General features: G+C 32.6%; 8 protein-coding genes, 2 long non-coding RNA genes, 1 other non-coding gene and 3 pseudogenes across 26 annotated transcripts; 9 read left to right on the top strand and 5 right to left on the bottom strand.

Moving 5' to 3' along the window:
- Positions 1-17,897: 17,897 nt before the first annotated feature.
- TRNAE-CUC (transfer RNA glutamic acid (anticodon CUC)) lies at positions 17,898-17,970 on the top strand. Its single transcript has one exon. It is a non-coding gene; the product is annotated as a tRNA-Glu (tRNA).
- An 89-nt stretch (positions 17,971-18,059) lies between these two features.
- LOC126671473 (negative regulator of systemic acquired resistance SNI1) lies at positions 18,060-23,093 on the top strand. The gene is made up of 15 exons (XM_050365241.2): positions 18,060-18,273; positions 18,376-18,442; positions 18,547-18,640; positions 18,737-18,805; positions 18,919-19,008; positions 19,286-19,357; positions 19,542-19,623; positions 19,703-19,752; positions 19,952-20,134; positions 20,218-20,288; positions 20,378-20,447; positions 20,953-21,018; positions 21,101-21,256; positions 21,706-21,809; positions 22,752-23,093. Exons 1-15 carry the CDS (start codon positions 18,153-18,155, stop codon positions 22,822-22,824), a joined length of 1,368 nt encoding a protein of 455 aa, XP_050221198.1. The 5' UTR covers positions 18,060-18,152; the 3' UTR covers positions 22,825-23,093.
- Positions 23,094-23,916: 823 nt separating this feature from the next.
- On the bottom strand, positions 23,917-26,464 carry LOC126674243 (uncharacterized). The gene is made up of 7 exons (XM_050368660.2): positions 26,187-26,464; positions 26,034-26,100; positions 25,897-25,927; positions 25,534-25,674; positions 24,654-24,679; positions 24,475-24,533; positions 23,917-24,355 (listed from the first exon to the last, which is right to left on the bottom strand). Exons 1-7 carry the CDS (start codon positions 26,435-26,437, stop codon positions 24,325-24,327), a joined length of 606 nt encoding a protein of 201 aa, XP_050224617.1. The 5' UTR covers positions 26,438-26,464; the 3' UTR covers positions 23,917-24,324.
- Positions 26,465-29,652: 3,188 nt separating this feature from the next.
- LOC126674242 (peroxidase 19) lies at positions 29,653-32,862 on the bottom strand. 2 transcript variants are annotated; one of them, XM_050368658.1, is made up of 3 exons: positions 32,463-32,862; positions 32,033-32,233; positions 29,653-30,414 (listed from the first exon to the last, which is right to left on the bottom strand). In XM_050368658.1, exons 1-3 carry the CDS (start codon positions 32,736-32,738, stop codon positions 29,833-29,835), a joined length of 1,059 nt encoding a protein of 352 aa, XP_050224615.1. In that variant the 5' UTR covers positions 32,739-32,862; the 3' UTR covers positions 29,653-29,832. The 2 variants fall into 2 exon arrangements, with proteins under 2 accessions (XP_050224615.1, XP_050224616.1); XM_050368659.2 differs by having other exon boundaries at positions 32,033-32,196; positions 32,463-32,671.
- Positions 32,863-37,263: 4,401 nt separating this feature from the next.
- Positions 37,264-41,266, top strand: LOC126674417 (uncharacterized; annotated as a pseudogene).
- A 104-nt stretch (positions 41,267-41,370) lies between these two features.
- LOC126674418 (uncharacterized membrane protein At3g27390-like) lies at positions 41,371-43,628 on the top strand (annotated as a pseudogene).
- A 719-nt stretch (positions 43,629-44,347) lies between these two features.
- On the bottom strand, positions 44,348-48,218 carry LOC126671806 (uncharacterized; annotated as a pseudogene).
- Positions 48,219-49,299: 1,081 nt separating this feature from the next.
- On the top strand, positions 49,300-50,989 carry LOC126671505 (uncharacterized). Of its 2 annotated transcripts, none has more exons than XM_050365275.2 (4): positions 49,300-49,798; positions 49,921-50,000; positions 50,084-50,142; positions 50,337-50,617. In XM_050365275.2, the coding sequence occupies exons 1-4, from the start codon at positions 49,508-49,510 to the stop codon at positions 50,390-50,392; spliced, it is 486 nt and encodes a 161-aa protein (XP_050221232.1). In that variant the 5' UTR covers positions 49,300-49,507; the 3' UTR covers positions 50,393-50,617. The 2 variants fall into 2 exon arrangements, with proteins under 2 accessions (XP_050221232.1, XP_050221231.1); XM_050365274.2 differs by lacking the exon at positions 50,337-50,617 and adding an exon at positions 50,630-50,989 and having other exon boundaries at positions 49,305-49,798.
- Positions 50,990-52,246: 1,257 nt separating this feature from the next.
- Positions 52,247-59,219, top strand: LOC126673423 (apoptosis inhibitor 5-like protein API5). 3 transcript variants are annotated; one of them, XM_050367563.2, is made up of 17 exons: positions 52,247-52,357; positions 52,535-52,647; positions 52,740-52,901; positions 53,154-53,253; positions 53,352-53,417; positions 54,652-54,746; positions 54,832-54,906; positions 55,009-55,158; positions 55,982-56,047; positions 56,134-56,199; positions 56,390-56,500; positions 56,733-56,822; positions 56,905-57,011; positions 58,011-58,125; positions 58,235-58,300; positions 58,387-58,493; positions 58,640-59,219. In XM_050367563.2, the coding sequence occupies exons 2-17, from the start codon at positions 52,561-52,563 to the stop codon at positions 58,839-58,841; spliced, it is 1,665 nt and encodes a 554-aa protein (XP_050223520.1). In that variant the 5' UTR covers positions 52,247-52,357; positions 52,535-52,560; the 3' UTR covers positions 58,842-59,219. The 3 variants fall into 3 exon arrangements, with proteins under 3 accessions (XP_050223520.1, XP_050223521.1, XP_050223522.1); XM_050367564.2 differs by having other exon boundaries at positions 52,254-52,357; positions 52,459-52,647; XM_050367565.2 differs by having other exon boundaries at positions 52,271-52,357; positions 52,456-52,647.
- A 765-nt stretch (positions 59,220-59,984) lies between these two features.
- LOC126673428 (uncharacterized) lies at positions 59,985-62,117 on the top strand. Of its 2 annotated transcripts, XR_007639304.2 has the most exons (3): positions 59,985-60,822; positions 61,614-61,902; positions 62,002-62,117. It is a non-coding gene; the product is annotated as an uncharacterized LOC126673428 (long non-coding RNA). The 2 variants fall into 2 exon arrangements; XR_007639303.1 differs by lacking the exon at positions 62,002-62,117 and having other exon boundaries at positions 61,614-61,951.
- Positions 61,371-65,527, bottom strand: LOC126673422 (glutamate receptor 2.7-like). The gene is made up of 4 exons (XM_050367562.2): positions 63,923-65,527; positions 63,213-63,519; positions 62,308-62,705; positions 61,371-62,082 (listed from the first exon to the last, which is right to left on the bottom strand). Exons 1-4 carry the CDS (start codon positions 65,465-65,467, stop codon positions 61,543-61,545), a joined length of 2,790 nt encoding a protein of 929 aa, XP_050223519.1. The 5' UTR covers positions 65,468-65,527; the 3' UTR covers positions 61,371-61,542.
- A 20,712-nt stretch (positions 65,528-86,239) lies between these two features.
- On the top strand, positions 86,240-95,162 carry LOC126673426 (uncharacterized). 11 transcript variants are annotated; one of them, XR_007639301.2, is made up of 8 exons: positions 86,411-87,379; positions 87,593-88,487; positions 88,702-88,791; positions 91,531-91,731; positions 92,860-93,052; positions 93,710-93,856; positions 93,990-94,337; positions 94,498-95,162. XR_007639301.2 is itself a non-coding variant. In XM_056105232.1 (6 exons), the coding sequence occupies exons 3-6, from the start codon at positions 88,410-88,412 to the stop codon at positions 92,199-92,201; spliced, it is 492 nt and encodes a 163-aa protein (XP_055961207.1). In that variant the 5' UTR covers positions 86,240-86,329; positions 87,243-87,379; positions 87,593-88,409; the 3' UTR covers positions 92,202-92,852. The 11 variants fall into 11 exon arrangements, 5 of the variants coding, with proteins under 5 accessions (XP_055961207.1, XP_055961208.1, XP_055961209.1 ...); XR_007639300.2 differs by having other exon boundaries at positions 93,734-93,856; positions 94,428-95,162; XR_008790426.1 differs by having other exon boundaries at positions 86,413-87,379; positions 94,428-95,162.
- A 2,680-nt stretch (positions 95,163-97,842) lies between these two features.
- On the top strand, positions 97,843-98,824 carry LOC130015235 (uncharacterized). The gene is made up of 2 exons (XM_056104991.1): positions 97,843-98,351; positions 98,731-98,824. Exons 1-2 carry the CDS (start codon positions 97,843-97,845, stop codon positions 98,822-98,824), a joined length of 603 nt encoding a protein of 200 aa, XP_055960966.1.
- Positions 98,825-101,865: 3,041 nt separating this feature from the next.
- On the bottom strand, positions 101,866-105,363 carry LOC126673425 (uncharacterized). Its single transcript, XR_007639292.2, has 5 exons — positions 105,020-105,363; positions 103,809-103,914; positions 103,428-103,570; positions 103,186-103,332; positions 101,866-102,219 (listed from the first exon to the last, which is right to left on the bottom strand). It is a non-coding gene; the product is annotated as an uncharacterized LOC126673425 (long non-coding RNA).
- Between the last annotated feature and the right edge of the window lie 20,522 nt (positions 105,364-125,885).

Below are 125,885 nucleotides of genomic sequence, written 5' to 3' on the forward strand. Positions count from 1 at the left end.
TCAGAGCATGACACCAACTGCTCTGAAAGTGCATATTCAGATGAAGGACAATCCAGTACATGTTCTTCTGCAACTCCCTCATTGGCAACACTCTCATTGGCAAAACACTCAGGTAAGTTGCTACCTGCAGAAGCATCATTCTGTGGAGCATTTTCAGATTCTTCTCCATTGAAAGATTCAGAGTCCAGTGACACAATGTCCTCTATATCCTCGTCATCATTAAATGAATAATCAGAATCATAGAGATCACTATTGTTGATATCCACAATTTGTGGTCCATCCAAATTCACAACTGGTACCGGGGTTTGGAGCCTAGCCTCAACAATTACAATCCTAGAAGGACCAACAGATTCAGCCATTCTCAACACATCATTGTCAGTCACCAACTCCCTCAAGGGATTATCACCAGGAAGCATCCAGAAATACTTGAAATCACCATCTCCTACTCCTAAAGCTTGTCCCATACTTATAATTTCAATTCTTGACAGGTGATCTGCACAACACCAGTCAATGTATCCTAATAGTCTTTGTGTTGTCTCACCGGCAGTGTCCATAGTGACTTTGAAATATCGAATTGTAAAATATTCAGACTGGGGAGCTGCAATCACAACACCATAAATGCTACCAGTAAGAACACATCGCTAATTGCAAAATGCAACCCCAATTTCAAAATAACACCCTAATTTCAAAACATAACCCTAGTGTCAAAACATAACCTTAACATCTTCATAACCCTAATTTTAAAATTACCCTAATTTCAGACAAAACCCTAATTCAGAATACCCTTAACTTCATACACAACACTATTTCGAAAATAATCAAAAACATAAAAAGATATCACGGACAAGATTGACTTACCGAATAAAGGACCATCTTCACGGTCAAATCGTACGACCCACTGAGCCATAGCCTGTCACGACCCAAAATCATGAGTCGCAACCGGCGCTAGGGAATGGGAGTGGTAGCTCCAAAACCCGTAGCAAGCCTAAAACTACTATAAATTTTTTTTTCGCAAATTAAATCATATTTTATATATTACAACAATATCAAAATACGCACGACCCCTGTTTGAAAAATACATCAGAGTTAAAGCGTTTTACAAAATAGAGTCTGTTTCTCTAAACTACTGCGGACTTGCTAGAATGAGAACTAGGTCTCATGACTCGTACTACTTCCGAGAATTAAAACTTCGGAAGCTTCATTCTCCAAATCGTACCTAACTTAACCTGTAAAAATTGGAGTAACAATGGGGTCAGTATAAAACTGAGTGAATACACATAATTACAAGTAATATAACATAAAGGGTGAAAACGTTTGAAAACTTCTTTATGTAGAAAATATTCTTTTTGGATCATACTTCATATGATATTACTTCCAAACATACTTCGTATGTTCATTCATATTTCCATGATCACGTACGTGTCATAAACTAAACGTTTATGTTATAGACGTACCTGATACCTTTGCCTCATTCCTATATCTCATGTACGTTTATACTACGTACATACTTGTCATATTTTGTTTATTGTTATGATTTTCGATTATCTTTGTTCTTCTCATTAAGTTTCTCTGACTTTATCTTTCTGACATCGATAGCAAAGCCAACCGATGTGTTTCATCTATCTGACATCGATAGCAAAGCCAACCGATGTGTTTCATCTATCTGACATCGATAGCAAAGCCAACCGATGTGTTTCACATACCTGACATCGATAGCAAAGCCAACCGATGTATTCCTGATCACCTGACATCGATAGCCACGCCAACCGATGTGTCTTATATCATATCTTAATTATTACTCTTATCTCAAATTGATTCTCGATATATTATGATTAATTTTATCTTCTTATGAGTCCCAAGGACTATTATCGAGAATGGATGAGATACAGGTCTCGGGATAATTCATTCAAGTTCAACCTTGCATCTCAGTTCTTATATTTGGCTGTACCATAGTACAATTCTCGTTCTGTTATATTGATCCTTTATGGACCATGACATGCACATTACAATCTACAAACATACATCTATAACACACGCACATATGGGTATTCATTATATTTAAAATTACGTATGTGAACGTACTATGTTTCTTTATAAATATATGAATAATAGTACATATAGGAATGTACTATACTTTTCTCGTGCATATTTGGTTCGATACTCGTATATTATTCGATATTTGTGTATATAGTACATATAGGGATGTACTATATGCTCTTATACGTATCTTATTTGATACATGTATATTACCAAACCTTTGAGTTCATAACACGTTGCTTTTACCCTTCCCCAGTTCTTTAAGCATTCGTATTCATTTCATATAATTATGTTATTTTAATACAAATAACTCAAACATACATACATATACTTTTTCAAACATACTTTTAAACATATAAGTATTCATATAGTCGTCCGTATATGAAAATACGCGACTTTATAAATATTAGCAAGTAATTAAAGTGTACTCACAGAACACGCTTATCCAAAAACACTTCGGGGCTTAGACACGTCAAGCTTCCCGAGCTCTTTGTCCCGCTGCCTCTTGCCTCGCCGGATCTAAAACAATTTCAAATCATTTAACTCATATCAGAATCCTATTCTAGGATTGATTCTAGACTCGAGACACGACACGCCACACTCTTTAACCGTCGTGCTTCAAACGTAATCTTTTCCGATAAACGAATCATACTTCTTTCCTTTCTTAATACTTCTCGGTTCAATCCTTAATAGAGAATATAGGTTTTCTTAATAAAACCAATTGATATCCATAAACTATCTCATTCCAAACAACTAGTCATATTTTACTCGTTTAACGTCCGAATTTCGCATTTTCGGAGTCCGAAAGTCGATATCGGGTTAGGGGATCGTAAAATTAGGTTTTTGAAGTCATTCCCCTTCAAAAGAAGGGTGGTGCACGTCGTGCACCTTCGAATTTGGGAGGTGCACGTCGTGCACCTCCTCAGGGCACGTCGTGCCCCTGCACGACGTGCTCTAACCTTGAGCACGTCGTGCACCTTCGTGGGCACGACTCCGACCGCTGAAAACGGCCATTCCGACGTGCTAAATCAATCCCGAACTCATCCAACATCCATATAGCATCCTAATCTATCCAAAAACACAATAAAAACGTATAAAACGAATCAAATACGTAATCGCGATACGGTTTCGCCGTAACCTAATTTTCAAATCAAAAACCCATCCAATAAACTCAAATAAACGGCAAAACGACGTGCTTACCGTGATTACCCGTTGAAATACGATCGTTTCGAGCTATAGAACGTCAAAAACGGACGAGAAACGGAGATCGTACGATGAAAACGGTGAGAACGGCGAAGAACGAAAGAAATGAATCTGATGGTTACTGATAGCTTCTGTATCATTCCTTTCCTTATCTCATTTCTTATATATGATTGGCAAATGTACCACTTTAATCCTTCATTTCTTTAACTTAAACCATTTCTCTTTTAAACTTTCTATTTTAACCAAATGGTTAATTATTCACTTCAACTCAATTACTTACGTATTATTTATATCCAATAAATAATACTAACCCAATTATTATTATTTTCCGACAATAATCTTTTAATTACTATTCTCGAAGCTTAATTGGCTAATTGACATTTTGGTCCTTGAACTTTTTCCAAAAGTTACAATTTAGCCCAAAACCTATCCGCGTCCAAATTTTAAAAGGTCTCCGATTGACTCGAGACTTTTACCATAGATACAATAAATCATTTCACGGACTTTGGCGAAATAAATTCCATTACGGGATTTATAATTTATTTTATATTAATTTCCGAAGTTATTTCCTTTAATCCCGCTAATTAGCTTAATAAAATTATTCCAATTTCCCGATATAATTAAATTAAATTCTTCTTAACTTAATTTATCGGAATTCCGGACACGTGGCACGACTTAATTATTTGGGGTATTACATTCTTCCCCCCTTATAAAAATTCGTCCTCGAATTTTCATATACCTTTCTAACATATCTTGTTTTCCAATATCGTCTAACCCTATGATCATTCCCTATTGAGTGATATTGTCACTCAATTAATACGTGTTTCACTACTTACGTAGTCTTTTCGTATTACTGCTGTCATCATTCAATTCTAGTTGTCGTGATCTTAGGGGTTCAGTTTCATTATCCGCCATCTTCTCTTGTCTCGTTATTCCATTTATTGTAGAGAAGTTCCTTCTTTTACTACTTAGTACTTGATTCATATTTATTATAAATCAATTCTCTTTTGTCGATCGTTTACGATAACATCTTATTTATATTACTTAACCAATCCTTATTCATATCTTATCATTCTTTTCCTTCCACACTTCCGCTACGATACTCTGATTAATCATTCATTAACTGTTGACTTTACAGTTAGATTCATACGGTCTCTTATCTATTACTATTTCTAGGCGAGAGTATCTCGATATACTTATCGGGTAACTTCCTATGCTAACAATCCTAATCATCTTATTACGGCTTGATTCATAATTATTATGAATCGATTCTCTTTATTCGACCTTTTTGAACAAGGTTTATTTGTTCGTAGGGTTCATATCCCCTGGCGTATTTAATTTCTATGTTCGATTTCCTCGTCTTAGAGGTAGACATACTTCGAGTTTAAACGTGGTCGCTATCACTTTACATGTTTGTAAAGTAGCATTGTTGTTCTTGTATTTAATATACAAGGCCACCTTAGAGGTTTGCAATTCAAATCTCGATACGCTTCGTTATTCTATACACGTATGTCCTTATGTAGGCCTAACAAGATGATCAGTCTTGTTCTACGCCTCTAAGTACAGAGTCATTGTCTGAGCTTACTTACGTTTGAAAACTCATTCGTTCAAAATCACGATACTTTTCATTTTCAAATCATGTCATAATTGTGCACCGGTGTGATGACTTCTCTCATCACAAGAGTTGCAAAGACACTTTTCTTTTCTTTCAGACACACAATGTATATGATGCATGTCCTACTAGTGAATGCAATATTAATGTAGTGATGCATTTCTATTCGTGTCAATGCGATGTGTTTATGATTCGTGTCCGGGCGCAATTATGTCTTTTCAAAACATTTCATTTCATCAAATACATTTCTTTTCACAAAACGAAATTTACATAAGTTTCTATCGACATAAGACTCTGTACAAACGTTTTATTTATAGCGATTAACGCTCTATCATTCACAAACTAAACATACTTATTACATACGAAAAGATGTAACCCTATTCGTCTGTTTCAGGCGTCGTGCTAAACTCACGTCCTAAACGTTCTTCTCTGTACTAGATTAGCTAAAGAGGTCCAATCATTAGTGAGCTTCTTGTGTTTGGATTCCATAACTTCCACAGCTACTATGTGGTCTATCTTGTTATGTTTAACCAAACATCATTGTAGAGACAAAACTGTTGGGCATTTCACATGATTCGTTGTACTCCGTTATATGGAAAGTGAGCATTTACTCTCGTAGTGACCTTGTTGTCCACACTTAAAGCATACATCCCTTGCAGCCTGACAGACACCTAAGTGTCTTCTGCCACATTGTGGACATATGGGGTTTGTAAAGCTTGAACTTCTTTGCTCAGACTTTAGATTAATGGTTCTAGCCCTTTTGGCTGCTTTTCCTTGCCTGCCCTTCTTATGAGTCCGGCCATGTCGTCGCTCAATTTCTTCTCTCACTTGACTAGACGTTTGATGTCCGCAATTCAAACGTTCACTTCTTGTCTGATTTGAATGTGAAGGATCAGGAATTTCATCGAAATGGATGAGTGCTCGTTCCATTTGTTTCGCACTATCCACAAGCTGAACAAACTCTTTATCAGTATGACTCAATAATCCTATAAATTGAGATCCTAATCCATTCACGAATCTTGTATTAACTTGGACCCTATTTATCATTAAATCTGGAGCAAATCTGCTCAGTCGATTAAACTCAGCGACATAATCGTGAACTGATCCATCACCTCGAGATAATGATAATAACTTATCTCTATTACCTTCAACCACAGCGAATGGTAGGAAGAATTCTTTAAATCGGGTCACAAACTCTGCCCATGTTATTTGACCCATTATCGGTCTGATTACTTGTCGAAACCAATCCATGGCTGAACCTTTCATTGACATCTCGGTCAACATTACTGTTTGTCTTTCGTTTGCTTGGAGTCTACGAGCATTCTGCTCAACTTCTTCTAGGAAATCAAGTGCATCGCTTGATCCGTCAAACTTCTTTGAGTTTAACTTCGTATAAGCCAATAACAAATCTCTATCTGTGTTTCTCTCTTCGCGTTGATACTGTCGTTGTATCAACTGCCCCATCATTAACATACAATTCCGCATATCAGTTACCTCTACTGCGAGTTGATTAACATCGACATTGGGTGGTTGCGGCACTCCTAGTGCCTGCACGTTCCCGACTTGGCCTACTCCAGGTTCCTCTTGGTCTCTGCCCCGTCCACGGCCTCTACCTGCCGATTGGACCGGGTCATATTCGCCCGTATTACCTCTGGCCTCCTCGCGGGCCTCGTTTACGAGTTGTGCGACTGCACGCGCTTGTGTAGTTCTTTGCTCAGCCATTCTATTCGTATAGAATTCTCAATGTGTCCCTTAAAACATAGCATAAATAAACCATCACAAACAAGTTCCTTTTGGCTTAACTTGGCCACTTCACAAACTTGATAGTTTCTAGAGTATTCCGTTCCTTATAGACTTAGCGGAACATTAAGATCATATAGTCATACGTACATGTTTCATTCCTATGCTACGCATGTCTATAAACATTCTATGTCGATCAAATTCAAAGAAAAATCAGTATTCCCTAGATTTTCCTCGGTGACGTCGCGTATTTTAAGTCTTGCGAGCATTCCGCTCACTGTAGACTTAGCAAAAATTAAGCAGTATCTAATCAATAAGCGCAAGTTCTATTCATAACAACCAATCACAAACATACATTTCATATATCGTATATATTATCACAAGTGTACATACTTGTGAGCATATCACTCTCCTGAGTGATCGCGCTACAAAACAATACATATCTCATCTTATCAATCATATAACAGCTGATCATTTCAATCTCATCATCATTATTAATGATATTCTTATATATTATGAGTCTCAAGAGTATATAACTCTTTACAGACTATAGATACTCGAAAGCGTACTGCTTATTCGAGTAAACACAAACATGTATTGTGTCACGCACACATCTAACTCAACTCCTATTAGCACATATAGGAGAGGAAGTTTTTGGAAAACGTTTGAAAAATCGATGGAAACGATGATAACGTTCAAAAGATATGACTGGAAATCCCTAAAATCCGCAGTAGTGCCTAGGTACTGACTGACTCTTCCCTAAACTCCAATCACAAAAGAACAATGGCCTAGGAATACTAAACCATTGCTCTGATACCAACATTGTCACGACCCAAAATCATGAGTCGCAACCGGCGCTAGGGAATGGGAGTGGTAGCTCCAAAACCCGTAGCAAGCCTAAAACTACTATAAATTTTTTTTTCGCAAATTAAATCATATTTTATATATTACAACAATATCAAAATACGCACGACCCCTGTTTGAAAAATACATCAGAGTTAAAGCGTTTTACAAAATAGAGTCTGTTTCTCTAAACTATTGCGGACTTGCTAGAATGAGAACTAGGTCTCATGACTCGTACTACTTCCGAGAATTAAAACTTCGGAAGCTTCATTCTCCAAATCGTACCTAACTCAACCTGTAAAAATTGGAGTAACAACGGGGTCAGTATAAAACTGAGTGAATACACATAATTACAAGTAATATTACATAAAGGGTGAAAACGTTTGAAAACTTCTTTATGTAGAAAATATTCTTTTTGGATCATACTTCATATGATATTACTTCCAAACATACTTCGTATGTTCATTCATATTTCCATGATCACGTACGTGTCATAAACTAAACGTTTATGTTATAGACGTACCTGATACCTTTGCCTCATTCCTATATCTCATGTACGTTTATACTACGTACATACTTGTCATATTTTGTTTATTGTTATGATTTTCGATTATCTTTGTTCTTCTCATTAAGTTTCTCTGACTTTATCTTTCTGACATCGATAGCAAAGCCAACCGATGTGTTTCATCTATCTGACATCGATAGCAAAGCCAACCGATGTGTTTCATCTATCTGACATCGATAGCAAAGCCAACCGATGTGTTTCACATACCTGACATCGATAGCAAAGCCAACCGATGTATTCCTGATCACCTGACATCGATAGCCACGCCAACCGATGTGTCTTATATCATATCTTAATTATTACTCTTATCTCAAATTGATTCTCGATATATTATGATTAATTTTATCTTCTTATGAGTCCCAAGGACTATTATCGAGAATGGGTGAGATACAGGTCTCGGGATAATTCATTCAAGTTCAACCTTGCATCTCAGTTCTTATATTTGGCTGTACCATAGTACAATTCTCGTTCTGTTATATTGATCCTTTATGGACCATGACATGCACATTACAATCTACAAACATACATCTATAACACACGCACATATGGGTATTCATTATATTTAAAATTACGTATGTGAACGTACTATGTTTCTTTATAAATATATGAATAATAGTACATATAGGAATGTACTATACTTTTCTCGTGCATATTTGGTTCGATACTCGTATATTATTCGATATTTGTGTATATAGTACATATAGGGATGTACTATATGCTCTTATACGTATCTTATTTGATACATGTATATTACCAAACCTTTGAGTTCATAACACGTTGCTTTTACCCTTCCCCAGTTCTTTAAGCATTCGTATTCATTTCATATAATTATGTTATTTTAATACAAATAACTCAAACATACATACATATACTTTTTCAAACATACTTTTAAACATATAAGTATTCATATAGTCGTCCGTATATGAAAATACGCGACTTTATGAATATTAGCAAGTAATTAAAGTGTACTCACAGAACACGCTTATCCAAAAACACTTCGGGGCTTAGACACGTCAAGCTTCCCGAGCTCTTTGTCCCGCTGCCTCTTGCCTCGCCGGATCTAAAACAATTTCAAATCATTTAACTCATATCAGAATCCTATTCTAGGATTGATTCTAGACTCGAGACACGACACGCCACACTCTTTAACCGTCGTGCTTCAAACGTAATCTTTTTCGATAAACGAATCATACTTCTTTCCTTTCTTAATACTTATCGGTTCAATCCTTAATAGAGAATATAGGTTTTCTTAATAATACCAATTGATATCCATAAACTATCTCATTCCAAACAACTAGTCATATTTTACTCGTTTAACGTCCGAATTTTGCATTTTCGGAGTCCGGAAGTCGATATCGGGTTAGGGGATCGTAAAATTAGGTTTTTGAAGTCATTCCCCTTCAAAAGAAGGGTGGTGCACGTCGTGCACCCCCCTAGTGCACGTCGTGCACCTTCGAATTTGGGAGGTGCACGTCGTGCACCTCCTCAGGGCACGTCGTGCCCCTGCACGACGTCGTGCACCTTCGTGGGCACGACTCCGACCGCTGAAAACGGCCATTCCGACGTGCTAAATCAATCCCTAACTCATCCAACATCCATATAGCATCCTAATCTATCCAAAAACACAATAAAAACGTATAAAACGAATCAAATACGTAATCGCGATACGGTTTCGCCGTAACCTAATTTTCAAATCAAAAACCCATCCAATAAACTCAAATAAACGGCAAAACGACGTGCTTACCGTGATTACCCGTTGAAATACGATCGTTTTGAGCTATAGAACGTCAAAAACGGACGAGAAACGGAGATCGTACGATGAAAACGGTGAGAACGGCGAAGAACGAAAGAAATGAATCTGATGGTTACTGATAGCTTCTGTATCATTCCTTTCCTTATCTCATTTCTTATATATGATTGGCAAATGTACCACTTTAATCCTTCATTTCTTTAACTTAAACCATTTCTCTTTTAAACTTTCTATTTTAACCAAATGGTTAATTATTCACTTCAACTCAATTACTTACGTATTATTTATATCCAATAAATAATACTAACCCAATTATTATTATTTTCCGACAATAATCTTTTAATTACTATTCTCGAAGCTTAATTGGCTAATTGACATTTTGGTCCTTGAACTTTTTCCAAAAGTTACAATTTAGCCCAAAACCTATCCGCGTCCAAATTTTAAAAGGTCTCCGATTGACTCGAGACTTTTACCATAGATACTATAAATCATTTCACGGACTTTGGCGAAATAAATTCCATTACGGGATTTATAATTTATTTTATATTAATTTCCGAAGTTATTTCCTTTAATCCCGCTAATTAGCTTAATAAAATTATTCCAATTTCCCGATATAATTAAATTAAATTCTTCTTAACTTAATTTATCGGAATTCCGGACACGTGGCACGACTTAATTATTTGGGGTATTACATAGCCATTGCAAGATAACGATCAGTACGCCTGAGTTTGAGAGAAACTGAAATGGTGGAAAGGGTTTAAGAAACTGAAACGATGAAGTGCAAAAAAATGAATGCGTGGGAAAAGAAATCGTTATAAGTGAAAGAAAGGGAGGGAAATGATGTGTATTGGTGAGGTGTAAAATAATTAAAGGTAAATGACATGTAAAATAAGGTGTGGAGGTGAGTCAGCAACCGGTTGCCACATATGCTTTTTTTGGCCGGAATTCATTTACAGACCATCGGAGGTTCAATAAGTAAGAGTACGGTGACTATTTTGTTACGTTTTGAAGTTTGGTGACCGTTTTGTAACTTTTGGAAAGTTCAGTGACCCCCAGAATCTTTAGCCCTGTCATTATCAACCCACAACTGCCTCTACACATTTCAAATGCAATCATACAACGGCAAGAAAATGAATTTCAATAGAGAGAAAATAAAATATCTAAAATTTGATAAATACATTTTTAATAAAAAGACAATGTCAATTTGGTACAAAAATTATGTGATTTGTGTCAATTTCATGCAAGCATCAAATAAAAAAATCAAGGATTCTACTGGAAAAAATAGAATATATTTAAATCATTTTATTTATTTTATAATAAATAAATTTATAATTGGAGAAAAATCATACAAATTTGAAAAATTAAAATCCAACTTTATCAAACGTTTTATTTTTGTCATGATTTTTTGTATTATTATCTAACATTATAAATTGTCTCCAAATGTTGACTGTTTTGTTATAAAAGTAAATAAATATATTAAATTGTATTTTATTTTTATCAATTCAACTATTTGACTCTTTTTATTTATTACTTAAATATAATTGACTTAAATTGTAAAATTACTGCACCAATCTATCGTGATTGTTTCATTTAGAATATATTCATCAACTCATCATGATTGTGGATAAATTAATTTATTTAATAAAAACAAAATTATTTAATTAAATGGTACTAAATAGTATACATTATTTAATATATTGGTGCAGTAATTTTTGATACAATTTGATACAGGTGGCACACAGGGGTTCAATATTTACGTATTTATCAAGTTTAGGGGTTAAATCGGATTATTTAACAAGTTCAGATGTTCGATAGGTGAGACGTTAAGTTTAGAGGTTAGATGGATTAAAGGGTACAAGTTCAGGGGTCAAACTATGTATTAAGCTAATAAATTAGCTGTTTTTGATTGCCATTCTGGCCACATAACTTTAGGGATCTATCTATTTTTTTATATATATACTCCATATAGCTTTATTTTACATAAAAAATTTGATTAGAAGGATCAAATAAAATTAAATTTGTAGTTGTAAAAAGTAGCATTTTATCTTGTTTTATTTCATCCGACGAGGTGTAAGAAAATAATTGGAGTCATGGGCGAACATAGAAAGAGCTTATGTCCATTTTATTATTTGAATTTTTTTAAAAAATATGAATATAAAATTTAATAGTAATATTTTTTATCTTAAAATTTATTACAATGTCCACCTGAAAACTAATATTTTGTCAATTTTAACCATCTTATAAACTTTTAGTATAATTTTTCCCAATTTATAAAAAAATTACAGGTTCGTCAATATTTTTTTATAAAATACGGGTGAGGTGATAAATATTATTCAACAATTTAGAAGGGATAAAACTAATTAAAATATCAAATTCTTAATATTTTTAAATTTTTTATAAATTCGATCTTAATTAATCTTTTATAGTACTAATTATGGATAAAATGAATTCTTGAAATGTCGTTTACAGTAATTAACTCTTGAGAATTGTATTTCTTTCCACTTTTAAACACATTTTCAGTCACTAATCAGTAGTCACTAGTCACCCACATTTGGCATTCACATGAGTCAGATCTGCTTGTATTAAAATTTAAAGGTCTAATTACTTAAAAAAACTCTCACCTTAAAATATTTTTTGTTTATACCATAATTTAGGAAAAAGTTCATATATAAAAATTTAATATCCAATATTAGATATATAGAAATGTTGATAGCTTAATAAAATGCAACTTTTCTTTTATAAGAAATGAGCGTGATAATAGTAGGGTTGAGCAAGAACCGAACCAGACCGAAAAACCGAACCGAACCGAACCGAACTTTGTTGTTTGGTTCGGTTTTTCGGTGAAAATGGTTTGGTTCGGTTCCTACTTTAGGTAAAGTTCGGAATTCGGTGTTCGGTTCGGTTTGGGTGTTTTGAAAACCGAAAAACCGAAAAAACCGAATGAACCGAAGTTTAATATAAAATATATAACTTTTTTAAAAATAATATACATATATACTTATATTTATATGTTTTTTGTATTTATATCTTTATTATTATTGATATATGAATTAATAATTGTTATTTAAACATATATGAAAGTATATTAGACTTTAATTATTTAATATTTGAATTAATTTTAATAAAAAAATTAAAAAAAATTAAAAAAATAATTAAATTCGGTTTTAACCGAACCGAACCGAACCGAAATATTTCGGTTTAATTCGGTTCGGTTTTTTTACTTCCAAACTAAAAGTTCGGTTCGGTTCGGTTTGGGAAATTTCCAAACCGAAAACCGAAAAAACCGAAAATTTTCCCACCGAACCGAACCGAACCGACCGATGCTCACCCCTAGATAATAGAAAGAAAAAAGTCATACGGATGCTCCATAGAGGGGGAAATATGTAATTAAAGCTTGTTGGTTGAAATGATGATGAGACCCTACTTATTTATGGCACTACTGTTGCAATCTTTTTGTAGATGGATAAAATTCGACATATACATAAATGTTTGGGTCTATTTTGCAATATTTTCCATGTTATTGTTCAAAGCATTATTTTAAAATCCGGTTCAAGATTCGACCGATTAAACTGATTTAACCGGTACTTTAAATATTGAAAATAAATAAATGTATTTATAATTTTATACTAATATATACATATTCTATAAAAATAAAACAATACTCTTAGATCTTATATATATCATTTTTAATTTTTTGAATAAATAATAATAATTAAATTTATAAAATTCGGTGCGCAGTTGTGATTCAACCAGTTAAACTGTTCACCGATTCAAGAGATGTCAATGAAAAGTAAAACAAAAAACAAAAAAAATTCCTCTTAACATAAGAACATTATAATGATTTAAAATTATATGTTTTGCTTCTTTTATCTAATAAAATGAATCTTACTTGATATAAGTTTGCTTCTTTTATCTAATAAAATGAATCTTACCGGTGTCACGGAATACTAATTTTTTTTGTGCATTCAAATAAAATAAATAAAGATATAATGACTGTAAAATTTTGATATTCATTACTAGTATAAGAAGATATATGATGTAGTAAGATCCGGTTGCCTAATAAATTTAATTCGATGAAGTTACTTAGACTCTTTTTTTTTATTAATAATTTTTGCAATTTAATGCCTAAATTAACATCTAGTGCTGAAGATAAAATAACAAAAAAATAATAGTGACTCTAAAATTGAATACCCTCTAAACTTATTTTAGGTAGATATAAAAATAAAATGGTTAAAATAATAAAAATTCACCAACTTTACACGTTTTCTCATTTCAATCACAGAGTTCGAATATTGTCATTTCCATGCACAAATTATCATTTTTTTCAAATTCTTACATGGTTCTGAGATGTCACGGTTCCATTAATGTAATTCGCTAAGGCGGAGATCATTTTACACCAATGGATGAATGCCACCTCAACGCCGTATATGAATTTGAAAAAAAAGATAGTTCGTGCATGAAAATGATAAAATTTAAATTGCGTGATTAAAATGAAAAAATATACAAAATTTTTAATCTTAATTTTTTTCACATTAACTCAAAATAAAATGAAATAAATTGGATAGCCAGCACCCATGCTAATAAGAAAAGGCCAGCAACATTCTTAATTAGGTTAACTACATTTTTATGCCTGACCTCAAATTATAAGGACCTACTGGACTGATTTCATATTTAGATTTGGCCCAATTACTTGAAAAAAAAACCACCTTAAAATATTTTTTCGTTTATACCCTGAATTAGAAAAAAGTTCATTTGTACCTTTTTTTAATTTTTCGTTTTTAACTGTACCTTAAAATTTTATTTTTTGACAAAATAATTAATTAAAGGATAAAAACATTAAAAATAATTAAATGGAAGGGTTATATCATTTTTTTTCTATTTGAAAAAATAAAAATAAGTTAAAAAATGAAAGATTATTTTAAACTTTTTTTTAAATAAAAATAATTCAATTTAGTGCTTTAGGATAAAGTTGAAAACGAAAATTAAAAAAAAAGGTATATATGAACTTTTTCCTAAATTATGGTATAAACGAAAAATATTTTAAGGTGAGAGTTTTTTTAAGTAATTAGACCTTTAAATTTTAATACAAGCAGATCTGACTCATGTGAATGCCAAATGTGGGTGACTAGTGACTACTGATTAGTGACTGAAAATGTGTTTAAAAGTGGAAAGAAATACAATTCTCAAGAGTTAATTACTGTAAACGACATTTCGAAAGAATTCATTTTATCCATAATTAGTACTATAAAAGATTAATTAAGATCGAATTTATAAAAAATTTAAAAATATTAAGAATTTGATATTTTAATTAGTTTTATCCCTTCTAAATTGTTGAATAATATTTTATCACCTCACCCGTATTTTATAAAAAAATATTGACGAACCTGTAATTTTTTTATAAATTGGGAAAAATTATACTAAAAGTTTATAAGATGGTTAAAATTGACAAAATATTAGTTTTCAGGTGGACATTGTAATAAATTTTAAGATAAAAAATATTACTATTAAATTTTATATTCATATTTTTTAAAAAAATTCAAATAATAAAATGGACATAAGCTCTTTCTATGTTCGCCCATGACTCCAATTATTTTCTTACACCTCGTCGGATGAAATAAAACAAGATAAAATGCTACTTTTTACAACTACAAATTTAATTTTATTTGATCCTTCTAATCAAATTTTTTATGTAAAATAAAGCTATATGGAGTATATATATAAAAAAAATAGATAGATCCCTAAAGTTATGTGGCCAGAATGGCAATCAAAAACAGCTAATTTATTAGCTTAATACATAGTTTGACCCCTGAACTTGTACCCTTTAATCCATCTAACCTCTAAACTTAACGTCTCACCTATCGAACATCTGAACTTGTTAAATAATCCGATTTAACCCCTAAACTTGATAAATACGTAAATATTGAACCCCTCTGTGCCACCTGTCACTTGAAACATTCTAGAAGAAATTGTGTACGGAGGGGTTCAATATTTACGTTTTTATCAAGTTCAGGGGTGAAATCGGATTATTTGACAAGTTCAGAGGTTCGATAGAGCAGACGTTATGTTTAGGGGTTAGATGGGTAAAAGAGTACAAGTTCAGGGGTCAAACTATGTATTCAGCCCTAATTCATTTGTTAATGTTTATTGCATGGGGACTGTGTAATCCATTACATTACTCACTGACTATGACAGACCACAGTGTGCCACAATTTGTAGGTTCAACAAGATTGACTTCTCAATTCCCAGCATTGATTAGTCCAGCTAACTAATAGAAATCGCTTGTTGCATGTCTAATCTCATAATTTATCAATCAAATATAACATAAATTAGATTATGAGTACATGACCACAATTGTTATATAAACTAATTCCGACCATCAAACTGATAGTAAAATAGTAACAAAAAAAAGCTGCAAATGTTGCAGAAAAAACTAACCTGGGTTGCTAATTTAACTGTTAAAATGGTGCAAAAATGTAATTTAGAGTACAAAAGTTGGCCAGCCGATAAGATTCAGGAGAACAAAATGAAAATTGTCTTTATTAAAAATATTGGCGGGAGTAATTAATTATAAATTGGTGAGAATGTGATAACCCCACATATTTATAAGAGTGTTTAGGTTCAACCATGACCTAATAACTAGAACTAGTTAATAGGTGGTTGAACCTTTACACTTATAAACTCATTCATATTTGTTCTCCTAAGAAATGTGAGATTATCTTTAACACCATTGCCAATTCAATTTCATATTTTTTACTAAGATTATAAATTAGACAATATACTCTTTTTAAATCCGCCCTCACAGTGTTGCATATTAATAATGTTTCGCACCAGCCATACAACTACTCATTCCAATCAAATAATTGTATGTAGTCATACTTATAAAATAAGTTTCAATAGTATTTTTTTTGTTGAAAACCAAAAAGAAATAATCTTATTACTTAAGAGGCGAACAAAAACAATTCAGCAAAGCTTTAAAACCATAAACCTATATACACCTAAAATCAAGCTACTAGCAGCAATTTAGAAATTAAAACTATTAATTGTAGCACCAACATCTAGATTAATCTTAGCAAAAAATTGATCACAAGTAATTAAAAGCTTATTGTTGAAGATAAATTAAGTCTTGCCTACTCAAATGTGATACACAACGTCATTAAAATAGAGCTTCCTTAAACGGTAGCAGATTAGCATTTCGATCATCTAGTAAATAAGTTTATTTTTTTATTTTCAACTTTTTTTTTATAAATAAAAGATTTTTTTTATTTCCAATTTAACCTCAGTCACCGACAAAATCCAGGATCTTATTCCATTTTGGGCAAGAAAAGCTACACTAAGATAACAAATAATTAATGGATTCAGTATGATTGTTGCACAAGACACACACCAGTTCTATATAAAAAGATTGTCTCTAGTTAAAAATATGTTCAGCAAGGCCAAACAGATAACGAAAGAGTATATATAACTGACTTATTTTATGTCTAGATAAAATTGTAATTATTATTTAAACTAAAAGTCTAAAACTAGGCTAACTATATAAATATTGATGCGGTAATGTAATTTTTGGAACCATGCAATTAGAATGGTGACTGTTACAATTAAATACATTTATAAATTATATTAATTATAATTTATGAATTATATTTTATTTTTATTGAACTATTAAAATTAAAAAATAATTAAATAAATGAAACACTAACACTACTTTAAAATAATACAATTACAGATTCTAATTTAAATTAATTATAAACTATATTTGACTATTAAAATTAAATACGAAATGCAATAAACTATTAAAATTACTACTAATAACTTATGAAATATATAATTATTTATTAATCAATTATTACTATTTAATATATTTTACTACTGCTATTGTAACTATCATTTTGATATAATAATTTATAAAATATATAATTATTATATTATTAATTAATATTGTTTTAAATTTAATTACTAATAAATAGTTATATTATCATCAATGTGTCACATCACGTAAAGAAAAACTAATTATTAAAAAACATACAATCAATAAACTACTATTTTAATTATATTATTGATTTACAGTAATTAAAACTAAATTTTAATGTTTTTTTTAAGTTACAAAAGTAAATATACTTCAATCATAAAGTACAGTCACACATCAATAATCCGTTGTAGTCTAGTTGGTCAGGATATTCGGCTCTCACCCGAAAGACCCGGGTTCAAGTCCCGGCAACGGAATGATCCATTTTCTTTTTAATTCTTTTGGCAAAGTTTATTAAGTTTTAGGCGGGAAATAAGAAAGTACTTTTGAGTTTTGGCGGACATATAAAAACTCGTACAAATTAAAAAAAAAAAACTAGGGTTTCAAAAATCAACAGAATCTAAAATTTGAATCAGTCACTAAAAAATTCTAACGTAAAATGGAAATTCATAGCGCAACCAGAACCAGCAGTAACACAGCAAGAGGAGTGATCGAAGAGAACATTTTAGCTATAATCGAAAATATCGATTCCAAAGACACTCAACACACTAACGACGACAGTAATTTATTTGCTCTTCTCTTAGTTTTTAATTAATTATATTTGTTTAGATTATTAATCTCTGTTCTTAATTTTACTTATCTATTTACTAATTGATGCTTAGGAGTCGCTTTTTTGCAAGCGGTTCGTGCGGCTTCTTTTGATCAGAATAATGGAGGACCTCCGACGAAGTAAAATTAACTGCTGAATTTTGTAATTAGTTGTTTTTGTTATGTTGTTTTGTTGTTATTATGTGCTGATTAGGTTTTAATTTTGATAATTGTGCTTTGTGAAGCAAAATGCGTGAGGCGGTTTTTCAAATACTTAGGGTTGGGAAATCTTTAGAACTGATCATGGAGAGTTATTATCTTCTGATTGAGCTTGATAAGGTGTGTTATGTGGCGTGTGATTATTTTACTTGCTTGTGTATTAATTTTTTTTTTATAATTCAACATTTTGTGTTTTTTGTTGTTGTTTATGTATAGCGTTTTCCGAGAGTTCATTTATCGGATATAAATGCATCATCAGAGTTTGAGCCGGTAGCGGTTGAAGAGGTAGCAAGTCTTTTTCTCTTCTTTCTTGTAAATGCAGGAATTGAATTAACTCGTATTTTGTAATGTTTGGTTGCTTTTTGATTGATTTTTCTTTTGTTTTTGTTGCCAAATAGGCTTGGTCGCCTTTTCTTTTTAGTTTGGATGTCAACTGTAGTGAGAGAGAAACTGCTGGAAAAAGCTCTAGTGGACCATTTGATTCTTCGGTGAGTTTAATCCGATATTTCCTCACCTTAATTTGCTGTTTATATGATATGAATTGCGATTCTATAGGAATCTTTTTTACAACTACATGCTTACCTGGAAGTTTTTTTTTTGAGAGATCTTACCTGAAAGAATTTGCCGCCTCTTGTTGTTATGTTAAAATTGCAATGATAGACTGTTGCAGTTCTCAATTATTGTTCATAGTTATTTAACACGTGAGCACCGTTTCATGTACTGGAAATATTTATTCTCTTATTTAATCGCCTCTACCAATTTCAGACTTTCCATACGTTAATACAAGATCTAGTTGAAGTTGCCAACGAAACTGACATTGACAAGTTAGAAACAAAGGTCAGTTTAACTTTCAACCTTTGTACTTTACAAGTTAATATGGTATAAGACAAGTTGTGGAATCCCTTCTTTCTTATTTACATGCTCTGATATTTATCTTGTTCATTCTAAATCACATGAGGCTTAGAATATCACCTCCCTTTATTCACTTTTTATTTTTGTCTGCTACATGAATTCTGTATAGACACTGGGAAAGATGTTGCTGTTTCAGTATCTTATCTATGTTCTTGAAGGAGATTTTTTACCACGTAATAAAGCTTATGTAGGTAAGTGCACATCTCATGTTTTTTGTGCTTTTTGATGTTTAGAATTAGAAATGCTAAAAATTTTATTGCCATTGTGCAGAAACCATGAATTGGATGCTTGTGCGAGAGTCTTTGCTCAGCGTGCTTCTGGTATGTTCCCATCTTCTGACTTCTGCATTTTCAAATTTGTCATCACGCGCCACTTTTATTTTGGTAGTGTAGTCATTAATTGCTCTAATACATCAGGTGCATCTTAGTGGCCTTTCTATCACTTGAATTAAAATTCTTTGACTCCCACTTGCATAAAAAAAGTAAAAGTTATGAAGTTGTTATAATGTTGATTTTTCAGAGTTCAAGAAGAATAAACTTCAAAGTCATGCTGAAGGACTGTTTGTCCATCATGTCAGGGCTTTGTCAAGATTCTGATAAATATACTGCAAAACCATCTCAAAATGGAAATGCTGCTTTAACATTTGCTTTACCAGAAGTGGGCAGGAATACTTGCAGTGCTTTGCAAAAATTGCTGACAATGGTGAGTTGTTAAGACATCCTTCATTTAAAGATACTTTGAACTTTTTTAAACCATTAAGATCGCTGATGCTGTGAAAACTCCAGATTATGGAGCTTGACGTGTCTAGGAAGAAAGCAGACGCACAAGGTTGCACTACTAGAGCCGATGGTGTGAGGTGTTGTCTACTTGTCTTGTTTGAATAATTTGTGTGCATGCCTTCTCTAAAAGATGTATTATTTAATTTTTTATTGTAATTTTGTTCAGGACCCCTGCGATAGAAATAATTCTAGATGAACTAACTTATGATAGTGATATGCTTTCCCATTTCCTTCAGGTAAACAGAAAAATTTCTCCTTCTTAGACTCCTTCGCTTTAATCATTCTCTCTCTGCCACCAACTCATAAGAAATACATAGGCATATGCAGTGTAGAGAACAATTATATTATAAAAGGCATGGACTCTTGGGTGTGTGTAAGGGTCACTTTGGTTTGTCAATATTTGGTCTTCTGTTAGGAGGTGATGAAAATTATAGCCCTGAATGGTCTTCAAGTTGCAAATATTACAGAGTTCTTTTGCTAATATCTAGTCATATTAATTACGTTAGAGCATTTTCTAGGAGGTGATGAAAATTATAGCCCTGAATGGTCTTCAAGTTGCAAATAGTACAGAGTTCTTTTGCTAATATCTGGTCATATTAATTACGTTAGAGCATTTTCTTTTGTTTCTGTCTTCATTTAAGGTGATTCAAATTTGTCTACTGTTTAAAAAAGCTTATTTTGGTAGAACTTGTAAGGTGAATTTTGTGTCAGTATTTTACTAATTCTAGGAATGGTCTGCAGATATTCAAAGAGCCTAAATGGAAGATGGAAATAATTTTGCTGTATTTCTCAAAATACAATGCCAAGGCATGTAAATTCTTGTTCACTGTTATGCTATCTCGCTTTTTATAAAATGGCTGCTTCAATATACTACAATTTAATGGTGTAGCCCTCAGTTCGTACTCGGAGGTTAAATAGTGCAAAGAAGGATGACGGGACATTCATTGGAGTTCTAAAATGCTTTTCAAATGTCAATAGCACAAGAAGTATTACTAAAAAGATCAAACCAGATGTGGTTCAGATGCTTCTGGCACATGCTTTTCAGGTGATTTTCTTGCTCATTCTTGCTGTATACAGTACATGTACGTAATTCTTAATTATGCTAATACTTGTTAAGAAAATATTAATAAGCTTGGTATACCTTCATAACCTGAAGCTTGAAGTTATTTGCTACGATAAGTTTTTCAACACTTATGTTATCCAATTCTTATTTTGTGCCTGTGCGAGCTAGTTTCTCTTAAGTTACAATGTATGCAGTGTCTGATCGTTAAATTTTTTGTTGTGAGGTAACATCAAAAGATTTGTATTCCGTTCGGATCTGTACTGTAGATAAATGTCATTCCACATAGGACTGTGGATGTAGAACTTTAGGTTGGTACTGAATTGTAATGCAAGCGAGCGGTATGTTATAAAATGAAAAGCTGTATGGCCAGGAACTCTTGGCATTGATCTATGCTCATTTAAATGTACTTACATTATTCAATTCTTCATCAGGCTCATCTGTCATTAGGTTTTGAGGACAAAGAGGGAAGTAACTCTCTTGAGGAAATATGCGAGAACATAATCTCTGCATTCACCATTTTGAAAAGAACATATGAGTAAGATTTCTCGTTTATTTTCTTTGACCATATGATATGTGAGAGCTTCAGTGTGTGCTCTTTAGTCCTTAGGGCAGGAAGTCAGATTTTGTTGATGGAAATAAGAGCGGAAAAAAGCTATGAAGTATGTATGTACAAATATCAGATTTATTGCCAATACATGGTCTAAACAAGGGGCATTTATTAATAAAATTAGGCCTAATTACTTAAAAACCACTCACCTTGTAACTTTTTTTCATTTATACCATGACCTAGGAAATTTTTTAATTGTACCCTATTTTCGATTTCTATATTTCATTTGTACCCAAAAATAAATTTTTTGATAATTTAATTAGTTTAAAGATGAAAATATTAAAAACAAGATATATAAATGATTAACATTAACGTTTAATTAGAATATAGGTTAAAAATAAAGGACAAATTTAAACTCTTTTTTAAAATAAAATAGGCCAATTCAACTCATTAGGTAGAGATGAAACATAAAAATCAAAAATAGGGTAGAATTGAAAATTTTCCTAGGTCATGGTATAAATGAAAAAAAGTTATAAGGTGGGTGGTTTTTAAGTAATTAGGCCATAAAATTATAATGTTTGTACTGAATCGCAATTCTATCATATGATTTTTTAAAACTACAATATCACTACTTCAAATTTCGGTGAATTTATACCAATCTGCTGCCTCCAAGTCCGGTTGCCACATCAGCAAAATTCATCGAAATTTGTAACAAAAAAATCAATTTGTGGATGATATAATCTAACTCTTAAAAGTTGTGATAAAATTGTTCAGTATAATGTAAATGTTGCATTTTTATTTGCAAATATCCCTCTAAAATAAAGGTTCTATTCTATTTAGATATTTCTTTCTCATTTATTTATGGATTTTGTCTTCTCTCTTCTTATCGAGTTAAATGATCGGAAATTTAATTCCCATGTACTGGTACAGAAACATGGAGATTTTGCCTTTTGGAAAGGAAGTAATTTTTACTGCAGCAACTCTTCTCTCAATCAAATCGTAGAATTTTCTGCATCTGAACTTTTAAAAGGTGCAGGAAAAATGATCCAATATTTTACAACAGCATCTCGTTTAGGCGCTTGCTTTTCCATTATTTTATATTTCATTCCCGATTTTTAGAAATTCAATCTTAATTGTACGGTGCCTGTGTAATTAGGTGGCCTATTATCAGCTAAAACGTTTTTGTAAATGACTATTCGGCAGTATTATCATTTGATACTCTCTTCTTTTTACTGATAATGAGTCACTCATCTCTATATTGTTAATATTTCATACTTTATTTATTGAAATTTAGCCTCTAACAATAAAAGCAGGATTTAGAATGTTTGTGTTTTTCTCAAAAAAAGAGAAAGAATATGCACGACATATTGTATTATTCAGTCCTTGCACTTGTGTTCTTTCTGGCATTATGTCCTTGCGCTTTTTTATTTGCCAAAATCGAGCTAATCTTTTATTCATTTATATACTTCAATTTTAAAATTTAGGTATTTAATTTCTTAAAAAGAATAAATTATTTACTTCTCAATTTTATAAACTTTCAATAAAAATTTGTTTCACCTTTATTTTTAATCATTTTATATCTATTAAAACTTAAATAAGAAAATTATTCAAATTTACAAAAATTTAGATTAGATTAATTATATGTATAATTATTCTATAGCCAACACTTCAATAATTTTAAATTATAATTATATATAATTATAATTTAAAATTATTGAAGTGTTGGCTATAGAATAAATTTATGAATTTCTATATGGCTTTAATTCAAAAACTAATTTTTAAAAGTAATTATTAGAAGCTAATTGATTAAAAATAAATTTAAAAAATGTAATTATTAAAGAATAAACAAATCAGGGACTAAAAAGCATATTTGTCAATCTGAATTAAGACCCTAATTCCATTTTGACAAATAGTAGCACATGATCTCAATGCTAAAACATATATAAATGCGGGGACCCAAATTTGCATTTTGTCAAAATATAATGGTCATTCATGCCTTTGCTTTTTCTCATATTTCTAGTGAATGACAATGAATCATCTTAGAACTGCATTTTCATGCTTCTTTAGATAATGTAACTGCATGATCAAAAACAAGTTAAGGAGATAATAAAAACATTGTAAACTAGTTTTTGAACCCAATATAATGGAGTTAGAGTAATTAAGTTGACAGAGTAAAGAGCATTGTTGAGAGCAGCTCTGTTAAAGTCATTCTCAATTGAAGGACACAAGAATGATAAATTAGAAGAAGATCTCGATTTTTCATTTTCACTTCGGAATTTTCTTGCCTAGACCGAGCCTTCATGGACCCCTCTCATAAAAACTCCACCATCCTTAAATGATGGAGTTCACTCAAGTGAGAACGGTAAATCTTTACCAAGAAAAAGAGGTACGACTTAAATTGGATAAAAGATATTCCAACATCATCATACTCATCTTAAAAGTGTAAGTCTCACTAATGTAGATCCGCCGTTCCTGCAAGTTAAGAACATGCCACTTGACCAACTCATGGTTCTTGTGCTGACGAGTTTGAGTGCCTGAATTAGTTTCACATCTCTTATTGTTAGTCAACTAAACAGTTCAATCATCAATGAAAATAATCAAAAGACATCAGTTTACAATTCACTCTGATCATTTCATTGGTAGTAATACTTACTTGGACGATTGCGGTGATTCAAGTTGCATTGTCACTGGCCCATCATTAACGAGATTAACCTTCACAAAATTCAGGATTGTTAACATGAGAGGGTCTTAGGAATATTATATAACTATGCAGCCTTTTAATGGGCAGAAAAATAAGAGAAGGAAACTCAGCAATTAGCTTCCGCGCCTTACCTTCATCATTGCTCCAAACACGCCATCTGTAATAAAAACGGAGAGATCATGAAAGAGATTACGCAAAATATGCCAAATCCATTCTCTAAAGCATTTTGCATTAAAGAAACAAAACAGCATGAAATCATTCACACATAATAGCACTATATTGTTTATACATAAATTGCTGGAGCTTCCAAATATGAAACAATACAACCAAGTCAAATGCATGTGTAGTCCGGCTACATCAACCTCCTAATATTCACCTCATACAGTTTCAACTGGAAGCAATGCTATCTCTAACAAACTTGTCATCCAGAATATTGTTAAATTCCAGTAGGGAAATAATAATATGGCAGAAAAAAGAAAGCATATAATGTCCCTCAAACCTCTTTGCTCTTGGTGTTCTGATTAAATGAAAAAGCATGAAACAACCTTTAACGGTCAGCTTTGTTTATGCTGTAAATCAGCAGTAGATGTTGAACTTTGTACACATAGAAATGTTACAAGACTTGTCACAATTTTCCATAAATTCAGCCTTCTGAGTTCTGACCACAAAGTTCAATTTAAGAGAGAGTCACCAACTTAATTAGTCAAGGAAGTCAAACTTCTGAAGGATTCAAAAATTCGATATTTAAAAAGGTCCCATCACATTGGAGAATCGGAGATACAAAAATACACAAGAAACAGTGCACGAAGAGAACAGCTGAGCAACAGTTGAATTTGATGCAACCTATATCTTTACATGATGCAGAAACATAGACAGCAATTCAACATGAGATTTCACACTCGTATGAAACGACAATAAAAATGTGAAAAAATAAGAAACCACATAGGATTATTCCTGCTACTATACACGAACAAAACAACCAAAAGCCACAACCAGCAACTACGAGAGTACCTTTTATGGCATCTGGCTGGTACGATTTCCTAAATTTCTCAACTAATGAATCATAAAATGGTTTCGCTTCCTGTGGCGGCATTGCTACATGGAAATCAGGCTTGTTTCCCTTCAAAAATCCACACAATGTAAACTGACTCACTGTCACAAATTCAAAATCAAAACATCACAATAACAATAAAATTAAACTTCATTTTCCAACAAAACAAGATTATTCAAAGAATACACTTAAAATTTCCATTAACCTGAATATTATAAAACTCTTAAAGTATAAAATATCAAATAAACAGAAACAAGATAAATTCGCAACTATATAACACATGTATTAAAAAAATAAAAAATAAAATAAGCAGAAAAATTTACCTAACAATACTCCATAATTTCTCTGCATAACCTACAGATACACATAAAAATCACATTAATTAACCGCAAACAACCTACATTTAACATTTCTAGGCATATAAATTTACTAAATTAGTTACAGAGGCAAATGATATTACATTTTGGTCCCAAGCTCTGCCAGTTGATTCATTTGTAAACAATCTCATATTCAAAACCTTGCGACATCTACACATAATAGCACAAATTTTCTTAATTAAGCGTAGCATTATTCATTAACCGCTCTGTAAATAAAATTTAGAGAAGGTTTTTACATGTAATCAGCGTCCGATTCGGTGTCGGACTCGTGAATGCCGACGAGGACGAGGAGTCCCGGTCCTATTTCCGATACGGTGGCTCCGTCAACTTCGACGCTGGCGGAGGAAACTCGCTGGACGACAGCTCTCATGGCTCGGATTTGAAGCTTTGGAGAGGAGGAGCGTGTGGCGCGTGTGGCGCGTGTATTAATGTAGCGTAGAGTTGTTATAGAAGGTAGAGTTGAAGTTAAGAGGTAGTAGCATTTCATTGTTCTTTTTCCGTTTGTATATTTCCGTTTCTTTTTTAAAAAAGCGGATTATATTATAGGCCAAACACATATTTGAGTCCCTGCACTTGTCTTCTTTTCCAACTTAAATCCCCGAACTATAAAACGTTTAAAGTAAATCCTTGCACTATCAAAAACATCTATTTCCAGTCCCTGTATCAACGCGAGTTAACAGAATAGAAACGGACGTTAAGTCCCTATGTCATTTTTGAACCCCTAAAACCCAAAATACCCTTTAAAACCAAACCCTAAAAATCGAAGCACCTAAACACTAATTAATTATACCACCTCTTAGAATTCATCAGTCCCTTAGCCGCCCTTCCTCATTCCAGTCGTTGCCTCCATCCATCCACCTTTCATCGCTGATATCTTTCACCGGTCAACAGTAAATGAATCTTCTTCTTCATCGGCAAGCAAGTGAATCTTCGTCAGCGGCGGTGAAGCTATCCTTTAACTGCCGCAGTAGAGCTTCGTCAACAGCGGGTCTTCTTCTTCAATCATCAGCAGCGGCTCTTCTTCAATCACCGATGAGAATTATAGGATCAAGTTTAATTTATTAATGTTTATAATCCGGATTATTCTTTTGTTGGCTGCTCAAACATGTAGACCATGATCTTGATATGAATTGGGAGTAAATTTTGTGACGAGGATTGAATATCAATTTTAGTATAGGCATGAACTGATAGTTCTAAAATTGATAGATTGGCAAGCTGTCCATATTTTGTTGTTCTTGAAGGAAAAAAAAACAAGTTTAGTGTGACGGCGGCGGACGGAGGAGAAGCCCGGGTCAGTGGCGGAGTCTGAGAAGACGGAATCCATGTCGGAAGCAGCATCAGCTTGAGTTGCTCATCTTTTTGTATTTACAATTATTATTATTATTATCATAACTAAAAATATTAGCATTCATTAATTTGTTTTTGATAAATTTTTGTATTAAAAACAATTATTGTAAAAATGAAAACATTAATATTCATTGATTTGTTTATTTGGTAAAAAATGTTAATTTTTGCTTATCATTCACTATTACAATTTAAATTGAATATCTTTTAAAATTAATTTCATAAGTTATGATATTTTATTTAATTAAATTTTTTAAATTGTCTTTTAGTAGTTTTTTTATTACTATTTTAATATGTGTAGAAGTAAGATATTTTATTATAAATATAAATTTAATAAATATAAATTGTAATTTAATTTTAGTAATTTTCTATGAATTTTTATTTTGCAAGGATTCAATTAGTAAAAAATTATAATGCAAGGATCTAAAATTTTAATTTCATAAACTTTAAATACAACCAATCTCATATACAAGCATGTGTATTTCACTCTCTAACAGAATAAGACGGAGGGACTAGAAATAGATATTTTTGATAGTGCAGAGACTTATTTTAAATGTTTTATAGTTCAGGGACTTAAGTTGGAAAAAAGTGATAGTGCAGGGACTTATATATGCGTTTGGCCTATATTATACGACAATACGACTGGAGAGTTTTGTTTTTTACATTGAATGTCTCGCTCTCTTTCACATTATCTACGTCGTTTGCAAATTCTACATTTCCAAAATCATTCATTAAATTGTTTTGATATTTTCTTATCTTTTTAGTAATTCATTAATCTTATATTAAGTAGAGCATCTCCAATGCAATGCTAAAATGTAGTGCTAATGCTATAATTTAGCATTAAGTCTTAAAATGCAACTCTAATGGAGTGCTATAATTTGTGCTAAATTTAGCATATGCTATATCACGTGCTAAATTTAACACAGATTATAGCATATGCTAAACTACAACAACCAATAGCATTTTTTTATTAATTACAATTTTACCATGGTTATTTTTTTTGCATTTATTATTTTAATATTTTTTATCTTTTTACTTTCTTCATTTTAAAATTTTGTGCTTCAATTTAATTTTACGGCATCGATTTGATTTTTTAATAGTAAACCATATATCAATATAATAAAAAAAAATATAATTTGTTTTTATATAGTTCGTCGATTATCTTAATTATTTCTTTTGATACGCTCCTTATTATATAAAAAAATACATTAATTTTGTTTAAAAAATTATCAAACAATTAGAAATTAATAAAATTTAGAGATAATTATCTTAATAAATAATTATAACACTTATTTTCAACTTTGTGCATTGGAGAACAAATTAAAATGCTATGCTATATTCCCTCTGTCCATTTTTAGTTGTCGCTTTAGGCAAATATTTTTGTCCATCAATAGTTGTCACTTTAGGATTTCTATGTGACTTTTACACTAGTATTCCAAATTTGACCTTCTTATTAAATCACTTCATTAAATGGTAGTTCAATTTTCAAAACTAAATCATCCAATAGTGGGTTAATAACTCTATTTTCAAAGCTAAATTTTTCAATAGTGGAGTTTATAAATAGGGTTATAGTAGTCTTTATGTTTATAATTTAAGACAAAAGAAGCACTTTCTTAATCTTAGCAATTTAGCCTAAAGCAACAACTAAAAATGGACGGAGGGAGTAGCATTTTACCATTTTTTATGCTAAATTTAGCATAAAAATTAGCACTCCATTAGTGATTAAAACAATAAATTTTGTATTCTATGAATTTTTTATTAATTTCAAAAACTTTTAATTCAAACTGCACCCACATGTAGAGTGAACATTCAACCGGTTCGGTCGAAACCGATAATCCCTTAACCAAATGTATCATTCGACCATAATAAAAATCAAACCGACCGAATAAGAAATTTTTATCGAAAACCGAACATACCGAATAAGATAGAAAAAATAATTCAAAACCGAATAAGATTAAAAAAATAATTCGGTCGGTTCGGTTAATTTAGATAATCTAAAATTTAAACCGGAAACCTCAAAAAATTTATATTAGAAACTGAATAGATTGAAATTAAAGTTTACCGAACAGACTGAACGTTATTGATTCAGTCGGTTAATTCGGCTGGCCGGTTTTTCTTCTCACCCTTACGCACATGTTTTATAATTTTTTTTTTGAACAACTTGGAATGTGGTCTATGAGTGTATTATTTTTGTTTAATTGGTATTCACATTGATTAAATATTACTCGTTGAATCACTAATATAATATTTAAAAAAATTGAAGATTTATTCATCATTAAAAAGAGATTTTACATGTAATCAATAAAAGTATAGCACCAATCAATAAAATTTTGACCATAAATCCTAAAATGTAACATATAGTGAGAATTTTAATTTTATTAAGTTATTCATAAAAAAGAAGAATAACTCTAACATATCTCTCATTCACAAAAACACTCGATCACAAATCCAAAAGAATAAACTTCAACACAAACCTAAAAGGAAAACAAAAATACAATTAAGAAAAGAAAAAAAAAAGTGAAGTTGAAAAATCATGATTTATGAAGCATGTAAGCTACAATCTTTCCTCTTCTCCCCATGCCTTCTTCCTCTTTTAACACCAATTGAACCCATTTTATCCATTGCTTGTGCAAATGCTTGATAAAATTTCTGCTTATCTTTACTCAATTGCTGAACCAAAGGCTTGGTTCTCGGGTCCAAAAACAGGGCCTGGTCCGTAGCCAATAAGCCCAATTTAGCCTCTAAGTTGCCATAATAAGCATGGTCAAACAAAAATGGAGTAGTCACATCAAATGGTGCCACAATATCCAAATTTCCACCAAATGGCGGGCATGACATTTTTAATGCCTTTAGTAGCCTCGGGTCAATGTCCGGGTCGGGTTTCTTTGTGCCATGAAAATTATAGAGCCGGGTAAGAAATTGGCTACAGTGGGCAAATCCTATTGTATGTGCACCTGAAAGTACTACCAAATCTTCAAGTGTTAATCCTTTGGATTTGAAGAGTTTTAGAAGCTGATCAACGGTTGAATTTGCTCTAGGGAGATTGAATGGTACTCTTGATGCCATTGATATTTTTCCATCCCATCTTCCTTTTTTTACTTGGTAATAAGGTCCTCCTGCCTATTTCATGTAATGTCACACATTAAATTAGTGCAAGACTAAAACTAATAGAGCTCATCAGTGAGATAATGGTTGTTCTGATCCACAAACTTATATATGTTGTAAAATTAAATAGATCCAATTTGATAAATTAAAATCAAGTAGACCCAATTATAAGTGAAGGTGCTATAATAAAAAAAAGTTGGATCTATTTGTAATAAAAGTTCATTCAACCCTCCTTAGGCACAAAATACAAGAGTGCAATTTCGTAGTATTAGACAAAAAAAAAACTCACAACTTTTCAATTTTGGACCAATTTACACCTTAATTTGACGTCAATTTCAATTATCAAAAGTGTAAACTGATCCAAAATGGACAAGTTAAGAGGATTTGTATTCAAAACTACGAACTTAAACTCTCGTGATCATTTTTGCCGAGTTGGACGGGCGAATGAAACTTTATGGAATCTATTTGATAAGGAATTATAAATTTATGGGTCTATTAGATCTTAAAGATAAAATTAAATCTAATTGAAAATGTCATATAAATTAATGGATCCAAATGATCCTTTTCTCATTAAGTATTCAATGTCTATCATAATGCTAGGGAAACACTAAACAAGTAAACATTAACATTCTTTTTGAGCCTTGACTTTCTTGGTGAATTTGAGCTAAACTAAAGACAAATTACCAGCAAACTAAGCCAATGACCTCTAGCTCAGTTGGCTCAGAGTGAGGCATCAAGTCCAAGAGGGCGTGGGTTCGAATCCCCTCATGGACAAAAGAAGATTAAGATATTGAAAATATTTGGAGGAAGGTACGAAGCGTCAGAAGCAAGCGGCTGCGGCATCGTCCGCCATGTTTGGCGAGCTCGGAATAGCGATGTATTCAACATAAACGATGTGGATGACGTGAATGGCGTTTAAATTTGTAAATAGTAGTATATCTATAGTTTGTTTGTAATAGTGTAGTTCTATCTCTGTTAAAAAAAAAAAAAAAAAAAAACCAGCAAACTGGCCTAGCTGTACAAACAAATTCTCAATACTACAACTATAAAGACAAAATAAGGCACATGGAATAATGATTTTTATCATTTGTTGTCCTTTAAGAATTATGTTAGTTGAGTTTATATTTTTGTCAAAAATGACAAAAACCCAATCTTCCTATAAGCTTTCTAATTTGGAAGCATTATTCGCAGCACAAAATATTCACCCCAACAGACAATAACATAGAGTTTAAACTGTCCTGGATTACTTTTAAATAAAATATCAATTTGGTACTTCCATTTATAATTTATAATCAAATAAATCATTATCAGCTATTTTGATTAACTAATGTCAATTAAGAATAATACTTACTATACATAAGTAAATTAACGATAAAAATGGACTATTCTAGTCCCTCAACTTGTTCATTTAAAAACATTTTGTTATTAATTGACTAACTATAGAAAATATTATTCTTAATTGATCAAAACAGTGTCAAGTGAGTTATTTAACGTCGGATAATTGAGTGACCATGTTAATCCTTATAATCTGTTGCATTATTATTGGACTATTAACAAATTGTGTTGCAATGATAAAGGATATAATTGCAAAATAATGGCAAAAGATAAGGAAAAAGACAAAGTAGGAAAATACCAGGTGGGTATAATCTCTGGCTGCAATTGCAAGAATATCTGAGCAAGAAACAACACCAGGGCACTTGCTCTCCACCAATGCCTTAGCCTTTTTAATACCTTCAAATCCCTCAGCTCTCAAATCCTTATTATCTTCTGCATCTTTTTCTGCCAATTCCTTAGTCCCTGGTTTTTTCGATATCAGAATTGAAGCATCACATCCCTAGCTTCAACAATTAAATCAAAACCATAATAATTAAAATGCAGCAGATGCATGCAAATGGAAATAAGCTAGGTAACACGGACACTTAAAATGTGTCGGATACTTGACGTTTCGGACATGCAAATTCACTTTTAACATAAAAAAAAACTTTAAAACAACACTGTTTCGCTATATTCGTGCCAGTGCTATCTAGAAAATAAATAAACAATTTGAGATTGTTGTTAATTACTTCTACAAAGCAGTCGTGGAAGAACAGACGAATGGTGGCCGGTCCTGAAACGGGCGTTTCTTTGAATTGCTGAGAAGTAACAGAGTTGACGAGTTGCTCGAGTTGAGGGCATGTTTTTGCATAGTAATTAACGGAGAGTTGGCGGGGTGGCCGGCGAGTTGTGGTGGTGGGTTTAGCTAATGAGATCGAGGAGTTTATAGTTAGTAGGAAAATGAATGAACAAGTGAAAATTAGTGCTGGTGAAGAAGAGTAAGAAGCAGAAGAATAGGCAGACATGATTTGGTTGGTTGTGTGTAAAGTTTAGGACGTAGAGAGAAAGAAAGAGTTACGAAAAAGTGAAAAGGAAGGAGCAGAAGTGGAAGTTTTATTTGTGGGTTGGATTGGATTGCCATGTAGGAAAAGAAAAAACAAAGAGAATCAACACCCGTGAATGCCCAATGCCTCATGAAATGAGGTTTTGGATATTTCTCAAAAAAAAAAAAAATAATTGTTTTGGATATTTATTAAAATAATTTCCTTTAATTTTACAATTTTAAAAACCGAACTGATGGCTGAACCTGAAAGACTATTATTTCTTAGTTTAACCGGTTTGATCCATTTAACGGTTGATTTAGCCGTTTGAGTCCATTATACATAAAAAATCATTTTAGAATGAGTTATGAATTAACCGGTTAAACCAGCTCAGCCAGTTTAGTAAATTTTACATCAAAATTCAATTTCAGACATGAGTTATGGTTCGATTTATTCAACTTTTTATTGAACTGATAATTCAATCAAAATAAACCAGTTCAATGGGACCGGATTTTTGATTTCAGACTACTGGTCTGTTTCCGGTTCAACTAGCCAATCCGGACTAAATTTTAAATCATAGTATGCATATGTTTTTGATTCAATGGCTATCAAAAGTGTGTATCTAAACAGAATTGAATTTTTATTTTTATTTTCTAAAAATAAATTGAACTGCTAGTAATACACATTTTAGAATTTTTCTGAATTCTATTTTTTTTTCAGTTCGAAGTGAACTAAAAATAGATTGATACTCCCTCCGTCCCACTCTAATTGACAAAATATGGAGTTTTTAGTGTCCCATTCTAATTGACAAAACTAACATAACTATAATTTTTTCCTTTAATTTTCCATCTATACCCTCATTTAAAGTCATGTCTTTTATGGAAAAATGGTGAATATTTAATGAAAATTTGACTAATATACTAATAGCATTAATTAGCTCTATTATCAATAGAAGGGTATACAAGTAACTCTCTATGTCATTTATTAGTTTGTATTGGTTATTGTAATTTAGTTATTTTGTCAATTAGAGTGGGACGGAGGGAGTATATTTTTACTTTTCAAACCAAATCTAATTCGGTTTAATTTTCCTGTCTGGATCGATTTTTATAGACTACTAATGGCAAGGACTTAAATGTGATTATTGTATAATATTATGAAAATAGAAGATAGGAATTTAGCAAATTACATAGAACTTAGAAGATTAGTTTACTGATTCATTCACCAGAACATGGAATCATTAATTATTTTTGATTTAGAACCAAATTTTCAGTTGGTCATCTACAATTGGGACAGAATTAGTTAAGGCAATCACTTCACCTTCTGTTTAATATCAAAACTTTTCACATTTTGCAAATTTAGAGACCAACAAGAAAATATAACTAACTATTTGCATAAAAAGTGTCCAAACACTCAATAGGCGCATCAGTGGGTATATATGCATACACGATAAGAAATAGACTTAAGTATCAGTTTACTTCCTGAATTTGCATGCATTGAACAATTAATACAGAAAGTTTAACTTTTGTTTTTATCAACTAATGCATTTTCATTTGTCATCAATTAGACTTTATGTTTAATTTTAAAAGCAAGTGTAAGGGACTAATTAACCAATTGATCATAGTTTGAGAGCTAATTGATAAAAAAGGTGAAGGATAAAATAACTTTAATGTTAATTGTTTGTTATATACAATTTCAAGGATAAGTTGATATTTAAGGTACCGTTTGAATATATTTTTTTTTTAAATTATGGATTTATAAATTTTACCGTTTGCATTAAATATACTATTTATAAATTTAGAAGAATATTTTAAAATAATTTAATCTTAAAAGAATCAATCATTCATAAAAAAAATAATGGACTTCAACTTTATCACTTAACGAATGGTATTTTAAATGAGAAATTCTGGAAGACTGAATAATTTTAACAATCTATAAATATTCATAATATTTTTAATTATTAAAATAATAAAAATTAATAAAATCCAAGAATGGTGTAAAATTTATAAATTTAATTCGTTTAAAGTTCATGTATCCAAACGGTATCAAAGTGAGAGCAAATAGAGTTTTAGTTACTAGTGTCAATTCCTAATGAAAACTCAAGCACGATTTGGATAACAACCACCAACATCTCATTTATGCATCAAAATTGGAGGTCTGGTTTATTTTAAGACATTGAGGGTATAATAAAAAATATTCGGACGTAGAAAATTTATTTGATTATGAAGTCAAATCTTAAAAGTATAAATAAATATTTTTTCTTTACATAATAGAAAGGTGAATATAGCAGCAGAACAGTGACCAAGACTAGAGTGAGACTGAGACCCACTTCTTCAACAAAAATGAAACTTCTATCTTATAAATGCAGAGCATGTGCAAAGAAGAGGGACCTCACTACAATATCATGAATAACCCTTTTTGACTTCAGATTAATCTGAGCCACTCATTGTCCATGCGTTAGAAAAATCAGTGGCTACTTTTCATTTCAGCAGTGCAAAAGGCCTTTTAATGTGAGTGCAGTAAAAGCTGCATATGGTGCATACTTTCATTCCAATTGGCAGACTTTATTAAATGGTACCAACAATGATTTATGAGAAAGAGAAGTGAGAAAGTAAAATTGGCAGAAGAATTTAATTCTAAGTGGGTATCCACTTCGATTCTGGAGTAAATATAGGCACCTTTTGCTTGTGACATTTGCAAAATGGCTAGCAATTAGCATGTCTATGGGCTGCAAGATTTTTAAAGTTGGCACTGAATTTTGGCAGGACTGCATTTCATCTCTACAAATTGGAGTGGTGCGCATATGCAAGGATATTTTTAATTTAAATCGAAATTTTGGATTTAAACATCAATTTCCCTCCTTAACTTGCAAGAGATCGTCAATTAGTACAAATTCGGATTTTATTGTCAATTTAATCTTAAATTTGATATTTTTAATCAATTTATTCAATTTTAACACTTTATTTGGCATGTGGTAGTCACCTCATATAATATTTATTATGATAAAATGGGGTAAATTGATAAATTTTTTAAATATATGACTAAATTGACTACAAAGTTAAAATATGTGCTAATTGATCACCACTTGCAAGTTGAAGGGACAATTTATCACTTAAATTATGAGGTTGAGCTTATAATTACCTTTAGCAACAACTTGGCAAACACAAGTACTCTTTAGCTACGGGAGCTAGGGTGTGTAAAAATAATTGACTGAACCAAACTAAACTGATAAAAAGATTCCGATCAAGCACTGTGTAAATCGAATCGAAACAACCTAATTGGATCTAAAAGTTGACTGATTCAGTTCAAAAAGTTACACTTTCTCATAATTTTGGTTCAATGGGATTTTGAAAAAGAGAATTTTTTTGATTAGTTTAGACTCGGTTAGAACTGAATGTACACCCGAATTTTTTAGTTTGACTAAATGTACACCCTAACTTTAGTTAACTAGCAAGTCGAATTTAAATATTATGTTCGGCTTGCAAGCCTAATTAAAATATTTAATTAATTTTATTTTTTTATAGTATAAATATTTGTAATAATATTTTATATTAAAATTATCTTTTTATTTATTTTACTGATAATAAAATCGGTATACATCAATTCTTAATTATTTTACTAAATTCAAGCTCGTCGGAATTCGAATGGAATTGTAAATTTTAAAATCAAAGTGGAACTCAACCTTCACAGATATCCTGAGTCTTGAACTTGATGTTGAAAAACAAAGTCAAAACTGCAGGGTAGTAGTCTAGTTTATAGGAAGATGCAACATTGGCCCCTACTACTATTGCCACCCGAAACAAAAGATAAAAATTTGTATGAAAACCATGCTGCTACATTGATTCATGCACTGAATAAGACAAATGGCAACTTGCTTAAAATTACTTTTCTTCTCTTGCATTTTAAAGAATAATTATACAAAATAACGGTTACGTTATATCATTTGTGCCACAAACTAATGATACGTTAGTTATATGGAAAATTAAATAATAAAAATATAAATAATAATTAAAAAATTTCCTATTATAAATGTCCATTATCTTGTTGTAAAAATGACGTGGTGCAATGATTATATAAGATATATACTCCATTTTAAATCACAACTATCAATATTAACTAGAAAAGTGAAAAAAAAACTGAAAATATATAAAAAATTTGGCATTTTTAACGCGAAATTTATTTTGGATATAACTTTTTAAAAAATCATAATGTTTCGATGTATCTATATCCGAGTATCCGTGCCACCTAAATTGTCATAAAAATGAAACAAATACAAATACATTTTGTAAATTTTATCATATCCTCTTGATTAATTGTTAGTTATTGATTGTAAAATAAGAATTTAATATTGTGGGCCAGTTAAAATAGAGTTACAGTCTGACTACTAGAAAGCCCATATCTGTGGAAAGTTTATGGGCCTTTAAGCTTGAATTGTGGTATGGCCTTATAACAAAGGTATACTCTATAACTGTAGTGTTTGAAAATACTCCTAATTAAACGCAAAATAGTAGTGTCGTTTGACAACCTATAAAGGCAAAAAACGCTTTATTCAATTCCATTCGTCTTCCCCTTTGGCAAACCACAATCAACCTCCGGCAATGAAATTCGCACGGCCAACACGCGTTAAGAACAAAACACCAGCTCCAATCCAAATCACCGCCGAGAAAATTCTCCGGGAAGCACGTTAGCGTCAAGAACCTACATTCCGACCGCCGAAACAGAACTCACCGATCATCGTCTCCGTACAAGAAAACATTTCGAAGACCAAATTCGGCGCGCGAGAGAGAATATCAGTGTATGGATAAAATACGCTCAGTTTGAAGAGTCGCAGAAGGATTTTGAACGTGAGAGGTCAGTATGGGAGCATCGTGTGAGGTCAGTATGGGAACGTGCATTAGACGTTAATCGCACTAATCATACATTATGGTTACAATGTGCAGAATTTGAAATGAAAAATAAATGTATTGAACCTGCGAGAGAAGTGTGGAAGAGAGTAGTTTCTTTACTACCTAGAGTTGATCAGTTATGGTATACGTATATTCATATGGAGATAATGCTTAATGAAATCAAACTTGCAGGGGAAATCTTTGAAAAATGGACGGAATGGATGTCAGATGCACAACATTGGGTATACTACATTAATTTCGAGAAGGATCATAATGAAATCGGACGCGCCAGAGAGATCTTTCAAAGGTTTGTGCTGCATCATCCGCTAGTAATAATTAGTGCTTGGATTCGATATGCCCAGTTTGAGATGAGGAATGGGGAGATTGAGAGGGCGAGAAATGTGTATAAACGCGCTGCTGAGAAATTCGCTGATGATGAGGAAGCAGGGGAGTTATTTGTTGCATTTGCGGAGTTTGAAGAGAAATGTAAGAAGATAGAGCGAGCTCGTTGTATTTACAAATTTGCTTTGGATCGTATCGCGAAAGGGAGAGTGGAGGATATGTATGGGAACTTTGTTGCATTTGAGAAATGATGTGGCGATAAGGAAAGCATTGAAGATGCTATTGTGGGCGAACGGAGGTTAAGTATGCAGATGAAGTGAGGAGGAATCCATTGAATTGTGATTCTTGGTTTGATTATATTAGGTTAGAAGAGAGTGTTGGGGATAAAGAGAAGATCACAGAGGTTTATGAGCATGCTATTGCAAATGTGCCACCAGCCGAGGAGAAGAGATACTGGCTGAGATACATCTATTTGTGGTATATGTCTTGATATTGAATTTTTATTTCAACATGCTTGTGCATTTTTTTTGTGTGTGACTGTCTAATGGCTTGTTAATTTTGTGTGATTTAGGATAAATTATGCGCTCTATGAAGAACTCGATGCAAATAATGTTAAGAGAACGCGTGAAGTCTATAGGTAATCATGCTTAACTGATTTGAATGTATTTCCAATATTCTGTTCTTTGTTTAATTGGTATATAGTATATTGCTTTAAGTTTGAGATTTACACTTTTACTCACAAACAAATAAAGATAAGTTGTGGATAGTTTAATTTTAATATAACTTGTTCTTAGTTGGTTAGGCTCTTTGAAAGTCAGGAGCACTTGCTGTGTTACTTCCCAAGAGAAATTACCTAAATTCAAATGTCTAATGTTCTAAGATTTGTTTTAATTAAGCTGATGTCAACATAAAGTATTGCAAATTGGAAGTGAGTCAATTGAATGATGTAGGGTTCAGAGGCTAGACAAACATTCTTATATTGATTTGGTCTTTCGAGCACAGAAAAAATCACAGTTTTTTATGCACCAGAAATGAGATTGTTGGTCATTAAAAGAATGTCAAATTGTTCTACTCAAAAACTGTAAAAGGCGCAGAATTTCTCTCTTTTTATGTTCCACAACTGTATATTATTCTAATTTTTAGTTGCCAAGGGGGAGATTAATAATTTTAATTGGAGACATTAGGTGGTCATATTTGTCTAGATGCTATTTGCTGTCATATCCTTGTGGATATTAAGCTATAATAGTTCTACATGGGAATAGAACCATGAAATCTTGAGGTTCTTTAGGAAGTGAGGATATCGAAAGTAGATTAGCGGCAGGCTTTTCGCATAATATTTCAGACTTACCCTTTTTCTAACTCTTTTAAAGCTGTGAGGGATTGAGATTGTTGCTTTGTCTATCTATTTACTTTTAATGCAATTCATTGGTAGATGGATCTCTTAGAATTTGTAGAGTGTATTTTCTTAATTCATTTACTCTGCGTATTTTCAGAGAATGTCTGAAGCTGATCCCGCACAAGAAGTTTTCTTTTGCAAAGATATGGCTTTTAGCTGCTCAGTTTGAAATACGACAGCTGAATCTCAAGGGTGCTCGTCCACTCTTAGGCAATGCCATTGGCAAAGCTCCCAAAGACAAGGTAAAATATAAGTTGCTCTTTTAAAGTTGATGAATTTAATTGCACCCCATTGTTTTGTTCTAATTATCTTGCACCACATTGTTTTGTTCTCATTATCTTGCACCACATTGTTTTGTTCTCATTATCTTGCACCACATTGTTTTGTTCTAATTATTTTGCACAACGTGAAACAGATAATTAAGAAATATATTGAGCTAGAACTACTTGGCAACATTGATCGATGCCGGAAGCTTTATGAGAAATATTTGGAATGGTCATCAGAAAGTTGCTATGCTTGGAGCAAATATGCAGAGCTTGAGAGATTCTTGGCTGGAACTGAACGGGCGCGAGCAATTTTTAAGTTTGCAATAGCACAACCAGCCTTAGACATGCCAGAGTTGTTGTGGAAGGTAAATATTAAATTTCATATTTTAAGGCTGTTGCTGCTCAATAATGTGTATGTTATTTCTCTATCTCTTAATTTAATTGCAAACATGAAAATATGCTCTACTATACTTAATGAGGCATTGGCTTATTTTGATTATGATAACTTAAAGGCGTATATTGATTTCGAAATATCTGAAGAAGAATATGATAGAGCACGACAGCTTTGCGAGAGACTGTTGGACGGAACAAAGCATTTAAAAGTTTGGATCAGTTATGCTAAATTTGAGGCATCTGCATTTGATGAGGTTGTTGAGGTTACAGAGTCAGAAGAAGACCGGAAGAAGAAGTGCATTCAAAATGCAAGGAGTAAGCATTCATAATTTATTTTCTTGTACTTTGTTGTAGCATTTTATTTTGTATGTAGTCATGCAGAGATCTTATCTTTCAAACTTTTTTTCTCAGGGTTGTTTGAGAGAGCCATTAATTACTTTCGAACATCAGCACCTGAATTGAAGGAAGAACGAGCTATGCTATTGGAAGAATGACTAAATTTGGAGAACGTTTTTGGTGAACTAGGTGATGTTAGATTAGTCCAAGACAAATTGCCTAAAAAACTCAAGAAGAGGAGACCTATTGCTTTAGAAGCTGGACCGGCTGGGTATGTAATTTTGACACTAATTTAATATTCAATGTCCTGCAAAATCTGAGATGAAATATAGTTTTCTTTTTCTCACATTAAAATGAAGTCGTGCTCAGATTTGTTCGATTTGTTATCCTGATGATTGATTTTTTTTATTTCTGTTGGCAGGTTTGAGGAATACATAGACTACATTTTCCCAGAAGAAACTGAGGCCCCAAATCTAAAGATCTTGGAAGCTGCATACCGTTGGAAGAAGCAAAAGCTTTCTGCTGATGATTAGTGCCACTTTGCCTTGTAGGGCTACGAACTGTTTTATTAGTATTATCTACTTAATTTGCTATATAATGATTTTTGGTATTATCTATTTAATTGTTCAACCACATGTTCCTTTTAGCATGAACTTGAAAATTTGATTTTTGGTATTAATTTATTTAATATGTTATGCTCATGTTCATTTGTTTTGGTTCGATTAGTGTTCATTGTTTTTACTTAGAATTGATGATTTTCATGTTGTGTGATAGGTTCATTCATGTGCCTGGACTTATTATTACTGGGTTGATAGGGATAATAGTGGATATTCCCCTTTTTACTGCAATTGTTATAGTTAAGAGTCCATATATGTTGTTCAAAGGCTGGTTCAGACTGATGCATGATCTTATCAGCCGAGAAGGTCTGTTTCTTGAAACAGCTTGTAACCCAATTGCTGGTCTAACAATCCTTTTGTGGCCACTTATTGTTGTTGGGAGCGTACCAGCGACCATTTTCTCGATCATTTTCATTGGGCTGTATGCTTTAGTAATAGTCTATCAGGTCATTACAGTTCTATTGCTGTTAATTAACAAATTGACATTGATTGATTTACCTGTTAGTATTCTTTTGGATTCAGAAAAGATCTTTCCGACAAGGTATAGCTTATGTGATTGCGATGGTAGCAGAATTTGATGAGTTTACATATGACGGTCTCTATCTTCCGGAGGGGACCTCTCTTCCCAAGTAATATCTTTCTCTTTTTTTGCCCAATTATGAGGATTTTTGGTTCAAAATCAATACTATATATAGCCTTTGTTTTTCATTTTGCTATTATCTATGTTGTATGGAAACTTCTTGAGTCCTAAATTTTGATGTTTGTTTCCGTTAAACGCTTCTTAAACTTTATATTTGTAACATATCGATTTAAACAATGTTGTTCTCACTGTTGCTTGTTTCAGTATCTTCCAACTGTTTTCGTGCTACATAGGCTATTACTATTGCTACTTGTCAACCACATTTGTCACAGCTGGGCCCCGCTATCGAAAGAAAAAAGCCTCAAACTCTTCAGAGCTATCTGGTGGAGGAATCATGGAAAATTTGGTTCTGGTTCTAAGGAACATTCACCAAGGTTTGTGCCAAGCTTGCTTTTTCAAGATCAGTTAGGAAGGCTATACAAGAAGCGAAAACGGTTCAGGTACTTGAAGTCTTTCTACTAAGTTGAAGTAAGCGGTTGATCTTTTTTACTTAGCTTCTTTTAGAACTTGGTTTAGTCGCTCTTATATGGCAGCAATCAAGCACGTGTTATATGCATTTATCATCTTTGGCATCAACAATGCTTGAATGCACTTTTATTGCACAGTATGTGGAATCCTCCACTGTCTATTATTTATGCTTTGAAAATTGTAACAACATTGCACGCAAACTTGTCAAGAAATCTTACGTTTCGGTGTTTCGTTTGTGCTCTCGAAAACGCTTCTGAAACTCCAGAATTTTGTATCTATAAGCAAATCTTGTAAAAGTTATTGATGCACCATTGAACGTTTCAGTTTTCGGGCACCATACCCTATAATTGGATTGATTAACAGGAGTCCACTGTATATTTTTTATATATAGCTCTTCCTAATAACAAATAGCTAAAGTTGTGCGGCTTAAAGTAACATACACTGCAGGTCAATATATCTATTTTTACCCAAGAATTTGATACGAAAACAGCCATTTTCATAGTTTTGGTCGATAATAAATGTCATTAAAGAGTTTCTGCATAATCAGTGGTGATGATCACTGAACAAGTAGCAAACTCTGATTCATATGTCAATATGATGATATAGATGCACATTTATCAACTTATGTGCAACTTTATTGCCAACCTATGGGAAAAAATAATCGAGTTTCAGTTCCAGAAACGCTTTTGAAACTCCGAAACTTTAGATGTATAACATATTCTTATAAAAATTGTTATTTTTCCATTTTTCGAATGAGCTTTTCTCGTTTCAGCGTTTTCATTTCTGTGCAACAGATTTGGGGAGCTATAGTGAAATCATGTGAAACATAGGGAAAGGAACTTTTGGATGCTGGTTCAATTATACCAGCTGATCTCAATGAAACTCTAAAGGCCAAGAATTCTCATAATTGGTGTTGGATTTCCCTGTGTTTCATTGTTACAAACTCTTCTCTACTCCACAAAAGCCGGTTTGGACAGTTTCATGCAGTTGAAGGTGTTGAAATCACATATCTGAATAGGCCTAATGACAAATAGTTTGACTGTTTTTCTCAGCTAATGTTGGCGTTAAAAGAACAAATTAGAAGCACAAAATTGGAAGAAGGTGAAGAAAGATTTCTGCAAAAAGTTGTTCTTTTCGGAAATGTTACCGAACGGATTGAGGCTTGGGATGGTAGTGTAGTACCTGAAGAAGCTCTCAGAGCTGCTCAAATATACAGGGGTATCAGTAGAAGGTATGAACTTTCATTTCTCCAATGAAGGAGATACTAACAAGTTATAAAGGCATTTTTAAGTCATCCTAAAGTGAAGGAGCGCGGCGGTGTAACTGTAAGGTCTAATTCCATGAGATCAGTAGCTAGCATTGGTAGTGTTGTATAAGGAAAACCTCAGCTTTGTTAAATTATTTTCTGATTGTATGTATCGTAAGCTCATAGTTTGTGAACTTTTCTAGGTTTTACTAACAAATTAATTCCTGTACAAGTGAAACGTATATACTTTTATTGTTTTAAAAGAGGATTAAAGGATTTATTTTCCTACTTTTGTAGTGATGGAATTCAAAATGGCCGAGTCATGAATGTGTATATATTAGCAATTTGCACCAAAATTAATTTTTTTAAAATTTTCTTAATAACTACAAATGTTAGTGAAACTTGGTAATCTGGTTACCAAACAAACTAAGCTTGTCATTCCGATTTATTTATATTTCAGTTTATATATATTTTTGTTATAATTCAGTTTAAAAAATTACAGCAGTATTTTAGTTTTGATTAATATGATTAATTTTGATAGAAACCATTGTTTGTATTACCATCGAAATCGCATAAGGTATACCTTGTCGGAAAGATCCTTCCTGAATCCAACAAAATACTAACAGGTATATCAATCAAAGTCAAATTGTTAAGTGATCATGTACCAAAAAAAACATGTCAAATTGTTTTAACAGCAATAGAACTGTAATGAGCAATGAACCCTACCTGATAGACTATTACTGAAGCTACAAACCAATGAAAATACAAGCTGTTTCGAGAAACGGACCTTCTCGGCTGATAAGATTATGCATCAGTCCGAACCAGCTTTTGAACAACATATAAACTTATAACTATTACTGTTGCAGTAAAAAGGGAAATATCAGCTATTATCCTATCAATTCAGCAATAACAAGTCCAGGCACATGAATGAACCTATCACGCAGCATGAAAATCATCAATTATAAGTAAAAACAATGAACTCTAATTGAAGGAACACGAGCATAACAGATTAAATAGATTATACTAAAAATCAAGTTTCCAAATACATGCTAAAAGAAACATGTTTGAACAATTAAATACAATCATAATAGATTATACTCCTACAAGGCAAAGCGGCACTAGTCATCGGCAGAAAGCTTTTGCTTCTTCCAGCGGTATGCAGCTTCCAAGATCTTTAGATTTGAGGCCTGAGTTTCTTCTGGGAAAATGCAGTCTATGTATTCCTCGAACCTGCCAACAAAAATAAAAAATCAACCATCAGGATGTTTCCAAGATATAACAAATCGAACAAAACCAAGCACAGTTTCATCTTAAAGTGAGAAAAAGAAAGCATAATTTCTTCATCTCAGGTTTTGCAAGATGTGCAGATTAAATTTGTGTCAAAAATACATACCCAGCCAATCCAGCTTCTGAAGCAATAGGTCTCCTCTTCTTGAGTTTTTTAGGCAATTTGGCTTGGACTAAATTAACATCGCCTAATTCGCCAAAATCGCTCTCCATACTCAGCCATTCTTCCAATAACATAGCCCGTTCTTCCTTCAATTCAGGTGCGGATGTTCGAAAGTAGTTAACGGCTTTTTCAAACACATCTGATCAAAAAAATTTGAAAGGTATAATCTCTGCATACAAAATAAATGCTACAACAAACGGGTTTTTAATATTTGGGTGCCTCAAAGGCATCCAAATTTCCGGATCAGTTCCTCTTTCGGAAATAATTCCGAAAGAGTGCCTGGTCCCACCTGTTCCGCATTCTAGGAATGCGGAACACCACCTGTTCCGCATTCCTAGAATGCGGAACAGGTGGGACCAGGCACTCTTTCGGAATTATTTCCGAAAGAGGCACAACAATGGAAATTTGGGTGCCTCAAATATCAAAAACCCACAACAAACACAACAAACTACAAGAAAATAAAACGTGAATGCTTACTTCTTGCATTTTGAATGCACTTCTCCTTCTGGTTTTGTTCTGACTCTGTACCCTCAACAACCTCTTCCAATGCAGATGCCTCAAATTTAGCATAACTGATCCAAATTTTTAAATGCTTTGTTCGTTCCAACAGCCTCTCGTAAAGCTGTCGTGCTCTATCATATTCTTTTTCCGATATTTCGAAATCAATATACGCCTGTAGTCAAATGCCAAGAAATATTATAACACCGTAAAATGGATATCTGATAACGTAGTGATAACACAGCATCAAGAATCGAAAAACTCCACAACAGCTTTTAAGTTATCATAATAAAAATAAGCCAATGTCTCATTAAGTATAGTAGAATATATTTTCATGTTTGCAATTAAATTAGAGGAGATAGAGCAATATCATACACATATTTGAGCAGCAGCAGCCTTAAAATATGAAAATTTAATATTTACCTTCCACAATAACTCTGGCCTGTCTAAGGCTGGTTGTGCTATTGCAAGCTCAAAAATTGCTCGCGCCCGTTCAGTTTCAGCCAAGGATGTCTCAAGCTCTGCATATTTGCTCCAAGTATAGCAGCTTTCTGGTGACCATTCCAAATATTTCTCATAGAGCTTCCGGCACCGATCAATGTTACCAAGTTGCAGCTCTAACTCAATATATTTCTTAAAAATCTGTTTCATGTTGTGCAAGATGATTAGAGCAGAACACTGTGGTGCAAGATAATGAGAATAAAACTAAAACAACAACTTATATTTTACCTTGTCTTTGGGAGCTTTGCCAATGGCAATGCCTAAGATTTTACGAGCGTTCTTAAGATTCAGCTATCGTACTTCAAACTGAGCAGCTAAAAGCCATATCTTTGCAAAAGAAAACTTCTTGTGTGGGATTAGGTCCAGACATGCTCTGCAAATATGCAGAGTAAATGAATTAAGAAAATACAAGAAGTACTGTGTGAACCAAGTTTGGCACACAGGATTATGAACTATTCATTCATAGTATAACACGTGTCAATAATAAATGTGATAATCAATCATTAAATACTACATTAATTAATCATATTTTTACTAAAATTAATGTGATATTTAATGATTGGTTATCACATTTAATATTGTCACGTGTTACACGTCTATACAATGAGTGAATTTGGTTCATAATTCTGCGTTGCAAACTTGGTTCACACAAGAATTTATCAGGAAATACACTCTACAAATTCTAAGAGATCTATCTACCAATTGAATTGCATTGAAAATTAGACAAAGCAAAAATTTCAACCCCTCACAGCTAGAAGAGTTAGAAAAACGTTAATCAACTAACAACAAGTTATATTAGAATTAAACTATCCACATTTTATCTTTATTTTTTTGTGAGTAAATGTGTAAATCTCAAACTTAAAGCAATATACCAACAGAGTTAATACATTCAAATCAGTTAAGCATGCTTACGTGTAGACATCACGCGTTCTCTCAACATCATGTGCATCGAGTTCTTCATAGAGAACATACTTTATCCTAAATCACAAAAATTTAAAAAACCATTAAAAAATGGGTTACTTAAATATAAAATCACGACCTTTACACTGAATTATGGAAAAAACAGGACATTTAAAACGTGTAATCGCAGGCACAACCTTTCGTTTCTTTTCAAATTCATTATCGGCACATTTTTCGGTGAAATTTTGCTGACTTAGACACCCGATGGGTTTGCCACGTCAGCAAAACCGCCCCTAAAATTTGCCGATGATTAATTTGAAAATAAACTGCACAACCATGTTGACATTGAAATTCATTATCAAGACATACCACAAATATATGTATCTCAGCCAGTATCTCTTCTCCTCAGCTGGCGGCACATTTGCAATAGCAAGCTCATAAACCTCTCTGATCCTCTCCTTATCCCCAACACTCTCTTCTAACCTAATGTAATCAAACCAAGAATCATAATTCAATGGATTCTTCTTCACTTCATCTTCATACTTAAGCCTCCGTTCGTGCACAATAGCATTTTCAATGCCTTCCTGATTGCCATATTGTTTCTCAAACGCAACAAACTTCCTATACAAATTCTCTGCTCTCCTTTTCGGGATATGATCCAAAGCATACTTGTAAATACAACGAGCTCGCTCTATCTCCTTACATTTCTCTTCAAACTCGGCAAATGCAACGAATAACTCCCATACTTCCCTCATCATCAGCGAACATCTCAACAGCGCGTTCATACACATTCCTCGCCCTCTCAATCTCCCCATTCCTCATCTCAAACTTCGCGTATCGAAGCCAAGCACTAACTTGTCCATCACGCAACACAAACCTCTCAAAAATCGCGCTGGCGCGTTCAATTTCATTATGATCCTTCTCGAAATTAATGTAGGACATCCAACTTTGTGCATCAGACATCCACTCCGTCCATCTTTCAAAAATTTGTCGTGCACCAGCTATATTATTAAGCATTTTCTCCATATGAATATACTTATACCATAACTGATCAACTCTAGGTAGTAAAACAACTGCTCTATCCCACACGTTTCTCGCATGGTTAATATTTTTATTTTTCATTTCAAATTCTGCATATTTTAACCATAATGTATGATTAGTATAGGTAACTTGTAATGCACGTTCCCATACTGACCTAACACGTTTGAAGTCGTTTTGCGACTCTTCGTACTGAGCGTATTTTATCCATACGTTAATATTCTCTCGCGCGCGCCGAATTTGGTCTTCGTAATGTTTTCTTGTGCGGAGACGATGATCTGCGAGTTCTGTTGCGTCGGTGATTTTCTGGTTCGGCGGTCGGAATTTAGGTTCTTGACGCTCACGTGCTTCCCGGAGAATTTGCTCGGCGGTGATTTGGACTGGAGCAGGTGTTTTGTTCTTAACGCGAGTTGGCCGTGCGAGTACCATCGTCGGAGGTCGATTGGAAATATGTTTGACGAGGGTTTGCTTTTATAGGCAGTCAGCTGACACTACTTTTTTGCGTTTAATTAGGAGGTAGTAATCCCATATATATAGGGGGAAAGGACACCCTATTTTTCAAACTCTACATTTTCTCTCTTGCTTTATTTGAAATTATTTTCTTAAACTTAATACTAATATACTGTTTGTTTCACTTTTTATATTCCAAAAGGTGTAAAATTAATATCTAATATAATGTATATTAAATATTAATTTTAAATTAAAAGACAAGTACCTTTTCATTTTTTTATTAAAATATAAAGCAAAAGGTATAAATGTGACCTTCGTGTTTAGCATACATCTCAAAAAGTCGAAATTTTTTATACAGTCCGGGTCTCCCGCGTAATCCGTGTACTTGCCTATCACATTATGACACGTCATTAAAATAGTGGCATTATCGTAATTGTATTTGTTATTTTTTCACACATCTGAATTGTAATATTATGACAGTGACACTATTTTAAAAACATGTTATAATGTGATAAGCTTACTTCACGAATAACGTAGTAAATTCGGACTACCTAAGAATGTCTCCGACTAGTTCTAAACAATTTCGAAATTCAAATATAACTCTAACATCTCCAAATTTTTAATTTTTTTATAAATAAAGATTAATTTTGCTCAAATTCAAAAATAGAAGGAAGATCCTCAATAAATACAAGACATAATGTGTTTTGAAGTGTCTAATATCATCAACCTTCCATTATCTAGGCATAATTTTCATCTTCCTGTGAAAACCAAAATTAAAAAAAAAATATCATCATAAATTACAGTACTACAAAACTGTCATTTAGCGACAGATTTTTTCGATGTAAAACCGTTTAACAATGGACATCATTGTTGCTAATTCCACGTCGCTAAACAGTTAACGATGTAAAATTTCGTCCATTGCTAATTTAGATTTGCAACAAATTAGAGACGGACGAAATACACGTTTTTCAACAGCATACCAATTATTTAGCGATGGATGAGACACCGATTTTTCAACAATATACCTATTTAGCGACGACGACTAAGCCGCGGACTAAGAAAAAAATTCTTGTGGGCCAATTAGAATAGATGGACACTTTGTCCCTCCTAAGGCCCATAGCTGTGAGTAGTTTATGGCCTTTAAGCATGAAATATGGTATGGGCTATTTTAGAGAATACCTCTGTCAACTGGCTTCATTTCATCACCTCCTGTGCACGCTACCTGTTCGATCAAAGTCCTGAAAGAATCAGTAAAGCCAAATCACACCCAATTTTCCTCAGTTTTTGCTACATTTTACCTCATCAGCTTTTGTAGAATTAACGTGACACCATGCAGCGCATTTCATCAAGATTCTCAAGAACCTTACCAATCTCAATTCTCTCGTCTAACACATTAAACCAGCGAGTTTTCACCACCCACTCTTTGAATTCACATCTCCTTAAACAAGAATCCAACCACATTCCAACTCATTTTGGCAAATGGGCTTCTCTTGGTTTTGTTAGAACCTCAAAGTTTGCAAGTGGGTTCGCTCCTTTGCAGCAAAAGCCGCTCGATTCTATTATGGATATTCAACGGGCCAAAACCAAGTCACCTGAGGATCTTGCTTCAATTTGGGATGATGTAATGTATTCATCTTTTTTCCTTTTGTATTATAATTGTATATGTATATTTATTGAGCAAGATTTTATAATATGAATTGAATTTTGATTGTTTATTCATGGGTGAACTTTTTATGTGGTTAGTATCACTTGGGAAGAGGTCATATTGGTGCATCTATGAAAGCTAAACTTTATCATCTGCTAGTGCAAAGAGCAACAGACTGGTAATTTTATTGCACATCATTTTTGTTTCTAACAGGGATGTCTTTTCGAGCTATTTTCACTGTTCATACTGTTTCGTTTGCAGCCGGTACTTTGTTATTCCTATGTGGAGAGGAAGTGGTTATACGACGATGTTTGCTCAAGGTTAGTTTTTGGACTTCTTATGACTACTGATTCACCTACACGCTATAGTTACAATCTAGCTATTTGGTGAAGTTTCAGTAATTATGCTTAACAAAATTCGCTCCCCGATTACTTATCTTGTTGAATAAATGTATGTCAATTGTTGTCATTGACATGCCATTGCACAATCATGTATCCTCATGTTTGGCCTATAGGAACTGGAAGTGCAGTGCAGTGCAATGCCATCGAATTGCTGAAGCCTGAATATTAGCTTTGCGGATTGCATATATTATTTGGTATAGTAATTTTCAGTTGATGGCATGAGTTAATTGCATTCATTCTGTATGCCTGTAAATATTAATTATGATAATCAAGCATGTATAGTAAATCTGTGATACGAACAATGTGGTTGGTGATGTGCTGTTTATGACGAGTTTAACTATTCTACTTACGCCTTTGTTGCGAAGAAAGTTCATTCAAACACCTACCGTGCTTTCCTTTTTTGCAGTAAACATGCCACACATGAGTTTCACTGGTCTAGAAGATTACAAGGCGAAAGGAACTCAGGCATCGCCCTACTTTACAGTGAGCTTCTACACCGAGTTTGCAGAAAGCAAGGATTTGGTACTTATCAGAGGAGATATAGTTTTTGCCAGCAAGCTTTCCGATGAAGAGGCAAAGTGGCTCCTAGAGGCTGCTCAGTCTTTCTATATAAATGATGCAAGATTCAAGTTGGTTGAGAGATTCAACAAAGAGACGCATGATTTCGAGCTCAAGGATGTACTTAGATCTCTGAATATGCCTATTTTGTAATCTGATGAATTTTTTTTAAAATTTTGAGTAATGTGTCAAGTTTCAGTTCTAGTAATGATTATTCTTATCATTTTCTTTTTTCAGTTAAATGATTATAGTAGTAACTAAAGATTATGATAAGAATTCAGTGAACAAAATTGCATCAACTTTCTAATTATCAATAATTAGCTGAAATATTTTGGGTATTTCATGACTTATTTTTCTCATTTTTTTTGTTGTATTACTAGTTTATGTTACAATTAGTGAAAATAAAATACAAAAATTTAGCAGTTCAAAATGTAATGGTGAAATTGAGTCTATAACATAAAAAGGAAGTTATTAATATTTTTATATTTAAGATTTCATTGTTTAAATTATAACAGTAATTGATGTTCAATTAAAATTAGAGGGACTATTTAAACTAATTTTATGCTTAATTGCTTTTAAAAACTATGAATTTTAGCGTGTTTTGCAATTTAAGTGAGCTTTTAATTTTGACAATTTAATACATGAACTAGAATAATTCTTAGATAAACTGAGTCTATCACGTCATTTGAGCTATCATTTTGGTGACGTATTATAATGTGATTGACTTATTTTACAGATGACATGGTAGACTCAATCTATCTAAACATTTCTCCATGAACTACTATTTTTTTGCAAGTGCAAACACCAGTAAATTTCATGTCAAAAGAATACTAATATGGATACCGAAGAAACACTGTTCTGGCATTCACATTAGCATTTTTTTGACAAAAAATCGCTTGATATTTGAAATTGTCAGAACTCGAAAATTGGTGTTTGATATTTCCAAAATTAATTTTTTTTATTAAAATTGTAAAACACATTGAAATTGTTGATTTTTTAAACAACTAAACTTTAGTTATATTACTAAGTTTGTACAACATTTCTCTAAAGTTACAGAAATGATAAGATATAAAATAGATACTCCACGCTATTAGAAAATTAACATTAATATCAATAAGGTTTATCTCACCTTTTTCAATTTGAAACAAAAGATCAAATAAATCAAACTCGTGATTTTAAATAAAACACACTTTTAAAATAGACGTTTGAGAAAAAAAATTCTCACCGTTTTGAGTCGTTTTACCCCTTCAGCTCTACATAGTCCAATACTATTTCAGCTAAGGGGGGGGTATTATGAACCAAATTAACCAACTTATTAATGTTTTTGTCAAAAGTCATAAACTTGTCTTTCATTATATGTTGTGCCAAACTGAGGGGGCAAAATGAACCTTTGATGAAATTATTATTATCAGAGAAAAACGCCGCCGTTTAAATGCTAGTTAAAAGATAAAATTGGCGAACCCGCAATCTTCCCCTTTCTCTTTCCTTCACCATTTGTGCGCTCTAATCAAATTGAAAAACAAAACCCTTATTCACAGTGTTCATCATTTTAAAGCTCCATTAAAGCTTTTTCAAGGTCTGTATTGAAAACAAAACCCCTCTCTACGTTCTCTTCTCGAAAATTTAACCTCTCAATTTATCAATTACTAATTTAATTTCTCTGTTAAACATTAGCAGCGACACTGCATTCATTCCGTTCAAATTTTATCTGGACGATGCCGTTTTGAATAATTTTCTTTGAATCTCTCAACAGAAATTACTGTTATCTGTTGAATCCAAATGACTGACTCGGCCGAGGCAGCTAAGCACATCGAGAATCTTTACGAGTTCGGTGAGCGGCTCAATGAGTCCAAAGATAAGTCTCAGGTATGTTTTAATTAGAGTTAACTTTTGTTTTTATTTATTTGTTTTTTTTTTTAAGTTTGATGTTGATTGTGAATTTTTGTTTGTTATTGTAGAATGTAAATGATTACCAAGGGATTTTAGATTCAGCTAAAACTAACACGAAGGCGAAGCAGTTAGCAGCTCAGTTAATTCCGAGGTTTTTCAAATTCTTCCCGCAACTATCCAGCCGAGCTGTCGACATTCATCTTGATTTAATCGAGGAGGAAGAGCTCGGGGTCTGTATCTATTTGTTTTTATTACTCGTTTTTAATATAAGTTTGTATTTATACAATGTTATTTATATATGGAAGCTTATCCGAAACTAATTATTTTATGGAAATTGTTATATACTAAATTCTTAAATGTTTTAGGGTTTACCTATTACTTAGTTCCTAGTGAAATTTTTTAATGTGTTGAGTTTTTTTTAAGTGAACTGATTGGAGTGTTCTTCCTTTAGTATGTGACTCAAATAGTCATTGTTTATGCAGGTTCGAGTGCAAGCAATTAGAGGGTTGCCCCTATTCTGCAAGGATACACCCGAGTATCTTTCGAAAATTGTTGACATTCTTGTGCAACTACTTTCAGCCGGTTAGTTGATTTGTGTTTATTACTTATGTTATTCGTGTGGGCAGCTTGACGTGTTTGTCATGTTGCTGATGATATCAATTTATTGTTGATGTTTTTAGACGAATTTGTGGAGCGGGATGCAGTACACAAAGCTCTTATGTCATTAATGAGGCAGGACGTGAAAGGTAATTCGCTCGATCACCAACTTAGTGAAGTTTAGATTTCAGTGTACAGTATCGGTTAGACATAATTTCAAGTTATTTTTTTTAATGTTTCTTTGGACTCTTAAGGTCAAAAACAACCTAAAAATGGAAACTTGAGAAGTAGCATACAGCGATATCAGAATTCATTATGTTATTGTTAGTATGTAATGATAACATTCCATAGAAGTATGAAAGTAAAGAGAAAAGATGGAGGCTTATACCTGATTTTCACGTTGTCTGCATTTTATGTAGTGGATTCTAATTTGATCAAGTTACTTTGAAATAATGAAATTAATGTCTAAGTAGTTATCTAACATGGATATTGAGGTTCCTGTATCCATTTGAAAAGTTTTATGTTACGGAAGGTGGTCTTTTTAACACTGCATTGTGAAATACGAAGACAAATATGCTAATAGTGTATTTGTAAACATTATCTGGATGGATAAACTAGAAAAGTAAAATATAACTAATATGCTTTTCAGCTTCTATGCAACAAAATAAGGTAGATGTTCATCATGGTGCTCATGATCTTTTTATTTTGTTTCTTTATTTATTTTAGGAGCTTGTGTCAAGCTCCTTGATGCATCATGAGTCTGCTATAGGATGGGATGTTGTAATTACCCCAACTATTGGTATTACTTTATCATAAAATGGGGCTGCTAATACTTGGGTACTTAAGATTTACCTTCGGTTGGTTTCTTGTGAAAATCTTGGATCATGATTAGTGGCAACATAGTATGTTTATAGCTCTTTGATTTTGATGGTGCAACTAAGGTTGGCTTCTTAGTGGATGAGATAGCATACTATATAACAATTGCTGGCCCTAGCTTATGTGAAGTTGCACAGTGCTATATGATAAAATCAGTTCAAGAAACTCCGTAGCTTAATTTTTTTTTTTTTGGTAGCACTGTAGCTCTTAAAGCTTTGCACTGATATATATGTTTCTTTTCTTGCACAGTACTCTCTAATGTGCTTGCTTATGACCCACTCATCCTTTTCTGTTTTAAATTAAATGTTCTAAGCTTTGCGCCCCCTGTAGGTATTTTGTCTTGCTTAGTCAACAAATAGGATTGTAAAATTCAGCTATGTGTTAGTTAGGGCATCTCTTTAGTTGCAGTTCTATGTGCAATGCACACTAAAGCTGGAATTCCATCTTAATGTTTTTTACCTTTTTGTGGTCGCCTCAGATCTCTAAATATTTAATATTCTTATGCAGCCTCTTTAACTGCTTTATTTAAGCACATCGGAAGCACTGATGAACCAAGTGGAGATGAACATCGTGATAGAGTTATCAGCTTTATTAGAGATAAGGTTAGTAAATTACCTCAGATTGTATCCATCATTGATTTGATCACCATTTATTGTCATAACTGATGATTACCATGTCCATTTTTAGGTTTTCCCCCTTAAAACTGAACTCTTGAGACCTCAAGAGGAAATGGAGCGGCATATTACTGATTTGATTAGGAAGGTAGGTTCACCAGATTACTTCACTGTTTAATGTACAAATAATTCAGCTGTGTTACTCTATTACTATAATTTCCATTTAATTCATATGTTCATTTCTTTGTAGAGCTTAATAGATGTAAGTGGAGAAGAATTCAAAATGTTTATGGACTTTTTAAAAGGTTTGAGCATATTTGGAGATAAAGCTCCTCCAGAGCGCATGAAGGAGCTTATTGAGATTATTGAAGGGCAGGCTGATTTAGATTCCCAGCTTGATGTGAGTGCTTGTTTTGGTGCTCATGTAGTAGTAGTAATTTTATTGTGGTGCAGGTTCTAGTGGTGCAATGTGTTTATTGTTTATTAACAATAATGACAAAATATCTAGTTTGCAAATTGCTAAATTCTATGACTTAAACCTGAATCTTGGATGCGTTTATAGCATTTTGCATTCTTGATTTTGACGGAGTTCGCTACAGAATTTAGAGTTCTTTATTTCCTAGTTTCATCATCCATGAGTACAGGCTGGTGCGGCTGAACAAGTTCTTCTCTCAGATGCACTTTGCTACTTTAATTAGCATGAGACGAGGCTTATTTTTCTTGTACTTTTTCGGAGTTGTGAGTTTGATTAACAATATATTTGGTGATATCCTGAATGTGTAAGAAGATCCTGATGTATACCCATATAAGTGTCTATTTTTGATATCATAGACTTGTTTCTCTGTTCATAAGTTATTTATAATGTCTGCAAATGATAGTGTGCCATGCTCAGATTAGGCTGTAAATTTCCACTTCAGGGGAAGATTTAAGATTCTAGAGAACATTTTAAGTTATGATTTAATTTCATACCGTGAAAGCATGGCTAGCATGTGTACAATGTTCATTTTGTATAAGACATTTTGTGCTTTTTTGTTTTGCTTTGTGTTGAATTTTGTGAAGCATCTCAGATATCATCATATGATTTTTACAGCAATCATGTCGTGAAAAGTTGTGCTTAGTCATTTCTGGTCTAGAACCCTTGTTTTTTCTTAAATACAGTCTTGTCACAATTAGCGAAGCCATTTTTATCTGATAATTTTTACTATGATCTAATTGATATGCAGGTTTCTGACTCTGACCATATTAACAGGCTGGTATTATGCCTTTACACAGCACTTCCATTTTTTGTGGTAAGAAAAGTGATTTTATGTTGAATGCTTTTACATGATAGAACATTCGTTTATACATAACTTGATCCCTCCATTCTTAAATGCAGCGCGGTGCATCAAGCAGCAAGTTTCTGACCTATTTGAATAAGTTAATAATACCTGCTTTTGATCAGGTAATCAATGACGTTCCGCTTCTGGATTGTCTTGATGTTTCTCTGCAGTAAGACCATTCAATTTACTTGCTTATGCTTTAGGCAGTTCATTTAAATTTTGGATTTTTTTGGTAAATGGTTTATTTTGCTACATATCTCTATGGAAATGTGCGATTAAAATGACTTCTTTTATTATAAATTTTTCTGGCAGCTTCCTGAGGATCGGAAGCTTGATTTGCTTAAAGCACTTGCAGAAATTTCACCTTGCACTCTGCCACAGGATTCACGCCAGATTCTTCCTTCCATTGTTCAACTGTTAAAGGTATGCATTGTCCTATTCATGATGCGATTGTACATAATGACAGTACTTCAAATTTCTTCCTGTTTGGTCTTACTCTGTTTTTCTTGGAGTTCAATTCTATTACCTGGAATAATGTGTAACATTGGTATTGGTCGAGTCTCTCAAATATCAGAAACATTTTTTGCAACTTAACTTCTTGGATGTTATAAGCAGACTCATTGACACTCTCTCTTCTTTTCTATTCTCCTTGCAGAATTATATGCCTCGGAAGAAAACCGGAGAAGAGATGAATTTTACTTATGTCGAGTGCCTGTTATACGCATTTCACCATTTAGCGCATAAGGTAGAAATCCTGTGGTTACTGTTGTGCTCTTACTAAAATAGTTCTCTTCTCTGTAATACTTATATAATGTATTGTCTTGAAGGCTCCAAATGCCACAAACAGTCTATGTGGTTACAAGATAGTAACTGGCCAGCCATCAGACAGGCTTGGGGAGGACTTCTCCGAGGTGTCCAAGGATTTCTCAGAGAGGTGATGTTTATCTTGCAGTTCTTCATTTTAATAACTTTCATCGACAAAATGATGTGTAAACATTTTTTTTGGCATATTTTAAGTACTATATTTATTAAATTCTACTCAATCTGGTGCTGCATCTCTAAGTGTCCGAGTTGCTGAGTTGGAGTAGGAATTACTTACCTTTTTTAGTTTAACCCATTCCATATGCGCACCCCTTCTTTGTGAATAGTCCAAGCTAAAAATTATAGATACACGATGCATGGCTAAACAAAGTGAAGAAGAGGGAGTGGGTGGTAGTTTATTGTATGGTACTAGATTTCAATTTTTTGTATCTACTGAATGATTGGTGACTGAGCATTCTCACAACTATCTCGTTTGTCATGTGTTCAGGTGTAATGGTGGTGGTCTTGAGACTCTATTTTGTATGGTTATCACTATATTTAGAAAATTTGAGTCCATAAAAGTAAAGGATTTCTCTATTTTAACTTGAAAACTAGAAATGATGTCTTGATTAATAATTCCATCTTTATTGGTAAAAAAATCCATGTAACTAAACTTTCGTCGAAGCAATCCTTTTAGATACTTTTCGAATCTTATTGATTTCATTTTTTTTTCATTTGCTTTGTAATCTGGTCTATGTCATAGAAAATAGACTCAGTGCAGGAAGGCTCTCAACCTGTGTTGCTCTTTTAGCCTTTTAGGTACCTAGATTGGAAGCAAAATTGCTGAACCGTTATATGAGGTCTTCTGAAAGTGTGATAGTTTAGCTCTATTCTAGTCTTATCCTGGTTGTAGGACCCCCTCCCCCACTTTTTTATTTTTTTCTAATAATGAAAATCATCCTGCTTATAAGGAATTAATAAGGATGTTAGACCTGTATGTATTTGCAAATACTAACATTATATTATAATAGAATAGGTCCATTACTTGCTCGGTTAGATTTTATTTATTACATTGATCTTGTTTATTCCCCGGGTATGCTTTTTGAGGGTTTTTTGTTGTTGGAAAATGCAGGTTGAGCAATGTAGAGGAGTTAACCAAGGCTACAATGAAAAAATTGACACAGGGAATGGCTGAGCACAATAAAGCAATGGCAGCTGCAAAGACAGATGAAGCAAAGGACAGCATAGTGAGTATCTTTTCATTTTTTCATTTTATTTTTTTTCCTGTAAATCGAAATTCTCTTATGGAGTTCCATAAGATGCATCTTACCATGATACGTCTCATTTGATGCGCAGAAAATTCAAAAGCAAAATGCTACAATTGGGCTACGAACCTGCAATAACATTTTGGCAATGACAAAGGTAAATGAAAACCAACTTATCTGGGCCTTTAATTTCTTTTATGTTCACCCATGAATTGCAAACTGATATTGCTCCAACATTTTCAGCCATTACATTCGAAGACACCTTCATTTATCGGAGATAAGAAGAGTGTCAATCTTTCTTGGAAAGAAGTGGCAAAAGCTGCTGCAGCTTCCACCACCGCAGAAACTGGGTACAGAAGATGCTATTCTTTTCAACTTCTATATACTTCTTTTGGTTTCATTTTGTTAACATTGAGATGGTTGAAATGATCTCTCTTATGTATTGTGAATTTTTTTCTTTTATTCTTTAGATAACTCATCTACTTTTTTTATGCAGAGGGAAACGACCTGCTAATGCTGCTAACGGGTCTGGCAACATTGCGAAAAAGGGTCGTGGGGCTGGCGGCTTACCAAATCAACTAGTTAATAGGGCGTTGGAAGGCATATCTCACGGAGGGAGAGGAGGCACACGGGGCAGAGGTAGAGGTAGAGGGTGGGGTGGATACGGACGTGGAAGAGGAAGAGGCTATAATAGGTAAACTTGATGTGTATGCACAAAGATACACGCCAGAATCTATAAGAGCATAGGATTGGGTGCAGAGTCAATTATGTATTGATAGTTTCTTTTCCATTTTGATGAGTTTTTAAGTGGAGGGAGTCGACACAATTTCAGATTTTATCGTGGACTAACACCAGCAGTCTTATTCGTATGGAGATTGTCATCGTAGACTGGCTACGGATTTGGGTTGTTCTCCCAATCTGTGCCTATTCTACGAGCTGATTAAGTTGTATTAGTGGCTTAAAGAATTATTTTTATATGTCAGTTAGATTGAGAAACAACGGTTATTATTCAGTTCTAGTCATGTGTAGAATATGATTTGCTAGCTCATGTTGCAATTTGAATAGCTTATTGATCATGCATCCTTCGCAAAATTTTAACTCATAATGTTCTCAATAAGCTTGATGCATGTGTGTAGAGTCCGAATCTTTAGGATATTACTATTATGCATAAAAAGAGAATATGTTTGCATGAGAATGATCTCTACACGTGTCACATCCGGATAAATAAAACGCCAGCTATTTTTATGTATACTTTTGCAAAAAAATTAAAGTTTGGGTTTTATTTTGCCAACTTTTAAACGTTACAGTTGAAGCGCCAAAACTGGTAAATGTCGGACATTTTTTTTTGTATTTAACCCTATAAGATGCTCTATCAAAAATGAATAGTTCTTCGGTCTAGATCCTTCTTTTTTCAGTCTCGCTACTTATCAATTTCATTCTAATAATATTAATATCTTTATATACGTAATATCATTGCATAGTATCAGTTAGTCTACATGATCGATCCATATCCCGATTTAACTACGGTATTATCAAACTGATATTTCCCAAAATTTGAATTGTTAGAGATAACCTAATGACTAAATTGGCTTAATCACAATAAAATGCCAAACGTTTGCGCGAGGGGTCAGTTATAGTCAAACGTTTAAAAATCGGCACATATAGCCATTTTTGACTATCTCTGATTCTTTTACAGCCATTGGTGAATCGAACCGAATTTTATACCAACAAAGCAGCCATGTCATCGCCTATTCATCAAAACGGCGTCGTTTTAATTCATACATGTCATATTTAAACCCAAATCAAACTTGGTTTGATTAAAAAAAAAATTAAATCCTACACTAACCAAAAATCTAGATCTTCTCCTTCAATGGAGAAAACCCAGATTTGAGCATCGAAGGAGAAGACGATCTGTGGTTCTTCCCCTTCAATGGAGGAACCCAGATTTGGGTCTTCCCCATTGAAGAAGAAAACCAGCTCTGTTTTCTCCATTTGGGTCTTCTACATTGAAGGAGAAGACGATCTGTGGTTCTTCCCCTTCAATGGAGGAACCTAGATTTGGGTCTTCTCCATTAAAGGAGAAAACCCAGATCGGTCTTCTCCTTCAATGGAGAAGACAGAGCTGGTCTTCTTCTTCAATGGGGAAGACCCAATTTCTGAGTTTCTCCATTGAAGGAGAAGACCCACAGCTACTTCTCCTTCAATGGAGAAATCCAGTTGTGGTCTTCTCCATTGAAGGAGAAGACCAGAGCATGTCATCTCCTTCAATGGAGAAGACCAAATCTGCTGGTCTTCTCCTTCAATGGAGAAGACCAGTGCAAGTCTTCTCCTTTAATGGAGAAGACACAGATTTGTCTTCTCCAATTTTTTTTTTAAATAATTTTATTTTAAAAGAATTAATTATTCTATAACAATTTAATTTTGGTTTAATTATTATGTGGTTTGATTTTTTTTTTGATTCGGTTTGGTTTAAATGTGCCACATATGATTTTAGTTTAATGTTGACGATGACATGGCTGCCTTGTTGTCAATAAAATCCGGTTCGATTTTCTAGTGGCTATAAAAGAAGCAGAGATAGTCAAAAATGGCTATATGTGCCGATTTTTAAACGTTTGGCTAAAACTGATATCTCGCGTATACGTTTGGCATTTTATTGTGATTAAGCGGATTAAATTTGAGGTAAATATATATTTTATATATCTGTTTATAATTTGTATTATAATCATATCTTTTTAGTTATATGTGGCATTGCGTAGAAATAAATTTAATTTTATGATTTGTTTTATCTCTTCTATAGTTGTTAAAAAAAATATTGAGATTCAATAAAAGTATATCAAGTTAATTTATTTAGTTACAATTGTTTGAGTTTTAAATTGATTTATTTTTAAAATTCATTTAAACAAATTTATATAGTTATACATAACTTATCATTTACTAAACAATTACTAAAAGAATTAAAAGTATTTTTCTAAAACTGTTTAATTGAGAAGCCATGAGGGTTTAATTGTGTCTAAAAAATTAAAGGGCTGATATTTATTTTTGGAAAAAGTACAAAAGTTTGTCTTTTGTCTATCTTTTTTAGGAACTTATTCCAGTTTCATATGTCATTATCTATTCAACACGGTTCTGAACACCCTAAAGACTAAACAAACAAATTCTAATTTGTTGCCGGTCAAATATTATTGTATTACTTCTGGAGAACTAAGAATAGACTAAAATGGACTGAAGTGTAGAAATGTTGCTTTTATTTATGAGCATTTAGTTAATTTTTCCTTACATCATTAATTCATCATAATAATGTGACACCAAACAATAAATCAATATATTCTATATACATTCTTCTATTGAGTTAAATTTAAATAGAATTTACTTCCTCTTATGATATGTTAGGAGCGGTAATTACGCTTCCGACCTCAGTTCGCGATCAGAATCCTGAAGATTCTCAGGAATATTTACTACTTCTATTTCAGGTGGAGTAGAGGCCGAAAAACTCCCTGGATTGCTGGAACTGGCAGATTCCCAGCTTGGTATGATCCATCCATGCACATTCGGTGTTTGAGAAAAATTCGACGACCTTCCAGGAATAGCAGATTCTCCGTTATAAATATACTTCGCCAGAGTAATTGTGTTTCCCCAAACTGTACTCTTTTCGCTTGGAGTCGCACTGCCTTGTATGATCTTTCGATAGTGACAATATTTTTTCAGTGAGCGAATCAGAAAGAGTAGGAGACAAATTGTAGAAGTGGCACCGGATATCAGGTATAGACCCCAAAAGCTTTTCAGGCTCAAGCTTTCATTTTCATTATCATTTGCGTTTCCCGTACATTCTGATGATGGAGCAAACCACTTTTTTTCTAGGTCTTTTAGCGTTCCGTTCTCTGATAGCTTCAATATGGCTTTTGAAACATCAGCTCGTAATGGAGAGCCTCTCTGAAATACCTGAAATGGTTAATTGCAAACAAATTCATAAACAATTTTGATCACGACCTTTAAAAGTTCACTGTTAGTTAGTTTTACAATTCTATTCGCGTTTCTATCTAGTGATTTTCAACTGACGTGACTACAGAGTAAGAGTTCTATGTGGCAAGACAACTCAGCATCCATATATACAACATATCTTTTAAACAATTAAAATTATTGAAGAGAGGTGTAAAACAAACTTACAAAGCCTAATCCTCCAAATGTAAAGGTTGGTGCAGCCGCGACGAATTTCTTGCAGTATTGATTGGTGAATACTTTCTGATATGGTAGTTCAACGAAGGCAGCGTAGATTTTTTGATCCCGAAATGCTTCAGTATAATTGTATTCACTACTAACAGTCTTGATATTCTCTAATTTGAACTTAAGCACATTTACCAGGTAATTCCTTACAAAAGAATCCCCATCACATCCTACTGGTAAGTTATTCTTTATTAACCATTCGATATCAGTAACATTCGGCTGTAGCCGTTTGATTGTAAGCGTTGAACTCAGACTAGCAGTATAACTTGAAGTTAAAATCAAGACAACAAATAGCCATACTACAATCACCAACCGAGTCAAGTTACTGTAAATTTTCTCCTCTGCATAAATAAAAAGCAAACCGAATCAATAATACTCTAAAGTATCACGAAATTAACAAGTACGCCGTGAACAAAAAAATGCGACAATTTGGTCAATCAAGGGGAATTGATTTTCAGGGTATCTGAACTGCCATCATTTAGTAATAAAGTGACTAAATTATAATTTGTTTCGGTTTGGTTATTAAACTTTAATTTCTTTTCAACAGAAGGTCGGCAGAAAATGTATACGTGTCAGCCAACTTTTTTGGTATGGAAATTTATCATATATGCATAATTTGATCTAAAAACTCATTGCTGAAAAAAAATTACGCATATGTGATGAAATTTTCAGGAAAAATAAGCAAAACTCAGTTGTCACGTTGCAAAAACAAGCAAAATTCAGCTGCTACATATATATTTATATGGAAAATCTATCGTTGAAATGAAATTAAATTTAATACCCTGAAAATCAGTTAATAATGTAATCATAGTAAAGTGAATTAACAAAATTAGGCTTGTGGTACTTACTGTGAGCGAAGAAAAGAGAAGAGAAAGTGTACCAAACTGTAGTTCCGACCTGATTCTTCAACGAACCGCTAAATTCGGGATTAATTTGGTGCTCTAGGAACCAAACTATGAACATTGTATAGATCAGAATGGCAACAGTGACCACCCACATTTGCCAAGTAAAAGGCTTCATAAACATCCAAGCGGATTCTTCAGATTTAACAGGAACTATCATAGACAGACCTGATTCTGCATATGGTTGAGTGAAATCCACTTTATCTACCCTTTCAGCTAGTATTGTAATATCTCCCACTATAGCATCATAAGTCTTCATATTTAAATGAATAAGAAAAAACTCCATTAGAAACACAATGTTGGATTTTACATTAATCAAATCTGGCTATGTAGCACGGAAATAGAAATGTCCAAACGGAAAACACCGAAACGGGTACAATTTTTTTGAAAGGCTGAATGATCCAAAAGAAATGCAATCACTCATGTCCTAAAGTCTCCATTGTAGTCAAAATCGCATTAGTTGGTTTTTATTTATATATTCAATGACCCAAATTGTTTAATATCCGAACAAATTTTTTGACTAAAGGTTCAGATTTTTTATGTCATTAGGCATTTTTGAAAATAAAAATGAAAATGTGAAACATATGACTCGAGAAGTTTCCGTGCAATATAACCAAATTTGCATATAAAGAGTGAAGGGATATTTAAGCTTATACCTTGTTATATACATGATTCACAAGATCGTCATAGGTGCCGTAGTATGGTACAAATCTGTAAGACAGATTATATCCCAATACCTCTTCCACCTTACGAAACAGATCAATGCAATAGCCATCATATATATTCTTACTTGCATCCACCACTTCCACAAATTTCGAAAATGCTGTCCTCCCCGGAACGCCGATAATCATCGGCTTTGCATTTGAAGGCATTGCCCATCCTTTCGGACTCCGTTTTAAATCCCCGGGCCAATTCACCGGACTTTCTAGTCCGATAACACCACCATCATCATTTACATCTTCGTCGCCTGTTCTACTTCTTTTGAATCCAAACTCTGGCTCCCACAAGTCAATTTCCTTATATTTTTTTCCAACAACATTCACAATCCTTAATGTTGGACTATGCAATAACTCCCCTTCTTTGAATTGTATCTGACCGCTCAAACCGGTAAAATCGCTTAGTAATATGTGATTCAAGAAAGATTTCGAATTGCTAAAATTGTTAGACATTTCTTCCATGGCCTTCGTGATTGTTGTAATGCTATCGTATGCTCGTAGAGCATAATACCCTGGTTCGGAATTGTCTTCTTCAGGATACTCAGACCTGAAACTTCGTCGAAACTGTGAATAGAAACTTGTGTACTCTCTACTACTGTCAGAATACGTAGTTCTGATTCCTAGAGCACCTTCCATAGAATAAATAACAGAAATGTCAACAGAGTCGAGAAAACTCGTAACGCTTTCTGTAAGTATCCACACCGAGTCCTTCCCTACGAATCCCATTTCCTTAGCTTCTCTAAATAAATGTATTACCAAAGGCAATGATGTCTGAAGAACGATAAAAACTCGCGATTTTACTTCTTCCAGCTTCCTAAGCTCTTCTTTAACAATTTTTTTCCGATCATATAGTGAAGAAATTGATGGAAGAACTAGATTATGCTCGATCATCCTACCCGACTTTTGTAGTGCCTGAGACAGAAGTGCCAAGTCTCCATAATCACCATTATCTTCATAAACTGTTATAACTCTTCTCCAATTATATAACCGAGTTAGTTCTGCGATACAATTCATTTGTTCAGAGTTATTGTAAGCCATTCTCGCCAAAAACGGCCAGCGAAATTGCGATAACGGTGGTGTTATAGCTGGTCTGGAAAATGAAAGAATCGGAATTTGAGCTTGATTTCCGATTTCAGCAACTAAACTGGCCTCGTTCCATCGCTCCATGCCGATAATTGCTTTCACCGACTTCTCTTTTATCAATGTTTCAGCTGCAAGAACAGATTTTAGAGGGTGTGCTTGATGATCTTGAATGTGAAGAGAAAGATTGTAATATTTTGAATGATTGTTAAAGTTCAGAACAGCTAATTCCATAGCGATTTTCTCTTCTCTGCCCATTCTTGAATTAACTTCAATGATTCCGCCAATGTTTACGATTTGTTTATCGTCATCTCGGAAAGCGGATTTAGATCCATAGCAGAAGAAAAAGGAGTTCAGTAGAAGAAAAAGAATGGAAAATCTTGAACTTGAGTTGCCAATTTTCATTATTTAATTTAGAATGGGAAATAATTATTTAATAGCTTCAAGATTATGAATCTATGTCTACTGAATATAGTTATATAATCAAGATTCTGCATTAAATTGTGGAAGGCTGAAGTATAATATTAAAATTCCTGGAAACTACGCGGCATTTTATTTCCAATCTTGGAATTGGTCAGACTAAAAAAGTCATTTTTCTACCTTACCGATTTATCATATTTGACAAGTAGACAAAATGAAATTTTTCTGCTAACTTCAATTTAAAGAATATGTCAAATCCATTGAAACATATTGAACAAAAAAAAAACCTAATGAAGCAGATGATTTTTATTAAATACTATAATTATGGAAGCTAATTAGTTGCTTTTTAATTTAGTCCTAATGCCTTAAAAAAAACTTACCTATAAACCCCTTTTCGATTTTACTCCGGTGTTGAAAAATCGCCAATTTTATCCTATTTTGCATTTTCATGTTTCAATTGTACCCTTAAACATTAAATTGATCTTTTTTTTCATTTGGAATTTTTTTAAAAAAAATATCCATATTTAGCATATATTTTAAATAGCCTTATGTTATGAATAACATGAAAAACTATTCTTCCCCCCACAAATTCAAATAATAATAAATTTTCAATGTAATATAATTTAATGCCACTAATTTATTATGAGTATTTTCGACATTACAACCGCCTCCGACCACGATCTAGCCCTCTTCCGACTCTAGAACCACCCACCTCCAACCCACGACCAATTCGTCTTTCCCGTATATTCTTAATTAATTTAAATAAATTTAATACATACAAAATTAATTTTTATTTTTTTTATTAAAAATAAAAAAACCGTCAAACTCATCCTGGCATTAAAACGTCTCCGACCACCCTGCAACCGTCCAATTCCGAACTCACAACCGCCCGCAACCGATGGAAGATTTGTGAGCTCGAAACCCTAACTTTTGCAAATCGTTTGGAAAGATCAATAAAAAACCTAATGATTCTTTTTCCAATAATGGAAATCATCCTGCTCATCAAGAATTAATAAGGATGTAAGACCTGTGTTTGTAACATTAAATAACAATCGAATAGGTCCATTACTTGCTCAGTTAATTATTATTTATTACCTTGATCTTGTTGGCTTTATTTTGTTTGGAAAAATGCAGGGCGAGTAATGTAGAGGAGCTAACCAAGGCTCCCATGAAAAAAAATGACTAATGGAAATGGCTGAACACAATAAAGCAATGGCAGCTGCAAAGACTGATTGGTCCAACTAATTTCAGGAACTTCTATTATTTTTCAGTATATGGATTTGATGTTGTATCTGTTCAGCGAATTTAAATTGAAATATAATCATAACCTGAAAGCAAATTGGATAAAAAGATAACTATGTTTATTCAGAATACATTGCTTAAAAAGAATTCACAACAAACTTATTATTATGTAAATTAAAATCACATCAATCAATAATCTCGAATAAAGAACAAATCATACTACTACGGCTAGCTACAAGGTAGGATCCAACAACTTCGACTCTGTTCCCATATTTCGGGAGAAAAATAATCCAGTGATATATCACTATCGAATGTATGGTATTTACTTGTATCAAATGAGTAGAATATCATTCTGTTAAGCTTGTCATGTCTTGGATAGTATATCTTGTTTTGCATTCCTGCAATTCTTGCCTTCATAGAGAAGCAGGATGAATTACTAACAAACAACATATGATGTCCCAAACTTATAATTTTGATCCATGCTTTCTTACACTGATCCAATAGGAAAACTAGCACTTTTCGTCCTGAATCGCCAACTAAAACAGAGATAATCTTTTTCTCACATTCTAAAAGATAGTTAGACTCAGAATCTAACCAGGGACTCTTCAGTTCGGTGAGAACCTCCCATGAAGATCCATCTTCTTCAATTCTAAATGTAGCCATTCTTCCTCTTTTATCTAAAAAATAAAATGTACCATCTTGATAAACCGGAATGTTGTTACTTGGAACAAAATCTTCACCTATGTGATGTTGATTCCATTCCTTATCTTGCATACAGAAGTAAAAGATAGAGTAGCCATTTTCCACGCAATATGCAATGCCGACAAATGAACATTTGGAGGAAGAAGGCGAATATGAAAATCCCATGCATTGTAAGAAACCGTATTGATCCCTTTCAGGAAGATGGTGAATAACCTTTGTGAAAGGATTGAAGCAAAAAACACGGTATAGGTCTTTGCACATGAGTAACCATCCATCCTTAGAGAAAAGGACTGAACTGTCTGACAACAAGTCAGGAATTGGATCTGTCATAAAATATGTTTCGGACCTCCTCATGTCGATGAGGTTGATAGTTCCATGTGTGAAGAACATGAAGCCTGGATAGAAAATTTGACCGCTTTGTAAACCAATGCCATTGATGGTCCAATGTAGTGCAGGAGTAAAGGACAAAAGCTTCTTGCAAACACGACGAAAGCATATATAGTCAAACAGAAAAAGGCGCTCCCAAACAAGTGTCAACACATCCAAAGGCAAATCGATAAATGTGTTCTCTGTCTCTTCTACTTGTGCTATGTGCTCGACGACCACGTTTTCTTTTGCATAATCTTTATTAAGATCGTCCTGCTCCTCTTGCTCAACTCCATTAGCCAACCTGAAATCTTGTGGCATCATCCAAAACGCCATGTAGTTTTGCTTTGTTGCATCATAGCAATGCGCAGAAATCGACATACATTGTTTTTCCAGGTTATAGCAAAGCACATTACTGTCATCATCGTCATCGTGAAAGAAGTAAATGCAACCTGCTTCAATTCCTTCCTGATCATCATTCACTGAGCATGACGTTGAGTATCTGTGGCTCAAAAATAAAGCTCTACCCTCCAAGCTTTCCATCTTTACCCACTTCATTTCAGAAAAATCCAATTTAAAAACATCCACAGCGTCAATTTCCTCCGAATGTTGTCCACGATAGTAGATAGTTACCACTAAAAGTTGATGACATGATTCCACCATGTATCTTCCATATTGCATTATTCGGTGATAATCTGGCAAGCCTAGCTCTAGATCTTTTAGACAAAACCCTTTGCGTTCGCTTGCCTCTATGACGAACATCTTTTCCCTCAGACCGGTGGCAGCATATACTACGCCGTTGCAAATAGAAATATAGAAGAAATAATCAGCAGCTTCAGGGCTGCTCATGAACTCGTGGGTTCTCCATCTGTGATCTTGTGGACCACAAGACACCATGCGTCGGCGATAATAATCAAAAAGAATCAACCTGCTTTTGGGGTCAGTAGGCGGTAGAGTTAGGATGGCCTTATGAAAAATTGCCTTGGATTTAAGTAACGGTAACTTGATGGTTTCAAGTGATACCGGATTCCACAAACTATACTGAGAAGTACCATCATTCTTCAAGATTGACCAGCCGTAAAAACTAGCCATGATCAACTTATTAAACAGTTCTGGAATGTCTTTGTGATGATATTGATTAGGTTCAGATAAGTTGTAAAAGGTCTGGTTTCTTGAGTTCTCTATGTGCGTAAGAACAAGCAGAGGAGCTGCTGATGACGAAGAAAGCGGAACGCAATTGCTGGCTTCCCTGTTGGTTATAGCGACAACTTGCTTATTCTTGATTTTCCTGCTTCTCCGTCCCATTGTTGCACAAAAGAGAGTGCTACAATTGCTGCTGCTTATGTTTTCCAATGTACTCTTAGGTTATTATAAATAGAAACTAGAATCATCCAAATTACATTAGGATTCGGTTGTCCCAATCGCATCATCACTCCAATTTATTTATAGGGTAAATTAACTTTTTTTTTATTGATGATTGGGTAAATTAACTTTTACTGTAAATAAAAAAAAACCCTCGTAGTTTTTATAAAAGTACAGAGTAGCCCTTTTAATTTTTTTTAGTATTATTAATCCTTCTTTATTTCCAAAGAGAACAAATAATTCTTTTCGTCCAACACCATTAAAAACACTCGTCAATGGGTGACATGTATCTCATAATCATATAGGAAAAAAATTCAAAAATAATTTAATGTTTATAATATTTACCGAATATTTGAGGGGGTAAGTGTCCCAAATATAAACTAAATGGGTTTATTTGTTTGATTTTAAAACAACGAGAGTTTAATTGTTCAATTTTAAAAACACAAGGGCTTAATTGTACCCGAAAAAAATAAAAAGACTGATATTTACTTTTGATAAAAAGTCGAGCAATTTTTTTGTATCTTATGCCTTTTTATTTAATACTATAATTATGGAAGCTAATTAGTTGCTCTTTAATTTAGGCCTAATGTCATAAAAAAAAAAAAAACTTGACCTTTTAGCCCCTTTACAATTCTACCCCGACGCTGAACAATCGCCAATTTTATCCTATTTCGCGTTTTCATATTTTAATTGTATCCTTAAGCATTGACGTCTTTTTTATTTGGAAAAGATTTAATTTTTTTTCATATTTAGTATATATTTTAAATACTATTTAATGTTATAATAACACAAAAAACTATTCTTCTCCATAAATTCAAAAACTATTAATAATAAAATTTTGATTTAACATAATTTAATGTCACTAATTTTTTATGAGTATTTTTGACACTACAATCACCTCCGACTTCAGAACCGCCCACCTCCAACCCACGACCAGAACATCTTTCTAATATATTTTAATTAATTTAAATAAAGTTAATAAATTTAATACATCCCAAATTAATTTTTAAATTTTATTAAAAATAAAAAATTGTCAAACTCATAAGTGAATTAAAACGCCTCCGACCACCCTACAACCTCCAATTCCAAACTCATAACCGCTCGCAACCGATGAAAGATTTACGAGCTCGAAACCCTAATTTTTGCAAATCGTTTGGAAGTGTCAATCAAAAACCTAATAATTGAGAGCAACGATCTATTTGTAGGATGTTGGAGACCTGAAAATTGAATAAAAAACTTAAAAATTAAATCAGAAACCTAAAAATTGAATCAAAATTTTTTCAGTAAATTGAATCAGAAACGATCTAAAGCTTTACTTAGAATAGTAAAAGTTGAAAATTGAGAACAAGATATTAATTAATTTGGTAAAGAAGATAAAACCCATCGTTGACGTGGTTAGGGGTGTGCATTCGGTTTGAACCGAACCGAACCGAATTTTTGGGTTTTTTAACAATCGAACCGAACAAAAATTTTGGAGGAAGAAAATATTTCAAACCGAACCAAATCGGTCGGTTCGGTCGGTTATTTCAGTCCGGTTCAGTTTACATGTAAAACAGTCAGAAATTTTATCACACTCAAAACCGAACTGAACCAACTAACTAACCGAAATTTATGTACAATTTTCAACCGAACCGAACCAAATTTGTTGGTTCGGTTCGGTTCGGTTTTTTGATTTCGGTTCAGTTTTGCACACCCCTAGATTTGGTGATGAAGAACATATTGATTCAGATGTTTGAGAGCGGCTGAAGAGACGAATAGTTTATTCTAAAGAAGTTGAAAAAATGTAAAAGAAAAAAGGAAAGGAACTAGGCGTGTTTATGTATCTTGCCCCCTGCAAAATCATAGTATTTCTTTTTACTTATAACTTGTAGGAGCATTTGATAAAACTACATGTAAAAGCAGTTTGTGTTGTATTGTCTTTTCGATCGATTTTCCCCCTTCATTCCTCAAATCTACACAAATACTATTTTTTTTTAAAATTAATCTCTTTAAAAAATCTTAAAATCCTTTATCTATGTAAATGTAGTAAAGCCTGTAAAAAAATTTTCATATGAATACAAAATAAATTTAATTTAGTCCAATACCTTATTTATATTTAAGTCTTGAAAAATTATCAAACCGTCTCATATCTATTAATTAATAGTCATATAATCTTATCTCATTTACATGTTCATGATAATTTAATTTTTGTATGCATGTGAAACGAATGAAATATTCCACAAGATCTTCATGTTAAGGTAAATTTTCACTAGTGTTTTAGAATTTAGACCCTTTGCCACCGCCTGAAAGTTCATCCAATTGAGCCGGGCTAGTTGAATAAACTGTATATATTTCAATAATTATTTTGTAAAAAAGTTATAGTTAGGTGAACTTCAAAACACTTAACCCCTTAACTCCTCAATGTATGTTTTGTTTCATATCTTATAAGTTTTTAATTATTTAAATAAAATACATATATAAATTTTTAATTATTCAAATAAAATATATTTTATAATCTAAAACTATATTTAAAAAATAGTTTATCTGGGATTATATTTTGTGTATATAAAGATTAAAGATAAAACTGAAGAAAGATTAAAGAAAAGCTAAAGAAAGCTTGTTGAATTAAAAAAATATAAGCAAATACATAGCGAAGACAAGAACAAATCATAATTAGTAATTGCAATCAAAACGTACACTACTACAAGATAAAGAAACATTGCAGAATTAAAAAAATATAAATAAACACGTAGCGAAGATAAGAATAAAATACAGATTGATTAAAGAAAAAGAAAGATTAAATAAAAACATAAATACGATTACCTTTTTGATCTTCTTGGGCGGTTTGTAGACCAGCGCTGACTTCTGAAATGTCTATAAGAATAAAAACAGAAAAGAAATCCAGAAATTAAAAAATAGAGAACAAAAGCCTAAACCTACATTTGATTACCTTTGTGGTTTTCTTGGGTGGTTTGTAGACATGCGTTGACTTCTGAGACGTTTATACGAACAAAAACAGAAAAGAAATTTAAAAAACTCATAAATTAAAAAAGAAAATGGAGAACAGAAACCTGAATTTAAACCTACCTTTGGTTATCTTTTTGATCTTCTTGGGCGGTTTGCAGCCCCGCGCCGACTTTTGAAACGTCTATATAAACAAAAAAGAATTTAAAAGAAGCCCAGAAATTAAAATAACGGAGAATAAAACCTAAACCTCAAGGTGGGATAGTCAGAGCCATGGCCCAGCAGAAGTCTGTGGGTGAGGAATAACTTGTTGCACGATATGCACCACCAGCTACCCTCTCCTGCGGGTTTTACAACAGTGAGTTTTGTAACAGAGATACCATTAAACTTAGCCTTAGACATGGTGGAGAATAAAGAAGCAGTTTAGAGAAAGTTAAGGAAATTTATGAAAGAATACAATGAGAATGAACTGCGAGAAAAAATTATCCAGGAGAGTTATTAGCGCCGGGGGTATATAGTAGTAACTTTTAAAAAGTTAATGGGATAATTGATCCTGACCATTGCTGAATTTTTGAAGTTTTTCATTTTAATCACTAATTTACTCTATATTTAATGAGATTCATAATTTAAACACCTAATTTTTATATTTGTGGCCCTTTCAAAATATACAAATTTATTGGACTTCTTGATAACCTAATAAATAGTATTGAATATTATTAGTTAATCTTAAAGTTTCAAAACTAAAGTTGTATTTTGATCTCTGACAAACTCCATGTTTTTTTTATCGTAAACAAATGCCCAGTACAAATATTATAAACAAGTCTTTTTATTTTCTAGCTTTCTTTAAGTGGTATATCAATTGTTGCAGTACCATCAAAGCCATGAAAGCTGGTTTAATTCTGGTACTTGAGTCAACAAAAAATAACAAGGGCTAATCTTAAAACCAAACCTACTCGTTTAAAAAAATTACCTTTAAATCTTTGACATTTTTTCGGCCGGGGGGCGACCGCATGGGCTTGCCATCCCTGGCTTTAGGGGTGGCATTGTTAGCAATTTTACTCGCTAACCTGTAGTAACTCGACAAGTCGAGTATCGATCCCATGGAGATAAAAGGTTTAAAGTGAGCGAACGCGGATTTTGAATTTTAAAGGAAAGCAAACAAGCAATTGGAATTAGATTAATAATTACGGAATTTAAACACTAATAAAACGAACAATTAAACTACTAAACAAACAATTACTCCCTCCATTCTGAAATAGATGTCGCTTTAACTATTTTCACACAAATTAAGAAATCAATAAATATGTCTAAAATTATAAATATTTTTACTAAACTAGCCCTTCTTGAAAATTGTTAACATTAATTAGTATGACTCTTTATTTGTATTTTTGTATTCTTTCAATGAATTAATAAGGGATATATGTGGAAAAAATAGCAATAAATGCTTTCTTGGTATCCTAAAGTGATAAGTATTATGGAACCAAAAAATCTCCCTAAAACGACAACTATTTCAGAATGGAGGGAGTATAAAATAAGTAAGCAATTAATAAATCAAATGATCAAGTACTAAACGGTTGTGACAAATAAGTAAAAGGCGCTTAGAGGTTGCTAATTAGGTTTGAAAACGTTCCTAGGTAATCAGGGTTGATTGAATAATTGGTTCGGGTCAAGTCTTTCTAAAATGCCTAATCCGCTCTCTCGGGTACGCAATTAGAACTAATTGTAATTAAATTAATACACCGAAATCTAAATCGCTCTCGCGTAATTAGATTTCGATTTTACTAATTTAATCTAATCACGAAGCTAACTTATAACCGATTAAATTCTAATCCGCTCTCGCGTGATTAAGCCCTAATTAAGTAATTTGTCAAATCCGGGTAATTAAATGACTCTCGCCTAATTGATTAACCTTTAAACCTAGGATTATGAGATCAATCTATCCTAGGCATTAAGCATACAAATCACTACAAACCTTTAAACACAATCAAACCCTAATCAACTTATCACAATCAAATTTCATTAGCAACCTCTAAATAAGGGGGTTTAGCTACTAACTACTAATATGATATTAAATAACAAATAAGAACTAAAAGTAAACATTGTGTAAGAATTAATTACCTTGTAAATAGAAGAAATCCAAATCATTAAATAGATAATGAAGAACAATCAAGATGAAAAGAACAATAATCTTCTATTAATTAATAACTTCAATCCACAATAAAGTTTGAAAAGTAATCTAAGAATAAGTGTAATTTGAAAATCTGAGCATAGTAAATAAGATGGGGCTACAAAATTCTAATAATAGTGCATAACCCTAAAAAGGAAATTATGGGGTCTTTTTATAGTTTAAGGGTAAAGGAATAAAATTAAATCATATGACAAGTCTAAATGCAGCAACCAATCAAAATAGACTATGTATTTGTCCTCATGTGCTCTTTCAGCTCTTAGTCACGAATCTTCATTAATGAGGTATTTCTGACAGAAATGGAAGTGTTTCTTCCAAAACAGGCTTATCTTCAAAGCCTTCTGCTCCTTTTCAGTCACTGTTTCGTCCGAAACAGTGTTGTCTCAGACGAGACAGGCTTAAATTATGTCTGTCTCGGACGAGATAGAAACTGTCTCGGACGAAACAGGCTTCTTTTTAAATCTTCTACTCCTTTTTCGACTCTTCCTCCATTTTTCCTCGATTTGCACCTGAAATACTTTGACATGAAAATGAGCGACAAGTGATATAAAAATATACAAAGTTGCTATAAAATGCTTCAATTAGACATGTCAAATAGGTGTAAATTCTACACCTATCATGCATTCGGTGCGAACCGAACCAAACCGAACCGGATTTTGGCCTTTTTTAAATAACCAAACCGGAATTTTAGTAAAAGAAAAATTTTCAAACCGAACCGAACCGAACCGGATTTTGGCCTTTTTTAAATAACCAAACCGAAATTTTAGTAAAAGAAAAATTTTCAAACCGAACCGAACCGGTCGGTTTGGTCGGTCATTTCAGTTCGATTCAGTTATTTCGGTTCGGTTTACATAAAAACATGTCTGAAATTTTTTTTAACTCAAAACCGAACTGAACCGACCAACCGAAATTCCTTTGAAATCTCAAACCGAATCAAACTGAATTTGTCGGTTCGGTTCGGTTTTTCACACCCCTACCTGGCTCCGTCACTGATCGAATATATTTTTTAAAAAATATTTAATTTGGTACAAAAAATCTATTATCAATGTACTAAATGAAGAGTAAATTTTTTTTAAAGGGGTAATGTTATAAGAATTCATAAATTATACCTAGTTTTTAGTTGAATCACGAACTTTAAAACGTCTTAATTATATGTCTGAAGTTTCATCTTGTATTAGTTTGGATATAATAACTCGTTATTCCAAAAATTAACATTACCCCTTTAAATATAATTTTATTATTTAAATAAGGGATTTTTAGACGATTACACTAAAATAGGTAAAATAATAGCACCAGTACCTATTGACTCAGATCATTGCAAATATACGATTTGACCAAAATTAATTACCGGAAAAAACTTCCAAATATAAAATTTACGATCATTAGTAACTGATACAATATCAATCACAAATTCAAAAATCCAAATTTTCTCTTTCAAGTTCATCTCTATTTTCTCTCCAAATCACAATCACAAACTGAAAATAATCAGTTACTCGACAAATTAGTGAACGAAAACATCGTCGTTCTGTTTCCGATCCACCGCGCTCGTTGTGGATGCAATGAGACTAAGATACAAATTCATCCAAGGATTCTTGAATCGGCTGCGGTAGGAGGAGTGGATGTAAGATTTGAAGAAGTCTGAGAAAGATGAAATTGAGAAGGGGAGGAAGAAGAAGAAGATGATGCTAACGAGAATGATGTATGAGGCTTGAGAGGATGATGACGAGAATGCTAAGCTAGATGAGGTTACAACTATTATGGAAAATGGTGTTCTTACTGTTATTGTTCCCTATGAGTTGAGATTTGCTTTAAATGGAGATTTGGGTAATGGAGTATTTATAAATTGTAGGAGTGTGAAAGCTGCACACCAAGTGTTTGATATAATGTCTAAGAGAAACTCTCATCATTGATGGCTGTTGTTTGTGGTTCGTGGGATCTGAAAAATAGGTGAAAATGATGTGTATATGTTGCTGCCACTTTTACTGGGTTCCTAGTGATTGGCCACTTTGATATTCTTTTGGTCGAAAAAAGGGTCCTTCTGATGTTAAATTTTTGGAGTTAAATTCAATTTCTACTAAGAGTTGTTTTCTTGGCATGTATATTTGCTTTTTGAGTCACTCTCTTGCATACGAGGCATCCCTACTCCCTATCACTTTTAGCTTATCTTCCCTACTCTTAAGCTTGATAATCATATAAATTACTCGCGGAATTATATAGCATAGACACGTATATGGAAAAACGGAACACTTAAACGCGAACACAGTCGAAATGGTTTTAATTTAAGATTTCCTAACAGGTTATCCAATGAAAACTAATAGATATTCCAAGATTTACCAACTGTTTACTTAAAAAACAACTTACTATTGTTTTTATTTATATTATAAAATATTAAACTTATGGTTTATATCGGTTTACTAAATATAAATTTTACCAACGGTTTACTACCAATTTACTTAAAAAACAATTTACTATAATTTATTTTTTAAAAAGTATAGAATATTAAAATTAGGGTTTATATCGGTTTACTAAATATAAATTTACCAACAGTTTACTATCAGTTTACTTAAAAAACAATTTACTATTGTTTATTTTTAAAAAATAATAAAATATTAATTTTATGGTTTATATCGGTTTACTAAATATAAGTTTACCAACGGTTGACTATCGGTTTACTAAATATAAGTTTACCAACGGTTGACTATCGGTTTACTAAATATAAATTTACCAACGGTTTACTACCAGTTTACTTAAAAAACAATTTACTATTATTTATTTTTTAAAAATTATAGAATATTAAACTTATGGTTCATATCGATTTACTAAATATAAATTTACCAACGAGTTACTATCCGTTTACTTAAAAAACAATTTATTATTATTTATTTTTTACAAATTATAAAATATTAAACTTATGTTTATATCAGTTTACTAAATATTAGTTTATCAACGGTTTATTTAAAAAAAAATTACTATTGTTTATTTTTTAAATTATAAAATATTAAGCTTATGGTTTATATCGGTTTACTAAATATAAGTTTACCAACGGTTGACTGTCGGTTTACTAAAAAAGATAAACGGTTTACTCATGGTTCACTAACGATATTCTAAAAATAAAATTATAAAAAATATAGAAAGGCCAATATACTTTTTTACACAAAATACTATAACTTATAACCATATATTCAAAATAAAAATTATTACACATTCACCAACAGTTAACCCAACGTCTACTGACAATGTACTAAAAATAAGGTTATGGGTGTACCACTAGTATACCATTGGTTAACTAGCAATAAAAAATAAAATTCAGTAACAGTTTACTAACGATTTTATTAATGATATATTCAAAATAAAATTTATTATAAGTTAACCAACGGTTTACCCAATGTTAACCATTGGTTACCCAACACCCATTCATTTTCAATTACTAAAAAAATTGCTAACCTTTTACTAAGAGATAAATTAATTTACTAACCGTTTACTAACAATTGACTATCGTTTTACTAAGAAGACAACAGTTTTAGAATTATAGAAACAACATAAATCATAGCATTTAAAATTTATTTTAAAAAATAAATACAAAAAGCAATAAATGCTCTCTATGCTACCCCTCAGAACAATTTTCGTGTTTTCATTGAACCAAATTGCTCACATTGAACCAAATTGCTATCAATCACAAAAATAGAAGCAAACCAAGAGCAATACAAATGGGACTTTCATATATACATGGAGTGGTGCAAAGGGAATGCCACAACCGCCAAATTGAAAAATCCCACTAAAAAAAATTGATAAACAATGGGGTCTTTTTGCTGTTCTTGAAGCCTAATAAAAACCTAAGCTGAAACAAATTCACTTCATTACAAAAATTATTAAGTTTACCAACGGTTAACTTAGTGTGTATTAACAGTATTATTAAAATTAAAATAATTGGTTTACTTAAAATATAAATTACTATTTTTTATTTTTAAATTATAAAATGTTAAAATGAATTATTATTTAATTTATTATTAGTTTACCAGCAATAGTATAAAAAATGTATTAAATTAGTTTCAACTTTATTACTTTTATTTTATAATAAAAATAACTTTACTATTAATTTATTATCTGTTTACTAACGGTTTACTAAACATCTGTTTATTATTAGTTCATTAACATTTGAAATAGAAGTAGGCACATCTTTATGGTAAAACAAAAAAACTGAATGTGACAGTAATGATAGAGAGCTATAAAAGAACAGAAATCAATATTATACTCCTAATAAGTTGACAAAAGATGAGACTATTAATGGTTAAGCAACATTAATATGCTCTTGAATTTGTTTAATACATACATAGCACATGTTAGTGCAGACCCCGAACTTTTGGCCTCATTTACCATGTGCCAATACATTTAATTTTGAACCAAGTGAGCAAACAAATAAAGGGGTCTAAACCAATAATTGGTGGGACAATTCTACTGTTTATATTAATAAATATTTGCGTACTGCAAAAAACACTAAAAGGACACAATCAGGTCTTTATGATCCAAGCTTTTAGTGTTTGCTGAATTTTGTCCCAACCAAGAGGAGTAACCAATTGTTCAACTCTAACTAGTGATTACTATACTGCTCTATTATATAGGTGTAACGCTGCTCTAATATCATTAATATATGGTGAAAAAAAAAACATATTATTTTACAATGCTACTCTCTCAGTCAAACAAGGCTTAATACATAAACGTGTCCTTGCACTTTAGTGTTTTTGCATATAAGGTCCCTACATTATAAATTCCCTTCATTAAATCCCTCCACTTTGAGTTTCTAACAACCCGATGTCCTTCTGTTAACTTCTGTTAACGCGTGTAATTCACATTTTATTAATGAGAATGATAGATATAGGCTTTAGTCCACATCACTATTCTTTTGTCAAATACACACGCCACCTCATCTTGTTCTTCTCCACTGCTTCTTCTCCACTACTTCTCATTTTTTTTCTCTCATTATTTTTCTCATTCAAAAAGCATTAACAATAATAAGAAAAGATATTCCATGTGAATTGCTTTTTATTAAGTTCTAACACTGACTCATAATTTCCTCTGTTATTTTTCTTTCAAATCGCTTCTCATCATTACTATCGAAACTTAACCCATCCTTTAATTTTTTCCCCCTATTTTCATTCAGTTTTTTCTTATTGGGTTTCTCATTAAAACGTTCTTCGATCTCATCGCCTCCATTCCATGAAACTCTTTGTCCTGCATTTTCCTTTATACAGACTAATTTTTTTCTTAATTATTAGCTCTGTTTGTTGTTTTGAGCATTTTGCTTTCTCTAATTAAAGAGAAAAAACCCAATCTAGAGCTGAAAATAATTGCACCAACATCAGTTCCTTGCCCTGAGACCTCTTTTATTTCTCGCATTGTAGAAGTAAATGCAAGAAATTGTTCTTTTAACGATGAAGAATAGGAAAAGCTCCAGCGATTCTCCTCCGCCATCTGTGTTGCCGACTTTAGTTCCTCATTTTGCACCGGTGATGTCGACTCAATCTTTAATGATTCATTTCTCTAGGTTTAAACAATTGGCTTGAGCTTTTCTCACGACTGTTCGTGCAATTACTAAGACGTACAGCAAACAACTTTTTGATTTTGTTAATCTTTGAGCTAGTTGAAACTTGAAATTGTGGATTAAAATGCAATCATTTTGGTTGCTGAATGAGCTGTTCACATGCATGACAATTCATATGCTGATTTCCAGGATTATTTTAGGTTCCGTATTTTGCTACGTTAAAGATGATTTCACAGTAGCAGAAGAAAGGGTAGGCTTATTCACTTTTAGTTCGACATTCTAGCTCTCTTGCACAACAGAAACTTTGCCAATTTTCTTACAAGAGAGGAAAATTCTAATGAATGAGACATCTTGTGGAAGCGACCGAGTTTCATCCTAAGCAATTGCGAACATGCTAGTTTACTTGCCATTTCTGCTTATTCTGGCCATTTTATTTTCAGTCCCATTATACTAGTTAGTGGGTCTAAATAAAAATATCTCAGCATTCATGCACTTGCTGCTGCTCATATGGTTGATTCTATATAGTGCGACTTTCGTGGTGGTATATTGTAGTGCATTGGTACCTAATTTCATTGTTGGTAATTCAGTGATATCAAAGGTAATGCGTTTCTTTGTTTTGTTCTCGGAATACTTCATCTCAAAGCATAGGATGTCGAGTTATTGGATATTTATGCATTATATATCACTTTTTATATACCCATTTGAAGAGTTTCTGATAAATGAGTTCTCAAAATCAGGAAAATGCTTGCAGATGGTATTTGGGACATGTATGGTTTGCAGAGAAGAAGGATATGGAGAAGGAAGCAGATGGGGAAATGTGGGAATTATGGCTGATTTCATATTTGCAAAACCAACAAAATGATTTATCGAGGTACCCTGTAAGCAAATACGTAAGAGCCGACTAGAGTTTTGATGCGATTGGAGTTTTTTTTGTTCTTGGCTTACCACTTTTGAAGGATAATTTCTGGGTTTTACTATTTCAAAAAGAATTTAGCTTTCTCTTCAATGGAAAGTTGTTGTGTGGGAGCAGAGCTGCTCATGAAAAAGGAGAAGTGCAAATTAAATTCAAATATGCACATAAGGTCCCTGCCAAGTCATATGTCACAGTGGAGATGTCATTGACTTTTAAATAGATGGATGGAATTTTTAACGGCGTCATCACTCGCTTGGACTCAGGGACCACGGGCTATTGATATAAGAAGTGTAGGGCTTTAAATATAGGGTAATAAAGTGTAAGGACCTTATGTGTAAAAAGTGCAAAGTGCAGGGACACGCTTATGTATTAAGCCGTCAAACAATCGAGCATGTTATGTGCATAAACTAAACTAAGTTATAATCTCCAGTTCTAATTGATTGCATACCCATCTTGTGCAGAGAGTTGCATCAGATGAACAAAAAAGAAAGAATAAAGAAATATAAATCAACTCACTAATATCCTAAATTAATTACAATATGCGATTTCATTTCAACAAAATCAAGTAACGCCAAGCACCACCGCCGCTGTCTCCGATCGTCTTCTACGACGCTGAGCATCCGCTTTTTCTTATGCTCTCAAGGCGGAGAGCCGATTGCAAATTTCAATTATATGGTTTATGGCAAAATGGTAATCTCGACGGCATTCATCAACGACGATCCGATGATTCCGATTATGGCAAAAAGGTAGTCTCTCTTGATTCTGATAACGACGAAGCACTAATGTTGTTGTTATTGTTGTTTGATTGATTTCTTGAGGACCTGATTTTATACAAAAGAATCCTAAAATTAAAAAAAGAAAAGTTAGGTATGAGACACGCTTATTTCATATAGTGATTTTGCAATGAAACATTATGATCCGTACTCATGAGATTAATTAGGCCTTTGGTGGTGCTGGGCCTAATTTTCTCTTTAAATAACGGGTACTTGTATCCAAACCTGTAATAACCCATATATTAATGGGCGAGGAAAGGGTTAGCCCATTTACTACCTATCTAATATGGTAAAAAACAACAACTAAAAGGCTCAACTGATATGAATACATCTAAATCCACCATTTATATCTCAAAAATAGCCTAAGGCAACAACAACTAAATGGTTATGCCCTGTTACAAAAGCATTAAGGCAAACCACAAGCAAAGTAAAGAATAGAAAATAAAGATGCATCATGTTACAAAAAACCTCAGGACACCTACATTAATAGCCTGAGGCAGCAAACAAATTACATGCAATGCCCTGTTATAAAAATCTGAGGGCAAAACCAGAAGCACAAAGAGCAAAGAAAAATAGCAAACACAACGTGTAATCTGTTACAAAAGCCTCAGACCATCTACAGCTAGGCTAGGGTAAGCTCTGGCCCGGGCTGAACCTATTTCATAGGAAAATTGTTAAAGAAATAGAACTAATGTTATGCTTGACTCAATGGTAAAATCACTTACAACATACTTGACCTTTGTGTATGGACAGAGGGTTCAACTTCCCTTATCCTACAACAACAATCTTTATTTTATTATCTTTTTTAATATAAATAAAAAATTATAGTTTTATACGTCTTATATTAATCATGTTTTTTTCTCTCATAAAAGCTAAAACTAATGGCTTTTCATTTTCTTTAGGTAATATATAAATAAAAACTAATAAATATTAATGTATTAATTAATTTATTTATTTTTAATTAAAATTAAAAGATTATTTTGCAATTATAAAAAAAACAACCGAAATTCATTTTACGGTCCTAATTTTGAATTAAAAGTACACAACTTATTGTTCGCGTGAATTAATACTTTAACTGGTTGGGTCTCAAAAATTGAACATGATTTGATTAAACTAAATTAAAACATCAATCTGGAGGTTAAGAAACTCATGCGAGATTAATATTTAACTACTCCTACTCCTAAATTAACCAACTGCGGAGATTGAGGATAGAAAAGCGCGGGGCTTTGATTGTATTTGTTGATTGATTTCAGTTGTTTTTAAAATACAAACCTAAAGCTAACTATTTATAGGGGACAAACCCTAAAATAAAAAATCTAGTCTAATGAGATACAGTTTTTTATTAGATAAATACTAAGTTAAATAATAATAATTAAATAAGAAAAATACGAAGTTAAGATAAGAATAAAAAGATAATTGATGGCTTTTGTGTTCAAAAAACCGGAATTAGTCCGTTTGAGCTTTTTTTTTTTAGCTAGTGTAAACACTTAATAATTTATATTCAATTTATGCTCTAATCTAACATTAATTTGATGTTTATTTATGGTTAAATGAAAAATATTTAAAATTTGGATAAATATAGATGTTTATATTAAGATTGGAAATTTAGACTCTTTTAAATTATTATTTTAAATCAAGGTAAAATTTAAGCCTGTTGGAAAAAATTTATAGTTTCGCCACTGCCTGCACTACCACAACACAAAAACCAGAAGCTACAGGAAATGGTGGGCATTCCTGTTTTGACCAAATATAGGTACTAGTTATGATCCTAAAGAAAGTGTCCCATAAGGTCCGTCTCAACTGACGTTTTGCGACTTGTAAAATTTCAGACTCAGCATCTTCTACCTGAATTGCGATTGATCGTCTCTTATGCTACTATTGAGGTAAAATTATGAGTTGACAAGTTACGCTTATTTAATATACCCCTGATAATTAATATATATTATGGATTAAAAATTTATTAATTTATCAAATATTATATGAGGTGTAAGGAAAATTGATTTTGATCATAGGAAACTTTTGAATTTTTTCATTTCAATAGCTAAACTTTTTTTTTCTTTTCGATTATTGAACTTTCATTTTTTTTCATTTTAGTTTTTCCGGCCAAAAATGTTTAGGTGGCCGTCGAAAATTGACACGTGGCAACCGGATTTTGCTAGTTACTTTGAAAATTTATCACATATATATAATTTCACTTTCAGAATGAGTTTTAGGTCAAATTATACGTATATGGCAAGTTTTCACGTAAAATAAAATTAATTCCGGCTGCCAGCTAAATATTTTTAGCCGGAAAATACAAAAATTAAAAAAATTAAAAGTTCAGTGATAAAAAAAATAGTTTAGTGACTGAAATGAAAAAACTCAAAAATTCAATGACCTTCAGAATCAATTATCCTAAGACGTAATATTGAAGTTGGTTTTTTGAAATTTTTTTAATTATTAAAATTATTGTTTTTTTAATATTAAATATTACAACCTACAGGGTTGACTATAGATGAAATATCCCAATGCTTAGGCAACCTTAAAATAGATCATCTAAAACATTAAACCATTTCTGTAATATCATCCCTCCAACTTAAATTCAACCAAAGATCTATTAATAAACGCAAGTACCATATTTATGAGGCTGCTCACTTTTCGAATATTGTCAATGCTATTCGGGAGCTTATTTCTAGAGATTGGGAAGTTAAGCTTAGCCATATCTTTCGAGAGGCCAACTTCGCGGCAGATCATTTGGCGTCGCTGAGCGATGATTATATTATAGGTTGCACGTATCATGATAGCCCTCCTTCTAGTCTTGTGCCTTGGATCTTGCATGATTTATATGGCACTTCTTATAGTAGAAGCATTAACTTTTAGTCCGTCTTAGGCGTTTGCCTCTTTCCCTTGTACCAAAAAAATAAAATAAACGCAAGTACCATATTTATTTTGATGCCAAAAGAATTTGACTTTCACTTGGAAGCAAATTTTTATCGGTCAAGTTGTAGTACCATCCTGTCCTTGTGACTAGCTGTGATTATAATTATCAAAAAGTGTTGTTTCCAATTCCTTTTTGTTAAATTTCGGAGGAGAAAAATTGGAGAAAGTCGCCATCAACAACATAAATAGCACTCTGGAATTGTACATTAACGTGACTCATCCGATGCATGAAATAATTACTTTCCACATTAACAACATCAATTTAAGGCATATCACTTTTAACGTTTGTAATGATTTAAACACATTATTTAAATCATGGCATCCCACGTTCCATTTTTTTTAGTACATGGTCCATGAGGTTTTCTGAACGGATCTCAACTATGAGACAATTTTTTAAATTTAGTATTGTGTAGCTCATTGCCGTTTTCCCGTTGTCAGAAATGTATGTAGCACATAGAATTGAGTTATGAGTTCTCAAGCTTAATTCTAATATGCTAGTTTGTAATGACTTCTTTTGTAGTGTCAAGATTAACTCTGATCTGCTAGTTTGAAATTACTTCTTTTGTAATGTCGAGCTTAATTCTAATATGCTAGTTTGAAATGGCTTCTTCTCAGAAATCAGGATGCTCTTTGGAGGTGATATTTTGAAGATTATAAAGTCTTGATGGTTCTTTTTGGATCCAACATATTTTTGAAGCCATCTTAAATTCCAGTGACGTCTTATATTTCTGTCCGGTTAGTAAATGAATTAATGATCACATCTCTCGTTGGAAAATCATCAACTCTTATTCTATTTCGTATTTTCAACTTTAAATAGCTTCCTAAAACATTAAATTGAACTACTTTCACTTAGATAATGATGTTCAAAATCGTAAGTGAATGATATCGATAAAATAAGTAATAAAGTGCTGAATAAACGTTGAATCCAAAAGGAATTGACCAAAATAGTTAACTAAATATTATATAACGCCAAATATACCGCAATTTTTAAATCTCGTCAATTTTCCAACTTTATAGTCAAATATACTACAATTTTTAGTTGTTTCATTTTTGTTAGAGATATTGCCGAAATAAAATTATTTACTCTGATTTTAAATGTTGTTATCAAATATACCATAATTTTTAAATCTTGCCAATTTGATATATCATGTTTTTAAATTTTCGTCAAATATATCTACAACTTATTTTATAACCGACATAGTCTAAAGTTGTATACGCCATGTATGATAAATTTTGTACATGTAGACGCCACATCAGCTCAAAACGAGTAATGGGTATTGACAAAATTCGAAAAGATGTTGGACCAAATTAGCAAAATTTAAAGATCATAATATATTTGGCAGAAACACTAAAATTGTGAGTAGGAAAGTTCATTTTGCCAAAATAAAATATGAGCAAAAGGTACAAAAAAACTCTCATAGTTTTTATAAAAATACAAATTAACCTTTTTACTTTTTTCTGGATACAATTAAGCCTTTTTAGTTTTCAAATACAACAAATAATCCCTTTTGCCCAACATCATAATGACTAACATGTCTCTTATAATCATATAGAAAAAAAGCTCAAAAATAATTTCAATGTTTAAAATATTTATCAAAATTTTGAGGAGGTAGGTGTTTAGAAAGTAAGTTAAAAGGGTTTGTTTGTTTGTTTGATTTTAAAATAACGAGATTTTAATTGTTCAATTTTAAAAGCACGAGGACTTAATTATGGCCAAAAAAAATAAAAGATCTGATTTGCACTTTTGAAAAAAAGTCGAGGGTTTTTTCATACTTTTATCTAATTTTTTTAAAGAAAACCTTGAAATGGTTGTGAAAAAATGGCGCATTTTTTTGAAATGAGGAAACCAGGCATAGAAAAGCCTCATCTCCTCGACTGGAAACTCTGTAAGCTACTGGCCGGGGTAAGATCCTGAAAGTTGAAATGCCTTATTTGTTTATGAAGTAGGAAAAAATAAGGTATTATAATTTGAATTTATAATCAGCTGAATCCTTCCTTTTCTTCTTAAATTTATAGTTTGAATTAGCATTTTCTGATTTTTAGTTCCGTTGGGTGATTAAGTTGATTTACAGTACCTATAATGGCAACACATTTAGTTTACAATTCCTAAGTTCATGACCTAAGCCTGAATTTTTGATTTATCAAGTTAAGTTTTTATAGTTATGTAGAATAATATTTTGTTACAGTTATTTTGTTAAAATTAAAAGTTTTAGTTACTTTTTTTAATGACTTAAAGTTATCTAATAGATTACTTAGTTTCGCCTTGCAAAAACCCCCGGGGTAGTTATCATGTCCATTGCTTAAAATTCAGCACTTAATTATTAGTTCTATAGAAAGTCATTATATGTCTAATTTAAACTTCACTGCGTGGTCACCTCAATGATCAGTTCAAGAAATAGTTATATAATTTCTCTAACAGGCTGATAAGTGTACTACACTACTACTAGCAATGTTATGCCAATGCATCTGGCTAGCATTCTTCTCTCAGGGAGGAGTTTGCATATGAACAAACATTTAGGGCTGTCCTTGTTGGTACTTGTTAGAACATCAACCTTCGACGCGTAAGCAATTTGCTTAAAGAGTTCTGAGGCTCTAGAACAACAACATCCCACTGAAAATTATAGGACTTAATCTAGATTCCCCACTAGAGGTAGACAGTTCAGAGATAATAAATCTATTGGTGGAGTTTAGATATCAAATTAGAGCTTTCAATCTAAGTTAATGGCTACTCAGGGTATCCATGAGACTCAGTGGTCAGATCTTGTTTCCTCTGTGATTCAGTTAGCATTCTTATCCTTGGTTCCTCTATGATTCAGGTGCATTCCTTCCACTTGCTCGCTGATGATATTTTATTGTATACAACCTAGTTATATACAGATAAGTACCTTATTAGTGAGATGGCTACTCAGGGGATATCCATGAGATGCAGCAGTCAAATCTTGTATCCTCCGCTGTGAGCATTCTTATCCTTGGTTCAATATTTTTTAGCACAATTTTAGTGTTTTATTTAAGTCAATAACTTTTATTTTTGAAATTTATACGGTTCTTTGCGTGCAAGATCTTTGTGTTTTATGGTTTTTTTTTTTTAATAAAATCTTCCACATATAGAATAAATTGTCTCCTTTGTTGTTTAGATACTAATCGCAGCAGCATTATGATACTGCAGCCTAAAGCCTTGGGCATAGACAATATACTAGGCTTTGATTGGCCGAAATCTCCATCTCATGAAGCAATGATTCGAGCGCTTGAATTCTTTTATTTGTTGGGTATGCTTGATGATGATGCTTGACTTCACCAGTTGGATCTCAAGCAGCAGAGATCCTACTAGTATGCCACAAACACTTACTGTTAAAATATTGTATAATTAAGCTTCTTATTGCGTCTTATATCACTGTTTTAACCTTGATGCATGGATAGTTTGGCAATTGTGCTTTGAGTGAGATAAACATCAACTCTTGTGTTTTTCTCTTTCAAGTAAATAAATTGAGAAAAATGAGTAAGTGCATTGAAGTTAGACTTCACCATTTGGATGTCAAATAGGAGAGATTACACTACTATGCCACAAACACTTGCTGTTAAAAATTTGCAATCTTTAAGCTTCTTATAGCATTCTATATCACTATTTTAATCTTGATGCATGGATAGCTTGTTAATGGTGGTTTGAATGCAATGAAAATGGTTAGATAATCTTTTATGTTTTTCTTCTTCTTTGAAGTAAATATGGTTTAGAGAAATGACCAAATGCAGGAAAACCTTGTATTCTAGTATATATGTACTGAAGCTCTTCTATTTTCAATTTGATATTTTGTTACTTAACACAAAAGTGGACGTGTGGAAATCTCTTCTCTTTAGTACTCCTTCCGATTATCTCGAGAATATACATTGAATAAATGTATCAAATTGAACTTGCTTCTGTCTGTTCCTTGAGAAAAGTTGACCTTGTAATGTATGGTTCAGAACAGGGCATTTCAGGCTTATGATGGATGAGTTTCCAGTGGCTGTATGCCCTGGAAGTTGGAATGGCCTTTCTTTCCATTGAGAAAAGAAAAAGAAAAAAGAAGGTAAGATAATTTTCATTTCTCCTTTGTCAGGCTCCTTCTCTTCTATTCCCTACATCTTTTTGACCCTTTTTATTCATGTTCTGCTATAATTATGTGGTTCTTTATGACTGAATCTATGAGTTATTTTTCGGTTTTTGTTCAAAGTTATGTAATGCTTGACTTCTGCTACTTATGATCAAAAAATAAAAGTTGCTGATTATGAATGTTTTGTCAGGATCCATTGATTTCAAAAATAACGTCATCTTCCCACCAATTTGAATGTTCTAAGGAGATCATTACCATTGCTGCTGTTCTCTCCCTTCAGGTAGCACTTTCAGATCACTACTTTTGCGTTTTTCTTCCCCTTGAACCTTATTAATTAGTGGTGGGACATTAAAAAGAAAATTATTATTCATAAATTGGTTGAGAAAAATTACCAAGCCATGTTGTCATGTAGTTAACTACTTTATTCTTCAGAAGAAGGATATTGATGTAATAAAGCAGCTCAGAAGAATAGCTCTGAGGATTGGGATAGTCTTAAAATCATGTGAAAAAGACAACTATGTTGAATGAATATTATTTAGAATACATTTGCTTAGAAAAAAAATAATAGGGTAAAGAAAAGTTACATAACAACTACTTCTTGCCAAAATAAAAAAAACATAACTATTAACTAGGTTGAATCCAACAACTTCGGCTCTGTTCCCAAACATCGGGGGAAAAATAATCTATTGATAAATCACTGCCAAAAGTATGATATTTACTTGTATCAAGTGAATAGAATATCATTCTGTCAAGCTTGTCGAGTCTTGAAAAGTATATCTTGTTCTCCATTCCCGGAATTTTTGCCACCATAGAGAAGCATGATGAATTATTAATGAACAGCATGTGATGTCCCAAACTTTTAACTTCGATCCAAGTCTTCTTACACTGATCCAATCGAAAAACTAGCACGTTTCTTCCCGATTGACCCACAAAAACGGAGAGAATCTCTTTATCACATTCTAAAAGATAGTTACGCTCAGAATCTAAGTAAGGGCTATGAGGTTTGATAAGAACCTTCCACTGACAACTATCTTCTTTGATTCTAAATGTGCCTAATCTTCCCTTTTTATCTAAAAAATAGAACAAATCACTTTGAACAACTGGAGTGTTGTTGCTTGGAATAAAATTTGTACCTATGGGATGGCGATTCCATCTATTATCCGCCATACAAAAATATAATATAGAGTAGCTATCTTCCAAGGGATCTGCAATGCCAACAAATGAGCATTTGGAGGAAGTTGGTGGGTATGAAAAGCCCATGCTTTGCAAGAAACCGAATTCAGTTCTGTCAGGAAGTTGGTGAATAATCTTTTTGAAAGGATTGTAGCAGAAAACATGTACGTCTTTTGTCATAAGCAGCCATCCATCCTTGGAGAAAACGATTGTGCTATTCGACAGTGTGTCTGGAATTGCATCTTCCATATAATATGTTTCTGTCCTCTTCATGTCGATGAGGTTGATAGTTCCACTTTTGAAAAATATGAAGCTTGGATAAAACATTTGAGTGCTTTGTAGACCTATATCATTGGCTGTCCAGTGGAGCGGAGGAGTTACCGACAGAAAATTCTTGCAAACTCGACGGAAGGATATATAATCGAACAGGAAAAGGCGTTCCCAAACTAGCGTTAGCACATCCAATGGCAAATCAGTAATCATACTTTCTCTGTCTTCTTCTTCTGCTGCTCTTTGCTCAATGACTGCATTTTCTTCTGCATAATCTGTATTAAGCTCCTCTTGTTCAACTCTAGTATGATGGAGAAGTATTTTGCGTCCCTGACCCAATCTGAGATCTTCCGGCATCATCCAACATTGTACAGATTTTTGCTTTATTATATCATTGCAATACACATAAGTTGATCTACGTTGTTTTTTCAAGTTATAGCAAAAGACCTTATCATTTATGATGTAGTAAATGCATCCTGCTTCAATTCCTTCAAGATCGTCACTTACTGAACACGATGTCGAGTAGTCGGTGCTCAAAAATAAAGCTCTATCCTCTAAACTTTCCACCTCTAGCCACTCCATTTTAGAGAAATCCAATTTAAAAACCTCTACATCTTCAATCTCTTCCCAACTTTGTCCACGAAAGCACAAATTTACGTACAAAAGTTGATCACATGATTCGACCATGTAATTTGAAAAATGCAATATCTGGCGAGGTTTTGGCAGGTTTAGTTCTAAATCTTGTAGAAAAAACTCATCATCTATATGGCTTATGTCTATCATGAAGATCTTTTCAAACAAAGAAGTTGCAACATATAATATCCCGTTGCACATAGAAAAAAGTTCAAAACCATCTTCATTTTCAGGTTCGACTCCAAGATCATGTATCATCCAGCTATGGTCTTGAGGTCCACAGGACACTATGCGCCGATTATAAGAATCAAAAAGAACTAACTTACTTTTGGGATGAGTTGGTGGTAGAGTGAGAATGGCCTTCTGTAAATGTAAATCGCGTTTAAGGAAGGGTAGCTTGATGGTTTCAAGGGAAACTGGATTCCACAAACTATATTGATATTGACTATTTTCCAAGATCGACCAGCCGAAGTAACTCCCCTTGATCGAGTTACAGTTCAATTCACTAATATTTCGATTGTGATTTGTGTTGGTTTCTAAATTGTAAAAGGTTTGATTTTCTGATATCATAACGAGCCAAGGGGTAGCTGCTGGTGAAAGAAACGGAATTCTTAAATTCTCGGCTATATCACAAACTTGCTTGTTCTTCATTTTACTGCATCTTCGCACCATCTTAGGACCAATATTTTGTTTGTAAATTTTGTTCGTAGCTTTGATATTATGAAGCAGCAGCTAGTTTGTCCTATTTATACAAGACTAGTTTGAGTTTCTGTGTCACACTAGGATTTCGTTCACTCTCAGGCTTTTAGTTTTAACCTAATACTATTAAAATTAAGATTAAGTATTTTATTTGATTTGATTTTCCTTCTCACAAAAGGATTCCAAATAATAATCATGTTATTACAATATTATAATTCTGAGCTCACTAGAACTTTGAACACAGTTGGCACCCTTAAATTATGACATGTGGACTCTCAAACATCGTACCAAACTGGAAACATGCGTTACGAGTCCTTCGGCCTTCTCCAGCAGCTTCGTCTTCCATCACTCTTCAAACCGTCAACTGAGATATGCGACACCATATAAAAAAAAAAGAACTCAACTGTACCAATCTTTGCCTCTTCAATCTTCCACGGCAACTCAGGTAATGTTCAATTTTGAAGTTTCCAATTGTTTTGTTGTGCTGCTGTACCCAGATTTATTAGTCACTATATTCTCATTCAATTATATGTTTTAAGGCGTTCTTCGTAAATTTATACCGATTACCCATAGACATTTAAGGCTTCCCTCTTTAACAAAATATTGTACAGCTGATTATGTGCACAATCGAATGCGTAGTCATTCTGAGTTATTGCGTGCCATAAGTCTAATACCAAATCTATTTTTCCAGGATTAGAACTCCCTGTTAATTTTTCTGCGTTAATTATTTAGTTGACGGTAAAACAAATTTAATTGTTAAAATATTTCTTTCTTGGTTCTTGCTTTTAGCAGGTTCAACTTACATGTACTGTTGCTACTACGTTGAGAAATTCTAACCAATTACTAACGAGTGTTGAGCTAGAGTTTTCATGCGCTTATAACAAACACTTATTCAGCTTTTTTGCATTTTGTTAACCAATAAAATGCTACAACTTTCATTACTAATATTATTTTAGATGTTATTTGATAGTTTCGACCTATTCATCAAGTCAGACGTGAACTGAACTCATTATATTCATTAAGCCCGTTAGGCTTATTGAGCCATGGAAAAATATTATGAGCTCAGTTCACGTCTGACTTGATGAACGACAAGCTACCCAAAACATCACTCTGCTCAGTTTGTTTACAGCTCTATCATAGATAACATCTTTATAGGCACAATAACAATGTATGCTTAGGAACTTCCTTCACAACATCTTAGCCTCAAATTTAGCTAGGATAATAGTGGAGTGGGTTCAGGACAATGGGGAGTCGTTCCCCATTTGTGTTGCACATGAGGGGTGAAAGAGGAAAAACAATAACCTTTCTGTGCAAATAGGTCGAAACTACTAAATAAGATCAGCTCCACATGAGGATAAATAAACAAATTAAATTTGCACAAAACTTACTGTATTTTGCGTGACATTTGGTAGAGGCCTGTTGTAGCCATTGCAACATTGACACTAAATAGATTCCAGTTTTCCTGCATTTCAGAGGATAAATGAATAAGAATAAAATCAATTGGGATATCTGGAAAAAGATGATGATTTAGACATATTAAATTGTCCATCTAAATTGTTTGGAATTTGATCAGTATTGCAGAAAAACAATTATGTCAAACAAGTAAAGATATGCTACAAAAAGAATGATCCATGGCAGGTCAATACAAGAACTAGATAAACAATTTTTGTCCATGTGAAGCTTAACGGTGTGATCACAGTGCTGTAGCGAGACCATTTGAGTCCGGTTGCTGTAACCAATCATAACTGAGCAGACTTGCTTTGAAGGTACATTCCATTTTGTTTGCTTGAACCTAAGTAAGCTTAGCTACAAATCTAGAAAAATCATGTCCATTATTGTAAGCCATTACCTTTGCAGTATCACAAGTTCAAATGTGAAATCTTGTTTTTGCAAGATTAAAGCTCCCAACTAATTTTTATATGTTAGTTAGTTAGTTGACAGACCAACCAGAAAGAAACAAGAAAGAATTTACTTTTTTTACCCAATGTAAGGCTCAGATTATGTTTAAAACATATCCTCAAAATAGTGATTATGGTGCTAATAATCATATCTGTATTTATTATGCAAAATTACATCATTAATTTTCATTGTTTGGAATGCATTGCTCTGCATAAAATGATATAGTTGGATTTTTCTTTGGACATTTTGCTTTTCTAAAAGAGTAATGTATCCAACAATGCAGGATTTCTATTTAAGGCTGCATAAAAGAGCTGCATAGCCAATAGTCTAACTTTTGTTCATTATTAGTGGCTGGTAATGAGAATTCCATTTGGTTAATATTGAATAATTAAAGAAAATCATGAATAACCCTTTTCTTTGATATTGGACGCAAATCGGGCTCATTAGTTCCTCATTACATGTCTTTCTCTATTCATATCTTCATTGGTTTTTGTTCTTTTTTGTTCTTTATGACTTGAATGCAGGAGTTGATATTCTTTCTATGTCAGTGGTTTAACGGCAGAACTCTCGCTTATAAGGACCACGCAGTTCTACCTAAAGCTTAGGAGATATGGAGTTTGGAATTACTTCTACAAGTACATACAGAGATCATTAAGATGATTGATGAGGAGGTAAGATTGTCAAATCATCACTGTTAAGATTTTCAAACACAGTCCTGTATTAACAGAATTTGCTCTGCAATCAACAAAGTTCTAATGCCATCTTTTAGACATATTAAACAGCTGATTCCTACCATTATTGCAGAGTGAGGAACGAATGGTCTTGACTTGTTGGAACAAAAGCTGAAGGAAATGAGGATTCTTGATAATGTTGAGTTGCCCTCAAATGTTTGTTAAATCAGTGAAAGTTCTGCTGTTGAATCAGTAGTTGAAGATGTTGAAGTTGACGATTCTAATAAAGAAACCAATTCGACTACTAAAGAGGAGGAAGAAGAAAAACAGGAGCAAGAGGAGGAGAAAATTGATGTGAAACTTTAGGCAGATCCAACGCAGCCAAAGATTATCCGAGTGACAAATCTATAAGTTGTTGATGGACATGAAGTATAATGGGATTTCTGAGTTTCACAGTGAAATTCTCAATAAATTTTATAAGGTAATATGACTAATATAATGCTATTCTTGTGCTCTAATTTTCTCATGTCAATGAAGAAGTTTAAATTACATCCATAGTCTTTTTGTGCAGTTTTGGCTTGAGAAGTTTCAGAATAAAACAAATGGAGTAACACCAAGAAGGATTTCTTTTTGCAATCCAGATCTGAGTATTCCTGTCCAAATGGAGTGGAACAGATGATTAGGTACTCAACACTCAGAAACTCAAGACCTTCAAAAAAGACATTGCTATTTGATGCGTGCTACTAATTGGTATGTAACTTGCCGACCCTTTTATCATTTTTGATAACCTGGTCCTGTTCCATTGGTATTTTTGGTAGCACTTCGTTTCAATTTGTGTAGTAGTTGAAAATGATAAGCACAAGTTTATTGGAAGCATTTTAAAGCAATTCACTAAGCATGCAGAGAAATGACCCTTGATGGCTGAGGTTGCAAGAGAATTTCTTTCCGTAACCTCAAGAACTCAGCTTCCACATTCATACTCATCTACTTTGGACGAGATGTCCAGTTTAAATGTGGAACGAGGGATTACCCCATTATTCTTTTAAGGTTTCATCTCTTTGTATGCATAAAAATGCAACTTGATTTCACATATGTTATATTCATATCACTTGAGCGAGGAAAAAAATGTTTGTATCGTATTCTCTGTTGAGTATGGGGATTTAGGCTATTGATGAACATGTGTAAATTAAGATTAGCAAGAATTTCATAGATTTACCATACAGAAAGAGCGCAAATTTAAAATTATTGTCGGAATGGTAAGGAATCATGTTAGCATACTTATAGGAAAATTTCAGTTGTATCCTAATATATTTGATGTCTGAATATTCTAAATTTATTTGATGTCTTTCAGATAAGTCGAAAAATATATTCCTTGGCGTTGAGAAAAATATTTGAAAATTATATAAAAGTCATGAGTCAAAGAAAGATACGCATAGTTTAGCTCGAGAAAGTAACACTTTTCTGTATACTGTAATTTTTGAAATATCATGTTCTTCAATATAATTCATATCTTAAAAAGAAACTCTTCAATCAATTATGGACTTCAATATAATTTCCGGTAAATTTAAAATTATTTTGGATATTATATTTGATTTCTTGTAGTCTTTTAAAAATTGAATTGGTTGCCAAATCGGTAAGAACACCCATTTCCAGTTTAATTGATTCAATTGTGGGCTGAATTTTTTCGAGTAAAAGTAAATAATTATGGAAATTTACCTTTATATGTAGCAAAATGACTATGTACTTTATTGTGTTTTCTATGACCGAATCTGTACAGAATTGAGCAACAAAGGATCACTCTAAACCTTCAATTTGCCATGAAATTTGTACTAAGTCAGAATTATGAATTGTTGATAAAAAAAATCCCGAAAAGGCACGCTCTCTTTGTTTCCTTTTTCATACATCTAACTATTCCTTCATTACAAACAAAGCAACGCCGCAATCTTTTCTGCTCAATCATACACTCAAACAATAATTCTTAACTATATATAAATTTATGCTTAAGGCATAGAAAAGCCTCTCATTCTTTTTTCGTACAAGACTGAAACGATGGCTGATTCTCTTCTGCTCACACCGTTCTCTGACTCTCATGCACTCGTCTTGAAATTGATCTTCAACAAATGAACAAGTCCTTGAAGGCCACAATTGTTGTTCTTCTAGACGCCGAGCATAACTAATCAAACAACCACCAGATACAAGTGTAGCTTGAGGATCTCAAAAATGTCCTTTATGACATCGAAAATGCCGTGGATGAATTCGAGTGTGAAGCGTCAAGAAGGCAAGTGGTGAAAGTTTCAGAAATATTACCTGAAAGGTAAAACATTTCTTTTTTTAGCTCTAATCCACTTGCATTCCGCTTTAAAACGACTCTTAAAAAAAACTTAAACATAACATAACATGAATTGAAGTTATTATTAAAGATATCAAAATTATTAAAGTCATCCGCGCTTTGCGCGGGCATCGACCTAATACAATACTTTATGAACTCGCCACAAAAAATTCCTTACAAACCGAAAGCTTCCAAAATAGGGATGCTCAAAATATTTTCCACATCAATATTATCAAAAACATCATTTAATAAGCCCACATCCAAGCTCTACCATCAACATCCAATAAAGAACTAACCGTAGCCTCAGAGATTATTTGGCATCGCCGTAGTCACAAACCCACTGCTCTCACCGGCCAGCCAGGGGCTGCCCCAAGTTCTAGTGTTCTTACCATTCCCTAACTTGACACGAATTCCTTTAGCCATCACCGGTTGAGTTTCAAAGATACTATGCCATATATAACTCATTTAGCTTCAAGAAAAGATGAGTTAGGAAAATATTTTGCTTTAACAATCTTCGCCATCAAATTATTTTCCACTTTAAAATGTCTCCACGCTTGGCGAGCCAACATAGCAATATTGAAATTCCGAATTTTTTTGAAACCCGTACCGCCAATTTCTTCGGATCACAAAGTCTATCTCAACATGCCCAATTAATGCTTTTTTTCTTCACTTAGTCTCTACCCCGTCAAAAAAAAATTAACATCCTTTCTAACTCCTCACAAAGTCTTAGAGGGATTATGAAAACATTCATAACATTGTTTGGCATAGATTGCGCCATTGTCAAAAATCTACTTCTCTAGACAAAAATTTTGAATTTCATCCTTTAACTTTACTCCAAATTCTATCTTTACTGAATCGAAAAATAGACAATTTATTTCTACCATCCAAATATTTACCATTATCAATTCCTTCCTCCAACCCCAGAATCAACTTAACATGCACTCTCCCTAACCCCAAAAAAATAATCGAACTAAATGTAATGTTGGAGTCTTGCAAATTAACCTTTTGGCCAGAATAAGATTCATACACATCAAGAACCTCTTTAACTACTATCATCTCCAACCGAAGCACGAAAAAAGAAGAAGCAATCATTCGCAAAAAATAAGTGGCTAATCGAAAGCGCTCCTCTGCAAATAAAGACACCATAAATTCTACCCTTTGACTCCTCATGGACAAGCAAAAGACTAAGTTCTTCCGCACAAATAATAGAAAGATAAGGAGATGGTGGATCCCCTTGTCTCAAACCCCGACTAGAAATAATGGGCGCCGAATTCTCACAATTACCAATGCTAGTATATTTAACCGTACTGACACATCACATAATCAATGGAATCCACTTCACAAAAACCCAACTTTCTAAGCATAAACTCAACAGACTCCCAACGAATTCTATCATAAGCTTTACTCATGTCGATTTTAAGCGACGCCATACCCAATTTACATGTCCGCTTACATCTCAAATAATGTCCAATCTCATAAGCAATAAGAAAGTTGTCACTTATTAGCCTATTTTCAACAAAGGCATTTTGATTTTCGGAAATAATACAACGCATCCACTTCTTCATTCTTTTAGCCATGATTTTAGAGATAAGTGATCTTATTAGTTTAAAGTTTTGAAATTGAACTGATTAATAAGTTGAATTTCTCTCTATTTTATATGATTATAATTCAGGTAATCTTGTGGAAGGTTCGAAATGCTGCGATTTTTGATGATATTATTCCTAATATTCATCAGGCTCTTAGAATGGTATGGACTTCGATTAGAGAAACTAATTATTTCAGATGTGGCACTATGTTTAATTCTGTCTCTGAGCTGCAAATTCTGAAAATTCTTGGCATTAATGGGATTGTTTCTAAAGCTCCTAAAATAATCCCAGTCTACTGGCAGCCTCCTCCATGCAATTGGATTAAGGTTAATACAGATGGGTCGGCTTTAGGGGCTCCAGGACCGGCAGGTGCAGGCGGAATTTTTCGAAACTCTGATGGTCACCCTGTTGGAGCTTTCGCAGTTAACGTAGGTAATGATTTTGCTAATGTCGCTGAGTTATTTGCAGCAATCAATGCTGTAGAAATTGCTTGGAATAAAAATTGGTTGTCTCTTTGGCTTGAATGTGACTCTCAATATGTGGTTCAACTCTTCGTTTCGTCTGCTATCCGTGTCCCTTGGCAATTTCAACAGCGCTGGCTTAACTGTCAAAATTACATCTCTAAGATGCATTTTTGAGTTACGCATGAGGGGAATGAAACAGCAGACAAATTGGCTAAGTGTGGTGTAACGGCTTCCTCGTTAATATGGTGGGATTATGTTCCTTCATTCTGCATTTCGTCGATTAATAATGAGGCCAATCGTCGTGCAAATTATAGGTTCACTTAATCGGGGGTTGTTGATTGAATTTTTTATTAGGCTCTGTTTTGAAGTTTGGTGGAGAAAGCTTCATTACTTGGAGTTCATCAACTAATGTTTCTTATGGATTTATCTTCATCAGCTGCTATGCTTTTCTTTTTTATCAGATTTACTGCCTGAGATTAAACTGTTCTATTTCAGTTTAGGTTGTTATGGGTCTTCAAATTACCGAAGGCTGGAGTATTTGAGAAAAGGAGGGACGTCCACTGCCAATCAAAGGGTTTCCTTTAGTTGATATTCAGATTATGGGGGTCCATTAAATAAACTTTCTTTTTGCAATTTCTCTATATTTGGACACTCCGCTGTTTTGTAATTGAATTTTGTAACCATCAGTTTTATTTATTTTATTCGGTAGCGAGAAAAATGATGTATACGCTAAGAGGATGTCAACCTAGTTGAGATGCTCAGGTGCGTTTTCTGATTTCTCGACTCCAATTTTCTACTAAAAAAAATTCAGGTAATCACTACTAATTAAATAATTAAAATTTGAATATAAGAGTTAATTTTAAACAGTTTTGTAAGAGCATCTCCATGCAATGTTAAAATGAAATGCTAATGCCATAATTTAATATTAAGTCTTAAAATGCAACTCTAATGCAATGTTAATTTTTACTAAATTTAGCATATGCCATATCACGTGCTAAATATAACACAAAATATTGCAATATGCTAAACTACTACAACTAATAGCAATTCATTATTAATTATAGTTTTAACACGGGTATTTTTTTGTATTTATATTTTAACATATTTTTTTACTTTTTTACTTTATTCATTTCAAATTTTGTGCTTATTTTTAATTTTACAATCTCGATTTTATTTTTTAATAGTAGACCAGACTCATTAATATAATCAAAAAAATTAAATAATTTTTATTTTTATATAGTTCATCGATTCTCTTAATTATTTCTTTTGAAAAGCTCATTATTATATCAAAAAATATTACATTATTTTTTGTTTCAAATATCTAATTAATAAAATTATCAAAAAATTAAAAATTAATAAAATTAATAGATAATTATCATAATAAATAATTATAACACTTATTTTCAACTTTGTATATTAAAGGAAAAATTAGAATACTATGCTATTCACAACATTTTATCACTTTTTCATTTTAAATTTAGCACAATATTTAATTGCTACAGTTGAAATACAATTGAAACACTAAATGAAATAAACTATAACTACTACTTTAATAAATAAGTACTATTAAATATATTTTTTAATTATTTTCTAAAATTATACTTAAAATACTATTTTTAATTACTTAATAACATTGTTGTTAGACCCGACCGGTGAATGAACTGTTGTTGCTCCCGTATTATAAAAAACAATCAAAGTATTATACTGTTAACAATAAATGTATAATGGGTGATCTTGTTTGATGATACTACATGCGGTATACCTTTTCTCATTGAGCTGCGCCTCAAATCCCACCAACACTGATTAATTTCTTGAATAAGGACATGTGCAGTTTTTTATTATCCAATCGAATCGAACCTTGTTTACCGGTTTAACTGTTCTAAATAAATGGTTACCCGGCCAATTTGATGAAAAACAACGTTTTTCTAAATATATAGAGTTATTAGTGAAATCTGTGTATGGGTAATCTAACTGGTTTCCGGTTGAACCAACCAGTTTGAATTTGACGACCGACCATGCTTAATAAAGTGAACTACTACTACTACTTCAATATAATAATTTATCAAAAATTATTATCATTTTAATATTTTAATTGACTATGAATTAAAATTACATTTATTGACATTATTATGAGACACATATGTTATGTAGTACGTAGAAAAATATGAGTATAAATAAAATATTGTTAGTTCAATATGTTTGTGGGGTATATTATTAGTGGGGTGTATTACTAGCTTCTGGCACATTTATACACTCGTTTTATTTTAGTATACTTTAAAATTAGCATTTAAATAGAAATGTTATTAGTTCAATTAATGTAAGATGGTCTTTACTAGGCATATGCAATCAGTCAGTTCAGTTGGTTCGGGTGACCAAACCAAACAAACTGAAAAACCGAAGTTTGGTAAAAATTAAAAACCAAATTGGACCGAACTTTATTCAGATCACACCAAACTTAACAAAAATAATTGGCTTGATTTAGTTCGGTTAAAAATCAAAAACATTTACTTTTTTTATCTTTAAATTAATGCAAACTTAAAATAATTAGTGCCTAATAAAAAAAAATTATATAGTTATTACATATTTTTTATATGCTATATGAAACTTATCAACTTATATATTAAATATATTAAAAGAATGAAGGCCAAAAAATATAAATAATTTTTTTTATGTATGATTCAATTGTTTGGTTTTTGGTTTATAAAAAAAGTCTAAATCAAACCGAAACTAAATTTTTATGTAATAACAAATCGAACCAAACTGTAGTTATAATTTTGATTGGGTTCAATTTGGTGGTAGGGTACAGTTTTTGCACACCCAAATCTTTACAATTATAAGGTTTTTTTAATAAATTGTACAATATATTCTAGACAAAACAACATATAATAAAATGATTTCAACTAAGTTTTTTTTTGTATGTACGTGGTATTTTTTTTGGAACAAAGGATCAATGCCCCCTCCTAAACTTGCGATACGGGGTCATCTAACCCAATTGATATTTTTTTAAATAATTAACCCCAAAACTCTTCCTTTTTAGGTAAAATAACCCCATAATTGTATTTTTAAAATGCATAAAGTACAAATCGGAGATGAGGGATGCAAAACGTAATTAGATTCCTCCCTAATTGTTGCAATATAATTATCCTAATTCTATTTTACCTAATAAAAATATAAATTATGAGATTATTTGACCCAAAAATAAAGAGTTTTGGGATTAATTGCTCAAAAAATATAAATTGAGTTAGTATACCCCGTTTCACAATTTCAGGGGCGCGTTGACCCTTTGTTCCTTTTTTTTAACTCTTTTGTTTGTATATTATTTTTTAAGAAAAGTATGTTAATTAAGTACAATAAACTATACTTAAATAAAATACTAATAAAATAAACTATTTTTCAATATAATATTAATTTTAAGTATAATAAATTATATTAGCGAATTCTTTGTTAATATTACACTTTTAAAGAACTCAACTCCTAATCTTATGCTTACTTGTAGATAACTAAAAGACATTTAAAAATATGTTAATTAAAATTACTAATACATTATAAAATTATAAACTATTATAGAAAGGTCGCAAAAACTTATTTGATTTTTATGATTTTGTTGGAGCTGTGAAAAAGAAAAAAAAATCAGAAATTAATAGAAACTTTATTTTTAATCAAAAATTTAGGAAACAATTGCACCATGATATAGTCAACGACCGTCAAAAGAAACTCTAGTAAAACGTAACTGGGAACGTAGTCAACGACCGTTATTATGTTTTCTAAGGAATATTGCCAGTTTTAACGAAACATTATCAGATTTTTTTGCTAAATTCAAGACAATTCGTAATAGTTAGTCCTGAGTATGACAGGCTTCAAGTGCCACCATGACCATACCCAACTGGGAGGAATCTTCCAGCAAGTTCAATGGCACATCTCGCTATTAGTGGTCTTCCATTTCCATTTCTTAATGCATGGCGGCAGCAGAAATCCATACGAGCACTGCACATATATTTGAATAAACATCAGATATTGTCACAGTAGAGGTCCAACTAGGAAATTACATTAACAAGTTTCATAGAGTTTGCACTTGAAGTAACAAGTTGTATGCAAAGAGTAGAATACATAATTACAGACAAAAAAGAAGTATCAAGTTCTATATTCAAAAAAGATTGCACATACAAGGTAACAAGTTCTATATTCAAGAAAGAACGTAACAAGTTCTCAACAGTAACTTAAGACAAACTATCTACTATATCGAACCAGAAAAGCTCAAGAAACATCAATGAGGAACAACTGAAAAATTTGCATGCAATTTGCAAAAAGTAGCATAGATAATTACAACAACTGCATACAAGCTGCCTAGCAAATTGAGCTTCTTACTGCGTTCATAATTCAGAGGGACCAATGAGTTGGTTTAGTGAAAAACTGAACAAAATCAAGTTTATATGATATCAACAAATACTATTTGTTTCACAATCCTGATTACCTAAATCAGCATAGATAGTTTATGTAATAAAAAAAGAAGTAATTTAAGACAAAAAGGAAGTAACAAGTTCTATATGCAAAAAAGATTATACAGATAAGGTAAAAAGTTCTCAACTGTAACTTAAGACAAACTATCTACTATATTGAACCAGAAAAGCTCAAGAAACATCAATGAGGAACAACTGAAAAATTTGCATACAATTTGCAAAAAGTAGCATAGATAATTACAACAACTGCATACAAGCTGCCTAGCAAATTGAGCTTCTTACTGCGTTCATAATTCAGAGGGACCAATGAGTTGGTCAAGTGGAAAACTGAACAAATTCAAGTTTATATCAGCAAGTACTATTTGGTTTAGCTAGATGTATAACAATCCTGAATACCTAAATTAGGGAATCTTTTGTGTCATTCTTTAAGGAATATGCATGATTTAACATTATTGAACAAACAGAAAAAAGAAAAAAAGCAATAAAAACTAACCTCATTGTATCTACAACTAAACTGTCCTGTTTTTCCTTACCCCAAAAGGGTTGGCCACAAATGTAAATGAACGGTCGTCTCCAAGAATTCCCAATTAAACTAATCATTCTTGTTACTTAAGACATTTTTATTGAAAACATAGAGATCCTGCAGCCAATTTTAATTTTAGACATTAAAGAAACAAATTAAAAAGAACAATCTTTAAAGTTTATTAAAAGCATTCTTTAATTGTATCTACTAACCTCATTGTTTACTAAACTGTACTGTTTTTCCTTGCCCCAAAAGGGTTGGCCACAAATGTAAATGAACGGTCGTCTCCAAGAATCTCCAATTAAACTAAATCGTTCTTGTTACTGCAGACATTTTTATTGAAAACATAGAGATCCTGCAGCCAATTTCAATTTTAGACATTAAAGAAACACATTATAAAAAACAAAAAAATCTTTAAAGATTAACAAAAGCATTCTTTAATTTTTTTTAATCAAGATCAGAATTCACATTAAACACTAACAAATAAAGCACATGACATAAACATTTAACATATTAAAGATAAGAACTGATAAGAAGAAAGTCGATTTTGTTTAAAAATTAAGACACAACATTGAAAAAATCAAAAATTATACCTATATGTTTTGTGGCGGCCTATCGACAATCGTCTTATGCATCACTCCGATGTGCTTTCTGAGATCATCGCTGGTGGAGAACTCGCCACAAGAACCAGAACAGCGACTACATTTCCAAGATTTTGAAACTTCATTATTGGATTTCTTAGTAACATTTTTCTGTGAATCTTGTTTAGTATTTTTTTTAGAGTTAGATTTTTTCGAAGAAGAACCCTTTTTGGCCATTATTTGAAGAGAGATAAAATCAGGTTTCTAATTTTATTTTAGGAATTTAGTAGTTTATAGAAGAAAAGGGCAATTATATGCTCATTTATAGAGACTTAGAAGTCACATAACAATTCGTTATTAATTTTTATAATTACAACTTCATTCACTTATTTACACTGTACCCAGTTTAAATTCCCATTTTTATTTTTATTATTTTGTCATTTATCTCTATGTTACATTACAAAAAGCCTTATTTGTTGGTTTATTTACAGTGAAAACACTAGCAGCCCTAGAATATAGAGGCTCATTTAGTCAAATAATCTTTACTGCAAAACAAAATTTCAACTTTTTGTTACTGCAAAACAAAATTTCAACTTTTTGTTAAAATTTAGTGTCCTCTCAAATCGTAACATGTAAAATTGCATTTCTTTAATTTGATGACATCTATCCCTTCACCTTTAAACTCAAGGGCTTTAAAACTAAAAATATATCATTTCTATAGTGTAACATTTTACATTTATTTAGTATACTTAAATAACAAAATTAATTAGTATTTTACATTTGCCAAAAAAAAAATTAGTATTTTACATATATAAAAAAAATAAAATAAGACTTAAATAATATAATTTTTTGCACATGTTACATTTTAATCAGTATGTGTCTCGTTACGCCCTTAAATAAACATTAGAGGTCCAATTAATTAAGTCAAAGTATCTAAAACATACGTACGAAATTCAAATTAAACAAAACTCAAACAAAAACGAAAACGACATAAGATATGACTAAAACGGCAACAGAGAACAATTTGATATAGATCAAGCTAATTGCACGTAGAACTAGAAGCAATCGTATTGCGCCTATTGGCTAGCAAAAAACCACGGTAAAAGTAAAAAAAAAATAACAATTGAACAGCTTTAGAAAGTGAAAATCTACAAGTGACAACAGAAAATACATGAAAAATCGATAGCAAGAACACATAAATATATGAAAATAGAAAACATTACCAGTCTGTGAAATAGATCCATGGGAGAAGCAGATCCGTGCGTTTTAGAGCAGAGACGGCCAACAAATCGAACATATCAGGATCTCACGTCAAAAGGCCACGATCGCAAATCAATGAACCACCGGATAAGCGATCGCAAATCAATGAACCAGGATAAGCGATCGCAAATCAATGAACCAGGATAAGCAATCGCAAATCAATGAACACTGCTTCAAGCGGAAAAGATGAAGGGGAAAAATGATGAGCATAGAAGCCATGGCAGCAACAAAAGAGAGAAGAAAGTTTCAAAACAATGAAGGATAAAGCAAAGAGTTTCGCATTCTGTGTAGGGTTGACATCTGATGCCGCATTTTCTTGCGGGTTTTCAGTAGCCCATGTCTTTTAAGGCCTAATTTAAATTAAAAGCTCATGGGGGCCCAATGTAGCCCACTAAAGCAAAATGAGTTAATTTAGAACTAAACCTTTTAATTAACCTAAACTATTTTCATTTGTTTTTTTTGACAATACCTAAACTATTTTCATATCCTCTCAAAAATAAACTATTATTTTATGGTGAAGTAATATTTTTATTTGATTTGGTTGGATTTGAATTTGAGCAAATTTTGTTTAGTTAACTTCTAGTGTGAACTAAATTGAAATAACAAAGCTAAAATTAACTCTTGGTCATGTTTGATTAATTACTTTTTAAAAATTTTGATTTAGTTCAATTTCTGAAAAATAAAATTTATTTGGCTTGATTTGATTTTTTTTATAAAGAAAAAAAGTTGTTTCGATTTTGAATAAAAAAATTTAGTTAAATTCTATTATAAACCAAACCTAAAAAAACATTGACTGAACCGAGTGACTCAATTTGGTTTGAAAAACTTATCTTTCAAAATTTATGTTTGGTTTTATTTTGAAAAAATGATTAAATTTATTTGAATTGTTACCTTTTAAAATTATGTACTTTTAGAGAAAATTAAGAAAATGTTTAATTAATTATTACTATTTAAATATTATATAAGAGTTCAAATCTTTTTAGTTATGCAAATAGAAAATCTGAAATTTATAAATTCGATATATAAAATTTGAAATTTGAAATTTAGAATCTAAAAGCAATAATATAATTATGCTTATCGACGAAGATGGTGACGTCTTTTTATTATCCTCTTAAATATTCTCCTATTCGTTAAAACTGGTGATATTACTATTATCGTTGACGAGACCGGTCTTTATATAAATTATAGGGTTGAGTAATTTAAACATATCTAAAACAATAATATAAAGTGTGAATTATTTATAGAATAAAAATTTCCTGCAAACACTGTTGCAGGAAACTCCTGCAACAGTGTTTGCAAAACATGACACGTATTGTAGGATGGGTTTTTAAATAGCTAATTACCCATTTAGTTTTGAATAATTAACACATGTCATGTTTTGCAAACATTGTTGCAGGAGTTTCCTGCAACAGTGTTTGCAGGAAATTATTGTTCTTATTTATATAATATCTCGCTTCTAGAACATAATTGTAATATTTTTGGCCATTTTTCCATAATTTCTCTCACTATCCTTTTTATTAACTTAATTTCAAGAATGACCTAACTAATTAGGACTTCATTCTCAGACAAACAAAACACAACCGCCATTTCCTCTCTCTCTCTCTCTCTCTCTCTCTCTCTCTCACTACAAGAATGTCCGGTGTTAGCGACGGAAATTTCCGTCACTAACACATGAAAATCCGTCGGTAAACTTAGTTACCGACGGACTGCCGACGGATACCATCCGTCGGCACGCTTTTCGTCGGCATTCATTGGCGACAAAAACTATCCGTCGGAAAATGTCACCGACGGAAAAAAAGTGGTCGGTAAATATATAAATCCGTCGGTGGGTTGTGACTAACACACCGACGAAGATCCGACGTTTTACCGACCGATATTTCCGTCGGCAAATATTGCGACGGATAATCGTCGGTAAAACCGTCGGTGAAAGAGGGCCGTTGCCGACGTTGATCCGACGATATACCGACGGATATTCCGTCGGGAATATATACCGACGGACAATCCGTCGGTAAATTCCGTCGCCCCTTGTTTTCTTTACCGACGAATAATCCGTCGGTAGTTGTTGTCGGAACATGGTATTAAATTACCGACGGATTATTCCGTCGGTAAAGTAGAAATCCGTCGGTAATACGGCTTCATTTCCGACAAAAAAATTGTCGTTTTCCTGCCCATTACGGGATGTTTTTTGTCTATTATACCTGTGCAGAATTACAAAAATAAGATACACATACAAACAGACTAAATAAGAATCAAAAGTATCTATATATAAATACGGAATAAGCGTTAACAAATTTGTCGATGTTTATAAGCATAATACTGTATAGGAATACAAAAAACTAAAGTCTAGTAATATCCTCGTCATCTGGACCTGAGGGGGGCTGCGGGGGGCGCATGGCTTCTGGTAGAGTGCTCATCATCTTTGCCAGCTCCGAGCGGACCCTCTCAGCAATCCGCTCGTCGACGGAAGACTCCACATCCCTCTGAATCTCTTCCCGCATCCCTTGCACCCGAGCGGATACCTCTCTCTGGATCCGCTCCTCGATATCCTCGGTCGAGTGAGTCTGCTGGGACGACGAGCAGGAGCCGCGGCGTACACCGGTGCCCTTGAATGACGCGATGTACGAAGCTGCAGCTGAACCCCTCGGTAATTTGTGTTTCTGCATTTTCTCCTAGAGCACGGGCATTTTATTTTTGCCCCACTCTTACATTCAGGATGTCGTAAAGCAAACTCGACAAACTCCTCAACCTTATCAAAAAATCCTTCCGATAGCAATCCATTACTATGTCTAATATACATCCAACTGCGGTCCTGATTCATGTCTGTTGCACAAATAATTAGGTGGTTTACAGGCTCAAGGATAGCAACGTCAATGAAATTGACTGCTAAAAGGGTATGGACCTATCCCATTCGCAAAACTGGCGCCCCGTAACCCGACCACCATATATGTGTAGGAACGGAAAAAAATATTCGGCAGCCTTCCGGCGTCGTTCTCCTTAAGTGCGCTATGTACTATATCCCGAGTAACGCTGATTAAATATTCTGTGAAGAACAAGCGTTACGCGGTATATACCAATATGCACCCGGAGAACAAACGCTAGAAAAACCACAAAATATTTTTCTACCGTAACTACGCATATATTTTTTCGGCAGTCAGATTACGGAAGCACGAGTTTTGCGAACTGTACAAACTGTACAATCCCGCGACATTCAATAGATTGAAGTCACGAGACGGGAAATCTACGGCTAGGATTACGATTTTATTCGGTGGGAATAAAATCGTGTTTAATTAATTAAATTGAAGTGTTTTTAATCTAACTATGTAAATAAAATACAAAAAGAAATAAAACCTACTTGTTGTAGGGCAGAACCGCACGCCAACGCTGGATCCCGGTCAGAAAAATCGGAGCAGGCGTCTACTGTCACCGGCTATCAGGAATCCACAGCAGAGAGAGGTCTACAATAAAATTGTAATCTAATTGTTATTGTTTACTAATCTAATTGTTATTATTTTCTAATCTAATTGTTATTATTTTCTAACAAAAATCGGACAGCATTTCCCCTAAAAATGAGCATCGCCCATTTTTCAGGGAAAGCCTGCAAGCAAATAAAACATATACGAAAATATCCAACATACCAATTCAAGTTAATGTTTTTAATTTAAGATACTTCTCAATTAATCACAATTATTTTTAATTACTAACGCAAAAATAACACAATTGAAATCTAATTAACCAAACGTCTAATAATTACTATTTAATTATAAAATTACCAAATATTATAAATTTAACCTACAATTAAAAATTAATTAAGTAAGTAAACAGTTATTTACTAATTACGTATTAAATTAACCTTACTTAACACATTTGACCTAAATTAACTGGTTAATTACTAATTAATTAAAAATTAAATGGTTATTTACCAAATAAACCTAATTAGCCTAATATATAATCGATTAACAACTAATTAAATAAACCTAATTAGCCTATTATCAAACCTAATTTAATTTTAATAAAAACATAATTTAATTTAATCTAACCTATTTTAATAAATTAATCTAAATAAACTAACTAATTAATTTAATCTACTACAATTATAATAAATTAATTAAATTAAAATTAAATTTTATAAAAACTAACCTAGGTGGAAGGCGGCAGAACTGAAGGCAGCGGTGGAAGGCGGCGGTGGAAGGCGGCTGCAGGCAGCAGCCGCAGGCGGCAGCGGGCGGTGGAAGACGGCAGCAGCTGTTTTTAAAAAAATTAAAAACTATTTATAAACAAATAAAAACAATAAAAACAAAATAATAAATAAAACCGTTACTTACCTCAAATCGCAAACCGAAGAAGGTGGAAGGCGACCGGCGGTGGCTGTGAGAAGAGACGGCAGAAACGGTGGCAGAAAGGAACGGAATGCCGGTGGGGGAGGAGAAAGTGGAAGGCGGCAGGGGAGGCGTCGGTGGTGGAAGGCGGCAGAGCAGATGTCAATGGTGGTGGAAGGCGGAATAGCAGGTGCGGCGTGCGGCGGTTGGGGAAATGTTTATCAGTCTGCGTAAATGGGGAAGAAGAGGCTGAGTCGTGTTTTAGGGCTAAATTTACCGACGGATATATCCGTCGGTAAATTTAGCACCAAAACGTTGCGTTTCATTTAGCAGGGAATTACCGACGGCTTTATAATAAATCTGTCGGTAAGCTCCCCATTACCGACGGAATAAATATTTCCGTCGGTAACTTTAACAAGGGACAGAACGCTGCGTTTTGTCCCCAGTAACGTTACCGACGGAATAGACAATTCCGTCGGCATATCTGAAGGGGACAGAACGCTGCGTTTTGTCCCCAGCCACGTTACCGACGGAATTTCACATTCCATCGGAAACCTGGCCACGTTACCGACGGACAGAACAATTCCGTCGGTAAGAGTGAAGGGGACAGAACGCTGCGTTTTGTCCATATCCCCTTTACCGACGGAATATGGAATTCTGTCGGCATATATGAAGGGACAGAACGCTGCGTTTTGTCCCCAGCCACGTTACCGACGGACTTTAGAATTTCGTCGGAAAATTGGCCACATTAAATTGGCGGGTGAAGGCGCGCTCATTTCCCGACAGGTTATTCGTCGGTATTCCGTCGGCAAATGAGCGCGCCTTCACCCGCCAAATTAATTCTCCCACTTAGCGACGGTATTGTTTTCCGTCGCCCAATTCCATCGGTATTGGTTTATGTGCCGACGGATTTGTTATCCGTCGGCAAATCCCGTCGGTACACACGGACATTCTAGTAGTGTCATCTCTCTTCCTCCATTTATTTCAAATTTGTAGTTGTTAATACATGCATCTACAAGTACAAGAAATAGACGTTGATCACAACAGACGCTTATCGTCATCGTATCTCTTCCAATCTGCGAGCACCGGAAGCCGGCGTTTTCCTATTGTTTTTTAGTTGTCGTCTTTCTTCCCGTAGCTTTCTTTACGTCGTTTTTCTTATGCCGGTTACCTCGACGTCGTCTTTTTTATTTTTTTGTGATTATTTAGATTTTTATATTTCTTGTACACATATTATTATAGATATATTGTTCTCTTGTTAATATAATTATCTCGTATTTGGTTATATCCGTAACGAGATTCTGGAATCGACAACGACGATCGAGCTTCTGGATTAAAAACCCTCAAGTTGGACATCAACGAACGAAGAGCGAACTTCTAGATTCGACGACAAGAGCGACAACCTTGACTTCTAGCAACAAGCGACGAATGATGGATGACGAACGACAATAAACGATCTTCACCTCCAATAAAGCAATAAATGAACGATGAAAATGAGAGGAAGAACACATAAATTCCAAGCGTTTGTTGAATCTTTTTCATGCATGTGTGAATTTTTGCTATCATTCGTCGCTCGTTGATGGTTGATGCTTTTCCGGTAAGTGCTGCGTGGGTGATGGCTTAAACTTAGGTGGCGTTTGATAAAACTGAAAATTAAGTGCTGAATTTTAAGTGCTGAAAATAATAATTGCTGAATTTTTTAAGTGCTGAATTAAATAAGTCTGTTTGATAACTGTAAATCTGCAATTACTGAATATTAGTGAAATTATTATATTTACATATTAAACATTTAAATATTAACTATCTTAAAAATAAATTACTAAATATAAATTTCATATTATGTGTTATTTAAATTTTTGTAATATAAATAAATAATATAAAAAAATATTATGAATAATACATATATCATAAATAAAAATGTCACGACCCGATTCCCGGATCGAGACCGGCGCTAGGGAATGGGAGTGGTTGCTCCGAAACCCGTAGCAAGCCTTAAAATAAAATCCATTTTTCCATTAAAAACAATTTAACTTTTCTTTAAAAAGTTTTCTCTTATAAATTTGTTTCGAAATTCACTATAAATTTTTCGCGGAATAAAATCATACATTTTCAATTCTGAAACATAAACATTAGGTCAACCATTCCACGGGACCTCTTTTCCATTTTCACAACATGTCAATTTTTATAACCCTTTTTCAAAACGTTTGTAGGGTAAGACATGCTAATCACATTTATGCCACGTCGGGCCCACATATACATTTTGTATCGATGCCAACAGTTTCATTTACTGTTTTCCACATTTATCTCGGTATCTCAAATACCCGAGAGGCATCGCAAAATAACCATAATAAGCATGCATACATAAACGTAAATATAAGCGATGAAAATAAAACAGAGTTATAACGTGGCAGTTCATCGCAACTAAGCATGCTAATGTACGTTTGTCTAGATAGTTCTACTGCAGCACTAAGATAGATAAATATTTACAAAATACCACATCGTCCAAACAGAGACTTCATGAACAAGAATATGAAGCCTCACCAAAAATGACAGTCTACGTACCTGAAAAATTGGTACAACAACGGGGTCAGATTAACTGGTGAGTTGACATCTTACAAACACACATTAAATAATTTAACCCGTTATAAAATAGATATATTTAAATATTTACTACCGGTTCAATCACAGAAACGAAAAGCTTTTGAAATGAAATGCTGTTTCTAATCCATATTCCTCTAAGTCTCCTTTCAGACTTAGATTAATAAACTAGTCGGCTGAACCCGTAAATTCACTCGACTCTAGTTTATTTTCCACTATCCTTTACAGTTCTAAACTTTTGTTTAGACTGTTTCCAACTTTTCTCATGAACTCAACGACCGATAACATTAAGTGTTCCATGACGCCGTTAGTTCTTAAATCAATCGGCCGAACTCTATCGTTCTGTCACCGTTAACTTGTTCGGGGTTCTAGACCGTCGTCTTAGAGGCTCTCCCGCTATGTCTGGACCGTCGTCTCAGACTTCTAGACCGTCGTCTAGATTCACACAGTCCATTCCACTTTACATAAAATAAATATGCATGCAATAACTAGTGATCACGTAGTCCTATTATAGCACAAATAGGATGGCACGTTTCGTAGACTCATTCCATAATAATTTTAATTACTCAAAGTAAATATACGATATATTTAAAATGCTTTACGATATTAATTTTCCACATTAAAGTAATAATAGTAATTTTATTACTTTAATGTATGCATGTAATAATGCAAACTCACAGACTGTCGTTCCACAATTATTTACGCACGCTAATCCACATTTAGCTCCTCGGCAATTATTCAATCATTGCCCCGTGAATGCCTCGCATTCCGAGATTGACCTTTCGTCAATTCTATAAACGTTTAATAATCAAAACGTTTTCCACTAATCATCACGATCGCCATCGTGGCCCGTACATACACTACGTAACGGGTTCAATCTTAGGAATCCAATTAAATTCATAATTTGGTCCATTCTAAACCTTAGGTAAATTTTACCATTTTACCCTTTCGGAAAAATTCCCATATTTTAGAAAAATACTATTCGGTCCTTATAAATTTTCCATATTCCAAAATACCCTTATTTCAAAATCCTCTTTTATAAAATACAATATACATATATACATCCTTTAATTAAAATTTTCCAATTTTAATTAAATAAAACATTAATTAGTTTATATCTAACTAATTAATTCTAACCCATTAAAATACAAATCTTTTGGGTCCAAGCCCAAATTAAAATTTTAAAACTTGAAAACTTTGAATTTAATAACTCCAAGGTTCTTTCAAGTCCACCAAAAATCCATTTAGGACATATTAGTCCTTATACTTTCAAATCTTGCATTTTAGTCCTTTTACCAAATTTTAATTTATTACTTACCTTTTTAACTTTTTAACTTTGGGTCCAAATTATTTAGTCAAGTCTAAATAAAAGTCCAAAGTTCTAAGTCCGGGATCTAATTACGGTTTCGGCCCCACTTGGCCCCGGTCCATTTTGGTTCGGTTTCAACCCGACCAAATCTTGGCTCGGTTAAACAGAGACACCGTGCTCCGTTTACCGGCCGGTAGTGGTTCGCCGACCACCACCCCACTCTCTAAACCACCTATACCAAAATTAGCCAATCAATTTCAAATTGAATGAATTTTAACTCTACTAAAATATTTAATCACACTTGATTAAATATTACAATACTAACCACATCACAAACAATTAAACAATCAAACATCAAATAGCCAACTATTCGGCCACCACACCCAAATCACCATATAACACAATTTCTAGCAATTAAACATTTCCATGGCATGCTTATTAACTCAACTATTAATCAAGAAATTTAAAAGTATAATTTCTTTTAAATCATAGGTTCATTCGGCTTCAAGCCAAAATTAAGCATTTGAACATTTAAATCCACATAACCATTTAAACATAATCTCAATCTCATTTAATCACCAAATATCATGCCAACTAAACAATAAAATCATTTATTTGCATTTTTCATATATTCGGCTAACAACTATTTATCATTCAAACATATTTTCAAACATTTGCATCCTAGGCATATTTTACACCATTTCATGCAATTACAACCTATCTAGCATATTCCATACCAATATCATTCAAACTTAACATGTAAATCCAATACATATAATTTCAACAAATACCCATAATCAAATTTCTATAAATTAAACATGCAATATTAGAGACATATTCGGCCAAACCAAAAATATACAAACATATTTTATAAATTCCTACTATCAACATATAACATGGAAATTCCTATAAATCATTTTACAATAATCACATAAATCACACATATATACATTTCGGCATACCCATTAAATAACTTTCATAATTTATTCATGCCAAAATAAAATTATATTCGGTCACATTAAAAAAATCCACTACACATTTTATCAAAAATTATATCATGCATCACATTTAAATTGATCTTTTAAACAATCTAAATAATCATGCAAACATTATAATAAACACAACAAATTATCAAGGAATAGAAAATCATAATACTATTCGGCAATCACAAATTAATTACCCACAAATCTTTATTTCAAAATCTTAAACACATTTCACACATATTCACCCATTTAACAATTTTTAAACTCAAAACAATTTATCTCATAAATATTTCTTTTTAATCCCATTATTTTCGGTTTTAAGGAAAAATTATTAAATTTTTACACTTTGATCTTTGAAACCACCAAATTTTCTTAAATAATTTAAAACATTTTAAATCATAAGATTTCAAACCCTATTTCATGAAAAATCATGAAAATATTCGGCTTATTATACCATAAACTTAACCCTTTAAATTTTTCTTTTAAAAACCTTTAAGTTTCCTCAAGAATCAAGCTTTAACACTAGAAATATAAATTTCCAGCTTTTTAAGCTTAGTTCAAACACTTGTTCAAGTTAAAAATAAAATTTAACACATAACTACTTTAAAAAATTTGAATCTTTTAAAACCAACTCTTACCCATGTTTTATCTTACTCATTAAAACCACAATCCATGATTGCATGTAGGTTTTAAACCCTTGAACCAAATTTTTATTAAAACCGAAATTTTCAAAAATGAACAACACCCAAATATTTGATCCTCTTAAAAACCCATATTTTAAAAGAAAGATCATATTTAAAAAAAAAACTTTAATTAAAACCTCCCATTCAAGCATAAAACCGAAGAAGAAGAAGAAGAATGAGAACCCACAAAAATAATCACATAACACCCATTTAGAAGCTTTTAATCTTACCTTTTCAAAAGCTTGAGTAAAAAAATTAATGGGGTTTGTTATTTTCCTAGGGTTTGGGTTCGGCAAAGACAAGAAAAATAAGAGTGACTTTTGGTTTCTCTACAATTCTTTTTACTCCTAAGAAAATGGAGAAAAGACAAACATTTCCACTTATAGCATTTTTTATTAAAAAATTGTGGGGTCTAATTTGCCTTTTTTTCATCTCAATCATTAGCTCCACTCTTAGTCATAACTTAGGCTACATGCATGTTGACAAGTGTCCAACATGTGTCACTTCTTATTCACTTGCTTTCTCCCCAAGTTAAGCTAATCTAGCTTTTATAATTATTTTTACGGTTTTCGAAGTTCCGTAAAATCTTTCTCGAAAAACGTTTCCGAACTAAATTAATCTCTTATATGATCAAATCTTGAGCAAATATATTTATAATTTATTTTTTTAACGTTTTAATTATTTAATTCGGTTTTATCAATTAATGGCCGAAAATTACAAAAATGCCACCCATGCACAATAAATCATTTTTCGTAGCCATGCACACGTAAACATTTAAATAATTAATCACATATCGCAAATAAATCAATCACATGCATTTTAAACACCGAAAATTAATTTCTAAGCCGGTACTTTACCGCCGCTAATTTCCAATTCACCGCATTTTCAAAAATTCCATATTTTGAAAATTAGGGATATTACATTCACTCCCCCTTATAAAAATTCGTCCTCGAATTTTCATAACTCTTTTTCCTTTCAACTTTATACCTTTCCTTTCTATTTCCGTAACTCGGAACTTTTTCCGACTCAAAGGTAACTCTACCTTTCACATCACAACATTTCCTTTACGGAATTTCTCACATACTAAAACACACTTGCTAAGGCTATACTTAGTCTTAACTTAAGCATACCACCAAAATAACATCTACTCCATAACTTAATGTTTTCATGGGATTTCTATAGTCAAGTTTAACTAACTTCTAGTTATCACTTAACTATACAATTATCCTATATTCACTTAGAATAACCACATAATGTCTATACCACTTTATCTTCTATTACTTTCTCATTTATTTTAAATTTTTCTATAGACTTTCCAAATCATACATATATTTTTCTTTAGGATAATCTATTCTCATTATTCTAAAGATTTTAGAATTTGACATACTTAACCAAAATAAAAATTTCATCTTATACAAAATTTTCATTATTTTCGGGAGTACCTGCCCGTTTTTACTCACTTTAAAATTTTCCAAATTTTTTTTTATAAAGTTTTGGCCGACACAACATTTTCTTGAAAACGTAAAATTTTCATTCATAATTCCTAATATAACCGTAGCTCGGGATAATGACGGCTCTCACTATCAAAGAGTTGCATTTCTCTTTTAAAATTTATTTTCATGATGAATGTAAATATTACCTTTATGCATTTTCAAAATTTTACATGCATGCCAAATACTTTATGTTGGGTCCGAGCTTGCTATACCGTTTTAAAATACAAACTTTTAAAATTTCATAGAAAAATTTTCGTAAGTTACTTTTGGATTTGTACTCCGAGAATAATTAAGATTTTCTTAATCCTAAATTTCTCTTATGATTTCTATTGCCCTTTTTTTTTTCTTTTTATCTTATTCCATTATTTTATTTATTTACCATAAAATTCACATTCCACTCTACAACCAAATTATACTCCATATTTTTTTTATACGCTATATTATTCCAATTACTAATTCATTGAGTAAATTTATTTTATTATTTCCATTTTACCTTTCCATTCATGCTTCATTTTTTTATTTTGTTTTCTACTCATTTTATCATACTATTAATTCTATTTACCAATTATCTAGCCTTAAACTTAAAACGTAACTTAATCTTAAAGAATACCTGTCGCTACTCCCGAAATCTAAATCTCACTCCTAATCCAACAGAACATACTCCTCGGGATCCTCCTCCGGGTCTTCTTCCGGATCCTCCTCTTGCTCCTCATCATCGGGTATCATCGCTCCAAAAATAGGATTCTCGGTATAGGGATAAAAATAAGCTTGCGGTGGTGTTCCTCGGGCTAACATATACTCCTCTAATGCTAACGCTCATCCGTATAAGTACGGAAGTGGCCTCGCCCTCTCATTCAACAATCCGTAAAACTCATCACCTAAACCGTAAATGAAACGGGAATGAACATCCTCCGTATTCATCATCAAATCCGGTACCGCCGAATTAAACCTCATAAATTCCTCCATATACTCCCGAACCGATTTGCTTCCCCTAGTCAAAGTATCGAGATAACCACCCAACAACACATACCTATACCTCTCACGGCTCTCGGTTCTAGCCACATCATCTAAAGCTTCGGCAACCCTTTCCTTAGCCTCAATAGCATTCATCTTAGCCTCCTTAAACTTGTCCACTCCCTTGGTGAACCAATCGGCTCTAAAGCTAGGGTTCGGTGGTTGCAACCCAACCGATTCCGATTGAAGGCCATTCCCATTTGCATTACTACCATTTTCAGCATTTGCGGTTTCCGGGGTCACACTTCTCAAAAACTGCTCTACATTCACATTGACCGATCCGGCATCCGCAACATACCGATTCCCTTGTGACATGTTATCCGAAAATCTAGACATACTGTCACAAAATAAAACCCATGTGAATCCCGTGCACATTAAACACACAATAATCACAATTATCACAATTTTCACATCTTCACCGAACACATTTCGGTTCAACCAACACACCATGCAAAAATTAAATCACATACTCACTTTGCACATTTTTCACATAGCAATTACACCATAAATTTTCGGTTTCAATAACCCAATCAAATCTCAATTATCAATCACGTAATTGCAAATATTCACAAAATCACATTCCCAATTAACACATCAACCAATTGCAATTAATCACCAAATCACATTCTCAAGTATTAATTCACATAATTGCAATCAATCACAAAATCACATTATCGTTTAATCACAACATCACAAATTCAATTCCTAGGGAACACTACGGAATAGAATTTTGAAAAACGATAACTTAGTCAAGACATGACATCGATTTCCTATTTTGCTGCAGTAGATTTCCTAGGGATACTCATTTCTTCCTAGGAACTCGATAAACAACTCAACTTTTCACATCACGCCACATCATTAAAAATTTCGATTCGCACATCGAAAATAAAATCACAATCTTTTCATCTTACAAAAATCTTCGATTCTCTTTTCGAAAATAAAATCACTTTTCCATGCAATGGCCCAATTAATCAACCATTGCTCTGATACCACCTTTGTCACGACCCGATTCCCGGATCGAGACCGGCGCTAGGGAATGGGAGTGGTTGCTCCGAAACCCGTAGCAAGCCTTAAAATAAAATCCATTTTTCCATTAAAAACAATTTAACTTTTCTTTAAAAAGTTTTCTCTTATAAATTTGTTTCGAAATTCACTATAAATTTTTCGCGGAATAAAATCATACATTTTCAATTCTGAAACATAAACATTAGGTCAACCATTCCACGGGACCTCTTTTCCATTTTCACAACATGTCAATTTTTATAACCCTTTTTCAAAACGTTTGTAGGGTAAGACATGCTAATCACATTTATGCCACGTCGGGCCCACATATACATTTTGTATCGATGCCAACAGTTTCATTTACTGTTTTCCACATTTATCTCGGTATCTCAAATACCCGAGAGGCATCGCAAAATAACCATAATAAGCATGCATACATAAACGTAAATATAAGCGATGAAAATAAAACAGAGTTATAACGTGGCAGTTCATCGCAACTAAGCATGCTAATGTACGTTTGTCTAGATAGTTCTACTGCAGCACTAAGATAGATAAATATTTACAAAATACCACATCGTCCAAACAGAGACTTCATGAACAAGAATATGAAGCCTCACCAAAAATGACAGTCTACGTACCTGAAAAATTGGTACAACAACGGGGTCAGATTAACTGGTGAGTTGACATCTTACAAACACACATTAAATAATTTAACCCGTTATAAAATAGATATATTTAAATATTTACTACCGGTTCAATCACAGAAACGAAAAGCTTTTGAAATGAAATGCTGTTTCTAATCCATATTCCTCTAAGTCTCCTTTCAGACTTAGATTAATAAACTAGTCGGCTGAACCCGTAAATTCACTCGACTCTAGTTTATTTTCCACTATCCTTTACAGTTCTAAACTTTTGTTTAGACTGTTTCCAACTTTTCTCATGAACTCAACGACCGATAACATTAAGTGTTCCATGACGCCGTTAGTTCTTAAATCAATCGGCCGAACTCTATCGTTCTGTCACCGTTAACTTGTTCGGGGTTCTAGACCGTCGTCTTAGAGGCTCTCCCGCTATGTCTGGACCGTCGTCTCAGACTTCTAGACCGTCGTCTAGATTCACACAGTCCATTCCACTTTACATAAAATAAATATGCATGCAATAACTAGTGATCACGTAGTCCTATTATAGCACAAATAGGATGGCACGTTTCGTAGACTCATTCCATAATAATTTTAATTACTCAAAGTAAATATACGATATATTTAAAATGCTTTACGATATTAATTTTCCACATTAAAGTAATAATAGTAATTTTATTACTTTAATGTATGCATGTAATAATGCAAACTCACAGACTGTCGTTCCACAATTATTTACGCACGCTAATCCACATTTAGCTCCTCGGCAATTATTCAATCATTGCCCCGTGAATGCCTCGCATTCCGAGATTGACCTTTCGTCAATTCTATAAACGTTTAATAATCAAAACGTTTTCCACTAATCATCACGATCGCCATCGTGGCCCGTACATACACTACGTAACGGGTTCAATCTTAGGAATCCAATTAAATTCATAATTTGGTCCATTCTAAACCTTAGGTAAATTTTACCATTTTACCCTTTCGGAAAAATTCCCATATTTTAGAAAAATACTATTCGGTCCTTATAAATTTTCCATATTCCAAAATACCCTTATTTCAAAATCCTCTTTTATAAAATACAATATACATATATACATCCTTTAATTAAAATTTTCCAATTTTAATTAAATAAAACATTAATTAGTTTATATCTAACTAATTAATTCTAACCCATTAAAATACAAATCTTTTGGGTCCAAGCCCAAATTAAAATTTTAAAACTTGAAAACTTTGAATTTAATAACTCCAAGGTTCTTTCAAGTCCACCAAAAATCCATTTAGGACATATTAGTCCTTATACTTTCAAATCTTGCATTTTAGTCCTTTTACCAAATTTTAATTTATTACTTACCTTTTTAACTTTTTAACTTTGGGTCCAAATTATTTAGTCAAGTCTAAATAAAAGTCCAAAGTTCTAAGTCCGGGATCTAATTACGGTTTCGGCCCCACTTGGCCCCGGTCCATTTTGGTTCGGTTTCAACCCGACCAAATCTTGGCTCGGTTAAACAGAGACACCGTGCTCCGTTTACCGGCCGGTAGTGGTTCGCCGACCACCACCCCACTCTCTAAACCACCTATACCAAAATTAGCCAATCAATTTCAAATTGAATGAATTTTAACTCTACTAAAATATTTAATCACACTTGATTAAATATTACAATACTAACCACATCACAAACAATTAAACAATCAAACATCAAATAGCCAACTATTCGGCCACCACACCCAAATCACCATATAACACAATTTCTAGCAATTAAACATTTCCATGGCATGCTTATCAACTCAACTATTAATCAAGAAATTTAAAAGTATAATTTCTTTTAAATCATAGGTTCATTCGGCTTCAAGCCAAAATTAAGCATTTGAACATTTAAATCCACATAACCATTTAAACATAATCTCAATCTCATTTAATCACCAAATATCATGCCAACTAAACAATAAAATCATTTATTTGCATTTTTCATATATTCGGCTAACAACTATTTATCATTCAAACATATTTTCAAACATTTGCATCCTAGGCATATTTTACACCATTTCATGCAATTACAACCTATCTAGCATATTCCATACCAATATCATTCAAACTTAACATGTAAATCCAATACATATAATTTCAACAAATACCCATAATCAAATTTCTATAAATTAAACATGCAATATTAGAGACATATTCGGCCAAACCAAAAATATACAAACATATTTTATAAATTCCTACTATCAACATATAACATGGAAATTCCTATAAATCATTTTACAATAATCACATAAATCACACATATATACATTTCGGCATACCCATTAAATAACTTTCATAATTTATTCATGCCAAAATAAAATTATATTCGGTCACATTAAAAAAATCCACTACACATTTTATCAAAAATTATATCATGCATCACATTTAAATTGATCTTTTAAACAATCTAAATAATCATGCAAACATTATAATAAACACAACAAATTATCAAGGAATAGAAAATCATAATACTATTCGGCAATCACAAATTAATTACCCACAAATCTTTATTTCAAAATCTTAAACACATTTCACACATATTCACCCATTTAACAATTTTTAAACTCAAAACAATTTATCTCATAAATATTTCTTTTTAATCCCATTATTTTCGGTTTTAAGGAAAAATTATTAAATTTTTACACTTTGATCTTTGAAACCACCAAATTTTCTTAAATAATTTAAAACATTTTAAATCATAAGATTTCAAACCCTATTTCATGAAAAATCATGAAAATATTCGGCTTATTATACCATAAACTTAACCCTTTAAATTTTTCTTTTAAAAACCTTTAAGTTTCCTCAAGAATCAAGCTTTAACACTAGAAATATAAATTTCCAGCTTTTTAAGCTTAGTTCAAACACTTGTTCAAGTTAAAAATAAAATTTAACACATAACTACTTTAAAAAATTTGAATCTTTTAAAACCAACTCTTACCCATGTTTTATCTTACTCATTAAAACCACAATCCATGATTGCATGTAGGTTTTAAACCCTTGAACCAAATTTTTATTAAAACCGAAATTTTCAAAAATGAACAACACCCAAATATTTGATCCTCTTAAAAACCCATATTTTAAAAGAAAGATCATATTTAAAAAAAAAAACTTTAATTAAAACCTCCCATTCAAGCATAAAACCGAAGAAGAAGAAGAAGAATGAGAACCCACAAAAATAATCACATAACACCCATTTAGAAGCTTTTAATCTTACCTTTTCAAAAGCTTGAGTAAAAAAATTAATGGGGTTTGTTATTTTCCTAGGGTTTGGGTTCGGCAAAGACAAGAAAAATAAGAGTGACTTTTGGTTTCTCTACAATTCTTTTTACTCCTAAGAAAATGGAGAAAAGACAAACATTTCCACTTATAGCATTTTTTATTGAAAAATTGTGGGGTCTAATTTGCCTTTTTTTCATCTCAATCATTAGCTCCACTCTTAGTCATAACTTAGGCTACATGCATGTTGACAAGTGTCCAACATGTGTCACTTCTTATTCACTTGCTTTCTCCCCAAGTTAAGCTAATCTAGCTTTTATAATTATTTTTACGGTTTTCGAAGTTCCGTAAAATCTTTCTCGAAAAACGTTTCCGAACTAAATTAATCTCTTATATGATCAAATCTTGAGCAAATATATTTATAATTTATTTTTTTAACGTTTTAATTATTTAATTCGGTTTTATCAATTAATGGCCGAAAATTACAAAAATGCCACCCATGCACAATAAATCAATTTTCGTAGCCATGCACACGTAAACATTTAAATAATTAATCACATATCGCAAATAAATCAATCACATGCATTTTAAACACCGAAAATTAATTTCTAAGCCGGTACTTTACCGCCGCTAATTTCCAATTCACCGCATTTTCAAAAATTCCATATTTTGAAAATTAGGGATATTACAAAAAATATTAAATTTTAGTTGCATATGTTGATAATTAGTCCTTAAAGATTATAACAGTGTTCCCCTTTAACTTACAAATTAGCCCTTAAAATAAAATATTTATTTTTAAAATTTTGAAAAATCGTTTAAATCTGATAATCTTCAAGTTTGAATCGGATATCGATACCATCAGGCTTTCGCCTTACACGAGTGCTAGAATTCTCTCATAAGGGTAGATCTTGTACGACTTGATTCCATTATAGTTATGTTGGAGTTCAGTTTCCATCAATTACAAACAGAAATTCAATTAATATTAAAAGACGAAAATTATTAAATAAATAATATATAAATTATAAAAAGAAAAATAAAAGTAGAAAATAAAATATTTATAATGAAAAATATTGTACCAAAATATAATATACTCATTGTGATATTAAAAAAATTTAATATATGTGAGATAAAATATTTTTCTTTGTGAATAATAATCGAAAATAATAAGGATATAAAGTTTACTCAGTGATAAAACTAATATTTAATAATATAATATTTTCAGTAAAAAAAATAAGTCAAATTTTTTGACTTATTATTTTAAGTGGTTTTTGACTTAACTGAATAAATTAAGTTGAACCTTTTTTTGTTATCAAACCAACTTAAAATAGTTAAGTGCTTAATTTATTAATTTAAGTAATAAGTTGGGTTATCAAACATTCCTTTATGTTTAATTAGGGTTTTTTAATTAGTATTGTTAAGGTTTGATTATGGTTTATTTAGGGATAATTAGATTATTTAGAGTTTAGTTAAGTTTGTAATTAGGTTTTTAATAAAGATTTAGTTAGGGTAATAAAGTTAATTAAGTGAAATTGTATATCCCACTCTTTTTTTATGAGAGAGATTTTTTGAAATTAACCCAATCTGATATTTCATGCCCAGTTGAAGGGTGAATAACCATTGTTTAATTTTAAACTATTATCTATCTGATTCTTTTTAACATTTGATCACTAATTTTTTATTTATTTCATTTTTATAAAATAAATCCTAACGTTTCAATTTTATATATCTTATAATTTTTAAATCTTGTAAAATATAACATTTTTTTCAATTGTAGCCAAATATACTATATTATTTATTTTATTTTTATTAGGGATATTGGCAAAATAAAGTTATCTACAACTTCCTTTAATGTTGTTGTCAAATATAACATAATTCTTAAATCTTGCAATTTGATATAGAACAAAATTTTCATGCAATTCAAGTAGCAGGAAACTTCTGCAATTATACATGTGCGACTAATAATCACCCATGACCCTTAATTTTAGGGGTATCTTACGATAAACCCCCTGATCTAAAAAAACGATCAGTAAACCCCCTGATTTTTATGACGGCGCTCGCTAAACCCCTTTTGGACGAAAATACCTCTGGCGCCGTCGTTTTTGGTCAACTGACATTTAAAAAAATTCTGATGGCGCCACGTGTCAGTTAACACGTCATCAAAAGACAAAAAAAATTTAAAATACCCAAAACACCCTAAATTACCCACAGCCCAAATCAGACTCATACAATTCAAACCAAACCAAAATGCAACCACCCAAATTTAACCAAACCATTTATCAACCTCTAACCACCGCCGGGCCGGCCACCATCTCCGGCCCGGTCACCATCTGTGACCGTCTTCTAAGGTGAGTGTCTCACATGAGAAGATGATGTTGGTCGTCTTCTCAGGCGAGAAGACGACCGATTCCGGCAGGGCGAGTGTTGGGTGGGGTGGTGGTTAGGGTTCGAATGGGTGGTTTAGGTGGTTGAATTTCGATTTGATTTGAGTGGTTTGGGTTGTGGGTAATTTAAGGTGTTTTGGGTATTTTAATTTTTTTTTTGCCTTTTGATGACGTGTCAACACGTGGCGCCGTCAGAATTTTTTTAAATGTCAGTTGACCAAAAAAGACAGCGTCAGGGGTATTTTCGTCCAAAAGGGGTTTAGCGAGCGCCGTCACAAAGATCAGGGGGTTTACTGATCAGCTTTTTAGATCATGGGGTTTGTCGTAAGATACTCCTAAAGTCATGGGTCATGGGCGATTATTAGCCTACATGTGCACGCTTTTGATAGGTTGTCTTTGGAAATAAACAAAAATTGACAATAAAATACAATTTTAATCCTTATATTTTATTACAAATATATTCTAATTCTTTAAACTTTAAAATATCTTCATATTGTACCTTTTCAAATGATATAATATATTTTATTAACACTTTATCATAAACGGAAAAATTAGACCAATGAAATTTAATTCATATATCACTAGTAAAACTCAAGTTATTTTATATTTTAATGATTTAAAGGTTATTATGACAATCACATAAAAAAAACATATATAGCTCTAAATACTCACTCCATCATTATATAAAATATGTATATCAAATATACGTATATCCAAAATAGTGTATTTTTATGAAATTTTTAATGAATAAAAGTTAAGAATGTTTTCAAAGTTATTTAATTGATTTCTTCATCCAGATTTTTTTAATTTAATTATTTAGCCAAAAATATAGCTTATAAGTCTATCAATTAAGAAAAAGTAAAATAAAAAAACCCTAGCCGCACACATCCTCTCCCAACAAAAAACAAACTCTAAGCTTGGCTTCCTTCAAGGCCACCGCCGATCAATATTTTGATCGGCGGTGGTCTCGTTTTCCTTTAGTTTAGTTTTTATTTATATATTTTATATATGATCGTTGTTTTTTGCTACTTTATGTTTTTATTTATGGTTGTTCTTATCTCTCCTTTTATGGAGTTTATATTTTCCTCCGTGGAAATTTTATATTGCCCTTTATGGGATTTGATGTTCCCTTTGTGGATCTTTTATTGCGGTGCAGATTTGAATCGTT

The sequence above is a fragment of the Mercurialis annua genome, linkage group LG3 (assembly GCF_937616625.2).
Source record: "Mercurialis annua linkage group LG3, ddMerAnnu1.2, whole genome shotgun sequence".
NCBI lineage: Eukaryota > Viridiplantae > Streptophyta > Magnoliopsida > Malpighiales > Euphorbiaceae > Mercurialis > Mercurialis annua.

Bases quoted from the DNA above. Each gene is read 5' to 3' on its own strand.
- LOC126671473 (XM_050365241.2), top strand. From the start codon at position 18,153: ATGGAAATTCATAGCGCAACCAGAACCAGCAGTAACACAGCAAGAGGA. The intron at 18,443-18,546 runs GTAAAATTAACT...TGCTTTGTGAAG, and splicing joins AATGGAGGACCTCCGACGAA to CAAAATGCGTGAGGCGGTTT. The intron at 19,624-19,702 runs GTAAGTGCACAT...GCCATTGTGCAG, and splicing joins ACGTAATAAAGCTTATGTAG to AAACCATGAATTGGATGCTT.
- LOC126674243 (XM_050368660.2), bottom strand. From the start codon at position 26,437: ATGAAATGCTACTACCTCTTAACTTCAACTCTACCTTCTATAACAACT. The intron at 24,680-25,533 runs GTACTCTCGTAG...TTTTTATTACAG, and splicing joins CCAGCCAGATGCCATAAAAG to ATGGCGTGTTTGGAGCAATG. The intron at 24,534-24,653 runs GTAAGGCGCGGA...AATTTTGTGAAG, and splicing joins TGTTTGGAGCAATGATGAAG to GTTAATCTCGTTAATGATGG.
- LOC126674242 (XM_050368658.1), bottom strand. From the start codon at position 32,738: ATGTCTGCCTATTCTTCTGCTTCTTACTCTTCTTCACCAGCACTAATT. The intron at 32,234-32,462 runs GTAATTAACAAC...TGTTGAAGCTAG, and splicing joins TCCACGACTGCTTTGTAGAA to GGATGTGATGCTTCAATTCT. The intron at 30,415-32,032 runs GTATTTTCCTAC...TACATGAAATAG, and splicing joins CCAGAGATTATACCCACCTG to GCAGGAGGACCTTATTACCA.
- LOC126671505 (XM_050365274.2), top strand. From the start codon at position 49,508: ATGCAGCGCATTTCATCAAGATTCTCAAGAACCTTACCAATCTCAATT. The intron at 49,799-49,920 runs GTAATGTATTCA...TTATGTGGTTAG, and splicing joins TTGCTTCAATTTGGGATGAT to TATCACTTGGGAAGAGGTCA. The intron at 50,143-50,629 runs GTTAGTTTTTGG...CCTTTTTTGCAG, and splicing joins TACGACGATGTTTGCTCAAG to TAAACATGCCACACATGAGT.
- LOC126673423 (XM_050367563.2), top strand. From the start codon at position 52,561: ATGACTGACTCGGCCGAGGCAGCTAAGCACATCGAGAATCTTTACGAG. The intron at 56,501-56,732 runs GTATGCATTGTC...TTCTCCTTGCAG, and splicing joins CCATTGTTCAACTGTTAAAG to AATTATATGCCTCGGAAGAA. The intron at 57,012-58,010 runs GTGATGTTTATC...TGGAAAATGCAG, and splicing joins TCCAAGGATTTCTCAGAGAG to GTTGAGCAATGTAGAGGAGT.
- LOC126673422 (XM_050367562.2), bottom strand. From the start codon at position 65,467: ATGAAAATTGGCAACTCAAGTTCAAGATTTTCCATTCTTTTTCTTCTA. The intron at 62,706-63,212 runs GTAAGTACCACA...TTATTTATGCAG, and splicing joins TTCTCTTTTCTTCGCTCACA to AGGAGAAAATTTACAGTAAC. The intron at 62,083-62,307 runs GTAAGTTTGTTT...TAACCATTTCAG, and splicing joins CATTTGGAGGATTAGGCTTT to GTATTTCAGAGAGGCTCTCC.
- LOC126673426 (XM_056105232.1), top strand. From the start codon at position 88,410: ATGAGTTTCCAGTGGCTGTATGCCCTGGAAGTTGGAATGGCCTTTCTT. The intron at 88,792-91,530 runs GTAGCACTTTCA...CTTTGAACACAG, and splicing joins CTGCTGTTCTCTCCCTTCAG to TTGGCACCCTTAAATTATGA. The intron at 91,732-92,078 runs GTAATGTTCAAT...TGCTTTTAGCAG, and splicing joins AATCTTCCACGGCAACTCAG to GTTCAACTTACATGTACTGT.
- LOC130015235 (XM_056104991.1), top strand. From the start codon at position 97,843: ATGATTATAATTCAGGTAATCTTGTGGAAGGTTCGAAATGCTGCGATT. The intron at 98,352-98,730 runs GCAATTTCAACA...GTTCTATTTCAG, and splicing joins TCTGCTATCCGTGTCCCTTG to TTTAGGTTGTTATGGGTCTT.